The 113,871-nt window shown below is 45.0% G+C and overlaps 18 protein-coding genes, 1 long non-coding RNA gene, 1 other non-coding gene and 2 pseudogenes across 25 annotated transcripts; 9 read left to right on the top strand and 13 right to left on the bottom strand.

Annotated features, from left to right (window-relative positions):
* Positions 1 to 7,830: 7,830 nt before the first annotated feature.
* On the top strand, positions 7,831 to 10,763 carry LOC112350457. Its single transcript, XM_024686684.1, has 5 exons — positions 7,831 to 8,051; positions 8,399 to 9,156; positions 9,246 to 9,685; positions 9,750 to 10,181; positions 10,240 to 10,763. Exons 1-4 carry the CDS (start codon positions 7,831 to 7,833, stop codon positions 10,137 to 10,139), a joined length of 1,809 nt encoding a protein of 602 aa, XP_024542452.1. The 3' UTR covers positions 10,140 to 10,181; positions 10,240 to 10,763.
* Positions 10,764 to 17,700: 6,937 nt separating this feature from the next.
* Positions 17,701 to 19,251, bottom strand: LOC112350456. Its single transcript, XM_024686683.1, has 3 exons — positions 18,684 to 19,251; positions 18,155 to 18,594; positions 17,701 to 18,090 (listed from the first exon to the last, which is right to left on the bottom strand). Exons 1-3 carry the CDS (start codon positions 19,249 to 19,251, stop codon positions 17,701 to 17,703), a joined length of 1,398 nt encoding a protein of 465 aa, XP_024542451.1.
* Positions 19,252 to 23,553: 4,302 nt separating this feature from the next.
* On the top strand, positions 23,554 to 24,614 carry LOC112350484 (putative methylesterase 14, chloroplastic). Its single transcript, XM_024686779.1, has 5 exons — positions 23,554 to 23,646; positions 23,703 to 23,802; positions 23,858 to 23,998; positions 24,061 to 24,177; positions 24,226 to 24,614. Exons 1-5 carry the CDS (start codon positions 23,612 to 23,614, stop codon positions 24,490 to 24,492), a joined length of 660 nt encoding a protein of 219 aa, XP_024542547.1. The 5' UTR covers positions 23,554 to 23,611; the 3' UTR covers positions 24,493 to 24,614.
* Positions 24,615 to 25,555: 941 nt separating this feature from the next.
* LOC112350469 (helicase and polymerase-containing protein TEBICHI-like) lies at positions 25,556 to 32,491 on the bottom strand. 2 transcript variants are annotated; one of them, XM_024686709.1, is made up of 25 exons: positions 32,433 to 32,491; positions 31,950 to 32,371; positions 31,303 to 31,888; positions 31,190 to 31,254; positions 31,027 to 31,132; positions 30,775 to 30,975; positions 30,556 to 30,726; positions 30,344 to 30,505; positions 30,038 to 30,277; positions 29,775 to 29,987; positions 29,370 to 29,720; positions 29,162 to 29,314; positions 28,931 to 29,107; positions 28,664 to 28,882; positions 28,489 to 28,606; positions 27,607 to 28,436; positions 27,358 to 27,555; positions 27,050 to 27,309; positions 26,798 to 26,996; positions 26,642 to 26,740; positions 26,236 to 26,588; positions 26,066 to 26,174; positions 25,857 to 26,012; positions 25,713 to 25,809; positions 25,556 to 25,655 (listed from the first exon to the last, which is right to left on the bottom strand). In XM_024686709.1, the coding sequence occupies exons 1-25, from the start codon at positions 32,454 to 32,456 to the stop codon at positions 25,591 to 25,593; spliced, it is 5,574 nt and encodes a 1,857-aa protein (XP_024542477.1). In that variant the 5' UTR covers positions 32,457 to 32,491; the 3' UTR covers positions 25,556 to 25,590. The 2 variants fall into 2 exon arrangements, with proteins under 2 accessions (XP_024542477.1, XP_024542478.1); XM_024686710.1 differs by having other exon boundaries at positions 31,027 to 31,127; positions 31,221 to 31,254.
* Positions 32,492 to 32,495: 4 nt separating this feature from the next.
* Positions 32,496 to 34,842, bottom strand: LOC112350470 (pentatricopeptide repeat-containing protein At5g16860-like). Its single transcript, XM_024686711.1, has 3 exons — positions 33,621 to 34,842; positions 33,418 to 33,538; positions 32,496 to 33,346 (listed from the first exon to the last, which is right to left on the bottom strand). Exons 1-3 carry the CDS (start codon positions 34,793 to 34,795, stop codon positions 32,564 to 32,566), a joined length of 2,079 nt encoding a protein of 692 aa, XP_024542479.1. The 5' UTR covers positions 34,796 to 34,842; the 3' UTR covers positions 32,496 to 32,563.
* Positions 34,843 to 35,098: 256 nt separating this feature from the next.
* LOC9648272 (AMP deaminase) lies at positions 35,099 to 38,971 on the top strand. The gene is made up of 19 exons (XM_024686707.1): positions 35,099 to 35,626; positions 35,680 to 35,870; positions 35,959 to 36,133; positions 36,187 to 36,362; positions 36,416 to 36,467; positions 36,527 to 36,654; positions 36,715 to 36,894; positions 36,945 to 37,012; positions 37,062 to 37,204; positions 37,271 to 37,332; positions 37,385 to 37,498; positions 37,550 to 37,690; positions 37,744 to 37,896; positions 37,948 to 38,001; positions 38,055 to 38,165; positions 38,211 to 38,384; positions 38,445 to 38,525; positions 38,586 to 38,684; positions 38,735 to 38,971. The coding sequence occupies exons 1-19, from the start codon at positions 35,218 to 35,220 to the stop codon at positions 38,801 to 38,803; spliced, it is 2,580 nt and encodes an 859-aa protein (XP_024542475.1). The 5' UTR covers positions 35,099 to 35,217; the 3' UTR covers positions 38,804 to 38,971.
* On the bottom strand, positions 38,965 to 41,514 carry LOC9633900 (protein NRT1/ PTR FAMILY 3.1). Of its 2 annotated transcripts, none has more exons than XM_002981652.2 (5): positions 41,398 to 41,514; positions 41,000 to 41,221; positions 40,667 to 40,884; positions 40,034 to 40,584; positions 38,965 to 39,982 (listed from the first exon to the last, which is right to left on the bottom strand). In XM_002981652.2, the coding sequence occupies exons 2-5, from the start codon at positions 41,175 to 41,177 to the stop codon at positions 39,082 to 39,084; spliced, it is 1,848 nt and encodes a 615-aa protein (XP_002981698.1). In that variant the 5' UTR covers positions 41,178 to 41,221; positions 41,398 to 41,514; the 3' UTR covers positions 38,965 to 39,081. The 2 variants fall into 2 exon arrangements, with proteins under 2 accessions (XP_002981698.1, XP_024542476.1); XM_024686708.1 differs by having other exon boundaries at positions 41,392 to 41,493.
* On the top strand, positions 40,495 to 42,435 carry LOC112350468. 2 transcript variants are annotated; one of them, XR_002993775.1, is made up of 7 exons: positions 40,495 to 40,601; positions 40,658 to 40,825; positions 40,891 to 40,910; positions 40,971 to 41,137; positions 41,201 to 41,807; positions 41,879 to 42,023; positions 42,085 to 42,435. It is a non-coding gene; the product is annotated as an uncharacterized LOC112350468 (long non-coding RNA). The 2 variants fall into 2 exon arrangements; XR_002993774.1 differs by having other exon boundaries at positions 40,891 to 41,137.
* Positions 42,436 to 43,127: 692 nt separating this feature from the next.
* LOC9648271 lies at positions 43,128 to 45,352 on the top strand. Of its 2 annotated transcripts, XM_024686614.1 has the most exons (3): positions 43,221 to 43,331; positions 43,387 to 44,852; positions 44,908 to 45,352. In XM_024686614.1, the coding sequence occupies exons 2-3, from the start codon at positions 43,565 to 43,567 to the stop codon at positions 45,168 to 45,170; spliced, it is 1,551 nt and encodes a 516-aa protein (XP_024542382.1). In that variant the 5' UTR covers positions 43,221 to 43,331; positions 43,387 to 43,564; the 3' UTR covers positions 45,171 to 45,352. The 2 variants fall into 2 exon arrangements, with proteins under 2 accessions (XP_002981784.1, XP_024542382.1); XM_002981738.2 differs by having other exon boundaries at positions 43,128 to 44,852.
* Positions 45,353 to 45,434: 82 nt separating this feature from the next.
* LOC9648270 (pentatricopeptide repeat-containing protein At4g02750) lies at positions 45,435 to 47,381 on the bottom strand. The gene is made up of 2 exons (XM_024686682.1): positions 46,683 to 47,381; positions 45,435 to 46,460 (listed from the first exon to the last, which is right to left on the bottom strand). The coding sequence occupies exons 1-2, from the start codon at positions 47,379 to 47,381 to the stop codon at positions 45,435 to 45,437; spliced, it is 1,725 nt and encodes a 574-aa protein (XP_024542450.1).
* A 476-nt stretch (positions 47,382 to 47,857) lies between these two features.
* On the bottom strand, positions 47,858 to 49,577 carry LOC9633899 (anthocyanidin 3-O-glucosyltransferase 6). The gene is made up of 3 exons (XM_002981650.2): positions 48,955 to 49,577; positions 48,818 to 48,905; positions 47,858 to 48,770 (listed from the first exon to the last, which is right to left on the bottom strand). The coding sequence occupies exons 1-3, from the start codon at positions 49,500 to 49,502 to the stop codon at positions 48,006 to 48,008; spliced, it is 1,401 nt and encodes a 466-aa protein (XP_002981696.2). The 5' UTR covers positions 49,503 to 49,577; the 3' UTR covers positions 47,858 to 48,005.
* Positions 49,578 to 50,107: 530 nt separating this feature from the next.
* Positions 50,108 to 52,609, top strand: LOC112350431 (pentatricopeptide repeat-containing protein At4g02750-like). Its single transcript, XM_024686617.1, has 2 exons — positions 50,108 to 52,158; positions 52,215 to 52,609. Exon 1 carries the CDS (start codon positions 50,563 to 50,565, stop codon positions 51,709 to 51,711), a length of 1,149 nt encoding a protein of 382 aa, XP_024542385.1. The 5' UTR covers positions 50,108 to 50,562; the 3' UTR covers positions 51,712 to 52,158; positions 52,215 to 52,609.
* A 3,107-nt stretch (positions 52,610 to 55,716) lies between these two features.
* LOC9648268 (anthocyanidin 3-O-glucosyltransferase 6) lies at positions 55,717 to 57,494 on the bottom strand. Its single transcript, XM_002981649.2, has 3 exons — positions 56,912 to 57,494; positions 56,775 to 56,862; positions 55,717 to 56,727 (listed from the first exon to the last, which is right to left on the bottom strand). Exons 1-3 carry the CDS (start codon positions 57,454 to 57,456, stop codon positions 55,963 to 55,965), a joined length of 1,398 nt encoding a protein of 465 aa, XP_002981695.2. The 5' UTR covers positions 57,457 to 57,494; the 3' UTR covers positions 55,717 to 55,962.
* A 254-nt stretch (positions 57,495 to 57,748) lies between these two features.
* LOC112350455 lies at positions 57,749 to 58,570 on the bottom strand (annotated as a pseudogene).
* A 668-nt stretch (positions 58,571 to 59,238) lies between these two features.
* On the top strand, positions 59,239 to 60,879 carry LOC112350454 (pentatricopeptide repeat-containing protein At4g02750-like). The gene has a single exon (XM_024686681.1). The coding sequence runs from the start codon at positions 59,239 to 59,241 to the stop codon at positions 60,877 to 60,879; it is 1,641 nt and encodes a 546-aa protein (XP_024542449.1).
* Positions 60,880 to 60,972: 93 nt separating this feature from the next.
* LOC112350430 (6-phosphogluconolactonase-like) lies at positions 60,973 to 62,329 on the bottom strand. Its single transcript, XM_024686616.1, has 2 exons — positions 62,148 to 62,329; positions 60,973 to 62,093 (listed from the first exon to the last, which is right to left on the bottom strand). Exons 1-2 carry the CDS (start codon positions 62,232 to 62,234, stop codon positions 61,026 to 61,028), a joined length of 1,155 nt encoding a protein of 384 aa, XP_024542384.1. The 5' UTR covers positions 62,235 to 62,329; the 3' UTR covers positions 60,973 to 61,025.
* Positions 62,330 to 62,441: 112 nt separating this feature from the next.
* Positions 62,442 to 65,278, bottom strand: LOC9648267 (cytokinin hydroxylase). Its single transcript, XM_002981648.2, has 5 exons — positions 64,603 to 65,278; positions 64,263 to 64,489; positions 63,871 to 64,145; positions 63,204 to 63,591; positions 62,442 to 63,037 (listed from the first exon to the last, which is right to left on the bottom strand). Exons 1-5 carry the CDS (start codon positions 64,970 to 64,972, stop codon positions 62,570 to 62,572), a joined length of 1,728 nt encoding a protein of 575 aa, XP_002981694.2. The 5' UTR covers positions 64,973 to 65,278; the 3' UTR covers positions 62,442 to 62,569.
* Positions 65,279 to 66,384: 1,106 nt separating this feature from the next.
* Positions 66,385 to 70,561, top strand: LOC112350453 (pentatricopeptide repeat-containing protein At4g02750-like). The gene is made up of 4 exons (XM_024686680.1): positions 66,385 to 66,473; positions 66,820 to 66,956; positions 67,419 to 69,527; positions 70,431 to 70,561. Exons 1-4 carry the CDS (start codon positions 66,385 to 66,387, stop codon positions 70,559 to 70,561), a joined length of 2,466 nt encoding a protein of 821 aa, XP_024542448.1.
* A 4,471-nt stretch (positions 70,562 to 75,032) lies between these two features.
* Positions 75,033 to 75,106, bottom strand: TRNAI-AAU. Its single transcript has one exon. It is a non-coding gene; the product is annotated as a tRNA-Ile (tRNA).
* A 15,489-nt stretch (positions 75,107 to 90,595) lies between these two features.
* Positions 90,596 to 91,858, bottom strand: LOC9633897. The gene has a single exon (XM_024686748.1). The coding sequence runs from the start codon at positions 91,752 to 91,754 to the stop codon at positions 90,690 to 90,692; it is 1,065 nt and encodes a 354-aa protein (XP_024542516.1). The 5' UTR covers positions 91,755 to 91,858; the 3' UTR covers positions 90,596 to 90,689.
* A 2,122-nt stretch (positions 91,859 to 93,980) lies between these two features.
* Positions 93,981 to 95,234, top strand: LOC112350478. 2 transcript variants are annotated; one of them, XR_002993778.1, is made up of 3 exons: positions 93,981 to 94,608; positions 94,669 to 94,878; positions 94,936 to 95,234. XR_002993778.1 is itself a non-coding variant. In XM_024686749.1 (2 exons), the coding sequence occupies exon 1, from the start codon at positions 94,133 to 94,135 to the stop codon at positions 94,583 to 94,585; it is 453 nt and encodes a 150-aa protein (XP_024542517.1). In that variant the 5' UTR covers positions 93,981 to 94,132; the 3' UTR covers positions 94,586 to 94,878; positions 94,936 to 95,234. The 2 variants fall into 2 exon arrangements, 1 of the variants encoding a protein (XP_024542517.1); XM_024686749.1 differs by having other exon boundaries at positions 93,981 to 94,878.
* A 1,813-nt stretch (positions 95,235 to 97,047) lies between these two features.
* Positions 97,048 to 102,341, bottom strand: LOC9633896 (annotated as a pseudogene).
* Positions 102,342 to 113,871: the final 11,530 nt, after the last annotated feature.

Genomic DNA, 113,871 nt, shown 5'->3' with positions numbered 1-113,871 from the left:
ATATTAATGTAAATAGGTTTGTGAATAAGCCTGTATAGGTTGAAAGTGACCAAACACTATAGACCTATAATTGGTTTGCTTAAGCAAACCTGTAGCAGTATTGAATATGCTGAAAATATTCTTAAAGATTCTAGGATATTTTAAAATCTAATAGTTGTTATTCATTTAGATTAATATTTTTAATTATAAATTATAAACTTTCCTAAACACTTTCTAGTATATTCTTGTTTCTACTATTGAAATATTAATCTTAAATATGTTTATAACTATTGATTAATTAAATTGATACGACTGCAAATTAATTAAGAGATAAGTATTGTCTCTCATATTTTTTATCTCTTCACCATAAGATCCTTTCGCATCTTTTCACGTACCATCTTTGTTTGGGTTTCATTGACGGCTCCATCAACCTTGCATCATACTCTTTCCTGCAACATTGTTTACCGACCTCCCGAGAAAAGCTTTTCTCTCATTGAGCGAGCACACTGAGAAGTGGATTCCGTCAAGATTTCTCTCCCAGATCTGCAAGTGGAACCTCTTCTCTGCTAAGTCGCCGCGTGCCTTGAGCGCCACCATGAAAGTCTGAGCGTTTGGCTGCTGGCTTGCTCGTAGCACTCAAGAGCAAAGGTTGTTCTTGGTTTGCTGCTCCATGCAAAGTCTCAGAGTTTGGAGGCAGGCCAGCTTCTTGTTGCATCTGATAGAAGACGTGCATGTTCGTGTTCCAGGCAACCAATGTCGTGTTTCTTCGTCCTCCAGAACACTTCTGATGCTTCCACGCGACGAATGCATCGGCTTCCTATTCACAATTTGCGAGGTAGACCAACCTATCCTGTTCTTCGTCCCATCTTGTCGAACAACCTGTGTTGCAAGCCGCAGTGTCAGTTTTGCACTTGCTTGATTCCTGGCTTATGATGCTCTTGACTGTTGAGAAACTTATCTGGCCGCTATGCCCTGCTCTGCTTCTTCTCATCGAAGTTGAGATTTGAGCGCCTGCAAGAACAGAGAGCAAAAGTAGTACGTTACCTTTTCTCAAACCTTTCGTCTCAAGCAGCTTCTCTGGCCTTTGGAGGTACACTAACGTCTGCTCCCCCGTCACCTCTAGAGGATAGCTCAGACAAATCGAAACTTGGTAGGTTCTTGCTCTATTTTCCAGTCCATGTTCCGAGCCAGCTGTGCAATAACTTCCAAGTCTGGTGACTTCCACCAGTCGACCCTTGTATGTGATCTCTGGGTGAGATCACCATCCGTCCTGCTGTCTTCTTGCTCAGCAACTTCATCTCCTTGAAGATTGTTTGTACACAATCTTCCATGTGACAACGCATGCACTGTGCTGACTTATGCGTCACTGCCAGTGTTGGCAGGACACTTTAGGAGAATCCCAGAGTGCCATTGCTGTGCGAACCACGAGCGTGAGCTTCCAGCTGTTTCTTTTCAGTCAGAGAATCATCCACCACAACTTCGATCTGCTCCTGAAAGATCGCATTACTGTGCTGCTTCCTTCGAGATAACATCCATCGCATGAGCAAAAAGCACGCGAGCAGCACCAAGATCGCAACCAAAACCCAGAGAAGAAGCTGGAGCAGCGACCACGGCGTCCTCTGAACCACTGTAACTACGGGTGTTGGTGTGGCCAGTGCTGCGTCGTGACCGTCGCGACGGTGGTGGTGGTGGTAGTGGTGGTGGTGGTGGTGGTGGTGGTGGCGTCCTCCATGGTGGTGACCATGGTGATGGTGGTGAACAACCAGAGGAGCTCCATCACCGTGATGATGATGGTACACCGCTGCTGCTGGAGCTGGATCGTGGTGGCGAGCATGATCAAGGATAGCAGGCGCTGGAGCCAGATGAGCAGGGTGGCCGCGAGCAGGGTGAACGAAAGCAGCTGGCGCTGGGGCTCGAACTGGAGCATCACCTTGAAGAACTGGAGCTAAAGCTGGCGCTGGCTCGTGGCCTCCTCGAGAATGGTGTCCATGGCGGTGTGCTCGATGTGCTGGAGCTAGAGCTGGAGCTCACGGGTGTGAAGCTCGGTGATGGCCGCCATGCCAGGGCGCTGGAGCTCGGTGGGCAAGCGTTGGGGCGGCGTGAGCGCGAGAGACCATAGCTTACCTGACGAGAGCTTCGACAATAGAAAAATCCAAGCGAGAAAGATTATAACCTAACCCTTGACTTAGAAAATAAAGAGGTACTTTTGGCTTTAAGGCTTTAGGTACAAATATTTCAAAAAGAGAAAACATTTTTAATTTGATGTTTTAGACTCAATTTTAATGTACTTCTAGTAAACAAAACTTTTTTACTCGTTTTTTCAAACCTCTGGAAACTTGGCATTCATTGAATGCGAGTCATGAAGCTCATGGAGACACAAACCATCAGCATTCACAAACTACTTCCTTTTGCAAAAAAGTGGGAAAAAGAAACACAAGATAAATATCTATCCATTGCTGTTTTGATATTCTCACAGCACAACATAGCTCACAGCTCCTCCAGAGGTCAACACCAGTAAATCAGTCAAAACGCAACAATTGTATCGATCCCAAAAATCCAAAGCTTTTCTCTTCACCATTCTAGTACTCATCCTGGCATTTCAAGAGGCTTTTAAAAGATGAGGTTTGGAAGGACCAGCAAGCTTTTATAGCCAAGCAGCTGCATGGAAATGGTATATACATACTCAAGGTCATGAAATCTCATTTGGCAAGATCCTATGAAGTGTAACAGGTTTAAGGCCGAGGGATTTGTGGAGCATACTCTCAAAAGAGATGTGTGTGGAATCCATAGGATAGGCTACTTGATGTGTACGAGAGGGAACTCCTTGCAAAGTTGTTCCAGGAGGACTGAAGATCATACCAATGGATTTATATCGTGTTTGTTTTACCAACTGTTTTATTTATCCTCTTGAATAACATTGAAAAGCAAAACACTAGCCTTTGTTCCTTCTCCTCTTGTGAATATTTATATTATTATTATAATTATTAGTATCACTAATATTATTTGGTATTTTGGTTTGCTAGTAAACATATTTAGCTACATAATTGTATAGCTAAAAGTCTTTTAAAATGAGTAACTTTTTTTTCTTACATAATTTCAAAATTAGAAATGTCACCTTCACATTCTTTCAAAGTTTAAGCGCATTTGTTTTTAGTCTCTCATAGCCCTTAAACAAACAAATAGAAATTTTGAGCACACTTCATCAATTCAAATAAACTAATCATTAAAAGCTTACTAGGTTATATACAGATCTGCCAATAAAGAGAGCCAGGTCAACAAAAAGAGTCATTAAAAATAAAATTTTAAAATATTTTGGTACACTAAAGAATATTTTCTTAATGTTTTATGCACATTTTTATATTCCATTTCCATATTCCATGTACTCACATTAGTGGAGATGAGGGGCAATTATAATTGTCTCTAAGGAGTATTTAGATTTGGGATTTTAGTTTAAATCTAACTTTTGCATCATTTAAACCTCCATTTCCTTATAATTTTTTCCATTGCTTTTCTTTTGTTTTTTTCCTATTTGTTCATCTTCATGGTAGAGTAGTAGCCTCCTCCTTCTTTAACTTTGGAGAAGTAGTTAATACATTTGTTCAATGCTATGCGGTTGCAATTAAACAATCAAATTCAATTAATGGCAGCATTCATGGCATAGAGTACAACTCCTCCTACTTTTGCTACTAATCCTTGTGTTTGGCTACAGTTCTTCCATGGGAGTCTTGAGGATAATATGTGACATTAGTTTAATCACTTTATAGTGATTGTTATATATAATTCTTGGGATGATGCTCGATGTTTGCATGAATTTCCCATGTGTCTCTAAGGGATGGCACTGCAATGGTGTAATAATTTGAGCATAACCACTCATGAGGATTGAAACATTCTTTTAGACGTCTTCAAATGCGCATTTGGACACGCTATTGATTGTGATGATGCTTTCTAACAAATGCATCATCTTTGTTAAGGGCCATTTGAATCCATGATCAAAAAGCTACACAAGTTTTTCTATTAGCTGAAGATGCAATGTGATGTTATCTAGTATGTGTATAGCTACGTTTGGTACCAGGCTCGTAATACTCCTCCTCGTGCTACAAAATGATGGTTGGAGTTAATTACAAATTCTTGTCCATTTAAGTTGGTGGCATTTAATCTGATGGGGCTTTTTTCACAGTTGGCTGTTGACAATAAGTATGTTATTATTACTTTTAATTATTTAACTTGCTAAATGGAAGTTGGTGCTTTTGATAGTGCATTTGAAATTGTTGTTAGATACTTCCTCCTCAATCAAGTGGTGTTCCAGCAATCTTGTCCGAAGGGAATTCTTTTAGATAATGGTCTCGCATTTATGGTAAAGGCATTTCAAGTTTTGATATCTTAGTTAGGGATATGCCACACTTTCATGATTTCTTATCATTTATAATTAGATGGTTTGGTAAAATAGATTATTCAGACTTTCAAAGGGATAATCGTGAAGTAAGTGAACTTTTAGCAATTAGATTGAGATGGTTAGTTGCCATCTTTTCGGTATGCATATATCACAGGGGTGTAAAGTTCTATTAGTGTTTCATTATATAAACTCTTATATGGTCATGATTCAATATTACCAACGGAGTTAAGTTTACCTTTACAATTGCCACAAACTACTGATACTAAATCTTGGGATCAATATTTGACGAAACTCCAAAGTGTATGAATGATGTGCAACACTTCCTAGGCAAAATATAGTATCTCGGTAGTTTTGTTGATTATCTTTTTGATTGCACTACACTGTTGCAAGTATTGCGAAAGTTGTTAATGTCATCTTTCATCTAGTCTGCAAATTGTGAGCGGGCATTTACAGATCTCAAAGAGTTATTGACGACTCCTCCAATTTTGGTATATTCTAACTATACTTAACCTTTTATTTTGCATGTGGATGTTTTTGACATTAGTTTTGGAGGTATGTTGATGCAAAAGAGCCCAAGTGTGCCTAATTAGCACCATCCTATTGCATATATTAGCTGTACATTACAATCAATGGAGGTGAATTACTCTATAATAAAGAAGGAGTGTTTAGCAGCAATTTGGGGTTTTAAAAAACTTCATGTATATCTATATGGTTCTTGGACATTACTAAAAAGTGACCATACTGCTGTTACTTCATTATTAAAACAAAATAATTTAGTTAGTTGTACTACTTGATGGGCTTTGAAGCTTTAAATATATAATTTTGATGTTGCTTATCGTTTGAGGAGTTTTATAGTTGATGCTAATACACTTTTTCAAGCTCCTCTTTCTTCTTTGATCTCTTTTCATATTTCTAACAAGCCTGTTACTCCCATATCTATGGATTTTTTAGACGAGGATTCCATGCCGTCTGTGATTGCTGTACTTAATGTTCAGTGTCTATAAGGTGCAAAGTAAGATTTACTTTTTCTTGATGAAATTCGTGAGGTTTAAAATATTGAACCATGGATTCGAAGGCTTTGTGATGCATCACTTGCTGATGACTTGCCATTTCGGCATTTATATTTTCAATATCACCTTGAGGTCGATTTTCTTTATTTTGTGGGGATGAATTCTAATAATCATTTACAGTTGGTGGTGCCTTCAATCTTTATTCCACGCTTTCTCCATATCTACCATAATTCTTTTATTCTAGGTAAACATATAAGACATTGTTATGTTATTCTCATAAGATTCATCTTGTAGCCTCGGTAGAAATTGGTGATTCCCTCCTCCACCCAAATCTTCCTTATACAATCTACAACACTGACGTATTTCATATGAGTGAAGAAGCTGTGTAGGTTTTTCCATTGGTTAAAGATGCAATGTGATATTATCTAATATATGCATAGTTGTGTTTGGTGCCAAGCTCGTAATACTCTCCCTCATGCTACAAAAAGACAATTAAAATTAATTGTAATTTCCCTTTCATTTGAGTTAGTGGTGTTTGATATAATGAGGCTTTTTCCACAATAAACTACTGACAATGAGTATATCATTATTACTTTTGATTATTTGATTCATTGGGTTAAAGTTGGTGCTTTTGCTAGTGCATTTGCCATTGTTGTTGGTTATTTCCTCCTCAATTGAGTGGTATTTTAGCATTCCTATTTAGAGTAAATTCTTTTGGATAATGGTCCCACATTTATAGCTGAGGCATTTCACATTTTGACATCTCATTTAAAGATATGCCACATTTTCATGAATGTTTATAATCCATAGTTAGATAGTTTGGTGGAACGGCTCGTTCAAACCTTCAAAGAGATGACATGAACTTTCAACATTCATATGCATATGTCATAGGGGTGGAGTGTTCTGTTGGTGTTTCACCATAAAAACTCTTATATAGTCATAATTCAATATTATCAATGGAGTTGGATTTACCTTTGCGATTGCTATGGGCTACCGATGCTAGATCATGGGATTAATATTTGAGAAACATTCTTCCATTTGTTTGAATAGAGTTTATGGAACACCTGAGCAGTTTACAAGTGGGACAACAACAACACTACAATTTGCATTATCGTCCACCTATGGAGTACAAAATGAATAACTTAGTGTTAGTTTGTTTTCCCAATCTTATAGTATGTGGTTTATTTAAAAGGCTCTTTACTCAATGGAAAGAACCACATCAGGTATTACAAGGCTTCACCTCATTATTTCCACTGTATAAGTTATTATAAGTTCTCTCCACTAATGATAAGCTTACTGTTGTAGGGCCTTCTGAGCAATAGAGACTTCCAGCTTCCTTTCCAACATGTATTCTTCAAGTGAGAGTGCTGTCGGACATGGAAAAGTGTCCCGGTGTGAATATGAAATCCCTACTCAACTCAAAAGAGCTCAAGTCCAAAGCACAAATCATAATGAAGTTTTTACTTTCATTGCCAATAGCACTTAAAACTACCTGCTGATCATCTGAGGGGATGGTATTTACTCTAATACACAGGTTTCCTGACTAACATGTATGTGTTTCCAGGCTCAGGGTCATTGGTTTGATCAAAGAACATCAGCTTTCATATCACATATCCCCTGGCATATCCCCATGCTGTGATATATCACCTAATGTTAAGCTTTAAGGTTATTTTACAACTAAACTAAACTATACAACATAAATTTGACCCGACCCGAGTTGACTTGTCACTCAGAAAAACATTTACCAAAATCTCTTTTCACGTACGCAGCGAATTTGGGAATCGGAGGGAGCTTTTTGAGAGAATACCTGCGAAGGAACAGAAAACAGTCAAGCATTCGCTTTTGACTTCCTTCGTTTTCTGTGTAGAATGCTCCTGAAAGAATATGGAATGCTCAATGCACTTAATATGTTACTCTTTGAGGACCTGTGGAGTGGAGGTATGAAATGCATCCAGGAAACTACAGCATAGTATGCAAGAGTTTTGCCACCAGGAAGAAAACCTATAAATCTTGACTGTGAACAAACCTAGAGTTTCAAGTATAAAGCTGTGTCCGTGGAGTCTCGGGGTTCTCTCGATTCTTCCATACGTTCTCACTGTTCTCTTGGGTCGGGTCATGGCAAGCGGGAAACTCTCGTTCGTGGCTCGCACTCGTTTCGTGGATTGGGCTCTCGGCTGGAGTGGCGGGAGTGAAAACGAAAGCAAAGAGAAAGCAAAGGAACTCTACAAAACGAGAATAGATGTTTCGAAGGAGAAAAATTGCCGCTCGGCGCTGGGGGCGATGACGATGGCGGGGGAGGTGGCGGTGGCGGAAGCGGCAGTTCCTCGACAAGCAGTCCATCGACAAGAGCCGATAAGCGGGGTATCACGTCCCACAGGACGTGGGCAGCATCCGAGGGAAAGCGTCGTTCACGCCGAGAGCTCGGAGTAAAGTTGTCGCAGCTGAACGATGTCCGGCTCGTTGGAGAAGTTATCCGCGACTTCTTCCTCGTTGGGCGGATTGATCTTATTGGGCTTGGGCGGATCATTGCGTGAATTGGGCGGATTGGGCTCCCCTTCGCCAGTCGCCACCAGCTGCTGCTGCACCGCTGCTGGCTCACTGCTGCTCGCTTCGCCGCCGCCACCGTCTTCTTCCCACACGGTCCTGCTCCGAGTGATCCGGGATTCTTTGTATGTCTCGAGCTCAACGCGTTTCTCGTAGAAACGGACACCTATGCAAATCAGACATGGTGAGCAAGGATTGGAAAGCAAGAGAGTCGTGACAAACTTGAGCCGCGAACTCGAGTCCAGCCGTTGTGACTCCCGCCCAGAGCAACGAGAGGGGAGATTGAATTAGCTAGGAGAAGAACAAGAGAGAAGAAGAAGACAAAGAAGAAACGGCTGCTGCGATCGCCGGGGGAGCCCGGAAAGCCGACACCTACACACAGCGATGAGACAAAGTCCGGAAGAAGAAAGCAACAAACTTGGGCAGCGACAAGTCCAGCCCATTTTTCGTGATCATCGATTGGTGATCAAAGATTTCTCGTCCGTACGCGACTTCTCGGCGGCAAGCTCGTGGCTATGGGTTCCTTACAGCACGGATCACGGTGTGTGCTGGAAGCTTGGGAGCGTTCTCACGACGACCATCACTGCGAGAAAAAGAAAGTTTCGCACTCCTCCTGGAAAACGAGGAGGCTTGAACCAAAAACTCAGTCTTGTAGGGTTTGGATGTGGAGGCGGCGCTGTTGTGACGATGTTCCGGATGAGTTGCTCATCCGGATCATGTCCCTCCTCCCCTCCTCCCGCGACTTGCATTCTTCTTCCCTGGTAAGCAAGAGGTGGGCGCGACTGGCACGCCTCGTCACGCATCTTTGCCTCGACTCGAGCAGTCCTGGCGTGGAGCAGGGCCTCGCGCGCTGGTTTGGTCATCACAACAGCCTCCGCCAGCTATCGATCCAGAGCTTCTTCCAGCACCAGCCGGACTGCAGCTCCACTCGCTGGCTGCACCAGGTCGGGAAAAGTCTCCACTCGTTGAGCATCTCGAGCACCAGCTCGCAGCACAAGTTCGATGGCTTCTGGTCCAACGTCTCGGCCTGCCAGGAGCTCCGCTGCCTCCACGTCCATGGCAAGCAACTCGCCCAGCTTGGCGATGCAACTTTGCCTTCACCGCTGCTGCCCAATCTCCTCTTCCTCACCCTCCGCGCAAGGGTGGACGTGACTTCCCTTCGGCAGCTGCTCGACCTCTGCCCCTCGCTCCTGGTGGTGCGCATCAACGGGCTATTGGTGAGATCCCCGGGTACGTAAAAGCCATAGCTCCAAATGTTTGCCCAGTCTCGGCATTTGTTCCAAGCTTGATCCTGATTCTCTTGAATGTGGTTCATGCAGGGACCTACGTGCTCAAGAGCCGCACTCTTGTCAGCTGCCAGTCCGAAGGCTACTTTGATGGCGGCCTCGACAACGTCACCATTGTTCTCGACGCGCCGAAGCTCCGCTGGATGTTCCTTGTCGCCCCGCGCATCGTGCTACTGCCTGCTACGTGCAACATAGACTGGATCCGGATGACTGGAATCATGGGTGGAATCCAGGGGCTGCGCTACTCGAGGCTCACAAAGCTTGCGTTCACCAACCCGTTCTACAGCTCCGCTCAAGTTATGGACAAGGTGGCGAGGTACTTCGCTTGCAGAAAGTCGAGCCTACGCGGGATCAAGACGTTCTACTATTCCGTTTTTGACGATGGCATGCCACTGTTTTCTGTCGATCTTGCTGCATTGCTGGAGCCTTTCCAGGGCCTTGAGATGTTCATCGTCAGTTTCAAGAGCATCAAGGTTAGTGTTTTGGTAATTGTTCTCTTCCCCTCGTGATTTGTGTGTACGTGGTGACTGAATGCAGTTGCTCAACGTGGCAAACTGCACCGCCCCCTTGACAGTCTTTGTGGAGTACTTCTGCGTCACGCACGTCTGGGAAAGTGAAGGTCCCGAACTGGAGGTCATCCGCGAGCTGCTGAGGAGAAGCAGCGGCACCACTCTGGAGTTGAGGGGCTTCTACATTAGAGAGGATGTGAACCCCGAGATCCCTTCGTTGCTTCAGGAGCTTCCAAAGGAATTCCCAGGACGCGTCCAGCTGCCACCCCTGCAGCTTGTGCCCCGGCCCACCTGCGGCATTCTGTGGCGGTCCTGGCAAACAAGTGTTGCCATGGAAGATCCCTACACTGGATTCAGCAACCACTGGTGCAACTTAGTGTACGGGTGGCAGTCCGAAAGGCCATGCGCGTGGGAGTAGCAGTCGCTCCTCAAGACGATGGCAACAATTTTGAGCTGCAAGGTATTCCAAGTACATTTGCAATCCTTCTTTTGATCACCTTCTGACAGATACTTTTCAGGTGAGAGTGCTGTCTCGGACATGAAAAAAAATGTCCCATTGGTGTAACTTTGACGTCCTGATTTATTGCTCGACATCTTCTCGAGGCAAACTGAAAGCACAATTCATGGCAGTTTCACTTGCAGACTTTGCAGACCTCTACAGGCACTTGAAGCTACCTGTGCCTCCTGGAAAACAACATCCTAGTACGGAGAAGCAAGCGCAAATTTGCGTTCACATCATGACGGCAGCAGCAGCCTCAAGTATGGATTGCTGCTGCATGGCAATCTCAAGTGTTAGACAACAGCTTCAAGAAAAAGGCTTTGCGCCACCTTTCTCAGCTTTGGTCTGCGTCGACGTTCAGACTTGAAGTCACTCACTCAAGATCATCCACAAGCAGAGCAACATCCTCTTGACTCAGGCTCTCGGCTCTTCTCTAGAGCAGCCTCTTGCTCAAGTCGGGATGGCGAAAACGCTTGACCGAAGCAAGGACGGGCTCTAGAACTGATACGATGCAATGTGCCACGTAGCATTATACATACAGTTTTGGTTGTATGCATAGCATGTTCTAACCACTTTGTATCATCATGAGCTTGTGAGGTCTTTTGGAACATGAGCCAAAGAAACCCTGTAACTTACAATGCATTGATTGGGTTATACGTCCAAAATGGCAATTGCAAGGGAGCTCTCAAAGTTTCCAGGCTCATGGTATCAAGCTCAATTATCTCAGCTATTATCAATGATTGATTCTTGTCCTGATATGGGGAATTTGCCACAAGGCAAGTCTCTTAGATCGTGGGAGACGCCAGCAAACAAGAACACTATAGAAACCCATTAATCTCTATGTACTTCTGGTGTGGAGACTCCATATTAGTGTTCCACCATCATGATGTCATATCTTGGAACTTGATCCTCTCTTGCTATGCTCAAAATGGAAGAAGTGAGGAGTCTTTGGAGATGTTTTGGGAGATGGATCTTGTCAGCCAGACATGATCGCCTTTAGCACTCTACATCCCAAGTGGCTGTATTTGGTCTCAATAAGGCACACTATTCCATCCCATGTAGCAGAGATGATGCTGGGATATTCTCAAACACACAGCCTGCCTTCTTTTTACAATGCAATGCATGTCTATCAGGCTCTAAGATGTAATTGACTTTTACTTGGCTTACAAAATGGGTTTGTGTTTTGGCTCTAGCCACTAAATTGACGGATTTTATCTTTTAGCTCAAAGTTTTATTCTTTTTTTATTTTCAATTCTTCAAAGTGAGTTTTTATTTTTTGGCTCTTTTAACTAGTATAAATTAACTAGAGGTAATTAATCACATAGATATGTCAGATTTGAATTGTGCTATGGATATTGTTCAGTCATCACCTGCTGAGGATTTGTCAATAGAAACAAATTTATGTGAAGGTTTGGTTTTTCTCTTTATTCTTTAGTTTTCCTTTATTTATTTCTTTTTGGTTTTTTAGTTTCACAAGCAAAGAGGACAAAGTTGACCATCCTAAAAGCCATTATTGCATCATATTTCTTTGGAAAAGCAAATTCAGCCCAGATTCTTGAGCTTAAGATTTTATTTACTTATGGTTTTGAAAAAAAAATTCTTTATTTTTATTTATTTTTTGCCTAGGTATGGAATTTATAAAGTTCATCTTGCAAAGAACACTCTATGAAGTGCAAAGTACCTAACTTATATTAGATATGCATGGCTTGCAAACCTTAACTATATATGAAGATTTATCCATGTGCGTGCAATTATGTAATAAGTTTACAGTTGGCAAATGTTTCTTACTTACAAAGTTTGTAACTTATTCTTTAAAAATTAACAAGATTATAAATTTCTCCCTTTAGATACCCAATTTACCACCATAGAACTTCAAAACAAGTTCTTTATATATTCAAATTATAAATGATTTTGATGTTAAAATAAGATTACAACCATCTAAAGGTGCTTCTATATAATCTTTATGGCTACTAGAGATCTTTCACAAGATATATATGCTGTTGTAATCAATACTAGTGTTTTCCCTAAAATAAAGATTGCCTCTTCTAATAATCCTTTAGATATGATTATAGTAATGTTTTTTCCTATTTAGTTTTCCATTTTTAAGATATTGTTCACAACTCCATATACATCTAGAGCATGAAGAGCAATATCATCATATTGTAGCAGATCTATATGCTAGATACATGCCAAAGTTTTTATATTTTAATATTATAAAAAGCATGAATGTATCAACTAATCTGTATAATTGAAAGCTTAAATTTCAAAGGAAATATAATTAATTTACATTACCTTGTCTTTAGAAGTGAGGCTGCAATGTATTTTATAAACTTCATTGAGCCTTTGAATTGCATTTAAATCAACTTCCAAGTGTTGCTAAATCACTGGATATTTCATCCCTAACAATCAACAAAGCTTTACTCAAGCTGAAAATTTTTGCTCATTTTGCTCTTTTACAATGTTAGAGGAGAGAGAAAATGGTTTTATTGTTTGTGCAAAGTGTAAAGGGTGTTCCATCCCTTGTAAATCAGCTACAATAACTGGTTTTATTATATCAAATGACATGATGAAATATAGAGTTATAGTGCATAATAAAATGGTGGATAAAATTTATAATTTGGATGAAGGGTCTATGGTCAAATTTGCTATGGAATTCTTAGAAAAGATTGCTATGTATCTGTCTTCAACATGGTTTTTTCTATTGAATGAGACAAATATTATTGTCCATTTTGTTCTACATATATGAAGGTAACTTCAAGTAAGTTTCAATTGCTTTTTATATAATAAAAATATCTATTAGTGTAACTTTAAAGCAGTGCTTCTCTTAACAATTCCTAGATTTCAAAACACACAAACCAACAATCCACAACAGCCACAACAACAACTCATAAGATTCCTACTAATTGGGTGCATTGCATAGCAACCTAAAATTCCCTAGCCAAACAATGTAAGAACAATACAAAAGAACTAGTGGAGAGGATCTAAAATGCGTACCATTAGCAATAGAACTTCATGGTACTCATTGTTGGCATTCATGTAGCTTGTTGCAGCAAAGAAAAGAAACTCCATTGAATCATACTTATACTTGAATAATTCAGTTTTCTTTGTATTGGGTATGCTATGATTGTAATATATCTCTAAGCCTTGTGAATTTTCCTTGATCATGTCCTTGGACAAACTTTTAGCTCTGACATGCAAAAGGAGTCACAAATTTTACACTCAATTCTTTACAAAATAAACCTAAGAAATTTGAGAATTTGTCTATCAACCATCTCTTTTTGATGTTAGAACAAAGAAAACTCACTACTTTAAGTTTGATTGTTCAACTGCAACTGAATAATATTTAGCAACTGTATTAACTATTGCTCCAAAGTCAAAAGAGGAGGAGGCTACTACTTTGATATGAAGATGAAAAAAAAAGAAAAAAGAAAAGAGAAAAAATGGAAAAAACTATAAGGAAAAGGAAATTTAAACAATGTAAAAGCTACATCTAAATCAAAATCCCAAAACCAAGCACTCCTTTAGCAATTAATACTGCCTCTTGAGTGCATGGAATATGGAAATAAAATATAAAAATATACATATCTATTAGCCCAAAAACCCTAGCTTATATATAAAAGCAAGTAATTCGGATTTAAATTGATTTATCGGTTATCAAAATCTCACTATGCTAATATTAATATATGGCATTATAGCCATACACTTGGACCTCACACATACAAATAACTATAAATCAGAAAAATTAGAACATTTAAAAATAGAATGTCATATATATCACAAGAAAAAAAATACAGGTAATAAATTTACATAGAAAACATGAGAAAAATATACAAATATTCATAAAACAACTACAAAAATATATACAGAAAATAAATATAAAAAACCAGTAATAATTACAGGAGATTTCAATATTGAATATCAACTTCAAACAATAATGGAGAAAGAAGGACACATACAAATAATAAAAGGCAATACACGTAATAAAAAACTAATAGATCATATATGGATAAAAGATATAATATATACAAAAGCAGGAATAGCACCGCAGATCATAACAAATTATATATCATAATAAAAATTATTTTAAAACAAAAGCAAACCAACAACACAACACACAGCAATTTTTTTATCATTAGAAACTGTTGTTTAAATGATATTGTTATAATGTAATATTAAACTACTACCTCACTTCTTTGACTTTCACCCTGATTTCTATTTAAAAAATGCATTGTTCTAGAGAATGTAATAGCTTGAAGATGTCAAGGTGACCAGTGTACGCCCCGTTTTGTGTTATAAACTTGCACTACACATGAAAAAGGTTATGCTATGCATCACTATCATGCTGCAGCTCTGCTACTAGAGCTGCCAACGTTGCAGTCATTCACGACATGACATGCGGAATTTTCTTTCTCTCTTTTGCTGTATACAGATTTGCTAGCAAAACATAAGTGGAAGCATTCGATGGGTCCAAGCCCAAGACGTTTTGACTCGCAAAACTTCCTCGCTTCTCGTCCCTATGACTCTTACAGGTGTGGGCCATTTCAAAATCAAAGTGAATCGATCGAAACAAGTTTCTTCCAGAGAACACCTCTTCTTTGTGTGACCACGCCAGGAGTACACACAAAAATGTGACTTCATCCGGTGTTTCCACAAGGTTCATCTCGCAAAAGAGCTGGATCGCATCCCTTGACTCTACGTTTTGTGCGAAGCCACCAATAATCGAGTTCCAAAGGATTACATCTTGGCTTAGCAAGCCCTTTTGGCTCGATCCAGATGACCGTTTTTGGCGTATGCAGTAAGCAAGGCAGTCCATGATATTAGATTTCTGATTTCCATTCTATCAAAAATTAGTTTCGCTTCTTTAAGGTAACCATGTTGTGCAAAGCTTGACAGCATTATATTGTAAGAACTTAGGTCTTTTTCTTGCATAGAATCAAATAGGCACTTCAATGCCTCCAAATGCCCAACTTGGGCGTAGCATCACATTCCACGAAATTATGGAATGTTCTTCTATCTGATCAAAGATAAGCTTACTGTGTTTAAGACACCCGTTTTGTGCGTAAGGTGACAACAATGAGGTTAGCGTTCAAGTTAATCCTCTCAAAGAGCGGCCGTGTTGGGCAAATGCCGCAATCATTGCCGTCCACGTGTACGTGTTGGTTTCTTTCATAGCATAGAATATTCTTTCGGCATCCTTACGACACAAGATTCCATTAGATGCCTGTTATCATCCGTCCACGTGTAGATGTTCCGTTCCGGAATGGCATCCATCAAGTGGCCATTCTGGCCGTACGCAGAATCATGGCCGTCCACGCCGGGATGGAATCAAATAGCTCTTTGGCTTCCTGGAGATTCCCCGCCTGGGCAAATGCCCAAAACAACGCAGTCCAGGAGGTGAGATCGCGCTCCGGCATCGCATCGAACAGCGATTTTGCGCGCGCTAGCCGCCCACAACGCGCGTGCCAAATCAACACCGTCGTCCACGCCACTAGATCAGTCTCGGATCGAAGAGCTCCTGGGCCTCGTCCAAGAGCCCCAATCGCGTCAGGGCGCTGAGCAGCAGCGTCCAGGAGACAAGGTCCCTATCGAAGAACTGCTTGGCATCGTGGATGCTGCCGATCGACGGCTCCCAGCATCGCATTCATCGCAAAGAGCCCCATTCCTCCATTGCGTTGTAGATCGCCCAGCTTCCATTGCGGGGTAGGCCGTGAGGATCGCGTCCCAGGAGAATTTGTCCCTGCTCTTCATCGCATCGAAGATCAATCGGGCTTGCTGGGCGCGCTGCATCGCCCATAGGCCTGAATCATCACATTGGAGGTGTCCAGGAGGGAATTGCAAGACCTAAGCCGCTGGATCATTTGAATATGCGTGGAAGATTCTCTTGGGGCATATACTGAGACATTTTTTTTATAAGTTTTTTATTGCTTATATTAATCTCACTGTCGAATTCTTGGGCCCCTTCCACTTCGACGTTTCTCAAACTCATACACTTTGGAGAGCTACGACTACCTTTTAAAAAAAACAAGAACTCGTATAAAAAAAGTGGCGGCGCCTAGCGTCTATAGACCGCTGCTCTCTCTCTCTCTCAAGGAGCTCCGCAAACCCTCAAATTCTTGGTCATTTTCATCGTCATCCCTGGGGCGCAAGTGATCTCGTTGTACTGTTGGCGTCTGGAACTCTCGTCCTTCTGTAGATAATTCTTCTCTGCAGCAGCTAAAGCTCAAAGAGAAACCTATGAAACTCACTGAGAAGAGCGACATCCACAACAAAGAGAGCCCTGTGCCGCCTCAAACTTCTTCCACGCCCGAGCTCTGCTCCTCTCCCACATTCCCTGGCTGCCGTAGATGCTACTGCTGGCGTTGTTAGGAATTTCAAATCCTGGAACGTCCAGCTTAACCAGGGTCCCAAACGCGAGCTCTTTCCTTTCTCTACGTTCTTTCACTTCCGGCAAGAGCTTTAAACTGTCCTCCATGTCACTGAGTCCGTGATGCGCTTTTGGAGATGGAAATGAGCTGCGTGATACGAAGCTGGAGCCGTGCGTCTAGTTCGTTTGCTCTGGCCAAGATATCCCAACCATCAGTAACAAGTAAAAGTGACCGCATTTTGTTGCAAACCTTTGCATCGCATCTTCTGGAAAGGACGAAGGCATCCTTTGCGTCCCTTGCGAAGTGTATCCAGATATCATCGAAGTCCAAAGTGTGTCAATGAAGAGCTGAGCGTCGTCCAGTTGGCCAGAACAGCAAAACCCGTGTAGATACCCGCGACGACGTACTCGACAGCCACCACGCAGCTACACGCCTTCACAGCAGCGAGGAAGGTGCACAGCCTCAACGTTGCATGTCCTCGAAGAGATCCAAGGCCACCTTGCCTTCACTGCTTTCAGCGTAAGAAATCCACCAGCGTGTTTGCGGCGACGGACTCCCAATTGAGACCACATTTAGCAGCTTCGGCGTGCATTATCCTCTCCAGTCAGCGATCTTTTGCTTCTCCTTTTGCCCGAAAGTCGCACAGCCTCCTCTTTTGATGCAGACTTCTGCAAGCCTTCACTGCAGCAACGTAGCTTCAGCGCAGTGTGCAAGTGCTTTGAAAGACTGAAATGTTCTTTGATTACAAGATGACGATTCCTGGGAATAAGTACACGTCAGGTAAGCCGTGTCATTAGAGTTGAAACCATTACCTCAGTTGATCAAGCGCTTGCCTCTCCGCACTAGGATGTTGTTTTCCAGGAGGCAGAGGTAGCTTCAAGTGCCTGTAGTGAAGGTCTGCAAAGTCTGCAAGTAAAACTGCCATGAATTGTGCTTTCAGTTTGCCTCGAGAAGAGGACGAGCAATAAATCAGGACGTCAGAGTTACACCAATGGGACATTTTTCCATGTCCGAGACAGCACTCTCACCTGGAAAGGTGATCTTAAGAAGGATTGTAAATGTACTTGGAATACCTTGCATCTCAAAATTGTTGCCATCGTCTTGAGGAGCGACTGCTACTCCCACGCGCATGGCCTTTCGGACTGCCACCCGTACACTAAGTTGCACCAGTGGTTGCTGAATCCAGTGTAGGGATCTTCCATGGCAACACTTGTTTGCCAGGACCGCCACAGAATGCCGCAGGTGGGGCGGGGCACAAGCTGCAGGGGTGGCAGCTTGACGCGTCCTGGGAATTCCTTTGGAAGCTTCTGAAGCAACGGAGGGATCTCGGGGTTCACATCCTCTCTAATGTAGAAGCCCCTCAACTCCAGAGTGGTGTCGCTGCTTCTCCTCAGCAGCTCGCGGATGACCTCCAGTTCGGGACCTTCACTTTCCCAGACGTGCGTGACGCAGAAGTACTCCACAATGACTGTCAAGGGGGTGGTGCAGTTTGCAACGTTGAGCAACTGCATTCAGTCACCACGCACACACAAATCACTAGGAGAAGAGAATAATTACCAAAACACTAACCTTGATGCTCTTGAAACTGACGATGAACATCTCAAGGCCCTGGAAAGGCTCCAGCAATGCAGCAAGATCGATAGAAAACAGTGGAATGCCATCGTCAAAAACGGAATAGCAGAACGTCTTGATCCCGCGTAGGCTCGACTTCCTGCAAGCGAAGTACCTCGCCACCTTGTCCATAACTTGGGCGGAGCTGTAGAACGGGTTGATGAACGCAAGCTTGGTGAGCCTCGAGTAGCGCAGCCCCTGGATTCCACCCATGATTCCAGTCATCCGGATCCAGTCTATGTTGCACGTAGCAGGCAGTAGCACGATGCGCGGGGCGACAAGGAACATCCACCGGAGCTTCGGCGCGTCGAGGACAATGGTGACGTTGTCCAGGCCGCCATCAAAGTAGCCTTCGGACTGGCAGCTGACAAGAGTGCGGCTCTTGAGCACGTAGGTCCCTGCATGAACCACACTCACGAGAATCAGGATCGAGCTTGGAACAAATGCCGAGACTGGGCAAACATATGAAGCTATGGCTTTTACATACCCGGGGATCTCACCAATAGCCCGTTCATGCGCACCACAAGGAGCGAGGGGCAGAGGTCGAGCAGCTGCTGAAGGGAAGTCACGTCCACCCTTGTGCGGAGGGTGAGGAAGAGGAGATTGGGCAGCAGCGGTGAAGGCAAAGTTGCATCGCCCAGCTTGGCGAGTTGCTTGCCATGGACGTGGAGGCAGCGGAGCTCCTGGCAGGCCGAGACGTTGGACCAGAAGCCATCGAACTTGTGCTGCGAGCTGGTGCTCGAGATGCTCAACGAGTGGAGACTTTTCCCGACCTGGTGCAGCCAGCGAGTGGAGCTGCAGTCCGGCTGGTGCTGGAAGAAGCTCTGGATCGATAGCTGGCGGAGGCTGTTGTGATGACCAAACCAGCGCGCGAGGCCTTGCTCCACGCCAGGACTGCTCGAGTCGAGGCAAAGATGCGTGACGAGGCGTGCCAGTCGCGCCCACCTCTTGCTTACCAGGGAAGAGGAATGCAAGTCGCGGGAGGAGGGGAGGAGGGACATGATCCGGATGAGCAGCTCATCCGGAACATCGTCACAACAGCGCCGCCTCCACATCCAAACCCTAGAAGACGGAGTTTGCCTCCTCGAGGAGGAGGAATGAAACCAAGCGTGCGATATTCTTCGTGAGAACGCTCCAGTTCTTCACGCAGCGAGTGGTTGGATCTCGCAAATTCCTCAATGCCGCGACGCTCCAAGAACTTTGATGCCTCCTCCATGCTTTCCTTTTAATCGTGATCATCGATTGGCGCGCTCTTCTCATCCGTACGCGACTTCTCTTCTCCGGCAACGAAATCTTGGAGCTTGATTCCTTCCAACCCTAAAATTTTGTATATGCCCGAGAGAATCTTCTAGGCATATTCAACCGTCGTTCATGGGATCCAGCGGCTTTAGGTCTTGCAATTCCCCCCCGAATGGGCATCCAGGACACGAGATCGCGCTCGGCATCGCATCGAACAGCAATTTTGTGCGTGCTAGCCGCCCGCCACGCGGGTATCAGCACGAAATCGATCGAAGAGCTCCTGGGCCTCGTCCAAGAGCCCCAATCGCGTCAGTGCATTGAGCAGCAGCGTCCAGGAGATAAGATCCCTCTCGGGCATCGAACCGAAGAATTGCTTCGCATCGTGGCTGCTAGCATCGCATTCATCGCTACGAGCTTCCATTCCTCCATGGAGTTGTAGATCGCCCAGGCGTCTTCCAGGTGCCATTGCGGGTGTAGGCCGTGAGGATCGAGTCCCAGGAGAATTTCTCCCTTCTCTGCATCGCATCGAAGATCAATCGAGCTGCCGCATCGCCCATGCGCCTGGATCATCACATTGCAGGTGTAGGGATCGACTTCGAGGCCATCGTGACGGATCTGGGCGTGAATTTGATGAACCTCGCCCAAATCTCGAGGAAGCTAGCAGTTTGATTCCAGGAACGGGCGATCGGGACATTCTAAAAATGCCAAAAGAATATTCTATGCGCGGCTCAACAAGGCCAAGTGGAGAAAACAAAGGAGTTCTTTGAGAGAATGCCCAAGATTAACTTGTACGTCGCACAAAACAGGTATCTTAAACACAGTAAGCTTATCTTTGATCAGATGGAAGAATATTCTATAATTTCGTCGAATGTGATGGTAGGGCATTTGGAAAAAGTTAAGTGTCTATTTGATTCAAAGACCTTAGTTCTTACAATATAAATATCTCAGAGGAAGCGAGAAATCTCATAGACTGCCTTGCTTAGTACTGCATATGCCAGAAAAGGTCATCTGGATAGAGCCAAAAGAACATTTCAAGGCTTGCTAAGCCAAGATGTAATCCTTTAGAACTCGATTATTGGTGGCTTCGCACAAAATGTAGAGTCAAGGAGCTCCTTTACCAGATGAACCTTGTGGAAACACTGGACGATGTCACATTTTGGTGTGTTCTCCTGGCATGGTCACACAAAGGAGAGGTGTTCCATGGAAGAAGCTTGTTTTGATCGATTCACTTTGATTTTGAAATGGCCCACAAGAAGCAACATTTATATCTGCTTGCTGGGATTGTTAAGCCGAGCTGGTTACTTGAGCAAGGCTGAAGAACTCCTAACCACCATGCCATTTGCGGCCGAGAATTTAGACTGTGTAGGAGTCACTGGGATGAGAAGTGAGGATTGGGCTTGGATTCGTTGAATGGTTCTGCTTATGTGTTGACATATTACTTGCACTAGAAAAATTACACTACCATCTAATAAATGCGTTATGTATTGATGTAGCAGCCAGAGTTTTGGTGAAGAACAAAGAAACATCAAATATGTGAGCACATCTAACTAATAAAAATCTTACAGCAATTAAGCAATTAAGTATACATGCATATATTTCAACACCAGTATGGTAGATTATGTCAGAAAATTCAGTGATATATCACCTAATGTAGGATTTATTACAATCTTGAAACATTTAACAAATTTTATCCTAATGGGATTCTTTGTTAAAACAATGAGACTTTCCTATTTTCTAATAGCTCTTCTCATCCTAGTAGTATGTTGTGAGTGCTATAGAAAGAGTGTTCACTTTGTTCTTGTCCATGGTGCTGGTATAAGGTATCCTCCCGACTCAGGCAAATGGGCCACTATATTAATCCCGCTAGTGCTGGAATTAACAGTCCAGATGCTACAACTGTTGGAACATTGGAGAACTACACAACTCCCTTGACACAACCTATTCAATCTTTGTCCCCTGATGACAATGTTATAATGTTTTTGGATTCTGTTGTTTGATGTGATATTGTTTCTGAAAAACTTCAGGTTGTGCTAGTTGGGCACAGTTTGGGGAGACTGAGTGTTACTTATATATTGGAGAAGTTCCCTGAGAAGATCATGGCTGGGGTTTATTTAGCAGCTGTGATGCTACCTTTGGGCCCAGAGGGTGGTGCCAATTTTTCATAAGCTTGGAGTTTTCTTTATAATTTTTCTCCATGGCTCAACAGCAGCAGGTTTTTTCAAGCTGGATCAAGTTCAAAAGTACTTCTACAATATTTCCCTGCTAGAGGTAAAACATTGTTAAATATGAATTGATTTTATATGTATTTGTTGCATAGAATGTGGAGCTGGCTAAATCTTTTCTGAAGCCATCTCCTATATTTGATGGCACTGTGAATTTTACAAGCACTCATTATGGCACTATTCCTCGTTACTTTATCAAAACATTGAGCAAGGACAAATTATTCCTTAGTGCAAATCAAGAAGATCATATCATCAGGACTCCACCTAAAGAAGTGCTTAGTATTGACTCAGATCACTCGCCATTCTTTACAAAGCATGCCAACTTTTAAAAATTGTCAAAGGATTAACAAAGCATTACCTAATAGGCGGACATGCAAGCTCATACTAATATTTTCATTTGCAACACCATATTGTTGTTGCTCACACAGTAATGTAGCCTTCATGGCGCACTCTAAAAAACACTATTTAGGTTTAAGCTGCTTGTCCTAGGTGGTACGCCTGGGCGATCTACAACTCCATGGAGGAATGGAAGCTCGTAGCGATGAATGTGATGCTAGCAGCCACGATGCGAAGCAATTCTTCGGTTCGATGCCCGAGAGGGATCTTATCTCCTGGACGCTGCTGCTCAATGCACTGACGCGATTGGGGCTCTTGGACGAGGCCCAGGAGCTCTTCGATCGATTTCGTGCTGATACCCGCGTGGCGGGCGGCTGGCGCGCACAAAATCGCTGTTCGATGCGATGCCGAGCGCGATCTGTCCTGGATGGAATCTCCAGGAAGCTAAAGAGCAATTTGATACCAGGAACGGAGGAACGGGCGATCGGGACATTCTAAAGATGCCAAAAGAATATTCTATGCCAAACGATGATTGCGGCATTTGCTCAACAAGGCCAAGTGGAGAAAACAAAGGAGTTCTTTGAGAGAATGCCCAAGATTGGTATCTTAAACACAGTAAGCTCAGATGGGAGAATATTCTATAATTTCGTCGAATGTGATGCTATGCCCAAGCCGAAGTTAAGTGTCTATTTGATTCTATGCAAGAAAAAGACCTTAGTTCTTGCAATATAATGTGCACAACATGGATATCTCAGAGGAAGCGAAAAATCTCATAGACTGCCTTTCTTAGTACTGCATATGCCAAAAATGGTCATCTGGATAGAGCCAAAAGAACATTTCAAGGCTTGCTAAGCCAAGATGTAATCCTTTAGAACTCGATTATTGGTGGCTTCGCACAAAATGTAGAGTCAAGGAGCTCCTTTACCAGATGAACCTTGTGGAAACACTGGACGATGTCACATTTTGGTGTGTTCTCCTGGCATGGTCACACAAAGGAGAGGTGTTCCATGGAAGAAGTTTGTTTCGATCGATTCACTTTGATTTTGAAATGGCCCACAAGCAGCAGCATTATATCTGCTTGCTGGGATTGTTAAGCCGAGCTGGTTACTTGAACAAGGCTGAAGAACTCATAGCCACCGTGCCATTTGCGGCCGGGAATTTAGACTGTGTAGGAGTCACTGTGATGAGAGGCGAGGAAGTTTTGTGGGTCAAAACGTCTTGGGCTTGGATTCGTTGAATGGTTCTGCTTATGTGTTGACCTATTACTTGCTCGGCAAAAATTACACTACTGTCTAAATAATGCGTTGTGTATTGGTGTAGCAGCCAAATTTTTGGTGAAGAACAAAGAAAAATCAAATATGTGAGCAAATCTTACAACAATTAAGCAATTAAGTACACATGCATATATTTCAAACCAGTATGGTAGAATTTGATATATCACCTAATGTAGGATTTGATTACAATCTTGAATTATTGGTAGCATTATATTATTTAAAGAATTTTATCTTACTGGAATTCTTTGTTAAATCAATGAGACTTTCCTATTTTCTAATAGCTCTTCTCATCCTAGTAGTATGTTGTGAGTGCTATAGAAAGAGTGTTCACTTTGTTCTTGTCCATGGAGCTGGACATGGTGCATGGTGCTGGTATAAGGTATCCTCCCGACTCAGGCAAATGGGCCACTATGTGGATTCAATTGATCTCACTAGTGCTGGAATTAATAGTCAAAATGCTACAACTGTTGGAACATTGGAGAACTACACAACTCCCTTGACACAACTTATTCAATCTTTGTCCCCTGATGACAAGGTTATAATGTTTCTGGCTTCTGTTGTTTGGTGTTATATTTTTTGAAAAACTTCAGGTTGTGCTAGTTGGGCACAGTTTGGGGGGACTGAGTGTTACTTATATATTAGAGAAGTTCCCTGAGAAGATCATGGCTGGGGTTTATTTAGCAGCTGTGATGCTACCTTCGGGCCCAGAGGGCGGTGCCATTTTTTCACAGGTATACAAGATTTTAGATCTTTAAGCTTGGAGTTTTCTTTATAATTTTTTTCTGTTTTCAAGATTGTTGCAAATTTAATAGCCAGTGGCATCAGTTCTTTTGTCAATGGCTCAACAGCAGCAGCTTATTTCAAGCTGGATCAAGTTCAAAAGTACCTCTACAACATCTCCCCGCTAGAGGTAAAATTGGTTAAAGATGAATTGATTTTATATGTATTTGTTGCATAGAATGTGGAGCTGGCTAAATCTTTGCTGAAGCCATGTCCTATATTTGATGGCACTGTGAATTTTACAAGCACTCGTTATGGCACTATTCCTCGTTATTTTATCAAAACATTGAGCAAGGACAAATTATTCCTTAGTGCAAATCAAGAAGATCTTATCAGAAGGACTCCACCTAAAGAAGTGCTTAGTATTGACTCAGATCACTCGCCATTCTTTTCAAAGCATGACCAGCTTGTCCGCCAACTTTTAGAAATTGCTAAAGGGTTATAACAAAGAATTAGGGGACATGTTTAATCTATTTTCATTTGTAACATTGAAAAACTCCATATTGTTGTTGCTCACACCATAGGTGGCACTTCCAGAAGGGTTATAAAATTGACAAAATTCCAAAACATCTATTTAGGTGTAAGTTGTTTGTCCTCATTGATCCAGGGAACTTTTGTTGCGGCTATTCTCAAAGTTGCATTTCAACAATGCAAATACACACAAAAATTGACTTGAATAATTCATGCTAATGCCAAGATCAGTAGAATTGAGCAAATGAAACTAGAAACTTCTGCAGGACATTGCATGAGTGTATATAACTGAGTTGCAAGAAAGAGAAGATATAAAGCAGTGTCATATGAGAATTAGGTGGTATACTGTATCAAATTCTAAGTTTGCTGCTTGGTTTATAGATTTGCCAACATATGAGTGTTATCTCCTTGGAGCAAGCATCTCCTTGAGCTCAATGCTCTTGAGCTGGTAATGAGTCTCTGTCTTAGCAAATTCATGTGGTACATGAGATGGTTTGATTGGTAGATCCTTCGGTACAATCAAATCCATGCCAAGCAAGACCTTGCAAAAGATCATCATTATGGTTTTTCCAATTGAGAAATTATAGTAAATTGATGAATCTTAATTGTAATTACTTATAATAAAAACGTTTTTTCAATTTATAAGTTTTAAAATATATGTATAATACTTAATTAAAAGGTAGAGTATTTTAAGTTTAGTGTACTCTTTCAACCAATACAAAAATAGAATAAATATTATTAGGGTCCTTTGTAGTCATTTGTCACAGTGGGTAGTCGTTCACTGAAGTGCAAAGCAACTCAAATGGGGTCTGTCCCAAAATTTACAACACATCACGTCCATAGCCATACAGAACGTTCACATCAAAACCGAGCACTACTTTTGATAGAAATACTCTCCACAGGTTGATAGAGATACTCTCCACACACCATACTGCAGTCATGCAACATGAGAGAGGCAAAGTGTTATGAAGTAAGGAAAGAAAGAGGTGTTGCATGCGGAATTTAATTAGGGACCTACGTGCTCGTTTCGGAAAACAGTCATCAAAATAATTTATCAGTTTATCAAAACATTTTATATTGAAAGTGGCCTTAATTCTCCCCAAGAGGGACCAGACTGCACTTTCACAGTAAGTGGTACTGCAAGAACCAAAACCAAAAGTTTGTGAATCCATAGCTGTTCAAAGTCACTACTACCTGTTAAACTTGTTGCCCCTTCCATGCACGCTTTGACAATAGCAGCAGCATCCGTGGCTATGGCCTCCTCCACTTCCAGCAAAAGCTCGTCATGGATCTGTCATTCCATGCCATGACTCCAAGGTAAAACCAAAAGAAAAGTACCTGAAGTAGTAATCTACATCGATTGTGGAGCATAGAGAAATGAATTGCTCTTGAGTTTCCCTGCGCGTCTGTGTATGCCAAAGTCTTATCGTTCTTTCCAACTAAAGCGGTGTGCAAATCGATCATTGCCATTTTTATAAGGTCTGCTGCCGATCCCTATTAGAAGAAACGACTAAGGCCTTGGAGGTTAAAAGTTTTAATGAAGTTACCTGGCAAATGGAGTTCACTGCTTGTCTTTCAGCTTTGGCCTGGTCACCCCGTTTGGAATCATTGATTTTCTCTAGATACCGTTTCCTACCTGCAAGCGTTTTTACGTATCTGGAATAAAAAAGGAAACACAGTAAGACTCAAAAACAACTTCAAAGTTTACATAACATACCCGTTGCGACGACAGCCATCGACTGCTTGTTGGAGCCAAGCATTGACTCCAGGAAACGCTACCTTGAATTGTTCGTGATATCTGCTAGCCTCTCCAACGGTGCATTCCATCTTTTCAGCCAAGCTACTGATGCCCATCCCATACAGGATTCCATACACCATCCGTTTCGTTCTCTCTCGCTGTTTATCCGTCACAGAGGTTTCAGGCTGGCTGGTCCATTTCGCCGTCATCATTCGAAACAGATCCCCAGTTGGCCTCCGAAGCAGCGAAAGCAGAGCTTCATCCCCAGAGAAGTGTGCCATTAATCGTAGCTCGATCTGCGAATAGTCAGCTGATAGGAAAACCCAGCCTTTCTGTACAAAGTAAGATAAGCCATCGTTTAAGTGGGAAAATTTTGAGATAATACCTGCGTAGGAACAAAAAACTGTCGAGCATTGACTTCGACTTCTCTCGGTTTCCCAGTAGAATGCTCCTCAAGCAAAAAAGTTATGGAATGCTCCACGCACTTCCTCACGATTTATAAAGTTTAGGAGAGGGATGAAAAAAATGTCGAATCTCTTACCTGAAGATTAGGATCTTCCATAGACAGTCTGCCAGTACCTGTGGAGGTATGAAGCCACTGTCCGTTTATATACTGAATGACATTGTCTGCATCCTTCAAAGACTTGTCAGCAGTGGAAATTACAGCTCCAATCGTAGTGTGCAAGAGTTTTGAAAGACTCCGATGTTCTTTGATTAAACTGACGACCGGATGTCGATCCCTGAAAAAAAATAAACGTCAGGAAACCCGTGTAACTAGAATAGTAACCATCACCTCAGTTGATCAAGGGCTTGCTTATCCGTACTAGGATGTTGTTTTCCCTTTGCACAGCCAGGAGGCACAGGTAGCTTCAAGTGCCTGTAGAGAAGGTCCGCAACGTCTGCCGGTAACGAAAGCGAGAAGTTCATTCCTGCCATGATTTGTGCCTTCGACTCGAGCTCTTTGAGTTTTGTCTCGAGAAGATGGCGAGCGGTAAAGCAGGACTTCATATTCACACCAATGGGACACTTTTCCATGTCCGACAGCACTCTCACCTGAAAAAGATCTGTTAGAAGGAAGCTTGGAATTCTCCGTAAGCTTACCATCGGCATCTCCAGCCGCATGAGTGGGTCATGGAGAGCTTCGGATAGCAATAATTTATACAGCACGGAATGCAGACCGCGGATTTGAGCGGCACGACGACAACAGCCATTGTGTGCTTCGTTTTTCATCTGGTTGGTCCATCTTCCTGCTCGGCTTGCAGCGGCAGCTACTTCACCAGGCAGACGCCTTTTCACTAGCTGTAAAACGAAACGGTGAGAACAGGCCCACACGAAAATAAGAATGCTAACCTGTTCTAGTGTCGAGGATGGATTGTTTTCTTCATCTGGCCATAGTAACCAAGCAGCTATCCGGAAGTCAATATACGGCGCCTCCATTAGCAGTGGACTCAGAGGATTTAGTTTGCTTCCAGCCTGCTGGAAGAATTGTATTTCACCTCGTTCTTGAGAAAAAGCTGGAGTATCGAGGGCCTTCATCTGTCCTTTCAAGTCCCAACAAAACTTGTGCACTCCCTTTCGAGAGAAAACGCTTGAAATCCTCCTCCAACTTTCTTCGACGACCCGAACGTAATATACTGGAGACTCTTGCCAGCAGACAGCAAATCCAAATATTTTGGAGAATGCACCTCGTTGGTCCTCAAAATGTAGATCGAAGAAGAAATCCTGAGACCCTTGCCAAGCCTGGAAAAAGGCTTCACGTGCAGTAGGTTCCATTTTCTCGAAGTCTACAGGCCCGTTGTCTAAGACTTCACACTTTTGAATCTGTTGAACGGGCTGAGCGTTGATATCTTGTTTGATGAGGCTGCCTCCAAACGCATTGGAGCCATGGTTACCATTTTCTTGCATATTTACTGGTCGGTTTTCCTTGTCAGTGCTATGAACGTCGGCCTTGCCCTCGCCTTGCCTTGGAGATATGGCCATCTCGTCCGTCTCAGCCTCAGGCCTCTGAACTCTAGCATATAAAGACTGCGACAGCGAATGCGGAATCGTTGCTCCAAGAGCTTGAAAGGCCGAGAAAGCAGCTATTCGCGCCTCTTCTGCTCGATCCAGGACAATTCTCCTTGCTCCGTTTTTTATTTTCTTTGCCGCTGCAGCATACATCCACTGCTGCTTACCAGCATCTATTACAAAAAGCTTGTGAGTAAAAGCATCCGATATTTAAGATAAGCCAACCTGCATGTCCTTTGAATGAAGAATCGGACAGCGCGTTTGCAAGTTCAGGAATTGTAGCCTCAGCTACAGCTTCAACTGTTCGTAAGCCCGCTTTGTATAAAGCTCTAGCTCGTGCAGCCTGTGAAAACATAAAACAAAGGTAAAACAATCTTAATTTCTATCGTTGAAACCATACCTTCACGAAGGGAATTTCTGTGAGCCCCACAATCTCCGCTCTCACGCCGAAAGAGACGCGATTCTGAAACTTCGATATTAATCCTTCCAAGTCATGCCATCCAAGTCTTTCACAAAACGTAGAGATCATAGCAGCAAATCGGCCAGAACTATCCTGAAGAGCTTGCACGGTGCCCCTCGGCACCTTGAACGTACTGCAGACGTCCATTAACGGCACTTCCTAGTGGCGAAACTTCAGTATTACGAAACAAAGGTCGACCATACATACCTGAACAAGCTTGGACAATATAAGAGCCACAAAAAAGCGTCTGTACACACGCAAGTTTTGATCCGCCTCGCTAGCCTTCTCACTACCTTTTATACTCCTTTTACGGCCCTGCATCGGTGCTCCATGAGCCATGCGCATCAGGGATGCCTCGGTCACCCCAACTCTGCTAGCAACTGCCTGTAAAATGCGAAAGCATTACAGTGTATATTTCTAGCTTTCGTCTATAAGAACCTGATCGACATGGGACAATTCGACAAATCTTTGATAGTAAACTCCCCAGTCCGGTTCAAGCTCCACGTGAATAGGAGTAACCTCGTAAACAAGGTGCAAATCTGACGCTAAAACAAAACTTTCACGGGCTTTAGCAAGATCCTCAAAGACAACCTGCATCCTCATAATTAAAATTCGTCATTGCCAGCAAAAACGAGCGAGAACGTACCAAGCATTCCTCCGGGCTGAGCGAACTGCCAAACGCTGCTTTTCCTAATGGAGTTATTTTGTAGATCTGTAACTCCTGATCCCACTCTATCAGTCGCTTGTGGCACAGCCATCTCAAAGAATCTTGAGCAGACTTCACGACGTCATCAAAAGGTTGTGTAGAGTTGAGAAGGGTACAGCGCACATAGCGGTTGACATCCTGTGCGCTTTGGACGATGCCACCAGCCACCACCTCCAAAAGAGCTCTCATCATTCCATTCTTTTCCTCGGCGAGACATGACTGCAACGGTTGACAACCTTCTTTCAGAATGGGAAGCATCCTACTGAGCTCCTCACTTTTACAGATTAATATCTGCAAAACCAACAGTCGGAAAATTTCAGAATACATAAACGGGAGAAGTCTTACACTCTCGCCATGCGTGTCTATCCCTGCTCTTCCTGCTCTCCCAGCCATTTGCCTGTATCTCGTCCCATCCAAAAAGTCCCGCCCAATTTTGGGAGTCCGAAAGATTACTCTTCGAGCTGGAAGATTCACACCAGCAGCAAGTGTCGAGGTCGCTGTTAATACACGAACGATTCCTTGTCTGTAGCAAGTTTCTACAACTTCTCTTTCCTCGGCCTGTAAGATCAAAGTAGAATACAGAGGTTGAAAACTTCAGACAGAATTACCGTGAGACCCGCGTGATGGTAGGCGACACCAGCCGGCAGGGTATCTCCCAGCACAGGGTCCAAACCCGCGGGGCACTTACGCAATATTTCAGCTGCTTCGGATCCATCTCTGTAGGTTGCTGCATTCCCTTGAGAAGACACTGAAAACTTTGGCAAATATTTTGCAACATGACGGGCAGTGGTTTCGCAGGCATGACGACTTGAACAAAACAAAAGCACAGAATGGCCTTTATTAACCACCTAGACAACAAAGAGCACAAACTGGAATCAGTAAGGCCTATGAAAGGGGTAAAACGCAGAAGTAACCTCATGGCACAGATGGACGATGTGATCTGGATCCTTGCCGCCAAGTTCAGAGCCTACTTTTAGAGCACGAACAGTATTCATACTAGTATCGTAAATGGTGTTCCCGACTTTAATGTGTTCGTCTAAAGGAACCGGGCGAAAGTTAGTCTCATAAAATGCAGCCTGCAAAATATCATCATGGTCTATAAGACTTGAATAAAAGATTGCAATACCTGAAGCCATGATGCAACGGCTGCTACATTAGGCATCGTTGCACTCATTCCTATAATTTGTAAGCTCGTTGGGCCGTCGGGGCTGCTGTTTTCACAGTCACCTTTACCGGCCGCATATCGTAGCTTGGTCAACAACAGTTCTAGCAAATAACCTCTTTCTTTATCTCCAACCTGCACCAGACTGTTATAAGAAAGATATTGGGATGTCAGTATCCATACCATATGAAGCTCATCTATAACTACAACTGCTAGTTCGGACAGCCGCCCATCCTCTACCAACTTATTGATGAGTGAGTTCGCTTTTTCGATGGTACAAACTGCAAGTGAAGTATCTGGAGGTAGCGTTTTAGTCCCGTGAGTCCCAAAATATCCACGGACACGCTTGCCAACATGTTCCAGTACCGCCTCTAAATGCTCTGTCTAGCAAAGCAAAAACCAGTTGACGTTTTGACAAAAGAAAACCAAGCGTACCTTCTCAGAACACAACGCGACATATGGTAAAACCAGCATTGCCATTTTCCCTGTCGCCAGCACTCTTTTTAACATCAAGATTTCTGCAACAAGACTCTTTCCTGCACTGTCAAAAGTTTTCAGGATTACCATAAAAGAAAACTAAATAAGAAATCTCAAGTACCTTGTCGAGGCACAGTAAACAAGACTTTTACCATCCAAAACTCCATCAAGGCGTAGACAATCAACCTGTAGTTTCTTGTAAGTAGGCAGTAAAATCACAAACAGTTAGCATACCTGCCATTGATACAGTCTTCTAACCCCCTTCCGAAAGTATCCTTCACATAATTCAGCCGGAAGCCAATCGGATAACTTCTCACCGGAGACTGAGGACGATGGATCGTTCACGATTGCCTTTCCTTCTTCAGTGGGAGCTGCAGCAGCTTCTTTGCCAATGTTGTCATGACTCGCAAAGTCGAAGCACACGACCGGTAGCGGAGAGTTCAATAAATTAGGACCGTCGGGGTTGATACGCGACTTCACTTCCGAGCAGTCACCTTTCTTGCTCCCAAGGACGCGTATTGCCTCGTCCCAGAAGCTATCTCCTGGTGATACATACTTGTTGTCGAGTAGCCAGTTCGGAGTCAGCTTGGGCTCGCCACCATTTCCAGCGCTTGCATGAGGAGTGCATGGTGGCTTCTTCGCACTGTGCTGAAAGGCCGGTAATTGTCTGTCGGCCATTTCAACCATTTCAGCCGCTCGTTCCACTTCGTTGCACTGAGAGGAATCGCCACAAAGCTTTGGAGAGACGTCCATCTTCTCGCTCTTCTCTTGCAAAACATCTCTAGAGGTAGCTGCTACCTTTTTTGTCGGGGAAACACCACTGAAACCAAACAGACGCATCAGCAGAAAGGAATGAAAGAAAAAAGATCATCGTCACTTACTGGAGACAGATCGCCAGGAACTCGTTCGCTATTTCTTCTCGTTTGCTTTCCTGTCCCTCCAACAATGCACTGAAAGCAGTGAGCTTATCTTCTGGCTGATTGTCGGGCTTGTGATTTTCCTCTTGCTTAATCTTCTTCTCCCGCTGTTCCTCGTTTTCCTGCCCGTGAATCGACGTAGAACACCTCTTAAGAGCGATGCGATCCTCAATCCGGTTGCAAAGACTCGTCCTCACGGAAGAATTCGCCTCCACGACGCTGCGCTTCTCCCGAGTAGCCTCGGCCACTGACACTGGACTCTTGTTACTCACAATGAACCCGTCCAGGCTGCATTTCCTGTGCGGCGACGAGTCGTCCAAGCTCGCCCTCCTCGCGACCGGAGAGATTGATTTCGCCGATAGCTTCTGCTTCTTCTTCGATTGGACCTGGAAGAACGCGCGCCTCGATCAGAGCTGCGCAATCCGGCGATCGATGGGTCGGACTCACCTGGTCAAGCCGCGCCTTGTCCATCAAGCCATGGAAGAATCCCTCGCCCTAGCCCTAGATCCGTTGGAAGCATAAAAAATATGCTTAGTTTCAAATTTTAAAACTGGCGCGTTAACGTTAGCGCCCGATTTCTACCAGTGATCGTTACAAGAGCACGCTCCATCTTTGTAAGAATGGAAGCGGCTCGCGTCCCTGCAAATTATCGCCCGCTGCTCGATCTTGGAGATCAATCCAATCGCCCTGTGGCAATCGTCGCATACTCTCAGATTCTTGGTCACTCTGATCGTCGCGCCTGGGGCCGTGTTGATGAGCGCGCAAGCGATCGCTAGCCTCTCGCTGTGCCCGCACAAAGCGTCCTCTTTCTCCTCGCTAGAAATCCTGCTGCTGGCGTTATTCAAGCTTCCAAAGTCTGGAACGTAGCCTTGGTCCTTCATTCTCAGCACAAGGCTGCTCAGCTTCGCCTGGATCTCGTCCCTCTGCGGATGATTCTTCTCTCCAGCAGCTAAAAAGGAGTGAACTCTTCCCGCTGGATCGACCCACCAGCTCTGTGCCGGCTCAAACTTCTTCCACGCTCGAGCTCTCGTTCTCATTGCCTCGACTCGGCTCTGCTCCTCCCACATTCCCTGGCTGCCGTAGATGCTTCCCATCAGCATATAGGCCGAGACGTCGCCCTCTTCCAGCTTAACCAGAGCCTCAAACGCGACCTTTCCTTTCTCCAAGTTTTTCCACTTCCGGCAAGAGCTTAAAACCGTCCTCCATGTCACAGAGTCCGCTTCGAAAGGCATCGTTTTCACCATTGCCACTGCCGCGTCTAGTTCGTTTGCTCTGGCCAAGATATCCACCATGCAGGTGTAGTGCTGGATCCCGGGAGTTAAACCATAGTCGGTGCTCATCATCTCGAAGTACCGTTTTCCCTGCTTAACCAGTCCCGCGTAGCTACAGGCTGTGAGAACGGATACGAAAGTGACCGCATTTGGTTGCAAACCTTCGTCTCGCATCTTCTTGAAAAAAACAAAGGCGTTCTCTGCGTCCCCTTGCGAAGTGTATCCAGATATGATCGAAGTCCAGGTGATGGAGTTTGTTTTGCAGAGTGTGTCAAAGAAGAGCTGAGCGTCATCGACCCTCCCGCATTTGCCATATGCATCAACGATACAGTTAGCTAGAACAGCATCGCTTTCGAAACCAAACCTGTAGATATCCGCGAGGACTGCTTTGACGTACTCGACAGCCACCACGCAGCTACAGGCCTTCAGAGCGGCGAGGAAGGTCCAAGCATTCGGTGTACAGCCCCGACGTTGCATGTCCTCGAAGAGATCCAAGGCCACCTTGCCTTCACCATTTTCAGCGTAGCCCAGCACCAGCGCCGTCCAGGACACCACATCGTGCAGTGGCATCTTGTCAAAAACTCTGCGAGCGTCTGCCGAGCTCCCACACTTGACGTAGAAATCCACCAGCGTGTTTGCGACGAAGTACTCCAACTCGAGACCACCTTTAGCAGCTTCGGCGTGTATAGCCATTCCTCTCTCCAGTGAGCGAACTTTTACTTCATGTTTGCCCGAAAGTCGCACAGCCTCCTCTTTTGATGCCAGACTTGTGCAAGCCTTCACTGCAGCAACGTAGCTCCGAGCGTTTGGCTGACAGCCCCGAGCTTTCATCTCCTGGAATAACTCTAGAGCCGACTCTGGTTCACCATTGTCACCGTGTCCCACCATGACTGAATTCCAAGTAACGACGTCCCGCTGCGTCATACCGTCAAAAACTCTCCGGGCTTCTTTCAAGCTCCCACATTTCGCGAAAAGATCCACTGCCGCATTTGGAACAAAAATGTCCGAGTCACAGCCGATCTTCACAGCTTGGTCGTAAATCGTGAGACCCTTCTGCAAAGATCCGATTTTTAGAGCTTTTCCACCCAGCTCCTGACCCTGTTCTTGACTTGCGAGAGCGCTGCAAGCTTTCAGAGCCGCAACAAAAGTCCTGGCATTTGGAACGAAGCCTTTCCTTTGCATCAGTCCAAAAGAATCCAGAGCCATACCTCCATGCCCGTTGTTTGCATAGCCGAATATCAGCGAATTCCAGGAGACCACGTCTGGACGAGCCATTCTATCAAAGACCCTTTGGGCATCCACCATGCTCCCGTGCTTGGCGTACATCGAAACCAAGCTCCCGGCAACGTAAACATTCGTGTCCAGCCCTCTTCCAGCAGCATCTCTGTGAATCCTCCTCCCGATGTCCAAATCTTTGCACGATTTCAGTGCTGCCACAACCCGCGATACCTCGGATTGCCCTGCCGGAGGCGAAATAAATCTCCTCACCAGAACGAAGACAATCCATCCAACACGCGCATTGGATCTCGATCGAAGCATCGATATTTCGCTCAGCCATAGCGATCGATTGCTTACATTTTCGCAGCTCCAACAAAACCCTAGAAATATTTCATTCCCTCGCTAGGGTTTAAGCCAAGGATATTCTACCACGTGGCAGATAGGGGCCGTCGGATCTCGATCGCGAGCCGTACAAGTGTGCCCCATTTGCTGGCATATCGTTTTCGAAATTCCTCGCATATCTTTGAGAGACTCTCATGTTGGTTCTTCGCCTTTGCATAATTGACAAAGGTACACACTACGCACAGACCACTTGCGAGTAAAAAAGATTTACCTGCAGTGGTAGTAGCTAAAATGATAGACACTCTCTTTAAATATGCTGCTGCCTAGCTCTCTTTTTGTGTCACAGAGGAAGAGTGGTGTTTTGGATTTTACAAGCCCTAGGGTTTGGGAGGAGCTCCGCCATGGAATCCTCGGCGGACAGCAGCAAAATCCCGTCGCTCGTCTCCCTGACGGCCGCAGCGATCGTCGGCGCGAGCTTCATGGCGATATCGGCCTACTGGATGCATCAGAGATCCATGGAGCGGCTGCTGGAGCGCGGATTGGAGCGCCGGAAGCTTGGCAAGGAGGATAAGGTGAGGCGCTCGCAGTGTAGGCGATCCAAGACGGTGGTGGAGGCCAAGAGCTACGAAATTTTGGCTGTGGAGACGGGGACCGTGGCCAACGGGCTCACGAATCACTCCGATTCGAAGCTCGTCTCCTCCACCTCCCCGTCCGTGTCCGATCACGATGAGAAGATCGAAAAGGCTGCATTTGACCACAGTGCCTGCGCGATCCCTCCTGGATTGCCCAAAGTCAAGACCAAACGTGAAGGTCAGTGCTTTCCTTTTCTGTTACTGCAAATCGATCAAGTCTTTTCTTGCTAGGCTCTTGCCAGTCTCTTCACTCTGCTAGAAGAGCTACTCCTTTGGGGAATTCCGTGATGCGCTCCTCTCCTACGGCAAGTAATGGTGCTTTTGGAAGTATGGAAGAATCAGACAATGAGAGTGATCTCGGCGAGGATGAAGTTGCTGTGGATGGTGTGACTCCCGAGCTATCGTCTCCGAGAGATAATGCCGTAAGTTTCCTTTTTTACTTTTGTCAATGTTTTTTCTTTCTTTTTGCTTGCTTTCTACCAGTGATGAGTTCTATGCTGTTGTAATCAGGTTGAGCCTCCCGCGGGCGCAGTTGTGAGCGACACTTCGGAGCAGCAGAAGGCCATGAATCGATCGATCAGTATCCCGGGAGAGATGCATCACGCACCGGATCCTGTTGCTGCCGACATCCTCCGAAAGGAGCCAGAACAAGAGACTTTTGTTCGCCTCAATGTGGCTCCAATCGGTTTGTTTTCGAAGGTTGATGCGAGCGTTTTTAACACTTGGTCGTTATTCTAGACGCTCCTTCGGACGAGGAAGAGGAGGTTTGCCTGATGATGCAAGAGTGCCTAGAAATGCGAGACAAGTACGTGTTTCGGGAAATGGTGCCTCCCTGGAAGAAGGGGATCTTTGACTCGTCAACACCCAAAGCAAACCCGGATCCATTTCGATACGAGCCTCAAGCTCCCAGCAAGGTTCGAAACACGATATTTTACGTACTGTATTTGATTTTGTTTTTATTATATAGCACGTTTATCGCATGGAAAACGGAGTGGTCCATGTCTATACGGATGCTGATGGTACTTACTTTCTTACCAACTTTTCCTTGCAACTAAGGTTTTAATAACTGTGTAATCAGCCAAAGAGGAACTCTTCCCGGTTGCTGATGCTACAACCTTTTTTACTGACATGCATAGGATACTTCGAATCGTCTCACTCGGCAATGTTCGAACTCTCTGCCACCACAGGCTTCGTCTCCTAGAGCAGGTATGTTGTATAAAAGTGCTTTGATATTATGGTTAAGTTTATTCGGTTCCCGGGATGCAGAAATTTAGTCTGCACTTGATGCTTAATGCAGATCGGGAATTCTTGGCTCAAAAGAGTGCACCACATCGTGACTTTTACAACGTTCGTAAGGTTGACACTCACGTTCATCACTCGTCGTGTATGAATCAGAAGCATCTCCTGCGTTTTATCAAGTCGAAATTGAGAAAAGAACCTGATGAGGTGAGATTGTTATTTTCTTTTGACTTGCTAACACCATTTTTTGTGGACAGGTTGTTATTTTTCGTGATGGGAAGTATCTTACGTTGAAGGAAGTTTTTGAAAGTCTAGACTTGACAGGGTAATCTGCAAGTTTTCCACTCCGATTTTCTAACTCTCGGTTTTCTCAGTTATGACCTCAATGTGGATCTTCTAGATGTACATGCGGACAAAAATACTTTCCATAGATTCGATAAATTTAACTTAAAATACAATCCTTGTGGGCAAAGTAGGCTCCGAGAAATATTCTTGAAGCAGGACAATCTGATTCAAGGTATGTTAATTTCTCCGCCTATTCTTTCTTCTTTTTTTTTCCATCATTACGCTTGCTGGTTTACAGGACGTTTTTTGGCCGAGTTGACGAAGGAAGTCTTCTCCGATCTTGCTGGCAGCAAATATCAGGTTTTTATTCGCTTACCTTCATGTGTCAATCTGAGCTTGTGTACAAATGCAGATGGCAGAATATAGGATCTCTGTTTATGGCAGAAAACAAAGCGAGTGGGATCAATTAGCAAGCTGGATTGTGAACAACGATTTGTATAGTGAGAACGTCGTCTGGCTAATCCAGGTTTGCGAATTATTCACTCGTTTGTCTTCTACATGCTTTGCGTTCATGCAGCTTCCGCGCTTGTACAATGTTTATTATGATATGGGCATTGTTACCTCTTTTCAGTCAATTCTTGACAACGTTTTTATACCGTTGTTCGAGGTCACTGTGAATCCCGATTCACATCCTCAACTCCATGTGTTTCTTAAGCAGGTATTACTTTGTGTTCATCTCGAACTAGAGCTTAATCACTGAACTTTATGCAGGTTGTCGGTTTTGACATGGTGGACGATGAAAGCAAACCCGAAAGACGGCCAACTAAGCATATGCAGACTCCCGAACAGTGGCAAATTTCTTTCAATCCAGCATACTCGTACTGGGCATATTACGTGTATGCCAATCTCTACACACTTAACAAGGTAAGCTTTTCTTAGTTTTCTCTTCAATACGTTCGAACTGTGCTGTTGTAGCTACGAGAGTCGAAAGGAATGTCTACGATCAAATTCCGTCCTCACGCTGGCGAGGTATGTTCTGATGAGACTAGGCTCGCTATGCTACTCTTACCTTGCCTACCCAGGCTGGAGATGTTGACCACCTTGCCGCAGCTTTTCTCTTGACCCATAATATCGCCCATGGAAATAATCTCCGGAAGTCGCCGGGTCTACAATATTTATTTTACCTCGCTCAGGTTTGTCTTGGTATCTTTGTGGTTGGTGACTGAGTCTTGTTTCAGATCGGCTTGAGCATGTCCCCTCTGAGTAACAACTCTCTTTTTCTGGATTATCATCGAAATCCGTTTCCAATGTTTTTTGCTCGCGGGCTGAATGTTTCACTGTCGACGGATGACCCTCTACAGATCCATCTTACTAAGGAACCTTTGGTTGAAGAATACAGTATTGCAGCTCAGGTTTTACTGGTTTTTGTTCTTTTGATTGTAATAACTCAGCTAACCAGTACCATCTCGCAGGTTTGGAAGCTTAGCTCTTGTGATATATGTGAGATAGCTCGGAATTCGGTTAACCAGTCTGGCTTCGATCATGGAGTGAAGGTGTACTTTTTGTTGCTATTATTGTTGCCTTGTGCCTTGACTTGTCCGAGTTAACTGCAGTGTCACTGGCTTGGGAACAACTGTCACCTTCGAGGACCTGCGGGGAATGACATTCATAAGTCAAATGTTCCACATATGCGAATCGAATTTCGGCATGAGGTATGGAGCTCCAGAGGCTTGTGTTGTGGCAACGTCTTTCTTTCCTGCAGGTTTGGAAAGAGGAACTAAATTATGTCTTCCTTGGACAAACCAAAATTCCAAACTACGTGGATATTTGAACGAGGGTAGCAGGTTTGGCTTTGCCAAGGATATCTTTTTTATCATTTCGGCCCCTGAGAGTGGTTATTGTACAGGCGTATAACTAGGACAGGAAGAGAGAGCCTTCTGGGCCTATACAACGCAAATCTTTTTTTTTTTTAATTTATACTTTACTCTTTTCAGGTTAAGTTATCCGTGCTTTGCTTACATGATGAGCGTTTATGCGGTGACAGGTTTCCTGACCTTTTCAACCGATCAACACTCTTAGCAGTTTTTGCAGAAGAGCCTACGTGGTCGGTCATTTTCTACTGTCGTCCAATTTGTCAGTGGCTACGAGCTCCAGTGCTACTTTCTCAGAATCCAGACTGTCTTCGTCGGCAATAATCGATTTGTATCTGTACCAGCGAGCGCAAAACAGGAATATGACGAAGTTTACTGCAAACAGCACGGCCTGCAGCCAGTAGAAGTAATCAAGGTGGCCTTTGTTGAGGTTGTTGCTGAGCCAGCTTACTCGTCCCCCGCGGGAGGTCTCTCTGTTAACAACAGTGACGAGAATACTGCTGAGGTAGCTACCCAGCGCAGTGATGCTCGAAAACAACGCACTGGCAAGGCTGCGGAGATGCTCTGGAAACTGATCGTAGAAGAACTCCAGATGTCCGATGGATACGAAAGACTCGGACATGCCGATAAGGATGAACTGTGGCGCCAGCCAGAAGGCAGAGAAAGGAACCGTTCGGTGGGGGTGGTCCAGGAGTCCGGCATTTAGTGCTGCCTTTCTCCGAGCTCCTTCGGCAAACGCCGCAACTACCATGGCCATTATAGAGATGAAGAGGCCGATTCCGATTCTCTGCAAGAAAGTAATGCCGCGCTCGTGGCCCGTGACTTTTCTGGCCAGCGGCATGAAGACCCGGTCGTATAGTGGAACGCAAGCGAGCAGTGTCAGGATTCCGAAGACGTGGAAAGTTGCAGGCGGTATGACGAAAGAGCGCAGGTGTCGGTCCATACTTCTGGCTTGCTGGATGGTGAAAGTGTTTTGGAGGCCGTGAGCTAGCGTGAAGACTATGCCAGTGGCCCATATAGGCGAGGTTCTTATGATGCATTTGAGCTCTTCTACCTGCTGGACGGAGCACAGCCTCCATGGCAGAGGTTTACCGTCTTCGAAGTCTTCATCGGCTGGACAGGCCGACTTGTCAAGGAACCTGGGAGAGAGAGGCGAAGTCAGACTTTTTACGAAGAGCAGAGAACGTCACCTGAATTGGTCCGTGTGTTGTAGACGAACTCCAGTTTCGGCTTCAACGTTGTGAAGGTGTGCGGGATCTTCCGGCAGGCTTAATCTGCGTTTTCGATATGCTGCGGCTACAACTTGGAGTAGCCTGATGAAGGGACTTCCATTTGGTGCAACGTGCCGGTACCATGGCGAGCCGACGAGAAAGAAGATGACGGATATGACCATAGCAATGGCAGGGATTCCGAAACCCCAGGTCCATCCGACGTGCTCCTGGACGTAGACGATGACTGTGACGGACAGAAGAATGGCAATTCCCAGGCCGAAGAAATACCAGTTGAAGAAGCTGAACGACTGCTTTCTTTGCTTCAAGTTCTTCTGATCGAACTGGTCTGCTCCAAACGCGGCAACGCAAGGCTTGATGCCTCCGGAGCCAAGCGCGAAGAACGCGAAGGAGATATAAAGGAAGGCCTTTTGAGCTGACGACGCCGGTTGACAGGCTACTTCTTTGGCAACGTTGCAATGCGGCGGCCGGAGGGATGAGAAAGTTGCATCGATTGTGAGCATCACAATTCCCTGAAACGCGAGGACAGGTAAAACTTTCAATGATTTGGTGTACGATAAAAAGTTCTACTTTTCTGTGACACAGATTACTCACAATGGCATATGTTAGAGAGCCGATAATGATCGTCATGTATCGGCCCAAGTGAGCATCCGCAACGTACGCACCCAGCAGCGGAGTGATGTTGTTCAAGCCATTGAAGTTAGTCAGAGTCACAGCCGCCTGAACATTGCTCATGTTGAGCTGTTGCACGAGGTACGTTATAAGATTTACATGAAGTCCGATCATTGCCAACTTCTCGGAGATCTCATTCCCTGCAGGCACAGAAGAACAGTTTGGAGTGAGCCAACGAGACAAGTGTTTACTGTTGTATTTGTGCCTGATCACGTGTTTTCTGCAGGGGCTTTGGGAAACATAACGACAACGCACCTATGATGAAGGGGGTAGTTTTCCAGCCCCCCTTGTTCCTCGTCACGGTTTTCAAGCCGTCGAGCTGCTCGTTCTCTGTGGCACTTCCTTGATCAGATGGAGTTCGCCTGTTGAATCTCCGAACCACAAAACCAAGAGGTGAGCAGCATTTCCAGTACACTTGCTGGCCATGCTCCATTGTGACGTCTTCGCTCTTTCCAGATCTTTGGAGAGATCCTCGGCCTGCGTGTCAGCAACTTGTTAGTAGCGGCGGGCATTGTTTGCAACGGGAACATCAGGAAGAAAACACTCCGATACTTGAGACTCTCGGACTCTCTCCTCGGAACTAGAGCAGCAACATCAAACAGACTCAAAACAAACTCAGGCTCAGACGCAGAGAATGCAAAACTTACACTTACCGCCAACCGCAGCAGGCACAGAGCTTTAGCTCTCGACGAGGCCAACTCCACTTGGAAATATCTCTCTCGCAAAAGACTTCAGCAAGTAGCTCATCGGACGTCTAAGCAAAATACAACTGGAGCAGGAGCCAAAGGCTAGGCAAACAAGTGCGCTGCTAGCTGGGCTGTGGCTGGACGAGAAACAAGAGGAAGCGACAAAAGGGAAGAGGCGGCCTGGCAAAAGCGCGAAAGACAAAAACAACCAAATGAGCCGCTACTGCGACTACGATCTGCAAGCTGAGAACGCGGCCATGAATGAGAATGGTGGGGACGCCGAATGGGAATAGATCAACTTTAAATGCGCCAGACAGGGAGCAGCCTCTCGCCGCGGCTTTCGTCCAGGAAAACTTGATCACCCACCATCGCTCAAGGTAATTATGATTCCCGATATCCGCATTTAGCCGCTAATCAATCTCTTGGCCTGTCTGTCTCGTTCGTGCAGCGGCAGCACAGCAGCACAGCAGCACAGCAGGCTTTTGTGCTCTTGTTCGGTTCGGTTTTTAATAACGCAGAGAAGAGAAGAGCCATGAACTTGCAGATACTGCGGCGTTTATAGCCTTCCTTTGAAAGCTTCACATTCGATCCAGGTTCTTTAATTTTTCTTTTTGCTTATTTGCCAGCAGCCACTCATTCGTCTCGCTCTTTCAGATTTAATGCAGCGAACCTGTGCGTCATCGCGCAAAAGCTATACGAGCTTTTCCATCGCTGGAAAGCTTTTAGCTGCACTTCCCGAAAGATTCACTCTTTCCTTGTTTCGCTGTGTACCACGCCAGGCGTCGCTCCACCTCGTGGCTACAAGTGCGTCCGGTCAATTTGGCAAGAGCATTGCTTTTCCTCTTTGGCCACGTTGATAAGGCTGCAAACGCTCTGTCCAGTTTTTCGGTGGGCGTAAAGGAATATTCTGGTCATGGCCGGTCAAAGTAATATAGTTGACCAGATTGTGGTTGGTCAACGCCCTTTGCAGTTATCTAATTAATTGCACCGTACAAATTGTATGTCTCGCAGCTTGGTTTTTATTGATTTGATTTCCAAACTCGCATTGTCTTCTCTTCGTCCAGATGCTGTTACTGAGTCTCATCAGCAGGCGTTCGAGGAAGTTATTGTCGAACAGATAAAAAATTATCTCTAAGAAACTATGTTGGAAGCTGCAAAAAGAGTCGCTGGGTTTTAGCTGTAGGCATGCGTTTAGTGGCTTCTCAGTAAACCTGTTGTGCTTGCCCAGATCTTTAGATCGTGTAAAAGTTCGTGGAAAAATAGTTGCCTCATACATTGACTAATTGTTACCAAGGCGGCATCTTTTTCATCCTCGGTCCAAATCTCGTGCATTATACCCAACCAGAGCTAGCGTTGGTTGACAAAGAAGATTAATAACGGTAACCGAAACTTGTCAACTCGTGCATGTATATAATTTGTCACTTCGTGCGTGCAATGTTCTTAATATAAGTAATGCTTGCATATCACCAAGTAAGAGGTTTATGGAAGATCCGTGCTCTTAAGCTCGTTTATAGACAAGGAACCTTTAAAGGAATAGGAATTGGATCTTTAAAGCAATAGGAAGCATCCACAACACTTTCGCCTCCAACTTGTAGTATGAAAACAAAAAGATGAGGCAGGCATCACATGCTTTTGTCTTGTGTTAACTATTCTGAAGAATGTAAAACGAATTTCCTCATATCCTTATATATGGCTGCAGTTGTGAATCATAGGATCATAACCTACAATGGCTCAGGCAGAGAATGTAGGCAGTAGTAGCTTCTGCAATTGGCTTCACCCCTCTCTGACAGGTATTCTCTTCTCGCTGCTTCTGCCCACAGCAACAGTACTCCTGCTTCTCGCGCATTCTTGTCATGGATCCGACGATGAGCATTTCTACCTCGACCTCCCATCCAGAGAAGGTTTTGCATGCCCCGAAGTAAACAGCTTTGTGAACGAATTCGATCCGTTCTACAGATGGTCTCTGCGTTCTTCCCTTGCCAGTGTCCTCTCCACAACAAGTGGCATCGAAATTGAGCTCGCCAATTCCGCCTACCAGCAAGCTAGTGCATGGAGAGTGATCAGCAACTGGACGAGTGATGAGGGAGCCAACAAACTGTACGCCTCGGCCGAGCCCCACATTGCAGGTGGTCACATGAAGCAGCACCGGCGCAACTGGCAATGGAGAATGCGAGTGGACTGGGGCATCAGCATCCGCATGTGCCTATCCACTGGTAATGCCCAGAGCAATCGGTCATGCCTCTGGACTACCCCCATCCTTCAGATGGAAAGAGAAGCGGATCTCATCCTGCTCTTTATTGCTGTACCTTACAGGGCTGCAACTGCACCCAGCATTGAACCAGATCTGAACAACATGCCGCGTAGCACATCCGGATTCTACCTTTCCAACTACGCCAGCAATGCAAGGACGGACTTCACCAAGTACCAGAAGATCAACACCTCCAGCCACTATTATCTTACGAACACTAAGGATGTACCAAAGTGTCGGTTTGCCCCATCTTACTACAGCAACGACGCCACAGCATACCTCGGGTTTCCCAGCCTCCAATGCGGCTGCTCCAATTCCTCCACCAGGGTATGTGTCGTGGTCACCAGGAACATGGACACCAGCAGCTGGGGATTGTTCGACTATCGTTCCTCCTGCGATTTGCTGACGTCTTACTGGGCTTGGAACACCGGCGGAAACACTTGGCTTGTTCTTACCGTACACAACGCCTCATCTGACAAGCCTATACCATTTCTTGCAACCTTTAAGGGGAATACCTCTCTCGGGTCCTCCCTCACTGGGGTTACAGCGAATGACTTCCAGGCCATGGCGAACACAACAGTCTGTGTGGAGGCATTGATGCAGCAAACACCGGTGCCATCCAGTGTGGAGGTTCAGAACAGGTGCAGTACTGATCAGCTGGTATTAAGCACTGAAGACGGTGAGTACTATCTCAACAAGATGAGACGGTTCCTCTGGGCTCCCACTCCCCCCCAGAACAAGATCAGTACACCCTGTTTCGGAGATCTGCCTATGGGACAGCTCGAGTTCAAGGACAAGCTATGTGTGACCAAGCTGGACACTGCTATCAGCACAGAGATTAAACTGATGGTCGAATCCATGTTACATCTCAGAGACGTTAAGTTCAAGCAGAACAAGCTGTGGAATGATGGATCAAACAACAGACACGAAGTCTATGGCGGGATTTTGTCAGCGATTGTGTCCTTCGTGGGAACATGTTTCTTGGCAACGAGTAACAAGTTGCAGGATATTGAAGAGTCCTTTGAGAAATTCTGGCATCATGGTGGCGCCGTTGGGGACTCCAACACCGACGGCCAGGCTGCTCAGTCAAGCAAGGGATCAGTTTTTTCAAGCCAGGACCCCATCTTTTGGTTTAAGTTCCTTTATAGGACGCTCCTCGTACTCGCTTTTGCAGGTAATTTGACCTCTTCTTGCCACAAGTTGATTCACTAAGTTCATATTTTGTGCAGTTTTACTGTCATATACAGCATATAGTAGCGTGCAAAGTGTAAAGAAGGACCGGGACATCTTGCAAGCGCAAACAGTACCTCAGGTCCTCAGTGATGGTACCGTGGTGTTGCTCACCACCACAGCTACGTACGAGGTGAAACCCTTGTGGGCCAGCTTCTATGTTATTTCTGTTCTTACGGCGCTGGCTGTGATAATCACACTGGTCGTTACATGGCGTCAACTTAAAACACTGCCGGCGAAAGAGAGCAGTGGAATGGAATGATTCACTAATCATAACCGTCTTTGAAGATTTTGGTGTCACTAAGTTCTGCCGGTTAATTGCCCCAAGATAAAGGAGAAAGCGATCAAGCCTACAATGGATGTCAACACTGTTCTGGTCTTACGGTGCTGGTTGTGATAATTACAGTGGTCATTGGAGGTAAAAAAGATCAGAATATTACCGTCTTTGCATCACTAAGGGCTAACTAAAGTTGACCAGTGCAATAAAGGTCTGACCAGTCAGCAGGGTGGCAATGGCGGTCAACGGTCAAGGAACGTCAATCATCTTTTGAAGAATAGTGTCCAGCTTACCAGAAGCAAACCGGCGCCCTTGATAAACACAAGCCGAATCATCGTCTTCCATCTCCAGTCCTCCCAAAACCTTGGCAACCCCGCGATCAATCGGCAACCCCGCGGCAGCAAACACATTGGACAGCACCACGTACGTGGCCGAGTCTTCTGGGAAGAGCGCCATGGCGGCCTCGCCCACCCTCTCGGCGCACTCCACGTCCCTGTACACCGCACACGCCCCCAGCACGGACTTGCACGCCACCAGGTCGGGCTCGAACGGCATCCCGCGCAGCAGCTCCTCGGCCCCGGCCACCTCACCGGACCGCCCCAGCGTGTCGAGCATCACTCCAAAGTGCTCGCAGCTCGGCCAGATCCCAAAGTCCGACACCATCATCTGGAACTTCTCCACGCCCCGCCTCACCGATCCGGTGTGCGTCGCCGCCACCAAGATCCCCGTGAAGGTGATGTCGTCCGGGGTGACGCCCTCCAAGTTGAGCTCCCGGAAGAACTCCTCGGCCTCGGGGCCGTGGCCGTTCGCGGCATACATGACGATGAGCGCGTTCCAGGAGGCGATGTCGGTCTTCTCCGGGGTGGCGTCGAAGATAGCCTTCGCCTTTGCGAGATGCCCGTGCTGCGCGTACGCGACAAACATCGCGTTCCAAGAGATGAGGCTCCGCTCGGGCATCGAGAAGAACATCGCCTCCGCCTCGGCGAGCTGGAAGTTCTGCGAGTAGGCCACCATCATGGTCGTCCAGGAGATCACGTTACACCAGGGCATTCGATCCAGCGCTGCCTTAGCGCGATCCAGCCGCCGGCTCTGTGTGTAGGCGTGGATCATCGCGTTCCAGGAGACGAGGTTCTTCTCTGGAATCCGATCAAACTCGAGCTTCGCCTGGTCGATCTCGCCGTGCGCGACGTAGCTCCGGCACAGGATGTTCCACGCCACTACATCCTTCACGGGCATCGATTCGAAGCACCGCCGAGCATCTTCCAGATGCCCGTTCTGGGCAAATGCCGTCGCCATGGCCGTCCACGAGACAACGTCGCGGTGCGCCACCTTCTGAAAGATCTCTTTCGCCTTGTCGATCATCAGGGACACTCCATAAGCAGTGATAAGGGCATTCCACGAAACGATATTCCTGGTTCCCATTCGATCAAACAGATCCTTTGCTTCCACAAGACGCCCGTTCTGGGCATACCCCTGGATCATCGCGGTCCACGAGACGAGATCTCTCTCCGGCATCGTATCAAACAATTCCTTGGCGTGAAAGAGATCTCCACTCTCGGCAGTGGTCGCGACCATGGAATTCCACGACAACCGGCTCCTCGCGGGCATTCTCTCGAAGAACTTCTTCGCAAGATCCAAATGCCCATTTTTGGCAAGTGTTGTCACCATTGTGTTCCAGGACGCAAGATCCCGCTGCGCCATCGCCAGGAACATCGCCCTGGCGCGATCGACGTACCCATTCCTGGCATATATCGCGACCATCGCGTTGGAGAGCACCACATCCCCGTCGCCGATGGATTCGAACAGGGATTTGGCCCTCTCCAGATCGCCATTGCGCGCGTAGGCGACGATCATCGTCGTCCAGTGGACGGCGCTGCGCTGCGGGGTCCTGGTGAAGAGGAGCTCCACCTCGTCGATCCGGCCGCTGGCGGCGGACGCCGCGATGGCGATGCCCCAGGAGAACTCGTTCTTGTGCTGGATCGCGTGGAATGCCCGGCGCGATTCCTCGGCGAGCCCGAGGCGGCCATACATCTGGACCACCGCATTGGCCACGAATCGATCGCCGCCATAGCCACTGGCGATGATCTGTGCGTGGATCTTCCTGCCCACCGCGGCGTCGCCGGAATCCCCAGCCGCGCGGAGCGATTGGACGAAACGCTGGCATTCCACAAATTTGCCCTTGTCAATGCAGGGCATTTGCTAGGAATATATTTCAAGCATCATCATCTTTTCAGTTTCCTCTCTTCTGCTAATGTTTCTTTTCAGCTTGCAAAGATCTGATGCTGGAATATCAACAAGAATAACCTTTTTGCCAGTTTTCTTCCTAGATTGCCATCCAAATCTTTTTCACGGGATGTTCCAGTTCGTCAGTGAAGCAGCAAGCCAGCAAAGTCTTTGTCACGTCTAAGCTTTTGGGTCCGTAGCCTACGCCAAGACAACTTCTGGCAACCCGAAGATGATCACGCAAACTCACATTGCAGTCTCTCTCCAGGTGGAACGAGATCATTACAGCGAATGCATCAAAGAAAAGCAAACGCTGTGGCTTCCACCTTGGTTCCTAAACTGCCCAGCATGGGAAGGAATCCTTTCTGCAAAGATGCAGTGCTTGTCCTGCGTAGCAGCTCCGATCCACTCGCGTGAACAATCGCGCTTCCACCGTTGTACACTTCACGTTTTGAAGCCACGGATTTACAAACACCACCACCTCAAACCACATAGAGTTCAGTAATCTCTTGTTACTACTATGTCTTTCTGGGTCGATATCCGCAAGACGCTGCCATCTTTTTCTCCGGAGTCCTGACAGATGTGGAGGAGACGCTATTACCCAGCCAACGAGCTGATGAACTCTGCCAAGTTATGCCCTGAGCTGCCCGGCTGGGTGGAGAGTGCAGCCTGTCGGACCAGCTTCCTCCTTTGCTTGGCACGGTTCCTGAGCTCTTGGTCCTCCATTACAGCACGCAAGCCTCGCTCGACGTCATCTGCGGACGGCACACCATCCACCCCAATATCCACCGCAATTTTGTACTCGTCCACAAGGTGCCTGCAGGTTGGGAGCTGGTCACCTAAGAACGGCCAGGCCAGAATGGGAACACCAGCCAGCAGAATACACTCCACCACGGAACTCCACCCGCAGTGTGAAACTAGTGCACCAATGGCCGGATGAGAGAGAACCAGCTGCTGAGGCACCCAACCTGTGAGGATTTTCCCCCTACCGGAGGTTCGCTCCGCAAAGTTTGGAGGTAGCACGCGGTTCAGGTAGGCGGCCGGCTCCTCATTCCTGGGACTTGGAAGCGACCAGAGGAATGCAAAGCCGGACGATTCGAGTCCGTGTGCCAGCTCTCGAATCATCTCATCGCCCAAGACTATAAAGCTGCCGAAGCATATGAGGACCAGCGACGCCGTGGGTTGCTTGTCCAGCCATGAGACAAGCGCCGTGGAATCCTCGCTGTTCTTGCCGATTGAGACCGCTGTTCCTCGAATGTCTTCTTGAGAGGGTCGATCGTCCTGGAGGTAGGAAGATGGATACAGAGGTCCTACGGGAATGCACCGTATCTCGGGGTACTCGCAATGCAAAGCATCCAATATCTGCACGGACACGTGAGAAATCACCCCCCACTAAATGCCCGTCTTACTGGTCCTTCAAGCTCTTCGGAAGTATTCAGTAGTATCCCGTTGGAGTGGACAAAATGCTTGGCTACGCCTTCTTTACCCAAGTAGATTCTGTAAACAAAGATCACGGAAACAAACAGAAACATAGAAAGAATGATACCCATGGGATTTGACGACAACGTCCAAAGGTAGCTCAGCCCATCGAAGAGGTGGAAGTCCGGGAACATGAACTACGCTCTGCATGTCTTGGTCCACATTCCCGCTTCGGCTGGGGCCGTGGAAGGAGAGCATGACAGCGAGATGCGCCGAAGCACCTGTGTAGAGGATATACTTTGGGATGCCTCTCTCCTCCACAGTTTGACTTGCCCAGAACATCACCATTCGATCGAGAACCACCGCTTTGGGGCGCAGCACATCGAGGTGTTTCCGGAGCGAGTCAGGCAGGGCAGTGGGAAAACGGGATGATGGCACAAGGTCGGGACGAGACTTGCGAACTCCAGGGAAAATGAAAGCCGGTCGAGGGGAAGGAGTGGACTCCATGAGAGCGCGCATTTCAATGTTTGCTATGTCCGTGGTCATTCCAGATGGGTTCAGCCACGGCAGTAGCACCGTAACACGGCAGCCCTGAGAAGCGAGCTTCTTTGCAAAGAGCATACCTGTGTTGAAGTGACCACCGCCTTGAACGGTAACCAAAACGATGTTGGCCATTCTAGATAGCCGACCTTGTCGGCCTTATCCTAACCAAGCGCTCCTGTCAGACTCCTGTAAGACTCACATATCTAGACTATTTTGATGAACTTGACTTGTTGTTAGCCAAGGGTTTCGTCTAGCACTATTTTCATGCTTTGTTTTTTTTCCACGTGGCCAGTTCAGCTATGTAAATTTAAGATGCCGGTCGAACGAATATGCCAGTGTGATGCTTCTTCTTCACACAATGAACAGTTAGATCTCTGATTCGCAGGCTAGAGAGATTCGAGCCCCAGCGGCGCAGCTGGCGTGTAACGTATGATCCACCAGCGAAATACAGTTAGAGAGAAGAAGTCACGGACTTAACCGTGGGGAAGTGCTCGAATTGCTTGTGGAGGCGCTTCCAAGCTCCCTCGCTATAGTCACCTGTAAGAGATTTTTGGGACATCGCTTGCAAGCTCTCGACTGAGTCTCACATTTTTGGAATCCGGAAGCTTCAGCAGCGGGATGCCACTGTCGAAGCAGGGAAGAACGCTGTCACCAAAGTAAAACCTCTCCTGCTTTGCAAGTCCGGGTGAGCGAAAAGAGCGAAAAGAAAAGAGAAACAAGCAAACCTGGAGAGCGTGGATGTCAAAGATGACGAGACTCGTCGGACCACCCCTGGAGATTGGAATGTTGGAGAGTGAAAGCCGATGTCACCCTCGTCTTCCATGCGCTCCAACGTTCCAGTCGGGAAGAACAGCACCACGACCGTGAAGGAAGCGATGAACATCCTGGGAAGAGCGTAGATCACCAAGAGCTCTCAAAGATCACGGCGGGAGAGCTGAAAGGCGCAAGGAATGCAACGTGCTGGCCACGGATCCCAGCACGAACAAGTTTGGAAATCCATCCTCGAATGTGGTGAAAGAAAAAAGAGATCGATTGCTCAAACCCACTTACATCCATCTGAGCTCGATGGAAACTGTCTCGGCAGCGACCCTCCGTGCCACATCCTCGTACTCGTTGCAATATGTCGAGGAGATTAGTTCGAGATTAGTTCCAGCACGGAGACCTCGCAGCCGCGCAGAGATTTTTCGATTGTATGCCCGAAAAAACTATAGTCTCGTGGAACGCGATGGTCTCTGCGTATGCCGCGAAGGGAGACACTAGCATTGCGAAGCTTTTGTTTGGCAAGATGCCCCAATGGGACGTGGCTTCTTTCAACGCAATGTTGACTGGGTTTGACCAAGAGGACTACGTTTTGGAATTGCAAAGATTTTTCAACGCTCTTCCGGAAGCCAATTTTGTCTCTTGGACTATCGTCTTAACAGCATATGCCCGCATTGGGTATCTTTTTGAGTGTAAGGCCCTCTTCGATGCTATGCCACAGAGAGATATAGTGGCATATAACGTAATGCTCTCGGCATTTTCCCAGCACAGTACTGGGAAAGATTCCAAAGCCTTATTTGATACCATGCCACAGTGGGATATGCTTTCCTGGACATCACTTTTAAACGCATATATCCAAGAAGGCAATATTGATCGAGCCAAACGTACATACGACACAATGCCAATGCAGGATACAGTATCATGTACTGTTATGCTCACGTTTCTCTCTACGTATGGTGCCATAGTCGATGCTAGGGTGGTCTATGAATCTTTGCCATGCAAGGATTTAGTTTCACAAAACGCAATGTTAGCGGCGTATGCCTCAAAAGGGTACCTTGAAAAAGCTCGATTTTTGTTTGACTCCATGCCACAACAAGACCTTGTTTCTTGTACTAACATGCTCATTTCGTATGCCCAAGTCGGTCATCTTAACGACGCAAAACTTGTTTTCATTTCCATGCCGGAGCATGACGTAGTATCTCGGACCATCATGCTCATCGCATATGCCTTGAATGGGCATGTTTTAGAAGCCAAGAAAGTGTTCGATTTGATGCTGGAGAGAGATCTCACCGTGTGGAGCGTTATGCTGGCTGCTTATGCCTACACCGGCCACTCCTTTGAAGCCCGCCACCTTTTCCAAACCATAAATTTCATTGAAGCAGCTGGTGAATCCTGCTTTGCCCCCATTTTGATTTCCCTGGGACATGTTGGTGGACTCGACGCCGTGCTTCGTGTCGTTGCAAGGGGACTTCGCGTTAAAGCCTACCAAGCAACACTACGCGTGCATGGTAGACCTCATTGCCAAGGCAGGGCATCTGGAAGTTGCCGAGCTTCTCTTGGAAACCATGCCGTTTGTGCCTGATGCTGTAGATTGGATGTCCCTGACAAAAGGGAATAGACGGCCTGGCAAAAGCGCGAAAGACAAAAACAACCAAATGAGCCGCGACTACGATCTGCAAGCTGAGAACGCGGCCATGAATGAGAATGGTGGTGACGCCGAATGGGAATAGATCAACTTTAAATGCACCAGACAGGGAGCAGCCTCTCGCCGCGGCTTTCGTCCAGGAAAACTTGATCACCCACCATCGCTCAAGGTAATTATGATTCCCGATATCCGCAATTAGCGCTAATCAATCTCTTGGCCTGTCTGTCTCGTTCGTGCCGCGGCAGCACAGCAGCACAACGGCACAGCAGGCTTTTGTGCTCTTTTTCGGTTCGGTTTTTAATAACGCAGAGAAGAGAAGAGCCATGAACTTGCAGATACTGCGGGGTTTATAGCCTTTCTTTGAAAGCTTCACATTCGATCCAGGTTCTTTAGTTTTTCTTTGAACTTATTCGCCAGCACCCACTCATTCGCTCTTTCAGATTTAATGCAGCGGACCTGTGCGTCATCGCGCAAAAGCTATACGAACTTTTCCATCGCTGGAAAGCTTTTAGCTGCACTTCCCGAAAGATTCACTCTTTCCTTGTTTCGCTGTGTACCACGCCAGGCGTCGCTCTACCTCGTGGCTACGAGTGCGTCCGTTCAATCTGGCAAGAGCATTGCTTTTCCTCTTTGGCCGACCCACGTTGATAAGGCTGCAAACGCTCTGTCCAGTTTTTCGGTGGGCGTAAAGGAATCTTCTGGTCATGGCCGGTCAAAGTAATATGGTTGACCAGATTGTGGATGGTCAACGCCATATGCTCGCTAGTTATATAATTAATTGTACCGTACAAATTGTATGTCTCGCAGCTTGGTTTTGATTGATTTGATTTCCAAACTCGCATTGTCTTCTCTTTCATCCAGATGCTGTTACTGATTCGCATCATGCAGTTCAAGCAGGCGTTCTAGTAAGTTATTGCGAACAGATAAAAACTTATCTCTAATAAATTTTCACTAATGTTGGAAGCTGCAAAAAAGATTCGCTGGGTTTTAGCTGTAGGCATGCGTTCAGCAAACCTGTTGTGCGTGCTCAGATCTTTAGATCGTGTTAAAGTTCGCGGAAAAATAGTTGCCTCATACATTGACTAATTGTTACCAAGGCGGCATCTTTTTCATCCTCGGTCCAAATCTCGTGCATTATACTCAAGGTCTTACCCAGCCTCAGCTAGCGTTGGTTGACAAAGAAGATTAATAATGATAACCGAAACTTGTCAACTCGTGTATGCATATAATTTGTCACTTCGTGCGTCCAATGTTCTTAATATAACTAATGCTTGCATACAGGTTAACATCACCAGCCATTGACAAATTCTCCTGAATATCAGAGGAGACTTTGGGAAGAATTCTTTTCTTTCTATGATGCCATGTGAACATTCATAAAGAAAGAGGTTTATGGAAGATCCGTGCTCTTAAGCTCGTTTGTAGACAAGGAACCATTGGATCTTTAAAGGAATAGGAAGCATCCACAACACTTTCGCCTTCAACTTGTAGTATGAAAACAAAAAAGCACGTAAAACGAATGTCCTCATATCCTTATATATGGCTGCAGTTGTGAATCATAGGATTATAAGCTATAATGGCTCAGGCAGAGAATGTAGGCAGTAGTAGCTTCTGCAATTGGTTTCACCCCTCTCTGACAAGTATTCTCTTCTCGCTGCTTCTGCCCACAGCAACACTACTCCTGCTTCTCGCGCATTCTTGTCATGGATCCGACGATGAGCATTTCTACCTCGACCTCCCGTCCAGAGAAGGTTTTGCATGCCCCGAAGTAAACAGCTTTGTAAACGAATTCGATCCGTTCTACAGATGGTCTCTGCGTTCTTCCCTTGCCAGTGTCCTGTCCACGACAAGTGGCATCGACATTGAGCTCGCCAATTCCGCCTACCAGCAAGCTAGTGCATGGAGAGTGATCAGCAACTGGACGAGTGATGAGGGAGCCAACAAGCTGTATGCCTCGGCCGAGCCCCACGTTGCAGGTGGTCACATGAAGCAGCACCGGCACAACTGGCAATGGAGAATGCGAGTGGACTGGGGCATCAGCATCCGCATGTGCCTATCCACTGGTAATGACCAGAGCAATCGGTCATGCCTCTGGACTACTCCCATCCTTCAGAAGGAAAGCGAAGCGGATCTCAGCCTGCTCTTTATTGCTGTACCTTACAGGGCTGCAACTGCACCCAGCATTGAACCAGATCTGAACAACATGCCGCGTAGCACATCAGGATTCTACCTTTCCAACTACGCCAGCAGTGCAAGGACGGACTTCACCAAGTACCAGAAGCTCAACACCTCCAGCCACTATTATCTTACGAACACTAAGGATGTACCAAAGTGTCGGTTTGCACCGTCTTACTACAGCAACGACGCCACAGCATACCTCGGGTTTCCCAGCCTCCAATGCGGCTGCTCCAATTCCTCCACCAGGGTATGTGTCGTGGTCACCAGGAACATGGACACCAGCAGCTGGGGATTGTTCGACTATCGTTCCTCCTGCGATTTGCTGACGTCTTACTGGGCTTGGAACACCGGTGGAAACACTTGGCTTGTTCTTACCGTACACAACACCTCATCTGACAAGCCTATACCATTTGTTGCAACCTTTAAGGGGAATACCTCTTTCGGGTCCTCCCTCACTGGGGTTACAGCGAATGACTTCCAGGCCATGGCGAACACAACAGTCTGTGTGGAAGCATTGATGCAGCAAATACCGGTGCCATCCAGTGTGGAGGTTCAGAACAGGTGCAGTACTGATCAGCTGGTATTAAGCACTCAAGATAGTGAGTACTATCTCAACAAGATGAGACGGTTCCTCTGGGCTCCCACTCCCCCCCAGAACAAGATCAGTACACCCTGTTTCGGAGATCTGCCTATGGGACAGCTCGAGTTCAAGGACAAGCTATGTGTGACCAAGCTGGACACTGCTATCAGCACAGAGATTAAACTGATGGTCGAATCCATGTTACAGCTCAGAGATGTTAAGTTCAAGCAGAACAAGCTGTGGAATGATGGATCAAACAACAGACACGAAGTCTATGGCGGGATTTTGTCAGCGATTGTGTCCTTCGTGGGAACATGTTTATTGGCAACGAGTACCAAGTTGCAGGATATTGAAGAGTCCTTTGAGAAATTCTGGCACCGTGGTGGCGCCGTTGGGGACACCAACACCGACGGCCAGGCTGTTCAGTCGAGCAAGGGATCAGTTTTTTCAAGCCAGGACCCCATCTTTTGGTTTAAGTTCCTTTATAGGACACTCCTCGTACTCGGTTTTGCAGGTAATTTGAACCTCTTCTTGCCACAAGTTGATTCACTAAGCTCACATTTTGTGCAGTTTTACTGTCATATACAGCATATAGTAGCGTGCAAAGTGTAAAGAAGGACCGGGACATCTTGCAAGCGCAAACAGTACCTCAGGTCCTTAGTGATGGTACCGTGGTGTTGCTCACCACCACAGCTACGTACGAGGTGAAACCCTTGTGGGCCAGCTTCTACGTTATTTCTGTTCTTACGGTGCTGGCTGTGATAATCACACTGGTCATTACATGGCGTAAACTTAAAACGCTGCCGGTGAAAGAGAGCAGTGAAAGGGAGTGATTAGGTAATTGTCTTTGAAGATTTTGGTGTCACTAAGTTCTGTTGGCTAATTGCGCCACTGGCTGTGATAATTACAGTGGTCATTGAAAAAAGATACCGTCTTTGAGATTGCCATCCAAATCTTTGTCACGCGATGTTCCAGTTCGTCAGTGAAGCAGCAAGCCAGCAAAGTCTTTGTCACGTCTAAGCTTTTGGGTCCGTAGCCTACGCCAAGCCAACTTCTGGCAACCCGAAGATGATCACGCAAACTCATATTGCAGTCTCTCTCCGGGTGGAACGAGATCATTACAGCGAATGCATCAAAGAAAAGCAAACGCTGTGACTTCTCTCTTGGTTCCTAAACTGCCCAGCATGGGAAGGAATCCTTTCTGCAAAGATGCAGTGCTTGTCCTGCGTAGCAGCTCCGATCCACTCGCGTGAACAATCGCGCTTCCACCGTTGTACACTTCACGTTTTGAAGCCACGGATTTACAAACACCACCACCTCAAACCACATAGAGTTCAGTAATCTCTTGTTACTACTATGTCTTTCTGGGTCGATATCCGCAAGACGCTGCCATCTTTTTCTCCGGAGTCCTGACAGATGTGGAGGAGACGCTATTACCCAGCCAACGAGCTGATGAACTCTGCCAAGTTATGCCCTGAGCTGCCCGGCTGGGTGGAGAGTGCAGCCTGTCGGACCAGCTTCCTCCTTTGCTTGGCACGGTTCCTGAGCTCTTGGTCCTCCATTACAGCACGCAAGCCTCGCTCGACGTCATCTGCGGACGGCACACCATCCACCCCAATATCCACCGCAATTTTGTACTCGTCCACAAGGTGCCTGCAGGTTGGGAGCTGGTCACCTAAGAACGGCCAGGCCAGAATGGGAACACCAGCCAGCAGAATACACTCCACCACGGAACTCCACCCGCAGTGTGAAACTAGTGCACCAATGGCCGGATGAGAGAGAACCAGCTGCTGAGGCACCCAACCTGTGAGGATTTTCCCCCTACCGGAGGTTCGCTCCGCAAAGTTTGGAGGTAGCACGCGGTTCAGGTAGGCGGTCGGCTCCTCGTTCCTGGGACTTGGAAGCGACCAGAGGAATCTAAAGCCGGACGATTCGAGTCCGTGTGCCAGCTCTCGAATCATCTCATCGCCCAAGACTATAAAGCTGCCGAAGCATATGAGGACCAGCGACGCCGTGGGTTGCTTGTCCAGCCATGAGACAAGCGCCGTGGAATCCTCGCTGTTCTTGCCGATTGAGACCGCTGTTCCTCGAATGTCTTCTTGAGAGGGTCGATCGTCCTGGAGGTAGGAAGATGGATACAGAGGTCCTACGGGAATGCACCGTATCTCGGGGTACTCGCAATGTAAAGCATCCAATATCTGCACGGACACGTGAGAAATCACCCCCCACTAAATGCCCGTCTTACTGGTCCTTCAAGCTCTTCGGAAGTATTCAGTAGTATCCCGTTGGAGTGGACAAAATGCTTGGCTACGCCTTCTTTACCCAAGTAGAATCTGTAAACAAAGATCACGGAAACAAACAGAAACATAGAAAGAATGATACCCATGGGATTTGATGACAACGTCCAAAGGTAGCTCAGCCCATCGAAGAGGTGGAAGTCCGGGAACATGAACTACGCTCTGCATGTCTTGGTCCACATTCCCGCTTCGGCTGGGGCCGTGGAAGGAGAGCATGACAGCGAGATGCGCCGAAGCACCTGTGTAGAGGATATACTTTGGGATGCCTCTCTCCTCAACAGTTTGACTTGCCCAGAACATCACCATTCGATCGAGAACCACCGCTTTGGGGCGCAGCACATCGAGGTGTTTCCGGAGCGAGTCAGGCAGGGCGGGAAAAGGGGATGATGGCAAAAGGTCGGGACGAGACTTGCGAACTCCAGGGAAAATGAAAGCCGGTCGAGGGGAAGGAATGGACTCCATGAGAGCGCGCATTTCAATGTTTGCTATGTCCGTGGTCATTCCAGATGGGTTCAGCCACGGCAGTAGCACCGTAACACGGCAGCCCTGAGAAGCGAGCTTCTTTGCAAAGAGCATACCTGTGTTGAAGTGACCACCGCCTTGAACGGTAACCAAAACGATGTCGGCCATTCTAGATAGCGGACCTTGTCGGCCTTATCTTAACCAAGCGCTCCCAAGTCAAGTTCATCAAAATAGTCTAGATATGTGAGTCTTACAGGAGTCTGGAGTTGCAATAGAACAAGGGTCTCGTCTAGCACTATTTTTTTTTTCCACGTGGCCAGTTCAGCGGTCGAACGAATATGCCAGTGTGATGCTTCTTCTTCACACAATGATGATTCGCAGGCTAGAGAGATTCGAGCGCGGCCGCTCTGGCCCAGCGGCGCAGCTGGCGTGTAACGTATGATCCACCAGCGAAATACAGTTAGAGAGAAGAAGTCACGGACTTAACCGTGGGGAAGTGCTCGAATTGCTTGTGCAAGCGCTTCTAAGCTCCCTCGTCGGGGAAAGCTATAGTCACCTGCAGGAGATTTTTAGGACATCGCTTGCAAGCTCTCAACTGAGTCTCACATTTTTGGAATCCGGAAGCTTGAGCAGCGGGATGCCACTGTCGAAGCAGGGAAGAACGCTGTCACCAAAGTAAAACCTCTCCTGCTTTGCAAGTCCGGGTGAGCGAAGAGATCGAAAAGAAAAGAGAAACAAGAAAACCTGGAGAGCGTGGATGTCAAAGATGACGAGACTCGTCGGACCACCCCTGGAGATTGGAATGTTGGAGAGTGAAGGCCGATGTCACCCTCGTCTTCCATGCGCTCCAACGTTCCAGTCGGGAAGAACGGCCCCACGACCGTGAAGGAAGCGATGAACATCCTGGGAAGAGCGTAGATCACCAAGAGCTCTCAAAGATCACGGCGGGAGAGCTGAAAGGCGCAAGGAATGCAACGTGCTGGCCACGGATCCCAGCGCGAACAAGTTTGGAAATCCATCCTCGAATGTGGTGAAAGAAAAAAGAGATCGATTGCTCAAACCCACTTACATCCATCTGAGCTCGATGGAAACTGTCTCGGCAGCGACCCTCCGTGCCACATCCTCGTACTCGCTGCAATATGTCGAGGAGATTAGTTCGAGATGGAAACAAAAGGATTGTTCGCTTGGAGGAAGGCGAGGCCGCTGGAAGGCACGTCGTCATTGTGGACGATCTGGAGGCACTCTCAAGGAATGCCAGGTTCGTGTAGTAAGATTTCTTCATCGTTTCTTAGCCAGTGTCTTTCAGAATGTACTACAAGCGGATGGAGCCACGAAAGTGAGTGCTTACGCCACACACGGCGTCTTCCCTCAGCAAACCTGGGAGCGATTTCTTCACGCGGCGGGAGGAACGTAGAGACTCCATTCTTTACTTTCTACAGGAAACTTGTCAACGCTGTTAACATTTCAGATAGCGAGAAAGAATTTTCTCACATTTGAGTCCTAATTGGCAGGGCACCCTTTGAAGTTCTCGCGCTGGTTGGTTCCTCCATCTCTGATTTTATTACTCTTCCTTTTGCTTGAGAGTTGATCCAGTTTTCTCTTCCACCTCCTTTGCAGGGCAGGAAATTTTTTTAATTTTTTTAATTTTTGTTCTTGAGTTTATTGACAAGTAAATGAGCCTATCTTTCCGAATTTACTTACAAGCGTAGATTATGAGTTTTCCAGATGGCTGAAAGAACTAGAAGATCTACAAACTATAATAGCGCATTTTTCCCGTCAATTAGCTGTCACTGGCTGGTGAAAACGAGTTGCGCCTGGCAAGCTATGGTTGGATCAATGCCACGGTGGTCCAAGTACTTAAAGCATATACTTTGTAGATTCTTTGAAGAATATGCCAGTTTGATGCTTCTTCTTCCTCTAGGCGTCCATAATGCGAACGATTTGATCAGGATGCACGGGCGATTGGGAAATGCCGCCAAGGCTCGAGAGATTTTCGATCTAATTCCCGTGAAGGATCGTCTGAGCTGGGACTACATGCTGCTGGCCTACACCCAGGGCGGGTCGATCGACGAGGCATGGCGAATTTTCGATCAAATCCCGCAGCCCAGCGTGTTTTCCTTCAACATTTTGCTGTCGGCGCTCTCGCAGAGCGGGGATTTTCGCGGGGCGCGCCGGATCTTCGACGGGATGCCGCAGTGGGATGTGGTATCGTGGAATTCGATGCTGTCCGCGCACATCCAGCACGGAGACCTGGCAGCCGCGCAGAGATTTTTCGATTGTATGCCCGAAAAAACTATAGTCTCGTGGAACGCGATGGTCTCTGCGTATGCCGCGAAGGGAGACACTAGCATTGCGAAGCTTTTGTTTGGCAAGATGCCCCAATGGGACGTGGCTTCTTTCAACGCAATGTTGACTGGGTTTGACCAAGAGGACTACGTTTTGGAATTGCGAAGATTTTTCGACGCTCTTCCGGAAGCCAATTTTGTCTCTTGGACTATCGTCTTAACAGCATATGCCCGCATTGGGCATCTTTGTGAGTGTAAGGCCCTCTTCGATGCGATGCCACAGAGAGATATAGTGGCATATAACGTAATGCTCTCGGCATTTTCCCAGCACAGTACTGGGAAAGATTCCAAAGCCTTATTTGATACCATGCCACAGTGGGATATGCTTTCCTGGACATCACTTTTAAACGCATATATCCAAGAAGGGCATATTGATCGAGCCAAACGTACATACGACACAATGCCAATGCAGGATACAGTATCATGTACGGTTATGCTCACATTTCTCTCTACGTATGGTGCCATAGTCGATGCTAGGGTGGTCTATGAATCTTTGCCATGCAAGGATTTAGTTTCACGAAACGCAATGCTAGCGGCGTATGCCTCAAAAGGGTACCTTGAAGAAGCTCGATTTTTGTTTGACTCCATGCCACAACAAGACCTTGTTTCTTGTACTAATATGCTCATTTCGTATGCCCAAGTTGGTCATATTAACGACGCAAAACGTGTTTTCATTTCCATGCCGGAGCATGACGTAGTATCTCGGACCGTCATGCTCATCGCATATGCCGTGAATGGGCATGTTTTAGAAGCCAAGAAAGTGTTCGATTTTATGCTAGAGAGAGATCTCACCGTGTGGAGCGCCATGCTGGCTGCGTATGCCTACACGGGCCACTCTTTTGAAGCCCGCCACCTTTTCCAAACCATGAATTTCATTGAAGCAGCTGGTGAATCCTGCTTTGCCCCCATTTTGATTTCCCTGGGACATGTTGGTGGACTCGACGCCGCAAGAAATTGCTTCGTGTCGTTGCAAGGGGACTTCGCGTTAAAGCCTACGAAGCAACACTACGCGTGCATGGTGGACCTCATTGCCAAGGCAGGGCATCTGGAAGTTGCCGAGCTTCTCTTGGAAACCATGCCGTTTGTGCCTGATGCTGTGGATTGGACGTCCCTGCTTGGAGCTTCCAAATCTCAGAACAATGTCAAGCAGGGATTCTGTGTTGCAAAATCCTTGGTTGGCATGAACTCACAAGAATCAGCTGGGTATTTACTACTGGCCAACATGTTACACGCAAACAAATCCTGAGTTTTGTATTTTCTTTCCAAGTTTGTAGCTTGCAAGTTTCAATCAATGATCCAAAGCTAGACGAACAGCATGAAATCACAAGAGAAACATGAATACCATCAACATAAGATTATCCTTGCAAGTTCTATACTCTCCATAGACATACATTACATAAACTGGATGAAAGAAGGAGCTTGTACACCATCCAAGCTAAAAACCACACTCAGCCTCCCCGTTTCTACATTCCTGGAAAGAACGTTCAACTTGTTCGAGTTTTGGAGCCCAACCACGACCATCTCCCCGGACCGATCAAACGCAAAATGCCGAGGCCCAGAACCCCCGACTCGATCCAGCCCAAGAAAGGTCAGGCCACCGTCACCTTCAGCGTCCACTCCAAACACCGCGATGGTATCCTCGGCGTTACCACGGTTGGACGCATACAAATACCTCCCATCCGGCGAGAGAGCCACCTCCGCCGCCGTGCACGCGCTCTTGTTCGCTACGCTATCATCCAGAGTGGACCAGCTCTGGATCAAACGCAGTGCTCCATTCCCCGGATCATACGAAAGCTGGCTCACGCTGTTTGCGAGCTCGTTGATCACGTACGCGAATCGCTCGTCGCGGGAGAAGATCAAATGCCGAGGACCCGACCCAGGCTCGAGTGAAACCTCCGGAGCAGCGGCCTCGTCGAGCTTCCCAGTCGAGACGTTGAGGACTCGGGTGTGGATCTTGTCAGTGCCGAGATCACAAACGAAGACAAACTTTCCCGAGGAGTCCGTGATGATCTGGTGGGGATGAGGAGCCTCCTGCCGGGGATTGTTGCTCGGCTCCGTCAGGCCTGGAACCTTGATCAGCGAAACCGGTTGCTGGTGCACACCCTGGTGGCGACTATGGTCGACTTGGAGAACGCCATAGCTGCCACCGTTGTAGTTCGCGAACAAGACCCACTTGCCGCTGGAGTGGACGCTAATGGCAGCCGGGTCCGCGCCGCAAGTGGAGGCGGGGTGGCCGAGACGAGTGAGAGAGGTGTGGTGTGGAGAGAAGGAGAATGCCTCGAGAGCGCCACTCTCCACTTCGTTTACGGCATAGAGAACGTTGCCCAGCGTGGCCAGAAAGGTGGGATTGGTACCTGATGGAAACGAGGCGATGGAGTGGAGATGGTGCTTGTCCAGCGCTAAGAGGTGGATTTCATCGCTGTAGCCACCGACCAACAAGAGCTGCTTCGTCATCTTGATCTAGAAAAGAAAAAGGGCTTTTGTGAAAGCAAAAGAAATGTGAAGGTTGCGTACCCGATGTGATGATGACAATGACGATCGAACAAGATAGATTGATACGAGGAGAAGGAGAAAGCGGCCGGAATCATGGAGAAATCCCATTGTTGGATTGTAGAATCTCCACGGGATTGGATTCGTACGACTTCTGTGACCTCCTTTTTCGTAACTCCTTTTCTTAAAAAAAATGGACCACGAAATTTGTATGGGAAAGCACTTCTGGAAGCACACATTCGTGCTGGGGAACTAAAGTCGCGGACAGACAAAGCCAGCTATCCATCCGGGCATCTCCAAAGCATTTCGAGAATAAAAAAGTTCTCAACTCAGAAGGCTGGGCACTTTGCTTTAGAATGTCATAGTTATATGTATGAGCTCTACAAAAATTGTAAGTGTACAGTGGCTGTGGTGGCAACCTCGTGTTTGGATCATAAGATAGATGATCATCCTGGCGATTTTTCTCCGTCCTCTATGCTGTAGTGCGCAAGCATAAGCTGCATTCCATACTTGGGCTTGAGCGTGATGGCAGTGACCGGAGCGTGCCTGTAATTGGGAGAGATCTTGAGCTCGAATCTCTGGAGGATCATTGCCAGGACCACTTTGGCCTCCATCATCGCAAAGCTCTGCCCGAGGCAAGCTCGCGGCCCCAGCGAAAATGGCATGAAACTCCACAGCTTTTGGTGCTGAAGCTTGCAAGCCCCCGCCACTCCATCGGCGAATCGGGCCGGGTTAAAGTGGAGGGCGTCGTCCCCCCACACGTCTTTGCTGTGGTGGAGTGCCACAATGGGTATCCAAAACGTAGTCCCCCGCGGATATTTCACGTCCTGGATGCTCAAGTCCACCAAAGATTCCCTCACCAGTGCCGGCGCCGGAGGATATAAGCGGAGTGCCTCGTTGAGAATCATTCCCAGCTGCAAGAAAGAAAAGAAAAAGGTGGCGAAAGATTAGTGTACGCAGAGAGAGAGAGAGAGAGAATTTCTTCCAAGACACTCAAAGGCAGCTACGTGGAGTTATGACTTTGGCCTAGGACAGGAGGTGGACTAGTTGGCGTGCAAAGTATACTGTAAAACAACTTACAATCTTTAGCTTGGGAAGGACATCGGCATCCGGAACGGAGGACTTGGACGGAAGATGCTCCATCACTTCGGCACGGCCGCGCTGCTGCCACTCTGGATTCAAGGCCAGAAGCATCAGAGTCCAGGTGAGCAGCGCCGATGTGGTCTCGTGCCCCGTGAAGAAGATGGTTTTGCACTCCTCCACAAGCTCCGGCGTGTCAAACTGCTGTGCAGCTGCTGCTGCTTCGGACTTGTCTCGCTCGCTCTCGGACAGCATCAGTCCCAAGAAGTCGCTTCCATACCCGTGCTTTTGTCGTCCCGCACGGCGCTCCAGTACAAGCTCTCGCAGCGCTCGCTCCATGTCCCTTTTGATCCGGGAAGCTCTTCTATTGGCAGCCGTGGGGAGCATCCTAAATGATCTTTACTTTAGTACAGTTATAAAGAGCAGATAGAAATATAACAATTGAATAAGGTGGTGAAAGAACCAGAAGCTGATGGAGCCAGGCGGGACTTTGATATACAAGGTATATATATGGAGGAATCATTGGAAATCATGCATGTTTTGTTCCACGCAAAGGTTGATGGCGATGGAGACACAAAGATATGAGATAAGACAAATAGAGGGAGTGGAGGAACCTTGAGAGACTGGAGTGCGAGAGAGGATTTTTCTGATCTTCGTGATATCATACCTGTTGCATGGAAGCCAGAGAAAACGATTGGACTGAGCGAAAACTTTCTGGAGGCACGTCAGGAGCTGGAACACCCTCTTGCCTTTTTCGTGACTGCTGGTGCTGCTAAACGCGGTACGAGCAATTACATCGGCCGTGGCCATGGATAAGTAATAGTTGATGTCGATCTCCGCGGATGATCCATCGCCGCTCCTCCTCGAGCTCTTGTTGTCAATGATTTGGCTCCACTGGCCCAGCATTTGAGACGTGCTCGCCACCATCTCGGGTACCATTTTCTGCCAATAATTATGCCTCATGAATTCATATCATATAGAAAGATAGAAAGTAAAGAAGAATTAACTTCTTCAAATCCAAAGAAGTATATGTCTTTGGGAGGGAAAGAGAGACCTTACCTTGAGCATCTCGGCATGGAACGCCGGCCCAACGATGCGTCTCCGGTGAGCCCAGCTCTCTCCGTTGGCATACACCATTCCATTCCCAAGCAGCAGCACACCACCCTTTTTTAGTAGCAGCGACTTTCCAAAGTGCTCGGCCTTGGTGGACAAGATCTCCTTGATCATCTCGGGCTCCACAACCGTGATCCTCGGCTCCATTCCCCACCAGAAGAGAAACCTCTTCCCTGTCACACACACACATTAGTTAGTTTACAACTCTTTGGAGAAGCTTGGCAGAGAAACAGAGGAATGTGTGCTAGAAGTGTGGATATGGAGGAGGGAAATTCGAGCTATATACCGTAGATGGCGGACCAGTATGTAAAGTGGGGGCATATCCTGGGAAGAAGATCATGGTCGCCAACTCGCATGTCCTTGGATGTTGCCAGTTCTCTCATCTTGGATACTTGGTGCATGTTTCCAATCAGGAACTTTGGAGGGGGGCCATCCAGGCCTTGCTCGAGGAGATTCTTTCTCAGGTGGACATATCTGAAGGCCACGGACGCGCTCCACACCAGGATCACGAGCAAAGAGGCGAGGAAAACGAGCATTGGCGCGGCAAGGAGGAGCATTGAGAGCTTGAGGGAGATTCCCTGGTAAAATGCAGGCAAATTGTGACTCATTCTCTGGAAGTCTAGAATCGATGAATTGCTGGGTGTGATTGACACCATCCCTGTGTGACCAGCTTCAAGGAAATTCCCAGCAGCGAAGAATGCAGCTGGATTTGCCAAGAAAAGTATAAGTGAAGTATGTGCCTGCCTTGATTGACAAAAAAAAAAAAAACAAACAAAAAGGGAGAATTGGAGAAGAAGATGAGCAAGTTCTCAAGGAATCTTTTAAATGGATAGAGAAAATATGAGCAAGAGTGATCTCTCTCTTTCCCTCTTTGCCTCTCTCCTCTCCTTGTCACACACTCTTTTCTTGTGGAGAACTTTAGAAGCATTCCCTATATACGCAAGGCCCAGAGCTTTGTGGAATTGTTATTTTAGCATAACTTGCTACCAAACAAATGGAGGCTCTACACCAGTAAATGCACTGGGAATCTAGCTGAAGAAAGAAGCAAGGAAGAAAAACTCTCTTATATCATCAATCACTATAACACTGAATCCACAACGCGGAATTGTCCAACTCCTCGCAGTAGTAGTGAAGTGAGGGGTTTTTTCTTTTCTTTAAAGCTTTTGAAAATGCATACATTAGTTTGTCACTGTGTTGATGTCAGGGCCAAGAATTGCTAGAGAAAAGGCCATGCTGACTTATGGCTAAGCTAAGTTAAAGGTTGTGTCGTATGTGTCGGTGTTTAGAAGTGTTCGAACTCTCGTCTGTGGCCAGTTGTAAGAAATCCAAGCTCAAACAAAAAAACGCCGATTATTTTACGTAAACACGTGCAAAACAACGCGCCACCTTTTGCAATGATCATCGCCATAATACAATGTTTAAGATCTTAGGTTCGGGCAATGGAGAGGATTGAGTGAGATGGTGCAACTGTAAAACCAAAGCAAACAAACCCTTAGAAAAGTGTTTTAAGGATTTCTCTCTTTTTTCAACTTGCTAGCCGGGCAGCCAATCATTGAATCGAACAACCATGAGCAAGAAATTTCACATTTATTCTCTTTCAGAGGAATAAGGTGATGTAAGGAAAAATCTCTGATCTCTGCCACTCTTTGGCATCATCGTATTTCATTTGTTCGGACCGTAGACAGGCTCTTAACAAACAGGAGCCTAAGTCTTTTGATGTTTCTTTTTCTCGCGGCTCAACACTTGGCACACAATTTAATTTGATTCCTCCACCAGGCATCACTGGATTTCATTTCACGCCCTCCGAAGTGCAACCATGAGTCACTCATCAATTTCAATCACTTCGGACAGATAATATCATGGCTTGGAATATATCTAGGCACACTCTTGTCAAACCACCATGATTTCTACTTGTTCCAACGCTTTCTTTTCCAATAGTGTGATCTCATGTAAGTTCAAAATCATGTAATAATTAATATATTTGGAAGGCCCTGCTCGAATATTTAAAGTACCAACTTTTAAATATTTAATATTTCCATGTTAAACCCAGTAGTGGTGTAGCAAGAGCATGGCAGTAGCAGCAGCAATGGTTTGTGCATCAGGGGGCCCTTTGGGATTCAGTCCAGTCCGCCTGGAAAGCAAGAATAAAGACCACATGTCATGCTAGAACATAATATTTTGGAAAAAGAGAGAACAAATATACAAAGCCAGAGAAACAGGCAACGAGAGGACCTCTACGTGTGTCGTGGGCCTTCCAACCAAATTGAATGGAGCCTTCATGTTGATTCCCCCTACCACCTTGCAGCTTCTTATTTTCCACAAGTCTGAATTTAGAGCATACATGGTTCCATACATTGACGTTTACTAACTATATATGGGTAAAAGCTGCTCCATTTACAATTTTATTTCGGATTCGGCGGTCACCTCAAAAAAAGGGTGAAAAAAAGCAAAATAACATGTATATGTCGTTTTGTGTCTGTTTGTTGTGTGCATCTTTATGCAGGAAGTCACATGGCTTTTTCTTGCATATTTATGAAAGCAACAGCTCTTGCCCGAAGGATTTCTCTGGAAACCCTGATATTGATATCGGTGGCTATAGTTCGGGACACGAGTCGTTAGTTTGGGGATCCATCCACCAAAGTATGCCAAAGGCTGCAGCTGGAATCCAACTATAACAAAAAGTGCAGCGAGATCTTTCGAAGGTGTACACAACCATTCCAGAATTGTTGGCTTATCAAAGTCAATGAAAAAACTATATCTGTTGCTTCATCAAATATAACTCTATCATTGTGTTTTCATGACAAGGAACTAGACACTAGGTAATATTTTATTGTCAAAACCCAGTCATCTCACTTGGTGGGCCTCAAAATCATGTATTATTATCGAAAAAGGTGGAGAAAAACACTTTCCAAATGACGAGACGGTGGTGTGGCGGTGATCCAAAACACAAAAAATATGATATTAGAAATTCTTTTAAAATGATTTTGTGACATTCTAAAAGATGATTTTGTGACAGTCAGACAAGTCAACTCCTTGGACTAAAAGTCAAATTCTAAAAGTCAACTCCTGAAGAAAAAATGGGTTGATTGATTATGCTGGCAGTGGACGTGGTGGCAAGCTGCGAGCAATGGAATCGCCACGACACCATTCGCGCCATTGAATCGTGCAGGAGCTTAACAAGAGCTCTCGGCATCCACAGCCGCATCCCCAGAGATGCCACTGACGTGTTCATCAGCAACAAGCTCGTGGACATGTATGGCAAATGTGCTGGCGGGATCGCCCATGCCAGGGCGGTCTTTGATTCCATGCCCGCTAGAGATTCCTACTCTTGGGTCTCGATGCTCTCGGCATATGCCCGTTCTGGGAATCTGGATCTTGCCAAGTCCGTGTTTGATTCCATGCCAGATCTCAACACTGTTGCTCACAACTCCATGCTTGCTGCTTACTTACATAGTGGAAATCTTGAGAGTGCAAAGAAATTCTTCGATTCAATGCCAAGAAAGGATGTGGTTTCTTGGACGACTATTCTGGCAGCACATGCCCAATCAGGGGATGTTTTTCAGACGAAGATTTTATTTGACTCAATGCCTTTCCACGATCTAGTCGCTATGAACGCAATGCTAAGCTCATACACACTGAATTCCCGAATGCATGAGGCTGAAATATTTTTCTCCAAAATGCCAGCAAAAGATTTAATCTCGTGGAATGCACTTGCGACTGGGTTTGCCCAGACCCGGCAAATTGACCGAGCTAGTCGGATCTTTGAATCGCTGCCTCTCTTGGACCTAGTCTCTTTTAATTCCATGCTGTCGTCACTTGCCCAGGGCGGAAATTTGGAGCGCGCAGAATTTTTTCTTGCACGAGTTCCAGAGTTGTGTTTGATCTCCTGCAATGCTATGGTTGCGGCATATGCCCAGGTCGGGCATCAAGAAGAATCAAAGAAGTTTTTTGATTCAATGCTACAGAGGGATCTTATCTCGTGGAATGCCCTTCTTGGAGCATACACTGAAGCTGGTCATTTAACTCAGGCTACTCGAGTTTACAGTTCAATGCCACAGCACGACCTCATTTCGTGGACGGCCATGATTGAGGCATATGCCCACAATGGGCATATGGACAGGGCTAGGGTGCTGTACGACTCTATGCCGCAGCGGGACATGGTGTCGGCCACTGCCATGGTGGCATTGTACGGACAAGCTGGATATCTGAAAGATTCTGTCGCTGTTTTTGAAAGTATGCCCAGCCATGACTTATTCTCGTCAAATGCGATGCTCTCAGCCTATGCCCAGAACGAGCATATGAAGGAGGCGAAGCTCATCTTTGAGAAGATTCCATATCCCGATATGGTATCTTTTAATTCTATGGTTTCTGGTCTTGCACAGAATGGCCATCTTGAAGAGGCGAAACAGCTTTTCGAATGTCTGGAGTTTCGGGATTTGATTACTTGGAATGCTATGCTCGCAGCAAACGCCCAACGAGGCTACTTGCCAGAAACTTTGGGTCTTTTTAATGCAATGCCCGAGAGAGACCTGTACACTCTCACGTCGATGGTGGCGGCGTTTTCTCTCGATGGACAGGTTCACAAGGCCTTTTACGTGTTCTTTGAGATTCCACACAAGGACATCCACTGCTGGAATACGATGCTATATGCGTACGCTCAAAACGGGCAAACAGCCCGAGCGAGAAAGTTCTTAGAGACAATGCCCAGCCCGTGTGTGTTCTCCTGGACGATCATGGTGACGGCGTATACAGGAGCCAAAAACTCAGTAGATGCGTTTCAAACTTTTGACATGATGAAAATGGTGGAGATTCCCACCGATGCTTGTTTCATATCGGTGCTTATCGCGTGCAGCCACAAAGGCCAGGTTTACTTGGCGATGGCCAATTTTTCGTCCATGATCGTAGACTTCGGCATGGAGCCAAGCAAACAGCACTACACCTGCATTGTGGATGTTCTCGCGAGGGCTGGATACCTAAGAGAAGCGACGGAGCTCGTCACGGTGATGCCATTTGTTCCAGATAATTTCGACTGGACGTGCCTGCTCGCAGCTTGCAAGAGTTACAGCGATGTGGAGCAAGGCAGCCGCGTTGCCAGGTTTGTGGTTGACTTGAATCCTCCAGACAGTGGAGGGACGTTTGCGCTGCTCGCAAATCTCTTCTCCATTGAGAGGCAGATCAAACTTGATCTTCCACAACAATGTGTTATACCAAGTAAAAAAACATAAAAACAGTAAATGGAGAAGGGAGAAAAAGACAAGCTCGAGGATTCAAGCTTAGGAAAGTAAACTTGAGAAGTTCAAGGTTAGGACTGTATTCTTAACCTTGACGTGAGCATTAGCGACTATAAAAGTAGGACTTAGAATGTTTTTAGACTTATCCCTAATACAAAATACATTGCAATACATCGTCATTCTGCCTATCTCTTTGGCTTTTCATGGCAATAGCAATGTCTTACTTACCCACCGCCTTCAAGGGATCAAAGGCGTGGGACTAGCACCTTCAAGCACATGTTCACAGTCTCAACTTGGCTTGGCACAAGCAGGTAAGTGCACTCATCTCGTAGTGTAGTTTTAGTTTTAGGGACTAGATTAGATTTGAATCTCCTAGGAAGATCTCGTGTGGACGTTTCCTCCCAGTCCAGAGATTCCAGGAGTTTTCACTGGCGACCACGGTGGGATGAGAGAGGCGTGAAGAGCTCATGGAATAGAGCAGACCAAGACGCTCATTTTCCCCAAAACTTCAAGGAAAACGGACCAAAGACGCACAAGAAAATGGCATAGGAAGAAAAAGCCCCAAAAATCAAGAAAAACAAGACCGTAAAACAAAAACGGTGGAAGAGCATGAAGGCATGAAGAAAAAAAAATGGAGCGTAAGACCAAAAGATGAAGAACACTTGAAAATTGAAGCCACCCAAGTCGTGGAAAACTTGGAGCGTACGCGTAACTGTTTTTGGCGAGAGGTTGAAGAAAGCGAATATTCCAAGGATCTGCGATAAGGAAACGACCAAGGGAAAATTCTAGCGGCTGGAGATGGAGGAAGAATGAAAAAGCACGATTGCCCATTTGGAGACACAAGCTGTACAAAATACGAAGACTGTCTTTTGTGTGGTTTCAGAAATTGTGCAAAACCGTACAAGCAATGCTATCCAAAATGGCGATGCGACACTTGCAAACAAGCAAAAGCAAGACTGCGAATCAGGGATGACATTGCCGCAGCGGAGGAGAGTAGGAAACGAAAAGAAATAGCCCAAGAAAATGACACCAAAAAGAGAGACGATAGTTTAGAACAAGCTGCGAAACAAAGCTTTAGCTGTTTACAAAAACTTCAAGAAACGATTCTACGACTCTTCTACAAATTGTCTAGCAAATAGGAGGGATGCAAAAATGAGGAAATGTTGAAAGAAAAATATGTTTACTTCGATTTCTTTGCAACTCGAAGAACCCTGACTTGGGTGTATCGCGGACACCTCTTTCAACAAACGATTGTTGAATTCCTAGGCATACACAAACATGAAACTTTTCAACCATTAACGCTTGCTTTCAACACTGATTTGACGAGAGTCATAGCAGCAACAGAGTGTGGAATTTTTGAACCACAAGTTCGTTGGTTTGTGGACACTCTTAGATTTAGAGATTTTGAAGAGAACGTGGAATTACTTTACCGACTTCTTCAAAGTCCTCTCCGTGTAACGCTACCAACAAGCACTCTTCTCGAATTATATGCTATAGCATATTGGCACCGTTTAGGACGGACGAGAATAGCTGGAGAATTAAGAAATCAAGGACAAGGCCATCAACAAATTCCAATTTGGAATTCGAGTTTAAGAAACTGACGGGAACCTGAACTTGCATCAAGTTCAAGGGAACGACTTGTAAACTCGAGGATAACAAGTCGAAGGAGGAGAAATTTAAGACAAAATCACAATAGGCCAAGATTAAATACAGTAACAAACTTCAACTTTGACACTGAGGTCCAACATCGAAACCCCCAGCCTAGAGCTACATATCACTCGCAACCAACAAGGAAGAGTGCGTCCAAGCAGTCACAACATTTTAAGGAGTATTTTAGGAGATCCTGCGTCAAGGATTCAAACTTATAATGCAAGAGTATTAATTGAGACTATCCCTTGGGAAGTTCGTGAAGCGATCGACTCTGATCGTGAAAGAGAACGTGCTATACGACAGAGGGAAGTAGAACACCACCGGCAAGAACAGCATCAAGGAAATGCACCATCACGCAATCGACCATAGAGAAAATTGCGCTGGATAAACCCGCGCACACATAGGCTAAAGGCAACAAGAATCTGTTGGAAACTATACTGTGACGTGTGGACGTCATTAGAGACTAGAAACATACAAGAATTAGGACATTAAAATACAACTATTGCTGTATTCAGCATTTTCAAATACTACCAACGACTGGGAAACACAAACGTTCATAGTGAGAGCTCGCATTCCAGTACGACCAACATATTGTAAGAGACCAAAACAATTGTTCAAGAATTTAGATAAGATTGGACTCCTAAAGAGAGTTGCAATCGTTTGCATACCTGCTCGATCCCAAACTTGGAGAGCAGCACCAAATATCACTAGCGAACAGCTACATCGATCAATATATGACACAACCAACCTCCTTCCACAAACAAAATTGTACTTACTTACACCACCAGATTTTTCAAATACAAGACCTTTCCTAAGCTAGACTCAGGAAAGTGACCTTGAGAAGAAACTCGGGAAGAATCGAGAAAGAAAAACTCGATTGAAGACTCAAGACACAAGAGCTTGACTTCGCATTTCTACTACAAAACCAAACTTGCAGAAGACTCAAGACACAAGAGCTTGACTTCGCATTTATACACCAAAAACAAACTTGCAGAAGACTCAAGACATAAGAGCTTGACTTTGCAATCTATGAAGAACAACATTTGACTCCAGACAACTTAGGCAAAACATAAATTCAGGAAACTTACCTCAACATTCAAGTTGAGAAGACTCAGCAAACTGAATGTACAAACACAAACCAGACCCAATCAAGATCCGGGAAAGAGATCTTCAACAAAAGAATCGAGAAGTGAAAAAGGAAGAGATAGAAAAAGAGAAACTAGAACAACAATAGCAACAAATTTTAGAAACAATATTAGAGAAGTACGACAAGGAGGATAAAGAAATTCAAGTTGCCGAGTCGAGCAACTCAGCCAAAGATAACAAAGAACTAAATAGTGAAGACGCCCCAAAGTTTGAGGCATTTGAAGAAGCCGAATACATAGCACCAAAGTTTTACTCCAATCCAGACTCACCAGAACAACAACCTCACCAACAAAGTCTACAATTTCAAATGGCAATCATCAACCCAGCGACAGCCATAGGGAACATGATTTCCTATCCCATTTTTACTGGTGGAAAAACCGAAGATGCAAACCAGCATCTTAAACAATTTGATCAAATTGTAAAGATGAACAAACAGGAAATGCATCGAGAAATACTTTTCCCATACACACTTAAAGGAAAAGCACTCGATTGGCATAATACACTCGATGATGCTTTGACCCATGATGAAAAAGTCACACAATTCAAGGAACAATTCCAGACCGGTGGAACTCCAGAAGAACACTATGAGATCATCAAAAACTTCAAGCAAAAATCACGTGAAGGAATTCAAGATTATACTCGAAGATTTAAGTTTCATGCAAAGCGCTGCAAGGATTTGATAACAGATAAAGGAAAGAGCTTATCCTATATCCAAGGACTAAAAGAAATTTATAGAAACATGGTAGCAATTGCTGCTGCAACAGAGAATCCAGATGATGAAAGTGTTGATACACTCTCCAAAGAAATCCTCACATTGGAAAAGCGATTCAAGCAATTCACAAAAGCTATACCTTCACAAACTGATGACGGTTCAGATGATGAAGAAGAGGAAGAAATACGCATTAAGACAAAGAAGAAAACACCAAAAGACCAAGACTTGAAGGATATAATCAGGAAAATCTCACAAACCGAACTCAAAGCAGGAGTGTGGTGTACAAAGTGTAAAAATGAGGGACATACATATTTGGAATGCAAATTACAGCTTCCAAAGTGTCAAATTTGTGAAAGAGAAGGCCATACAGCCAAGAAATGCCGATACAGGAATACAATGGAAGTTTCAAGAATCGAGAATGTTCCTCGACAAGAGCCCAATCCACAATATCAAGGCAACTGGAATCAAAATGCACGACCACCACGCAATGAACCTCCAAGATATAACAATTATTATCAACATGATGATAATTTGTACAATCAAAGAGGAAACTTTTACCGTCAGAACAATCGCAACTACAATAGAATACCCCCTCAAGATCAAAGACTAAACAACTATTCTGGAAACTATGGAAGAAACTACAATGCATATCAGCAACGTGATGGACCTCGTGACAACTACCAATGTCCTCCCCCACGAAATTACAATTATGATCAAGAACCATATCGCAACTATAATCAAAGACCACCTCAAGCTCAAGGTTACAATTACAACCAGCGACTTGCACCACAACAAGATAATCGACCTCGGCAACCTTACCAAAATGCAAATCGTGAAAATAACCAAGTCGTAAACAATCAAGCTCCAAGAGCAAGACCACCTGCAGCATGGAATGTTGAGGTCGAAGTCGAAGACTCACAAACTTATGAAGAACCAGCAATACGAGTAATCACGAGACAACAATACAAGTATCAACAACCAGATAATTTGGAAGAACAAGATCACGATGATGAACTGGAAATTATCCCAGAAACCGAATGGAAGAAAAGCAAGAAAATACTTAAAGCAATTCAAGCTGAATTGCAAGCACAAGATCCAGAAACAATCAAAGAACACGACAAACAATCAAACAATCAAGAAACAAGAAGTTTTACCCAAGAGGAGCTGGCACCTGTTCAGCAGAAAGAAAAGTTTCATGTGGAAAAGCAAGCTGAAGCAAGGTTGAAGCAAAACCTAGTGGAAGATGAACAGCCTGATCAGATTGAGCAACCAGCAGAAGAAGACGAAGACCTGCAGTGGATAAAGGAGTTTCAGACGCAGGAACTTGAGGTGGTGCTTCCGAAGTTTTGTGAGCAGACGGAGCAGAAGAAAAATTCAGTGCCAAAGTTTAAACTTGAAGGTGGCTGGTGTGAAGTTGATGAAGAGACGAGGAAGTGTGTTTCTCAGGTTCTGGTGGGACAGAGGCAAGCTGGTTTCATTCTTTGTAGCTCTGTAGGAGTAGAGGAAGTAAGTAGTAAAGCAGCAAAACTGAAAGGAGAAGTTGTGGCTGTTTCAAGCCGGATGTTTAAAGTTTCGAGAAGAGGCATTTGTGCAACTGATCTCGGGAAGAAGCTGGTCAAATTCAGATCACAAGACTTTGAGGAAGCAGCTCAGACTTATGAAGAGGAGGAAGAGGAGGAGGAGCCACATGAGGGAGCAGCTACCCACGATGCAGCAATGGAGCAGTGACTGCGGGACGCAACACAAGGCAGTCGTGGGAGAGTGGAGAAGGGAGAAAAAGACAAGCTCAAGGATTCAAGCTTAGGAAAGTAAACTTGAGAGGTTCAAGGTTAGGACTGTATTCCTAACCTTGACGTGAGCTTTGGCACAACCAGGTAAGTGCACTCATCTCGTAGTGTAGTTTTAGTTTTAGTTTTAGATCTCGTGTGGACGTTTCCTCCCAGTCCAGAGATTTCAAGGAGTTTTCAGTAAACAATATGGCCCATGCAGGTCTCGAACCTGCGACCTTGGCCTTATTAGGACCACGCTCTGACCAACTGAGCTAATAAGCCTTGACGTTGAATTTAGAAAAACTAAAGATTAAATTTAATAATAATACATTTGAACCTGGAGTTACAATATAATTGTGTGCCTTAGCGACAATTCTTTTGCATCAAGGACAAAACTTCATGTCATGCTGGGGCGAGGAGCCGCAGATAACATGATTAAATATATCTTTGCAATTAACAATGGTAGTTATACTTCTGGTAGAAATTAGATTTTTCATTTGGAAAGAAATTTAATTAATTTGCATTGTTGTAGAATTGTAGTATTGATAAAATATGTGTTTTAGTAACTTTTTAAAATTAATAATATGAGTAATAAATTTATTTATTTCTTTAAGCAACATAAATATTACTATTAAGTATACAACTTTCATATCATAAATATATGCTATTATATGAATTATTATTTTAATTTTTTTATAAAATTACATTTTCTATTAAATACACTAAGAAATGACATAAATATTTTCATATAATTTTAAATAATTATGATATTTAAACTAAATAATTTAGAGGTTACTAAAATTTAGTAATATAATTAGCCACCCAAATCAAAATGCTATCTCTAATAAAACTTTGCATAATTATGATTATCAACCACTGCATCCTTAAATATTATATATTGAGGAAGCAAATCCATTATATAGCATCTATCCCCTAGTAAAAAAAACTTTACTAGCATATAATAAGGTATTTCATTATTTTCATGCACAACCTTTTCACTAAATCAGAAAATTAGTTTTTATATGGAGATTTTGGCTAAGATCTAAAGAAATTATCAATGTCATAAACATCATGTAACCACTAAAGCAACATAGATTTTATTAGCCCAAATCCAAGTAATACACCTACCTTAGTCATTGTAAAGGACATAAACTTGAAGTACACAGCAAATAGTTAATACTTTATTCTTAATTATGCCTAGTAAGTTTATATTGACTATCTTATTTAGAACATTAATGTGGTGATTAAACATCTAGACTACAATAGTATATATAATGGGTTGCAACATTATTGGATCTATACAAAGTAATATATATTATTAGGACTTCTAGAAAGTAAAACAACTTTTCAACTTTGTCATTTAGCTTTTAAGAAAGTGCATGGTAAATAATAAAGAAATGTGATGAGTAGTATGAATAGAAACAAAAAAGGGGTGAATGCATAATATAGTAGTACAAAAAAGTGATCAAAATTTTTTAAAATTTTATTAAAGTCAACTAATTTTTTAGTAAAAAATTAAAAATCAGTAATTTTAGGGTTATTTCAACTTGTTATGCATTCACCCAAAGAATGTGTTTCCTTGCTTGCAGCTATCAAGGAAAGTGATCAGTCAAGAAACCCAAATTAGATGAATACTTCTCAACAGCACATTTGAATTAAAGTTGCTCAGATCTCAATCTCATGATCAAACCAACTTGGGAAGTTTATATAAAAATTGAGCAAGTCTATATTACTTTCCAGATTCATCCACAACAAGAAGCCTTTAGCATCTAGTGCCAAGCAACACCGTTAGATCCAAATTGAACCAGGAGATCTTAGTTGAATTCCTGGGAGAATAGTGCTACTTGACGTCTTATTTACTGAAATTAAGAAATTTGTAAGGAAAGCAAGGAATGCAAAAATAAATATGATGGTGAAAAATGTTGGAGCTTTGGCTTACCCAAGATAGAACCATGAGCTATAGTCTGAACTACAAGCTATAACTGGAAGGCCAGTGATGCGATTGTGCATGAGAAATTTTAGAGCTATCATTTCAAAAAACATAAACCACCATTGTTGAGACTCAAGCACAAAAGAGATCCTTCCCTGGCATCATGAAATCACAAACTAATGCTTCTTCTGCACACAAAATTTGAGAGAGAAAGTAATGGAAGAGATACTATGGTTGAATTCTCAGATGGCAAGTTGTGTGGCATTGTGGGAGCTGCTACTAATTATTGAGGCAGCTTAATCATGATTTGCAGTAATAATAATGGTATATTCGGCATTGTAGAACACAACAGAAAAAATGTAAGTGAAGCAGTGAGCCAAAACGAATAGACTTAACATCTTGGATGAGCCTAGTTGGCGATCCATTAAGAGGCTGGTAAAGGTAACAAACAATAGCAAAGTGGTGTTTCTCCATGCTAATGTGATCTTATTCAAGCATTTCTAGCTAAATCATTCCTTGCTTGAAAGAGAGCAAGAAACAATTAACATTGGATATTATTCGTGATCTGTGTATGAAGCTCTAGAGGTTCGTGCACAAGCTCAGTTTCAATGAGCTCAATGCACCCTGTCCATGGCCTCACCAAGCTTGCTGTGAAGAGTCATGTTGAGATATAAATTGGAACTCAAGTGGGCATGTGGACCATGCTATTGTACCTTTGAGTTTTTTCTAACATGGTATTAGAGCTCCACTCCTTTACTCTCAGCCATGCTATTGCTCAGAAGGGTCTGTAAACAGCATGGCATGATAAAGGCCTGAAGCTGTTTGTTTTTAGTGGAAAGGATTTTGGTCTCTAGATGAAGCTCACGGAAGCATGGGTTCAGTTCTAGGGAGTGTATGGCATTGTGGATTTCTCTGATCTAGAGCCAATTTTCAATCATGGATTGGAGGCTTAAAGAGTTTGAGGGACTAGAGGACCAAGAATCAATGGGCTGTTGGCTGCCTACTTGAGTCATAGGATCTGGATATGGAAAAAGGAGGAGCCCATGTCTGGAAATGGCTAAATCACACCTACAGCAAGAAGAGTGATATGGAGGTCATGAGGATCCATTCATTTCTAGATGCATATGTTTTCTAGGACAAGGGTGATATGTTAAACACATTGAGTGTTTAAGTTGACTATTTGCGAATTTGGCTACAAAAGGTAAGGAGTATAAGGTTCCTGAATCAATGTAGAAAGTAAGGCTCTATAAAGCTTTGCCACAAGAATAAGAAGGGTGTGTAGAAGAGTTGATGAGGGAGCTAAATCTCACCTTCAATAATGCAGTCACCAGATTGATAAACACCTTGTTGCTATGTAAGGAGAGAGCACAAAGCCATGAGGTTCATCAAGCTATATATGCAAAATGCAACTAACTAAATGTGGCAAACATATCACGTGCTGAGCATGGTTGCAATGTGTAATTAGGAGACATGCCAAGAACTGAAAGCAGTTATAATAGATATGCTGGGTGAGATGAGGAAAACTCTTGAGATGGAGCAATTGAAGGCTTTCAAGGTTGTGGAGCTGCTAAGAGCTTATGAGGGAGTAATCATTCAAGTTGTAGGTGAATCTAGATGCATTGATTGTGACCAATTCAAACTGTGTTGGGAGCATGGTCATTGGGCTTGTGATTGCCTCTGGAACGAAGCTTTTGCATGGGGAGCATCAAGGAAACTTATACAAGATTTCTTTTGGAAGATAGTATGTGGTAAATATTGAGCATCTTCCTTTGACTAGAGCAAAAAACAATAATGCCTTTTTATAACATTGCCACTTTAGGCATGCCAACTATAGAGCTATGTAGAAAATATATATAAAAGGCATGGTCACAGGACTTGATTTGAAAGGGGAGTTTGTTGATGCCTTTTTTATGAGTCAATGTATGCTTGAAAAGCACCATTATAGAAATTACCACTTGTGCTTATCCATTCTGATTTATGTGGACCAATGGAGATCCCAAGCCATTTTGGAGCAAGACACTTCATCACGTTTGTTGATGATTACAGCAAGAAGATGTGCATCTTTTTCTTTCAAGACAAGAGTGAAGCTGCTGAAGCTTTTAAATTTTATAAATCCCATATTGAGACAAAGCTTGAAAGCAGACTAAAGGCTATATAAATTGATGGAGTCAAAGAACACTTCAATAATGTTTTTCAACATATTTGTTTTACTATTAGAATTTCCCACCAAGTTACCACTTGTTACACTTCTCATGTTGAGCACAAGAACCACACACTTCTGAATGCTACCCATAGCCTCTTGGTGGGAGCCAAGTCAGATAAAAGCTTCTGGCAAGAAGCCATTGCCATAATATCATATAACTAAAATTGGTTGCCAACAATTGCCTTGAGTGGGAAGATATAAGCTATAAATTTTTCCCGTCCAATTCACTAGCTTACCTCGTCTATCTGACTAACATTGCCTTGGCTTTTGCTAAGTTCCCACGCCAAGGTATCAGCTCCTACTTGGTCCTATTTGGTTTCAGCTACTCACTGCACGAGCAACGGAGCATTAGCCATCCTTCCACGGATCCCTAAATCTCTCCCAATCCCCCTCCCCGGGTTAGACTAGACTAAAGGTTCGGCTACACTCCCCACAGGCACAAGCAGCCAAGCACACCAAACCTCCAGGTTCTTAACATCCCTTGGTACAACAAGACTTGATCATAGGACCCTATAAATCCCAAACCTTGGGTGCAACACTTGCTTCGGGACGCCGAGGCAAAACACCGTGGCCTAATGACCCAGTATAGGTACCTCTACCTCCTGACTTCCATCCCGAAGGGAAGGCCCAAGCCCCTAGGAAGGGCGAGGACCAATGAGCCACAAGGTACTCAAATGGGGCACCACTCCACATGAGCCAGGAGCACCACAGTCAGTTTCCTTTTTGGGAGTGGGAGTTGCTCTTGAGCACTTCCTTGGGTGGCTCCTCTGGCACCACCTAAGTCCATGCTCTCTCCCACCCAAGGCCCCTCGGCCCCAGTCTCAACCTCAAGTCAGTTTGGAAGCACCACTGGAGAGTTCCTTCAAGACTGGTTCCTAGACCTTATTATCCCTACTATACTTTTGGAACCCCCTGGGAGACGCATGCTTTGGGCTTTCACCCCTTAACCTGTATTAGTACTCAAACTCGATCTCAGACTCGTTCTCGGACTAGATCTCGGACCCGACTTCGGACTTGGTCTTAGACTCAATCTCGGACTTGATCTTGGACCTGACTTCAGACTCGACCTCGGACTCGGTCTCGGACCCGATCTCGGACCCAATCTCAGACCTGATCTCGGACTCTGTCTCGAACTCCATCTCAAACTCGGCCTCGAACTCGGTCTCCGAGTTGGCCTCGAACTCGATCCCAGACTCTATCTTGAACTCGGTCTTAGAGTCAGTTTTAGACTCGATCTTAGACTCGGTCCCATCCGATGAACTCTTTGTCATTTCAATCATGCTTTTAGAGATCCTTTAGCCTATGACACCTCGGGGAGTTGGTTCCTTACAACTCCACCACCCATAGAAGAAGTTCAATGCCCTCATCAAACGTCTCTTTTTATTCTACGACTTGTTGACCATGTCTCCGGGGGCATCCCCCCACTTAGCGATGTGCCTAAATTAGCCTCCCTGGCCAAGAGCCTATGACAACGAAATATAGGTGTCCCTATACCCCTCACCCCACCACGCCCTAGTATGGGGTTGGGACTTAGCTTTGCTTTACTAGGGGGTTGGGACTCGAACCCAACCTCCATAGAATACGTCTATGGATTCAACATCCCCATGGGGAGTCGTGTGTAGTTCTTTACACTTGGTCGACCTAGCTAACCCATGTTAATTAGCTTACGCCTTCGGGTCCCAACATATGCCATTGCTCAACTTCACAAATGGATGCTTTTAATTGAACGTTGCATAAGTACATAGGGTTCTGCCTTGCAGAAATTCCTCCACTAGATTTTGCGCGGTCACTAGGTTCTCCTCTAGTTCCCATGTTGCTTCGTAGTGTGGAAATCCTTTCCACTTCACATGGAACTCTCTCACCTCGTGTCCTTGTCGCTTGCTCTTGCACACATTGAGGATGACCTCCACTTCATATTCCTCTTCCCCTTGGATAACCTTAAGTAAAAGTCTCACTTGGTCCTTGCGAAGGGGATCCTCAAAACACGGTTTGAGTAGGTTCACATGGAACATTAGGTGCATCTTTTCCATCTCTCGAGGAAGTCAGAGGCGGTAAGCCACTTTACCGATTCATGCCTCAATCTTGTAAGGCCTTGCGAACCTGCTTAAGGAACTCAAGATCAGTTCACTTCCATGAATACATGCATCTTACCTTTGGGTCAACTTCTGGCTGATCCCACTTGGTAGCCTTAGGTTCTTGGTGTTCAGCCACACCTTCTCCCAGGTTGGAGTTCTACGTCCCGACGTTTCTGATTCACATACTTGGTTTGCCTTTGTTGAGCCCATTCCAAGGAATCCCTCACTAAATTCCAAATGTTGAGTCTTTCCGCCGTGAATGCCTCCACCGCAGGTAACTTTCCATGATACTCCGCCACACCAAGTTCCACAGGACCTTTAACAGCTCACCCATTGATAATTTCCCATGGACTCACCCTGATACTTGAGTGTGGTGAGTTGTTATAGCACATTTTCACAAGTCCCAGATGACTTACCCAATCAATCTGGTCTCCGGAGACATAGCATCACAAATAATCCTCCAACTGCCTATTAACCCTTTCCGTTTGTCCATTTGTCAAGAAGTGTTAGTGCCATCCAACTTGACTTAATACTCAATACCTGTCTGTGGGTGATAGGTTGTGCTGAATTTCAACTTGGTGCGATACTGTTCCAGGAGAGTTCTCCAAAACCTGCTGGTGAAGATCTTATCTTGATCTGAGATGATCTCCTTTAGCCTTCCCCACACTCGAACCACTTGTTCAAAAAACATCTTCACCACACCTTCCGCATCCACTTCCGTTATGGTGGGTATGAAATGTACCATCTTCGAAAATCGGTCCACCACCACGAATATTACATCAAACCCCTCACTTGGGGGGAGTCCCGTGATGAAGTCCATCGTAAGACATTTCCATGGACGATCTAGAATTGGGATGCTTTGTAACAAACCCCCATTAGCCTTAGTCATGGCTTTGACCTGCTGACATGTTGAACATGTCTTTATATAGTCTTGAACGTCCTTAGCCATATCTGGCCAATGGTATTTCCTTTTGAGTAAGCCCATCGTCTTGGGCACTCTGCCGTGTCCTACAAGAGATCCATCATGACACTCTTCTAAGGCTACCTTCCTTAGTTCCCCTTCTGGAACATACACCCTCGTTTGCTTGTAATAAATGAGTCCATTACGTTTCGCATAGCCTATTTTTTCTTCCGTTGGCAGCTCACTTCTCTGGTGAGCTTCCTGTGCCTCTAGATTCCTTAGCAACACTTCTTGTGCTAGACCATCATTCTCATATGCTGTACGCACATCATCCCAAAATGTTGCTGTCGCGTTGAATATCACCAACTTCAAGCTCGCTTTTCGACTTAGTGCATCCACCACAATGTTACTCTTCCCAAGCTTGTATAGAATCTCGCAATCAAACTCGGCCAAAGCATTGGCCTACCGACCTTGTTTCCCTCTCAGGTCGGGCTGTGACAAGAAGTGTTTCATTGCCACATTGTCTATGTAAACTTTGAAGTGTCTCCCAAGGCAGTGTCGCCACTCCTTAAGCGTCTTGACCACCGCAAACAAATCCTTCTCGTGGGCAGGCCACTTCTGTTGAGCCTTGTCCAACTTCTTTGAGAAGAACGTTACTGGGTGGTTGTTTTGCTTCAAAATTGTACCCAATGCAAAGTCTGAAGCATCCATTTCTACCTCAAAGTCCTTACTAAAGTTTGGTAACTTCAACACGGGAGCCTTCCTCAACTTCCCTTTGAGGTGGACAAATGCCACCTCACATTTTACTGTCCATACCATCTTCCCTTTTCCCGTTTGGTCCGTTAAAGGTAGGGCTACTTTCGAATAGTGTTTGATAAACTTTCGGTAGTAGTTGCATAGCCCCAAGAATGCTCTTAACTCATGTACATTCAATATTTGCTCCTAATCTTGGATCACTTGGACCTTTTTAGGGTCCACTTTGAGCCCGTCCTTGCCCACCACATGCCCGAGAAATTTTACCTCTTGTTGAGCAAAGTCATATTTGCTCTCTTTAGTATATAGCTGGTGTTCCCTTAGTTTCTCAAACACCTTTGTCAAGTGTTCGGCATGCTCCTCTAGTGTTTCGCTATAGATAAGGATATTGTCAATATAGATGACCACAAAGTGATCCAAATTGGGTACAAAGATGTGGTTCATCAACGCTGAAAATATTGCCGGTGCATTGCATAGCCCGAAGGGCCTTGAACTTTGAAACTTGTGCAACCGGGGGCAGCTGCAAAACTTCATCGTCCTCAGAACTCTAAGAGGAGTCCGGTTGCTTAGGCTTAGTTTGTTTAGCTGCTTCAGCCTCTTTCTTCTTCTTCTTGTTCTCCTTCCAAAAACTCAAAGCTCCCATACCTTGTTCGGTAGATTGTCTTCTCGACATCTTCCTCTGCTACCCTGATCTGGTAGTATCCTGATGTTAGGTCAATCCTCGAGAAGTATTTTGCCTTTTCCAACCTATCAAACAGGTCCTCAATCCTTGGCAAAAGGTACTTGTTCTTCTTTGTATACTTGTTGAGCAACCGGTAGTCTATGCACATGCCCATAGATCCATCTTTCTTTTTCACAAATAACACCGACGCCCTATACGGCGACTTGCTCAACCTAACATACCCTTTGTCCACCAACTCCTTAGTTGGCGCTTGAGCTCCTCGAGTTCTTTTTTGTTCAAACGATAGGGGGGACAAACCACCGCCTCAGCACCCTCGACCAACTCAATCTTATGTTCTATTGGTCGTGCGGGGGGCAACCCCGTTGGTAGCTCCTTCGGCATGGTATCCTGGAATTAGTCTAACACCCGCTGGATCACTAAAGATACTTCTTTTGTTCCCGTCTTTTTGCCACTCTTCATCGAGAGTAAGCACAAAAATGCTGCCTTGGTCCCTTTAGTGAGTTGTCCTCTCATGGACACCAGGTTTAAGTAGGAATCTTTGGCCTTGCATTGCCCTACCTTTAGATCCTGGGCCTTCACCCCGGATCTTTTTCCTTGGGCATTTGCTAGTACCACAAGGTTTCTATCTTGTCCATGTAGGGCTACCACGAACCAATTGACCCAATCCATCCCAAAGATCACATCAAATCCTGCTATGTCTAACACGGTGAAATTCATGTCTACTTTCCATGTCCCTACTTCGACTTTTGCTTGTCGAAGTACCTCATCGGTGCTTTGGCTACCTTGAACAAAATTTATAGTCCTTGGTTCGCCCAGCCGCTACACCATTAGTCTGGCTTGCTGGACTACAAAATTATCCGAAGCACCCATGTCAATAAAGATTTTAACAAAGTTACCTCTGAGCTTCCCTTGGAGGGCTAGTAAATGTCGTGAACAACTCTTTACCAAAATTGCTCGTGTAATAAGCAACTTTGAGCTAGGGACTAGATCACATACCTCAATTTGAATTTCACCCGATTTAATGGCTATATTGGCTTTGGCCTTCTTCAGGTAGGGACATTCCCTCGAAAAGTGTCCCACTTCATGCTTCACTACAGTTGTAGCATATGTTGTTTCCCACACTACTAACTGATTTAACCTTTTTATTTGTGGGTTTGTCTCTTTTTGCTTGATTCCCTTATGTACTTGCTCGCTGGCCACCAAATTTGCCTTTTCGAAACCCCGATGACTCATTCTTAGAGAAACTCTTCTTGAATTTCCCTTTGCTATATGTTCCCCTTGGTTTAGCCCCTTTGTTAAATGTGGATCCCGACCCCGTTGTGTTCCCCTTTCGCAAGTTATTGTTGAAATGCACTTTGATGGCCACATCCAACACTTCCTTGTAGTTGGTCAGGTTCTAACGCATCACCTCACCACAAGCCTAGGTTTGCAAGCCTGATATGAAGGCATGGAATGCATCCATATCCCCCATGTCCGTGACAAGTATCCTCTTTGCCATAAAACCATTCACATACTCCTGAATGGTTCCGGTCTGTTTTAGCCTACTCAGCTTGTCTCTTAGATGCAGAGTAGTATTCGAAGGAACGTAAGTCACATGAATCCTTGCTTTCATCATTTCCCAAGTGGCCACCGGTACTTCATTAGCCTCTGTTGTTCTCCACCAAGACTTGCCCTTTGCAAGTCTTGCGATGAGGCACGAGTTTAGAACAAGTCTAGCATTATCTGCCAAGTATGGTTTTGCACATGGGATCTTCTCCGAGCTCGATAACCGCAACGCTCGGAAGTAGTTCTCCATATCATAAAACCAATCCTCCACCACCTTATAGTCGTTCATTCCCTTAAAGACTGGTGGGAGCTTTGGTTTGTACTTGGGAACTGCCTGAGGGACTGATTCCACTTTGGTTTGTTCAACCTTGTTTGGTTTTGCCTCAATCCCTACCAAAGGGTCCATACCTTCTGCACTGCCAGCATCCACAATCTTTTGCCTTTTCTTCCACTTCTTGTCACACTTTAGCTTGCGTACAAGAGTCTCTAGCAGGGCATTGGTCTGTGCCAATTGTCCTTCTAGAACGTCCAATCGAGCCTTGGATGACCGAACCTGACCACCGGACTCTTGTTTGGAAGTTTCCTCACTGGAGTCCTCCTCATGCAAGGATTCCTCATCCATAGCCTCTTGTTCGATCGGAGGCTCCAGCTCTAGAGGAGGTTCCGTCTCCGCCTTGGTTCATTTATGCCTTGTTTTTGCCATCTCCCAGCAATCCGCCTCTATCCTTTGCTAGAACTTAGGAAAAGGCTCTAATACCAAATTGTAAGCCACAAATTTTTCCTGTCCAATTTGCCAGCTTACCTTGTCTATCCGACCAACACTGCTTTGGCTTTTGCTAAGTTCCCATACCAAGGTTCCCATCTATTGTACCAGCTCCTACTTGGTCCTATTTGGTTTCAGTTACTCACTGCACGAGCAATGGAGCGTTAGCCGTCCTTCCACGGATCCCTAAATCTCTCCCAATCCCACTCCCCAGGTTAGACTAGACTTAAGGTTCGGCTACACTCCCTGCAGTCACAAGCAGCCAAACACACCAAGCCTCCAGGTTCTTAACATCCCTTGGTACAATAAGACTTGATCATAGGACCCTCTAAATCCCAAGCCTTGGGTGCAACATTTGCTTTGGGATACCAGTGCGAAACACCGTGGCCTAATGGCTCGGTATAAGTACCTCTACCCCCCAACTTCCATCTCGAAGGGAAAGCCCAAGCCCTTAGGAAGGGCGAGGACCAATGAGCCACAAGGTACTCAAGTGGGGCACCACTCCACATGAGCCGGGAGCACTGTAGTCGATTTCCCTTTCAGGAGTGGGAGTTGCTCTTGAGCACTTCCTTGGGTGGCCCCTTTGGCACCACCCAAGTCCATGCTTGCTCCCACCCAAGGCCCTTCGGCCCCAGTCTCAACCTCAAGTCAGTTTGGAAGCACCACTAGAGAGTTCCTTCAAGACTGGTTCCTGGACCTCACTCTCACTATCCCTACTATACTTTTGGAACCCCCTGCAGCCGCCCCCCCCCCCCAGGAGATGCACACTTTGGGCTTTCACCCCATGACCTGTATTAGTACTCGGACTCGGTCTCAGACTCGATCTCGGATCTGACTTCGGACTTGGTCTCAGACTCGATCTTGGACCCAATCTCGGACCCAATCTCGGACTCAACTTCGGACTCGACCTCGGACTCGGTCTCAGACCTGATCTCGGATCTCGGACTCTGTCTCAAACTTGGTCTCGAACTCGGCCTCGAACTTGGTCTCTGAGTCGGCCTCAGACTCGATCCCGGACTCTATCTCGAACTCGGTTTTAGAATCGGTTTTGGACTCAATCTTAGACTCGGTCCCATCTGATGAACTCTTTGTCATTTTGGTCATGCTTTCGGGGATCCTTTAGCTTATGACACATCGGGGAGTTGGTTCCTTATAGAAGACCTCTAAAAAGATGTGGACAAGGAAGAAGTCAAATGTATCTCACCTCTATGTTTTTGGTTGTGCCATCTTCACACATGTTCCTGACTAGCTTTGCAAGAAACTAAATCCAAAGAGTCAAAAGCTTATCTTTGTTAGTTATACACAAGATGAAGAATACAGTTGTAAAGCATACAAGCTTTAGGATTTGGCAACCAAAAAGACAATTATCAATATAGATGTGATCTTCATTAAAGATGATTCTCCCAGCAAAGCCAAGGTGAGCCACTATCCATTGGCTTTATCAACAAAGATCTCCTAAGTTCTATATTCCCTCCTGTCTTTGAGAAGAATGCACCAATTATTGATGATGTGAGGACTGTTACCTTCGAATATGATCCACTAGATGATACTTGGCTAAAGCCAACTTTGGTCTCTGACCCTGTTGATGAGCAACAAAATGCTCCATGTTCCCACCATCAGTGAGGAATGTTATACTTTGCACTTGTAGTTGAGGATCCATGCACAAGCAAGCCCTCCTTAAAAATCTTGAAAAATGCCATATCTTTGCTTGACTAAGATGAAGTTGAGCTTTGCATTTTTGTTGATGGGAATGTCCCTTCAACCTATGATGAAGCTGTGGTTTAAAGTCTCACTTATGGACAAAGGGCATCAACAATAAAATGGATGCCTCGGTCAAGAACAACACATTTATAGAATGTGGCCAGAGGCTTGTTGACCATAAATGGGTCTTCAAAAAGACATATGATGCTAATGGTGGTGCTCCCCACTACAAAGCACACTTGGTTGCAAAAGGTTTCACACAAATATGAGGTATAGACTATAATAAAACTTTCTCACTAGTTGTTAAAATGGCTAATGTGCAGACAATCCTTGCAATAGCAAATGCTTAGAGGTGGAAAGTTCATCAAATGGATGTATAGTGATGCCATAATAGTCATTGCATTATATGTCAATGACCTCATCATTAGGGGCAATGATAATGCCATCTCGGTACTAAAGGGATCTTTGGCTAAACATTTCTAGATGAAAGACCTCGGGGAAGTCAAGACATTTTTGGGAATCCAACTGAAATGATGCATGAAGGAGCAAACCTTGAAGTTGCATCAAAGGCACTATATGGAATTGCTCTTGAAACAGTTTGGGATGGAGAACTACCATCCAGTGCGCACACCTATGCTGGTTGGCGCAGTCAACTTGTCCTCCCCTCAAGATGCACGGGAGCCTTTGGACGAAAATGTCCCCTTTAGAAGCTTGATTGGCTGCCTCATATATTTAGCATTGTCAACCTGGCCTAACATATGCTAATCTTGAGCCAATTTAGTGGCCACCCATGCACTGCTCACTAGAAAGCTGCTAAACACATCCTACAATACTTGAAAGGAACTATGGACAAAGGCTTATATTACTCTAACAGCAATAGCCAGCTCAAGTGTTTTACTGATGCTAACTGGGCCATGAACAAGGGGTGCAGGTCCACCACAGGCTTTTGTCTGATGCTCTATGGGGCAGCAATTAGTTGGACAAGTCGAAAACAGAGTGTTATTGCACTTTCCTCTATAGAAGTTGAGTATATCACTCTAACCACAGCATGCAAGGAATTTGTGTGGCTGAGACAGCTATTGAAGGACCCTGGGGCTGAGCAGCTAGGTCCAACCATCAGATGGTGTGATAATCAGAGCAGCATTGCCATGACTCGCAATCTTGTTTTCTATGGGCACAGCAAGCACATCCTTGTGCAGTTTCCCTATGTCAAGTTGAAGTTGGCATCATGTGTGTTGACTACTTGCGGACTGGGAAGATGTTTGCAGATGTGCTGACAAAGCCTTTGGGACCTGACAAACTTGTCACCTTTCGGATGCAGCTTGGGATCCATTGAATTTCAAGATATAAACCAGCTCATGAGCACATGGACCATGCTAGCTTTTGTACCTTTGAGTTTCCTCTAACAAGTCAGGTGCCTCCAAAGGATGCCATCTCACCTAGGAATCAACCTCAAGTTATAAAGTTGAGCCATTTGAGAAGCTCGTCCAGTTGTGGGAAAGTTTATTTGAAACAAAACTTCAATAAATCACTATTGGATGTTTGCCCTTCAATCTATCACTTGTTGGATGTTTCTCTTCTGCAAGCCTGAACTCGAGGAACTACCACAGCCAATGCAACACATGTATAATTCAGCAAACTTGTGAGAAATGTGATTGATATATGCAGTTTTTATGAAGTCATACACCAGAAGTTAGCTTCCAGTTTTAACCTGCAAACATGTCACCCACAGATTTTGAAACTTACTTTCTTTCTGGAACTCGAAATCCACGAAACTTGTCCCGGCTTGGACATTTAGCAAGCCATTTTTTTTAAGGCATCAAGGCTTGAGAATGTGTAGTTGCAGAACGAATTCCCATCAAGTAAGCCGCCTTGTGCTGTAGAGCACTATTAACACGAGCGCTAAATCGTGGAGTAAGGAGAGGGTATCAGCCGCGGCAATCCTCGGAGCAGCAGTGGCAGCAGCCGCATTCTACCTCGGCCAGTCCCTCACGGATGCTGCGAAGTCACTGTCCGAATCGCTGGATTCTTATACGAAATCCTTCCAGGGATCGTTCGATCGCGGATTGGCCTCTTTGGAACGCGGCATTGACACGATCGGCTCGTTCAAGAAGAATGGCTGCGAAGTCTCTTTCCACCCGATCGGGTTGATTCCATAGTGTGACGGTAAGCGAAAATGCGAGATCTAGCACTCATAGTTTCTCTCGCCTTGCAGCTCTGGCCATGATGATCGGATCGTCCACGGGAAAGCAAGCGCGCTGGCAGCGAAGCATCGGTAGCGAAACAAAAGCGATCGGTTTTGTTGTTTTTCTTTCTTTCTTTCTCTTACTTTCCTTCGACTGACACGTTTTGTATGAGATTTGTGGACAGACTAGAGCAAAGAAGGGACTGAATTCCTATGGCCGTGCATGTTGCGAGAGATCTTGCGAACTTGGTAATTACTATCTTATTTTATCTTTTTTTCTTTGGCTTTTCAGAGGGACAGTATGGACAAACGTATCCTAGTGGTTGATCTCCACGACGACAAGCGGAGTCAAGGTGGCTGGAATGCTAGAGAACTCAAGAACATCAATAACGTCCTGCCGAACTTATCTTTCTCGTGCCGGACGAGGCACCCGGATTGGAGCACCGGGACAGTAACTGGACCGAGGTCGAGCTCGACTCGTCTCTCCACGCTCCCAGGAAATATCCCCCCGCCTGTCCGTTGCTGGCGAGAGGTTCCAGAGGAGCGTCATCAATGGCAAAGAGCAGCATCACCGTGGGTGACTCCGTGGAGAGAGCACGCGCACTCTCACAAGAAGATCACGGGGAACGCTAGCGACGTCCCACTGGAGGAAGCTTAGAGCAGCGAGTACTACTACTGCTTGGTCCTTTTCTCAGAAGAAGGATAGGATATGGTGGCAAGAGCGAGACTGGGCTAGTGATATCCACTCGTTCACGGCGTCCGGGGTCCAGCTGGGGGTCGGGGTCTCGGTCCTCGAGTTTGATGCTTTGGTCTGTAGCAGCGGGCCGATCCGGTACCAACAGCGAGAGCAACGAATCCCTTCGAGAGTCGAGTTTCGAGTTTCGGTGGATCATCGAGAGGACCCTGTGCCTGGCGTAAGTAAGTTTGTTAGGAACTTTGGGAGGGCTTCGTTAGCTGCCAGAATGGGACGAGGCTTCATGTCCCTGTGGAGATATGTTTGCATTGGCGACAGCAGCAACACAAGACAATCAGGTGGAGGAAGAATTTGTCATTGCGTCCAAGTCGGAAGTTCCCGAGCTTAATAGACAGAACTTTCCTTCAGATAAAATATCTGAAATAATAATAAATCACGAACCAGAGGTGTCCTCACAGGCAAGCCCAAAGGCAGCAAACAACGAGCCACTCACACCCAACTTCTTGGCATCAACATCAAACTCCACAAAGTTGTTCTCTTGCTGGGCAGTTCCAATTACGCTGCGTCCATCCTTCCCAGCGCTCACAAACGCGAAGCACGCCACATTTCTTATCCCCGGCTTGGTCACCAGATAGTTATCCCCGGAGACCATCCACGGGATCCCGCTCACCACCATCGTCACGTTTGAAAAAGTAGTTCGCTGCTCCACGCTCATCTTGTAGCACAAGTCCAGCTCTCCAAACGATGACGAGTCCCTGCCCAGCTTCTTCTCCCCGACCTCGCGAAGAAATCCATCTCGGAGCATCTGGTACGCGGCCTGAGGGAGCCGAGTGTAGCGGAAGCTCGTTCCAATCTCCACCATGGTAATAGTGACGGTGGTCTTGGATCCAAGAGAGACGCTGTCGAGCTTAAGGTGGTAAGAACCCGAGGACGAGACCGTGAGTGGGAAATAGAGCATTGGCAGGGACGTAGAGTTGAGGATGTCCGTGTTGTGGAAGACCCTGTAAGGACCCTGCTGCCCGATGTAGAGCTCGCCCAAACCGCGGCCAGAGCTGGAAGCCAGGCAGTACGTGAACCTGTGAGCGAGTTTAGCCGATCGAGAGACTTGGAGTGGTAAGCTGGAGCTACCTGATGCCGCGAGGCCAATCACGTTTCCCTGGCTGCTGCTGCAAACAATGTCGATGTCGACGGGAAAACTGGCCTTTGTCGTGAAGAAGCTGCTCGTCGCGACCAAGAGCTCGAAACTGGCACGGTTGTTGCTACAGCTTGACACGGAGACTTGGTTGGAGCTTGTATCGATCGTGAAGGCTTTGGTATAGCTGGTGCCGCTGCTCGTGGAGCCAGCATCATTGAGAGTCACCCTGGAGACATACCTTGTCTTTCTACCGTTGTTCACTTGCCTGGTTTCAAAGGGCAGAGAGAGCCTTGGCTGGGACTGAGCAGTGCAAGATATAGCAGAGACGAGGACGAGGATAAGAGTCGACGTGATAGCCGCCATTGAGAAGAGCTCTACGCCACAACAAGGAAAACTACGGCCTGAGCAAGTGATTTCGACTGCGGCTTTCGAACCTCGATGAAATAGCTTCCGTGGATAAGAACTCCCATCTCGAAAGCGTTGCTCCTGGTGCTTCTTGTGATGGCGATGTACTGGGCAGAAAATAAATGAATGAATAAAGAAAAATGTCCATACCACGCCAGGTGTTGTACCTTGCGTGATGCTGCCTCTCCGAGCACAGTAATAGAATCAAAATCATTATAGTTAACTTCATTGGAGCTTCTCAAGATCTCCACGTAGAACGTCTGATTCCATTTTTATCTCGCTATGCTTGTACAGCATCATCAGGAAGTACTATGAAATCAATCTTTCACGTGATACCTCAAAGTTGAGACGGTTGTTGATACTGACGGAAAAGAAAGGCACTTTTCCGTTAGGATAGATGGTAGAAAATTTTTCAAGCTGCGAAAATGACACACTGACAAGAACAAGAGATGAGAAAATCAACAGTTTTTATACCTTATTTACAGAGGCTAGAGCCACTCCATCATAGAATCAAGCGCAAAGGCGTTTAGAGTCACATTCCGCACAAAGTCATTTCGCTCATTAACTGAAACACGGAACGCATGAAAGCTCAAACGGTACAAAAAATTGCGAGTCATACTCATGGTGCTGGAGTTCAAAGCACACTAGCTGTAACGATAACCATTTCGATACTTTCGGAAATTAATTGTTTGCCTGCGTTCACAATCCGTGACTAATATACCACAAAATCCCCAGAAGGAAGGTCCAGAATGGCTCCTCCTTTGTGAACGGAAGGCAATGTTAGCAAACTGCAAAAGCATTAAGCAATGGCCGACCAAACCCATGAGCTAGACTCCTCCTTAACTAGTAAAAGAAGCACATTGAATATGAACTCATATGTCTATGCTCATGTGCTCTGCAATGCATATCCAAGTCACTAAAACTTTATGCCAAGCAATAGAACATACCCACAGAGGAGCAAGACACCTCTCTCACTTTTGGTCTTGCAAGGCAGTGTTAATACTGAAGAGCATTTGGATCAAGAAGAGGCCCTGCATTAGCATGAGAAAAAATACACGGTCACTCACCTTTCGTTGACTGATAAAAGAAGCTATTCATGAGGTTTGCTTCTATATAAATAAATCAGGGCAGCTTTACAGATTTAGGGTTTAGGGTGATGGGCCATGTGACGTAATATTGGAAATTCTTTCAAGGGTCAGCCTCGACAATGGAGCTTCTTCCAATGAAACTGAACAGTCAAGTGCAAATGAAGAGGGGGCTACTAGGCTAGAACTAGAAGATGATCAGTCGCAGGGCCAATCTTCGCAAAGGATGGTAAAGCTGCCTTACGAGATACAAGGGCATTTAACACTTCCATGTCCTACTGGAGACCCGAGTGATGAGTGGGGAGTTATGTGTTGCAGGGAAGGCTTTGTGCTCATGTATTGCAGAAAGCTTGGAAAATCCCACTTGTTCGACCTTTGCAAAGGGACTGATCATCCAATCACTTGGATGACCAACATTTCGAGCAATCCACAGATGGTGTTTTTCAAAGATAACATCTACGTTGCAGCTGATTTCAGGATCCAAAAGTACAATCTGCGCTTGGACAAGTGGAGTGTGCAACAGAGGTTTCCTTTGGGTTGCAATTTGGAGAGATTGCTTGTGTTGCAAGATGGGATTGTTGGGGTTTTCAAGCGTGAGAGCTTTCCATACAGCGGGATCCAAAAATTGGTGCTAGAGTGGAGGTTTCTGGATTTGGACTACAAGGGCGTTAACAAGAAAGGGTGGAGACAACCCTTTGCAGAGGATATTATTGAGGATGGTGTGATGCCAGCCATGGCAACTTTGAACAAGGTTGTCTTGGTGATGATGAAGTGGTTCCAAGACAGCAACGCAAACTGGCTCTACTTTTGGAACGAAGACAAATCAGAGTGGGAGTTTTTGGATGGAAAGCTGGAAGGAGGGAGAGTAAGTGAATTGGTTGTGGTTGGAGATAATCAGCTACATGCATACGATTCTCAAGGAGCTTTGGTTTCGAAGAGTAGAGTACATTGGGATAGCAATGGTCAAATATCAAGTGTGAAATGGGTCTGAAAGGGGAGAATGTCATAGATTTGTAGCTTAAAACTATCCAACAGGGCTAATTTTCTAAATTTAAGGTTCTAGCTTTAAGGTTTGAAAGGATTTGTAATTTAGTTAAATTTAGGGTTCTATGAGCTTCAGATCCACCGGTTTGGGAATCGACAGGAGCGGCGGATTTCGCCCTCCTTCCCTGTTAGCGGCGTCAATCCGCCTAGCTTGATCATCGCTCTCCCGAAATCCTCGAAGAACTGGCTTGAATCGCCGCTGTAGATATGGACGGCGCTCTTGGTGGCGCCAGGCGTGGAGTAGAGCACTTGATCCGAGCGGAGGACGCCGCGGCCGCTCCTCAGGTCCGTGAAGTAGGCATTGTCGAATCGGAGAGGGGTCTGGGAGTCGAGAGGGGAGAAATTCTCATCGCTCGAGGGCGTGTCAGGGCAGGATTCACGGAGGGATTGGAGCAAATCCTTGTCCAGCGCTGGATCCGGCTGTCCGGTTCCCATGAAGTCGTAGAGGCGATCCTTGACGACCGCGCAGCGTGTCTGGCCGATTGTGTGAGCTCCCGAGAGAGCTACCATTTCGTCCACGGACAGGCCTTTGTTCTCAAACCTTGTGATGAGCTCTTGGGTGGTGGCGTTGGCGAAAGGTATGTCCTGCGCAGCGGCCGCCAAGCTCGCCACCGTGGTGTCTCTTCGGCCATAGTGGACTTTCCAGTGAGGGCCGTGTGACTATCACAGAAGAAAAGATGGTGGTGAGAGATTTGATCTCGGCATTTTCCTTTCGCTCACCGCTATGACGGCTTCTCTTGCAGCTAGAGCCAAGAGATCGGCGCAGGAAACCACGCCGTCGCAGATTTGCTCCAGTTGGAACTTCACGTCGTCGATGACTTCGTAAGCTCGAAAAAAGTTTGAGTTTGGAGGAGCGCTCTTCTCGCCCAGCCTGGGAGGAACGTCGTCCAGGAGGATTGAAGCATCGCAGCCCTGCAAAAGAAGTTACGCTCCGTCTTTTCGATCAACTCAAGGTACTAGTGAGATTTGCCTTCGAACTTTACCGTGACAAAGCAGTCGTGAAAATGTAGGCGAAGGAGTGAAGCTGCGATCCCTGGCTCGTCCTGGACGAACTTATTTACGGTCTCTCGCACTGTGGTCTCGAGATTGGGACAGGAATCCTGGTAGAAATCCGGAGTGAGGTGCTCTTCCAGGCTCCAATCAATCACTGCCAGGATCAAAACGAGGAAGAATGCTCGATCCATAACTTTAGGAGGAGCTCTTGTGATCATCATCGTAACGGACCCAGGACTGCGAGATTTTTTCTACAAGGGAATTCGGTTGCTGAAGCTTTTATAAAGATGCTTTAGGACGTGTGTTTCATTTATTACTAATCCTGTCAGTTAAATTTTTTCTAGGTCTAGGGATTTGAGCCGGGAACATTTGAGCTTGTGGAAAGAGAAAATTTCAGAGGAGAATTTTTATTAAACACTCATATCACAGAAAATGCTTTATTCTTCAATCTTGTGATTTTATTTTTTAATTTTTTATCTAATTCTAATTTTATTTTTCTTAGGCTCTTTGTAATCAATATTTAATGTTATGATTTTATTCTTAAAATATTATTATATATAGTTTCTAAAATTCAAGATCATCATCATCATACTCATATATTTAAATGAAAGAGCTAGTATAATAATAGCATATACTGGGGACACTTATTTTGGGTATATGCCAAGATCTAACGGCTGAGATATAATTACAAAAGGTAATAACTTTGCAAATCAGAATTTTTTTAATTGTGGCATTTCTCCGTCACTGTTCCAGTAGCATCCAAGATTGCGTACATGGCAGCCATTGGAAACCAGGAGACGTACTCACAAAGTCTTATGAAAACTTGTAGACTGATCTGTGTGGTTTTCAGAGATTATCCAGATTCATGATCTTTGTATAACACACTTAGATGGCAAATGTGGAGTCCCATATTGAACTTATTTCCAAATGCCTGACATCAGCCCCATGCATTTCACAGTCATCTCTACAGAACACGACTGGAGCTTGACCAGCGAACAAGTATGCATTCTTATTCTTTTCATGTTTACTTCAAGGAAACCTTCTACAGTACACTTGGATGAAATCTGACCTTGAATCTGTCGACAGATTCAGTATACCATGGATAGTTTTCACAGGGTAACTGTTTTTATCCACATTTTCATTCTGTAAACTCATGTGTGCTATTTTTCTTTCAGTCATCTACGTAGTACTCCACTCAACTGCTGGGAAGTATTTCTAAACTTCTACCATATGTGGATCTGAAATTTGTAGCAGCTGTGGAACCATTGCTCTTGAGAAAACAAGGTAAAACACGAGCTCTTCAAAGGGAAAACTAGAATGAAATTGTCTTTGCACAGGTTGATTTAGCAGTGTGGGGGCATGTTCACAACTACAAGCAAACTTGTGCTGTGTTTCAGGGCCGCTGCCTGCAGCACCCGATCAAGGATTTAGTGGGTGTCAATTTCCTTGACATTACAATTTACTCGGCTCCAGTTCACGCTGTGGTTGGCATGATCAGGTTCAGCCTGGATGACTTCCCTCGTAATGTAAGCTTGCAGCTTTGTTTCCTATATTCAAGCTCTTTATATGGTATTGATATTATGTTTTATTTCGTTAAAGTGGAACTTATTCAGTAAAGTGGGACATTAATTAGCATGTGTCCACATGCCATTTCCTAGTACTTAATTAATATTTATTAATATTTCTATCAGTTTTTTAATTTATTTTTTATATTTCACAATATTATAACACAAAATCATATAAAAAGTTTTTAATTTATAAATTATAAAGCTAAAACTTCAATTTTTTATTGTTGTTATAAAAATGGCATGTGGCCACACACCATAAGTGGGATAATGAAAAATTCCACTTTAACGAAATAAAGCATTATTCTATTTTTTTTTTCTGACAGTTTAGTTCATGGAGCTTGATTCGAAGGTCTGCATTTGGATATGCAAGAGTGACAGCCGATAAGACAAAGCTATTGTTTGAGGTAGATGAATTGCGTTCTTGGTTCTTGTATATTATTTATTTATTTTTCATTCCAGTACATTACAACGGACGGAACAGTAGTTGACCGGTTTAAAATTGCCATGGGGATTTTCCAGGCCATGAACGATTTTAAGATTTACAAGTTCAATAGTTGGCTGTTAGAGCTTGCTGATTTGCTTGATGCTGCCAAGAGCTCTTGCTTTGCTGCGCAGCACCTGTTTTTGGATCTTGCCAGTCGCAGTTTTGTCCAAGGCCGCGAGAATGATGACGCTCTTTGGCACCATGAACTTTGGCAAATGCTGACGACAGAACAAGAGTATCTCCTCCTCGTTTCTTCTCACGCTGTGCTTGAGGGACACAAACGCGCATGGAGACTCGCCCCACTTCTCGTCTGGCCCCGCCACCACAGCAGCTTCCAACACTGCTGGATGCCTGGAAGAAAAAGAAGCAAACTTTAACGAGAAACAAAGAAGAAAAAACTCTCCTTTTACCTGTACAAGATGCTCTCCACTTCCAGGCTGCCAATGTTCTCCCCTCCAGAAATGATAATATCCTTGATCTCGATATATCCATTGGGATGCCAAACTGCCAAGTCCCCGGAGTGGAACCATCCTCCTCTAAAGCTCTCCAGCGTCGCCTGTGGATTGTTCAAGTGCCCCTTGAATGCCATGTTCCCATGCATGCAAACTTAGCCAATGGTGACACCGTCCTTGGCAACAGGTTCCAGAGTTTCAGAGTTGAGCACCTGTAAGCCATCGAGGAAAACGTATTTCACACCCTGCCAAGCCTTGAGCCTGGCCTGCTCATTGGGCGAAAGGCTGTCCCATTCGGGATTCCACTCGCACACAGTGCATGGACCATATGTTTCCGTGAGCCCGTAGACGTGCATCACATGAAACCTGAGAGCTTCGATTTTAGCCAGGACTGCTGCCAGAGGAGCCGCACCCGTGGTCATTATCCTGACTTGCCTGTGTTGGAGCCGCGAGAACGTTGAGCCCGTTGCCGCACTTATGATCATGTTGAGCACCATGGGAGCAGCGCCAAAGTTGGTCACATTGTGCTCGGCTATGGCAGCAAAGATTCCTTTGGCCGTCACTTGTGGAAACGAGGAACTTTACTGCTATACGAGCTTAAATGAAGAGATGAGGAAAAGCAAACCTGGTGAAGACATATGTTGGTCCCGGCCAGAGCTGCGACTGCCCAAGGAAAGTACCACCCATTGAAATGGAAGAGTGGGAGAGTCCAGAGATAGATGCATGGCAAGCTTAAGCTGGCTTCACGTCTTATTCTGGAAGAGATCAGTTGTAGAATTGTGGAAGAAGACGTAGAATAGAAGACATTTTTTTTGTCTATACAGAGATCGGCAGTGGTATTAAAGTCAAAAGTTCTCATTGTTGTTCCCCTGGATGTGGGATCTCAAAAGTACAGGTGATGATCTGGCGAACCTTGTTGGAAGGTAGAGAGTTTTTTTTTTTTTTTTTTTTTTTTTTTTTTCCTCCTAATGAACAGCTTATCATTTGCAGACATTTTCCAGGAGAATGACTTGCAAATGCCAAGGGGCACAAGTTTCGAGATGCATGAACGTGGGTACAGTAAACATGCCACTTTTGTTCCGTTTCAAAGTGTCACTTGAGTTATTTCTTCTCACAGCTTGATCATCTCCAGGAAATGGTCCCATTCAGCAAGGAAGCCAGTAACATAGCTTAAGTCTCCAATGTGGAAAATTACATCTACGACCTCTTTTGCCATGGCATCAGTAACTTGCAGTGCACCTGGCTGCAAACATAAATAGTTCAGGAGCGTGAAGTTGGCAAGATGTAAGAGTTTCTGAGATTTAACTTAATTGGATGTAATGCTCCAAGCTGTCATCTCGTTCAGCCTTTCCCATGTCTCCAAAGATTAAAAACTTCATACTGTAAGCTCCTCCAGCCGGAGGAGTAGTGAACGTTTTCAAGTTGGATCAGCCAGAATTATCACTGCAAATAATCAGACTTTAGAGTCAGCACAGAAGATGAAAGAAAACCTTCCTTACCTTCCATACCGGTACAAATATCTTGTATCAGGCCTAAGATTTTGGATTCGTGCAATGTGTATGAAACCAGGGTCGTGCCAAATGTGGTCCCGGGACAGCATCTACAGAGGAAAAACAAAATTAAAATATAAAAAGGAGCCAAGAGAAAAATAGAAATCGACATCATACCACGCAAATCTCCTCAAGTATGACAATTGCTTTCACAGGAAAAATCAGCCTTCTCATGCTCAGTATGCCAACAACATTTTCATCTAAGGAATCCTGTGATGAGTGAGATACTAAAAAAAGCAAGCATCCATGCAATGTGTGAATGGTAATTTTTTTCTTCTTGCTATCTCATGTGATATAAGAGCTTATGTTTCTGTGCATAGGGGAGAATATCATCCAGCTGTGTGGGCTGGGAAGTATGTGAATAGCTGGCAGACATCATTTGACGTGAAAGACAGATGGCCACAGTAAAGTTCTTCTTCTTTTTCCCTTTCTTGACCAGTTTCGCTTGCATAGCGGATGACAACAATTTGTGGGCATCTCATGCTCGTCCCAGAGGCTGGAATCATAAATTTCTCAAGTTCTATCTTTCAGATCCCGAAGTGGGGAATGGTTGAATGTCCTTGGTTGAATATTGTTCACATTTCAGCATTTGGTCTATCATGAAGGTTTGATGCTCGTTTCTCATTAACCTAGACTAGAGTGCCTTGCCTCAGGCACCTCTCATCATTGGCTGTGAGTTGAGAACAATCACGAAAGAACACAAAATTTACAAGAACACTAAGATAATAGCAGTAAATCAAGGTAAGTTCTTGAAGATTGGAGGCACTACTTTCTTAGTATCTTTCTTTTGACATGTAGAATATAGGGATGCAAAGTGAGCTGGATAGGACAATCAGAGGTAATTACTTCTTATTTGATACTGAAAAAACATTGTGTGATTATGTAGGTCTTTGTAAGCAACCAAAGAGAACAACTTAAGAGACGATCCATGGGGTTCAAATATAGAAGGAAAGGGCCCATGAACAAGAGTGCACCCCCTTTTTTAATTGGTTAAGGGTCTTGGGATATTTGGGGTTAAGCATCCTTGGGTTTGAATAGTACTGGGCTAGGTGACCTGTCGGGAAGTCTAAACTCAGAAGTTTACATTTGGTATCAAAGAGGTCTCGAGTCTAACTCTGGCTAGAGGAATCACACCACATGTTGATTAACATTTGGCAGGTCCAATTTGCTTTCAGCTTCCGTTCATGAGGGCATGAACTTATAGGGAAGTATGGTTGCTTATAATCCGTCTAAACTCAGAAGTTTACATTTGGTATCAAAGAGGTCTCGAGTCTAACTCTGGCTAGAGGAATCACACCACATGTTGATTAACATTTGGCAGGTCCAATTTGCTTTCAGCTTCCGTTCATGAGGGCATGAACTTATAGGGAAGTATGGTGGATTATAAGCAACCAAAAAGAACATACAGGGAAGTATGATAGATTATAAGTAACCAAAAAGAACAACTTGAGAGACAATCTATGGGGTTCAAATATAGAGGGAAAGGGCTCATGAACAAGAGTGCACCCCCTCCCCTAATTGGTTAAAGGTCTTGGGATATTTGGGGTTAAATGTCTGAGAGCTATAGTTTTCAGCTTCCGTTCACGAGGGCATGAACTTACAGAGAAGCATGACCCAAGGGGTAGGGTGTCAAGAGAGTGGGGCTTTTGAGAGAGCTGCAGCTTTCAGCTTCCGTTCACGAGGGCGTGAATTTACAAGGAAGCGTGGTGGATTGTAAAGTGTCAAGAGAGTAGGGCTTTCAAGAGAGCTGCGGCTTTCAGCTTCCGTTCATGAGGGTGTGAACTTATAGGGAAGTATGGTGGATTATAAGCAACCAAAAAGAACATATAGGGAAGTATAATGGATTATAAACAACCAAAAAGAACAACTTGAGAGACGATCTATAGGGTTCAAATATAGAGGGAAAGGGCTCATGAACAAGAGTGCACCCCCTCCCCTAATTGGTTAAAGGTCTTGGGATATTTGGGGTTAAGCGTCCGAGAGCTACGGCTTTCAGCTTCCGTTCACGAAGGCATGAACTTACAGAGAAGCATAGTGGATTGTAAGCAACCAAAAAGAACAACTTAAGAGACAATTCATGGGGTTCAAATATAGAAGGAAAGGAAAGCGTAGTGGATTGTAAGCAACAAAAAAGAACAACTTGAGAGACGATCCATAAGGTTCAAATATAAAGGGAAAGGGCCCATGAACAAGAATGTACCCCCTCCCTTAATTGGTTAAGGGTCGTAGGATATTTGGGGTTAAACGTCCGAAAGTTACACTCATAAACAAGAGTGCACCCCCTCCCCTAATTTGTTAAGGGTCTTGGGATATTTGGGGTTAAACGTCCTTGGGTTTGAATAACTTGGTTAAGGGTTTTGGGATATTTGGGGTTAAGCGTCCTTAGTATTGGATTGTGTGACTTCCTAGGAAGTCGAAACTCAGAAGCACACAATACAGAAAGTACACAATATATTACACAATTCATCATTGATATATATCTTTGTTCTGTGTGGGTTATAACACGAAGATTAGACTTCAAGGTAGGAGGATGGTTTGAACTGGAAATAAATTCCCATGACTGTGGGGTTTATATCTTGTCCAATATTTCCATGGCAGAACTGTACTTTAATAGTGGAAGATGAACATGGGATGCCAACACCACTGATTTCTAGTTAAAAAGTAGATTTTAAATCTATTTTCCTTACTTCTTCAAACTAATATGTGTTTTGTCAAGGTTTTTTGCAAGTCCTTGCTTAAAATGCCTCAACAATTGGAGAGCATATAAGGAGAGGAACGACAAGGGTCGCATTCATACAGCAACCATGTCGCAAAACTACATCAAGCAGAAAAACCTCTGGCCTTCAACAGTTTCTTTGAAAAAAATGAGTCTCGGAAGCATATACCATGCACATTTGATTGAGCCCCCCATTAGCAGTCACTAAAAGGTAACCATTCGTCACTGCTGTGGGATCCAGGCCGCTTTCCAGGCTTCGCTGGCGGTGATCCCATGGTAGTGGTGAAGATCTATGCTCGAGAGACGAGCCAGATGATGCTAGAAGCGCTGGGGGAATCTGAATTGGAAAGATGAACAATTTCAGGCAGGCAGAGAGCTTTCCTCTGCCGCTGGGAATGTCGTGCTACTCCAATATTTTCTTCAGTAACAAAAGCTTTGACGGATTTCTCTCGAAGGTGAAATCCTCACTCCTGGACATTTCTCAGACATTGTTGCTGGGCGGCCAGAGGAGGAGGCACTGGAGGCAATGCATACGCTTGTACAGGCGTTTTAAACCTCTTGGACAATGAGAAGGGTGTGAGAGCCTTCATGCCGCTGCTAAAGTTCCAGGAATTGCTCAAGGAGCTCTCTTTCATGAACAGTGGGATCTCCATCGTGCTGTATGCAAGATTGTCACCACCGCCAGCTCTCTCAAGCTCTTCCACTTCCACAACAACATGACCGGTGATCAAGGAGCCAGATCTCTCACCAGGCTTGTCGAGAAGGTTGTCCAGCTCGAGAACTTTCTCTTCTCGTCAACTAGAGTTGGGTGGCACTGGCTTCGGCCATCACTGGTGGATCCAACCTCAAAGTTCTTGACTTGAGAGACAATAGGTGGTGCTGTGCTTGGAAAATTTCAATCATGTTGAATCTACATACCGTGCCATGAAAAAACTTTCCTGGATTTTGTTCATATTAAAGAGCGCTCTACATTTTCCTGGCGCTGCTGTTGTTTTCACATATGCAACCAGGAAACGGGTTGGCAAAGAAAAAGTTTTCGTGCATTGGGACGGGAGCAGGAACTCTTAGCACTGGACCTGCAGTCCTCAGTTCGTGCAGCATTTTCACTTGAAACGTAAATTCATCCCAAGAAATATTCCCAGCTCCATAGCTATTGCCTGGAGGAGAGTGGAACGAAAGTTAGAGAATTGGAGAAACTATAAACATAGCATGAAGCCATGTTTCCATCATGCGTGAACATGAAGACATCTCTCTCAAGTGCCAGTGCATAATCGACAGCCAAAAGCCTGTTTTGGTACCTGGCGAGCGTGAGTTTGCCATAAGTTGTTATTAAGCTCCTCATAAGTTGTTCTATGTGAAATTGGTGATAGTCTGTCTATTACTGGCAATTCCTGTCATGATTTCTTGTGTTCTTGTAACTACTGTTAGTAGGGCAGTGAGAGTAAAAAAACAAAAAAACAAAACAAACAAAAAATAGGTTTAATGTCAGAGAATGAAAATGGTAAATATGAGCAACATTCTTGGTAAGATGGAAAAACAATGCATACTTTGTAAGGCCTTTTTTTTATGATGGAAAATGTTTTCAATTGTAATTGTGATGGGAGAATCAATTGAAAAATCACATCCTTTTCCATGCTTTCTCCAAAGACTATTAATTTTAAAGATTTAATAGAAAATTATAGTAGTGCAACATCAATGGGTGCAAACATCAAAGAAATTGCAGTAGGTGGCCCTAATTATTTTAAGATAAATGAAAAAATTTAACATAATATTGGAAGTTTCAAACCAAATAATAAAAAATATTCACAATTATATATTTTAGATATCTCTCGAGGAACAGAAATAAGAATGAAAAACAAACACAATTCTAAATGCAATGGGCATCTAATGGTTGATCTTGATAAATAATTAAAAGAGATAAATACCTATGCTAATGCATTCACAATATTGTGGAAAATAGAGAATAAAGTGTTAAATTCAACAAAAATTCAAGGAGGTTTAAGTGATATTGTAATATATATAAAAAGCAATTAGATATCTGATCCAAGATGATATAATGCACCAGGTTCAAATGATTTTAAACCCTAAACCCTAAATAAAAATAATTTTGTTATATTCATTGATGAATATATCTACTATATACCATCTTTGTACAGCAAAATTATGTTTAATTTTAATAATATATTATTGAATCAATCAAATACTCTTTGTTCTATAAATGTTTCATTCTATAGAACAAAGAGTATTTGATTGATTCAATACTACATTGATCCCACAATGAGCAATTCCATTTATAGAAGATCCAAGAATTCACTCAACAATCAGAGTTTTAATTGTGATATAATGTTATGATAGAGTAAATTGTAGAAGGGACTTTTAATATAAATATTATATGATGTATAACTATGTATGTTATTATTATGATTATGTTAAAAATTATAATTACAATTACAACTCTTTGAAGTTACTAAAACATCAAGAATAAACACGATGCCCCCAGAGTAGCTGGGACTTTTTTGCTAGTACTCCCTTATTTAAAAGTGCTATTGGCATATGGCATCTGGCGTCACATATTCCATTTTTAGAATATTCATTTTTACTTATGGTAGATGCTCTCAATTCAACGATCCAGATCTGTGACACTCCAAAGCAATGGTGAGGATTGTTACATGGTCGCAAAGAGCTTGGTTTTAGGTCTAAGAAACGGTTAATATGGCTGTCATATTGGATGCTAAAATTTTATTGTGGGAGAAGAAGCGCACCAAATGAGAATTAGAACTGTCCTGTCCAGTATACTACACATCCAAGACCTCAAGAAGAATGGGACATCAGAGGTTATTTTTGTTTGCTATCTGTTCCTCATTACTGGAGCTCGATGCCACAGATTCTGGAGAGCGCAAGAGACTGTTGGACTTCCAGGGAGTAGTTAGTGGAAAAGGTAGCTGAGCTGTTCATCACTTTGTTTCATTTCTGTGCTGCTGCAGAGTGACAACTTGCACACCAAGAATGTTGCAGGGAAAAGGAATGTCAGCTCCAGAAGAAGAAAAAGAGACAAGCAAAAGGCCATTCCTATCTGTCATTTTTGGATGAGGTCGACAGTGACACTGATGAAAGGGAAATGACAGCGATGAAGGCAAAATTGACAGCATTGGTATGGTTTGGCAACTTCAATTAAATCCAGTAAAAGATGAGAGGTGGCAGATGAACGGAAAACTGGGCAAGATTGGGATCTCACTAGTGTGGGAAAGACTGGGTAATGCTTTGTGTGTTGGTGTTTTTTCCAACCATGTTGTTTGTGATTCCAGTGGAAGTTCTCGAAGGCCAAGTTAATATTTTGAGAGTCGAGCTAGGAGAAGTTCAACTCGCAAAGCTCTTGGCAGGAAAGAGGCGGATCAGATGCCATAAACACGTAAACCTCCTCTTTTCTTTCATTTTTTAAAATTTTTTTCTTCAGGAATTCCATCTCTTAGGTCTATCTCAGACTCCATTTTAAGTCTAGCTGGGGTGTAGGGAATCAAAACACCTGATCTGGTAAACTCATGAAGCCTTGTTCCGCTATTCCTGTGGGTACACCAAAGGCCTCAGCTAGGATTCTATAGACAGCAACGCTGCTTCTTGATCTTCCTCGCATTGGTTATTATTCTTCTCAGAACTTGGTAGCCACAATTTTCACTAATATATAAAACAAGCACTGACTAAAGTCACGCAGATACCGAGTTCATTAAAAAAACTGGACCGCATAAGGTGCTGGTATAGCGCCATAAAAAAAATTACGATGCTAATCAAAATCTCTCTCTTTTGCACTTCTTTTTAGGTGAAAGTTGTTCTTTTTTTTGACACAAGAGAGCGTGCACTTCCATTTGTAAGAGAAGCGGCCAAGAAGTTCTCTGAGTTGATGTCTTTCAGATGTGTTTTGTGGAGGCAAGAGGAAGCTTCGATTTGGAAAAGCCGGTAGTTTTAGTGATAATCATGTGAATTGATTCATGCTTTTGAGTGTGGAGCAGGCTTGGATTAGAGTTGGCACCGGCTGTAGTTTTCATCAAAGATCCAGGTGTCCAGCCCATAATTGTTTATGATAAGCATCTTCTTTTTGGCAGCTTTGAGATGATTTCTTTCACTTTGTGGGTAAATTGACCCGTGACTCCTTCATGGAAACTGTGGAAGAACATAAAGTTCATGGTTCGCAGCTGAGGAAGAACTAAAAGCATGCACATCAAATTGCAATTCAAAAGATAGCAAAAGGAGGAAGAGCCTACGTAGTACTTAGCATCACGGCTTCCAAACTCTGATGTAATCCCACGGACTTCTCCACAGCTGGAAAAGATGTAGCAACATGGTACTGCGTTGTGGCTGCTGGAAGGCCTGGTTTTCAGCTTGATCAACTCTGCAGTGTAAGATTTTTCTTTCTTGTTGTTTCTAGCTGACGAGTTTCTCATATTAGATGATGAGAATCGTGCAAGATGAGCTCGTAAGCAAGGACATTGATAGCCACAATTTTGCTGCTGTCACTGCATACAAAGACAAGCGTTTGAGCCTATCATGGCTTGACGGTGAAATGCAAAAGGTGGATACTTATATAGCTCGCTGGTTAATTAATCCTCGTTTTTGTGCAGAAATTTTGCTATTACTGCCTCCCTTCTGAACCCATCCATGAGACTTGCAGGCTGAGGCAGAACCAAGAGCAAGACGTGGCAAGGATTTTTATGATACGTTTTAGAAGAGATCCAAACCATCAAAAGCCGGTGGTGAAGAGAATCAATACCTGGTGGCGTTTGGATGATGAGGAGCAAGATTTAGCATCGATGCTTATTGCTCCATACAGTGATGCAAATGAAATCTCGGAGGTTGGTTGGTTTCACTTAGACTTTTTTCTCTTTTCTTCTCTCTTTTTTGCTATACCAAAGAGCAGGTTTTATCGAGGATTTCTAATAGTGTTTGTAACAGCGACACAAATGAAATTCCATTCTTTGTAAGTGTTGTGGTGTTTTGAAAGTTTGGAGAACTCTTGACTGTGGGATTTTGTTAGAATACTAAGTTGGTGCTGCGTTAATACCCAAGGAGCAAGCAGTCTCAATGCTCTCTTCAACACGGAATGCTGTGAGTGGAATGAGGAGGAGCTTGATAGACAATGTGAACAGTTTAGTTGTGGATCTTATGGACTTTCAATGATAAGATTCCAATTATGTAAGTACCCTGAGACCTGTTATCAATATAATTATCAAGTATAAAAACATGAGCATGATATGATATACGAATCATATATGAATACGTTACATATTTGTACGTATGTTTATTTGACATAAGCTTAACCACATATTAACACATATACACATAAGCTTGTTTACAAAGACATTATGAATACGTTATATATCATGAATGAAATAAATTAGTGCGAGATAATGATAGATGAATTACCCTGAGATCTGCAGTATGAGAATGCCGATGAAGTTATGTAGCAGTGCAGCTATATCAGACAGGGCGATCTTTAAGCTTAGGAAAGGTGACTGAGAAAACTGTATTTCTTTATGGGAATGAACTGGTTTTGAGTTAATGGTAAAGAGGTGGTTTTGAGTTTTGAGTTAATGGCTCTTTGTGTTTGCGTTGCCAAGGAAGCGCTGTGGACGTGAGAAAAATAATTTTAATTTTATCAGATGCCTCTGGTGGAACCAAAGGGCTCTCTGCCAAGGAAGGAGCTTTCGTGAGAGTAATTAGCAAGAGTGTGTCCTTGGCTTGTGGCTGCAGATGGAAATTTGAGGCAAACCAGCAGATAAAAATCCAAAATGGGAGGTACCGCTTCAATTTTAGGTTTGCAACCGCTCCATCGATTGGGAGGGAATGCTTTGCTCAAGCATGCTTTGCAGATTGATATCTAGATGCTATGGTTTCATTTATCCTATTTCTGACGCTACGTTTTTGAGACTATCTGCTATAGAAACATTATCTACCAATACAATTATCAATCTCTACAGGTACATGTCCTTTTTTTTGCTGCTCTTTTTCCTTGCATATCACTGGTGGCTGTAGAGGTCAAGGGTATTGGATCAGGATGTATTGCGCTCTACCTTGAGATCTGCAGTATTGCTTCAAGACTGCCGATGAAGTTATGTAGCAGTGCAGCTATATCAGACAGGGTGATCTTCAAGGTTAGGAAAGGTGACTGAGCGAACTGTATTCTTTATGGGAATGGAGTGGTTTTGAGTTAATGGTAAAGAGGTGATTTTTAGTTTTGAGTTAATGGCTCTTTGTGTTTGCGTGCCAAGAAAGCGGTGTGGACGTGAGAAAAATAATTCTAATTTTATCAGATGCCTCTGGTGGAACCAAAGGGCTCTCTGCCAAGGAAGGAGCTTTCTTGAGAGTAATTAGCAAAAGCGTGACCTTGGCTTGTGGCAGCGGATAGAAATTTGAGGCAGAACAGAAGACTGGCTTACATCCTTCTCCTATCTTGGCTCATTTCTTTGCATAAGCAAAATGATTGAGATCAGCAATGCTCAATCCCAGATCCAGGCGACGCTGTAGTGGCTATAGATCCAAGCAAGGATAATTTGAGCACCATGTCGTAGAGCACCAAGGTCATGCCATCTGGGAGGATATGCCAAGGCTCAAAAATGCTCTCTGCTGCAGGGAGACATGCAGGAAAATATCCCTATCTTTCTATGAACAACACCAACTACTTTGATCTTGAGCTTTTCTCTATCATATGTTTTGCAACAGTGGATAGTTTCATTTAAGTTCATAAGACGGTGTGCTTGGAACAAATTGCCCAATTCCACCGGGAGCAGACTGGACATAAAGTTCCCAGTGGAAGACCAGATTGGGAAAGTGGGAGACCTCTAAAGAGTTGAAGAGATTGCCAGTCCAGTCTTGGACTTTGAACCAAAATAATGTTCTTCGTGTGATGGATGCCTAAACCATGTAATCCATAAACTGGATCTTACGTGGCTCTATCATCAAGGCCACTGCCACTTGAAATGAGGCATAGAGCTGGTTTTGCAACCTCCACTATCCTTGGAAATTGGTCATGCTATATGCAACGTGTTTAGAGGTCTACTTCCAAAAAAACTGAGAGGACTTTGTGAATGCTCTTGGCCTGGAATCTAAATGGTTTGCCAAACCAAGCCTTGTGTACCACAGTAGCCATCCTGACAAGACCACCTTTGTGCATGCATTGTATCATGGTTTAAGGGCATAAGGATTGTGTACAGCAGAGACACAACTTGAGAAGCACTCTAAGTGAGGGTCTTGATAGAAGTCTGAGTGGGCAGGATTGTCAAAGTTGAAAAGCACCTGAATGCAGATTCTTTGCATCTTGAAGAAATTGATGTTGATAATGATAATTGTTAATGGTTTGGTAAAACAACCATAAGTCCTTTATGAAATAGATAAATTGCATGTGGAAAAGCAAGAAGATGCTGCGACTTCAAAAACTGGAAACTATAGATGAGTAGGAGCAACAAAATGATAAGTGGATGTTTATGAGGTGCATGAAGATATGAGCAATTGCCTTGAACACTAAAAACACTCATTTCTTTTCCTGTCTCAACTGATCATAGTGGGTTTAATAGATTTTAGAGTTGAGAAATCAATCTTCATCAAACCTCCTTACTTGTTGTAATTTATAAATTAACAAATTAAAATTTTAAATTTTTCGATTGGAGACAATCTTGTGGATAAATATTTTTAGATAGAACTACTTCAAATAAACAATAAAAGAATAAAAATTTAATAATTTTTAGAATATTATATTTTAATACTTTTTTAATTGAAGAAGATCTTCTAAATGAAGATGTGATTGTTGAGGAAGATGCCAGAGATGTCAAGGAAATTGCCAAAGATGTTGAAGAAGATGAGTAATAGTTGGTTTGGTTTGGTCTAATACTTTGGTTTGGTTTAGTCTAATGCTTTGGTTTTCTTACTTTTATTAGTTTGGTTTTACTAAAAACATTTTTCTTTTATCAAAAGAAATTTGTGAACTATTTGGCCGTTTGGCACTTTCACGGCCGGCCGATAATCACGGTCAGTTGGTTGGCCAATTGCCGTTCAAAAGGTCAGAACCAATCTTGGTCATGAACTCTTAATAAGGAGACTAGTTTAGACACATCATAAGTGAGGGATGCTTCGAAGTTGTGATGCATAGTTAGATTGCTTAATGTGAAAGTTTAGCATATTTAACTTGAACAACTTTAATGCAAGTGGCACTAAAGATATGGTGAATGAAATGGGGACACCCAATCTTAGTTGCCATAGACTCTTGGCTAGAAGGGCTGGTTTGGGTGCATTGCCAAGTGTGGGGGATGCCCTTAGTTAACAACTTAAATGTCTAGAAGTATAACTTAGTTAAGGTGACCAAGTGGAAAGGATACATAAGGGAAATGAATTATGGCAATGCAATAGTGTTATGAATCCAAGAAAATAATCTCTAAGGAAAAACTCATGTGTGGGTTACAAAGTTAGGCCATAGATGGAACCTACAGTAGATAATGTTGGAGAGACTTGAACACCCCCTAAACTTAGTGAAGTAGGCCTTTGCTATAGAACCAAAAAGATTCTATGGATCCTAGGTAGTGATCCTATGTTGCTTGGTGCAACAATCAAAGGATACGAACAAAAGACTAGTGGCTAAAAAAGGGTTATGAAAATCATTAGAAGGAATCCAAATGACAAAGTTAGGCAAAAAATAGTCATATGTTGGATGCAAATAGATTGTGGGAAAGGAAATATATTTCTAAAAATGGATTCTTAAATATTCAAATTTGGCAAAGGTGAAGGCTTTAAGAGATGGAGTGGCAAAGTAGCAAAATAATAGGGCCATAAATAACCCTAGTATGAATTATGGATAATTAGAATTTAGTGCCAAGAGTAGGACAAAATAAAAAAGAGGATGAATATTAAAGTTCTAGAATGTGATAGTCATGTTGGTAGAGGTTAAGATTACTCCTAAATGAGTAGTAAAATTGAAATAAAGAAGGTGTAAAGGATGGGCAAGGCATGGTGAGCCTTTGATGTCAAATTATTGATAAATATTGGCTTGATAAAAATGGTAATCCATAATAGGGTTACTTTATAAAATGGTTTAGCATTTGATAAGGATATCGAATTTTTTTTATGGGTAGTGGAGTTGTGAGACACAAATCCCTAATCCCCAAAGTGGAGCAAAAAGGGTGCCACATGATAATAGTCTAAATAAAAGTTCAACAAGTATAACATGTTTGAACTAAAGGCTTTGACTTGGAAAGTTGAGAGTGGGAATAAAACTCTAAATAAAGTGTTCGAAGAATGAGCACGAAGCATTCAATGAATGAGTCTCTAAAAAGGGACACAAGAATGATTGATGCATAGCAAGTGTTATGACACATGGAAGTGTTAGGAACAACTCTGAAAAAGAGTCCGAGATGGAGTCGGAGAAGGAATTCGAGATGGAGTTCAAGATGGAGTCCAATACAGACCTAAGATGGACTTGCAATGGACCCGAGATCGAGTCCAAAATGGAGTCCGAGATGGATCCATAATGGACCTGAGATAGAGTCCGAGATGGACTGAAGATGGAGTCTGAGATGGATTGGAGATGAAGTCTGAGATGGACTTGATATGGAGTCCAAGATGGACCCAAGATGGAGAGTCTGAGATCAAGTCCGAGATGGACCTGAGGTGGGGTATGAGATGGAGTTCAAGGTCGATAATGAGGCCGAGACTGAGACTAAGTCTGAGTCCGAGTCCAAGTCCGAGTCTGAGTCCAAGTCTGAGTCTAAGTCCAAGTTGAAGTGCAAGTTTGAGGGTGAAAGCCCAAAGTGATCATCTCCTAGACCCTAAGGGGTTTGTCAAGTTTGAAAAGTATAGTAAAGGGAAGACTCCATTGGAGCTAGTTTGGCTAAGAAAGGCCAATATGACCAAGGAAGGTTATACCCACATGGTGGGTGATGATATAACCACTGAGGAGTCCAAGGCTAGAGTGAACATGAATAGACAAGTGAGGTAACTTGGTGAAGTGTTCAAGAGTTGGCTCTAGCTCCTCTGGGAGATCGAATGGCTGATGCTCCTAATCCAAATGTTGGTGGCACTACTTACTTAGATACCTAGTGTGGCTCATCAGAACCTCACTCTAGCCATATGGCTAAGGCACCCAAAGGCAGAAGGTGGGGAGAGTACCCACATAGGGCCACGGTGTTTCAAAATGTTGTTATAAAGTCCCAAACTGTGGAAAGGAAGAGGAGTTATCCTCTTGTGTAGTGTGACCAAAAATACAGTCACATGGTGAGGAAGTCTTAGAGGTTAATGGGATTTAGTGGTCAGACCTTCAGATCTTAATCCAGTGGCAGTGTTGGCAAGCGCGGCTATGGATGGAGAGGGACTTGGTAGAGACTAAAGAAAGGACATTGGGGAATGGTGTTCCCCCTATCTCTGGGCATCCTAAGGATGCTAAGGTGTGGTTTAGGATGACCATGCATGGATGGATGGCCTAGTCTTTGAGAGACAGGATTATGATGCAGGTAGTCTTGGACTACTGTGTGAGACACAAAATCCCTAGGCCCCAAAGTGGAGCCGGAAGGGCGCCACATGGTAGTGGCCGAAGCGAGAGCCAAACGAGCGTAACACGTTTGGACCAAAAGCTCCGACTTGAAAAGTCAAGAGCGGGAGTGGAACTCCCAACGAAGTGCTCGAGGAACGAGCACGAAGCGAGCAAAAGGCGAGGCTCCAAAAAGGGACCCAAAAGGACAAACACATGACACGTGGGAGTGTCCGAGATGGACTCGAGTTGGAGTCTGAAGTGGAGTCCGAGATGGACCCGAGTTGGAGTCCGAAGTGGAGTCCGAGATGGACCCGAGTTGGAGTCCGAAGTGGAGTCCGAGATGGACCCGAGTTGGAGTCCGAAGTGGAGTCCGAGATGGACCCGAGATGGAGCCCAAGATGGAGTCCGAAGTGGAGTCCGAGGTGGACCCGAGATGGACCCGAGTTGGAGTCCGAAGTGGAGTCCGAGATGGACCCGAGATGGAGTCCGAGATGGAGTCCGAGATGGAGTCTGAGATGGAGTCCGAGGTGGACCCGAGATGGACCCGAAATGGAGTCCGAGATGGAGTCCGAGATGGACCCGAGATGGAACCCGAGATGGAGTCCGAGATGGAGTCCGAGATGGACCCGAGATGGACCCGAGATGGAGTCCGAGATGGAGTCCGAAGTCGAGACCGAGACCGGGACCGAGACCGAGACCGAGACCGAGACCGAGATCGGGACCGAGACCGAGGCCGAGGCCGAGACCGAGCCCGAGCCCGAGTCCGAGTCCAAATCCAAGTCCGGAGCCTGAGAGGGTGAAAGCCCAAAGCGTTCGTCTCCCAGACCCTGGGGGGTTTGGTGAGCTCCAAAAGTATAGTAGGGGGAGGACTGCAGTGGAGCCAGTTTGGCCAGGAAAGGCCAGTTTGGCCCAGGAAGGCCGGACCCAGTGTTGGGTGATGAGCTGCCCACTGGGAAGTCCAAGACTAGAGTGAACACAGACCGACAAGCGGGGTAGCTTGGTGAAGTGTTCAAGAGCCGGCTCTAGTTCCCCCGGGAGATCGACTGGCCGATGCTCCCAGTCCAAGTGTGGGTGGCACTACCTACTTGGATACCTGGTGTGGCTCAATGGAACCCGCTCTAAGCCCATGGCTAGAGCACCCAAGGGCAGAAGGCGAGGAGAGTACCCAGGTGGCTCGCGTAAAGCCACGGTGTTCCGAGATGTTGTCCCAAAGGCCCAGACTGTGGAAAGGAAGAGGAGCAGTCCTCTGGGGTAGTGACCAAGGACACAGTCGTGTGGTGAGGAAGTCCCAGAGGACCGTGGGACTTAGTGGTCGGGCCTGTGGGTCTCAATCCAGTGGCAGTGTTGGCAAACACGGCCAGGGGCAGAAAGGGACTTAGTGGGGACTGACAGAGGGATATTGGGGAAGGCTATTCCCCTTGTCGGTGGGCATCCTAAGGATGCTAAGGAGTGGATCTGAGATGACCACTCACGGATAGTTTGCCTAGTCTGGGAGAGCCAAGACGGTGATGCAAGTGGTATTGGACTACCAGTGTGGCAAAGGTGATTGGGCATGGCCTTAGCGTAATGGGCTGCTATGTCGGTGGTACCTTTGAGTGTCGGTCATGGGATCAGACACGTGGAGCACTTGGACCAAGTGCAAATGTTGAGTGGCATGGATGCCATTCTCGGGGCTAGCA

Source organism: Selaginella moellendorffii, unplaced genomic scaffold (assembly GCF_000143415.4).
Source record: "Selaginella moellendorffii unplaced genomic scaffold, v1.0 SELMOscaffold_50, whole genome shotgun sequence".
NCBI classification, from domain to species: Eukaryota; Viridiplantae; Streptophyta; class Lycopodiopsida; order Selaginellales; family Selaginellaceae; genus Selaginella; species Selaginella moellendorffii.
Note: the sequence above shows the minus strand (reverse complement) of the source record. Positions and strands in the feature narration are given on the sequence as shown.

Excerpts from the sequence above, each read along its gene's own strand:
- LOC112350457 (XM_024686684.1), top strand. The coding sequence starts at position 7,831 with ATGTCCGGCTCGTTGGAGAAGTTATCCGCGACTTCTTCCTCGTTGGGC. Across the intron at positions 8,052-8,398 it reads CGAGTGATCCGGGATTCTTT|ATTTCTCGTCCGTACGCGAC; the intron begins GTATGTCTCGAG and ends TGGTGATCAAAG. Across the intron at positions 9,157-9,245 it reads GCTATTGGTGAGATCCCCGG|GGACCTACGTGCTCAAGAGC; the intron begins GTACGTAAAAGC and ends TGGTTCATGCAG.
- LOC112350456 (XM_024686683.1), bottom strand. The coding sequence starts at position 19,251 with ATGTGGAGGCGGCGCTGTTGTGACGATGTTCCGGATGAGCTGCTCATC. Across the intron at positions 18,595-18,683 it reads GCTATTGGTGAGATCCCCGG|GGACCTACGTGCTCAAGAGC; the intron begins GTATGTAAAAGC and ends TGGTTCATGCAG. Across the intron at positions 18,091-18,154 it reads TCAGTTTCAAGAGCATCAAG|TTGCTCAACGTTGCAAACTG; the intron begins GTTAGTGTTTTG and ends GACTGAATGCAG.
- LOC112350484 (XM_024686779.1), top strand. The coding sequence starts at position 23,612 with ATGGAGCTGGACATGGTGCATGGTGCTGGTATAAG. Across the intron at positions 23,647-23,702 it reads GTGCATGGTGCTGGTATAAG|TGCTGGAATTAATAGTCAAA; the intron begins GTATCCTCCCGA and ends TGATCTCACTAG. Across the intron at positions 23,999-24,060 it reads GCGGTGCCATTTTTTCACAG|ATTGTTGCAAATTTAATAGC; the intron begins GTATACAAGATT and ends TCTGTTTTCAAG.
- LOC112350469 (XM_024686709.1), bottom strand. The coding sequence starts at position 32,456 with ATGGACAAGGCGCGGCTTGACCAG. Across the intron at positions 30,976-31,026 it reads TCGCGTTGTGTTCTGAGAAG|ACAGAGCATTTAGAGGCGGT; the intron begins GTACGCTTGGTT and ends TTGCTTTGCTAG. Across the intron at positions 26,589-26,641 it reads AGTTTTTTGTTCCTACGCAG|AAAGGCTGGGTTTTCCTATC; the intron begins GTATTATCTCAA and ends TACTTTGTACAG.
- LOC112350470 (XM_024686711.1), bottom strand. The coding sequence starts at position 34,795 with ATGCTTCGATCGAGATCCAATGCGCGTGTTGGATGGATTGTCTTCGTT. Across the intron at positions 33,539-33,620 it reads GTCCTCGCGGATATCTACAG|CTCTTCTTTGACACACTCTG; the intron begins GTTTGGTTTCGA and ends GATGACGCTCAG. Across the intron at positions 33,347-33,417 it reads CAAGAAGATGCGAGACGAAG|GGAAAACGGTACTTCGAGAT; the intron begins GTTTGCAACCAA and ends CTGGTTAAGCAG.
- LOC9648272 (XM_024686707.1), top strand. The coding sequence starts at position 35,218 with ATGGAATCCTCGGCGGACAGCAGCAAAATCCCGTCGCTCGTCTCCCTG. Across the intron at positions 36,468-36,526 it reads TGTCTATACGGATGCTGATG|CCAAAGAGGAACTCTTCCCG; the intron begins GTACTTACTTTC and ends CTGTGTAATCAG. Across the intron at positions 37,897-37,947 it reads ATCTCTACACACTTAACAAG|CTACGAGAGTCGAAAGGAAT; the intron begins GTAAGCTTTTCT and ends GTGCTGTTGTAG.
- LOC9633900 (XM_002981652.2), bottom strand. The coding sequence starts at position 41,177 with ATGGAGCATGGCCAGCAAGTGTACTGGAAATGCTGCTCACCTCTTGGT. Across the intron at positions 40,585-40,666 it reads GCTCTCTAACATATGCCATT|GGAATTGTGATGCTCACAAT; the intron begins GTGAGTAATCTG and ends CTCGCGTTTCAG. Across the intron at positions 39,983-40,033 it reads CAACACACGGACCAATTCAG|GTTCCTTGACAAGTCGGCCT; the intron begins GTGACGTTCTCT and ends TCTCTCTCCCAG.
- LOC9648271 (XM_002981738.2), top strand. The coding sequence starts at position 43,157 with ATGGCTCAGGCAGAGAATGTAGGCAGTAGTAGCTTCTGCAATTGGCTT. Across the intron at positions 44,853-44,907 it reads CCTCGTACTCGCTTTTGCAG|TTTTACTGTCATATACAGCA; the intron begins GTAATTTGACCT and ends TATTTTGTGCAG.
- LOC9648270 (XM_024686682.1), bottom strand. The coding sequence starts at position 47,381 with ATGCCCTGCATTGACAAGGGCAAATTTGTGGAATGCCAGCGTTTCGTC. Across the intron at positions 46,461-46,682 it reads CGATGCCGGAGAGAGATCTC|AACGGGCATCTGGAAGATGC; the intron begins GTCTCGTGGACC and ends GCATTTGCCCAG.
- LOC9633899 (XM_002981650.2), bottom strand. The coding sequence starts at position 49,502 with ATGGCCAACATCGTTTTGGTTACCGTTCAAGGCGGTGGTCACTTCAAC. Across the intron at positions 48,906-48,954 it reads GTTGTCGTCAAATCCCATGG|AATCTACTTGGGTAAAGAAG; the intron begins GTATCATTCTTT and ends CTTTGTTTACAG. Across the intron at positions 48,771-48,817 it reads CCGAAGAGCTTGAAGGACCA|ATATTGGATGCTTTGCATTG; the intron begins GTAAGACGGGCA and ends GTGTCCGTGCAG.
- LOC112350431 (XM_024686617.1), top strand. The coding sequence starts at position 50,563 with ATGCCCGAAAAAACTATAGTCTCGTGGAACGCGATGGTCTCTGCGTAT.
- LOC9648268 (XM_002981649.2), bottom strand. The coding sequence starts at position 57,456 with ATGGCCGACATCGTTTTGGTTACCGTTCAAGGCGGTGGTCACTTCAAC. Across the intron at positions 56,863-56,911 it reads GTTGTCATCAAATCCCATGG|ATTCTACTTGGGTAAAGAAG; the intron begins GTATCATTCTTT and ends CTTTGTTTACAG. Across the intron at positions 56,728-56,774 it reads CCGAAGAGCTTGAAGGACCA|ATATTGGATGCTTTACATTG; the intron begins GTAAGACGGGCA and ends GTGTCCGTGCAG.
- LOC112350454 (XM_024686681.1), top strand. The coding sequence starts at position 59,239 with ATGCACGGGCGATTGGGAAATGCCGCCAAGGCTCGAGAGATTTTCGAT.
- LOC112350430 (XM_024686616.1), bottom strand. The coding sequence starts at position 62,234 with ATGGGATTTCTCCATGATTCCGGCCGCTTTCTCCTTCTCCTCGTATCA. Across the intron at positions 62,094-62,147 it reads CATTGTCATCATCACATCGG|ATCAAGATGACGAAGCAGCT; the intron begins GTACGCAACCTT and ends TTTCTTTTCTAG.
- LOC9648267 (XM_002981648.2), bottom strand. The coding sequence starts at position 64,972 with ATGGTGTCAATCACACCCAGCAATTCATCGATTCTAGACTTCCAGAGA. Across the intron at positions 64,146-64,262 it reads TCCATGCCGAGATGCTCAAG|AAAATGGTACCCGAGATGGT; the intron begins GTAAGGTCTCTC and ends AATTATTGGCAG. Across the intron at positions 63,038-63,203 it reads TCCTTCCCAAGCTAAAGATT|CTGGGAATGATTCTCAACGA; the intron begins GTAAGTTGTTTT and ends TCTTTCTTGCAG.
- LOC112350453 (XM_024686680.1), top strand. The coding sequence starts at position 66,385 with ATGGCAGTAGCAGCAGCAATGGTTTGTGCATCAGGGGGCCCTTTGGGA. Across the intron at positions 66,474-66,819 it reads AGCAAGAATAAAGACCACAT|GAAGTCACATGGCTTTTTCT; the intron begins GTCATGCTAGAA and ends ATCTTTATGCAG. Across the intron at positions 66,957-67,418 it reads TTGGGGATCCATCCACCAAA|TGGACGTGGTGGCAAGCTGC; the intron begins GTATGCCAAAGG and ends TTATGCTGGCAG.
- LOC9633897 (XM_024686748.1), bottom strand. The coding sequence starts at position 91,754 with ATGGCGGCTATCACGTCGACTCTTATCCTCGTCCTCGTCTCTGCTATA.
- LOC112350478 (XM_024686749.1), top strand. The coding sequence starts at position 94,133 with ATGGACGGCGCTCTTGGTGGCGCCAGGCGTGGAGTAGAGCACTTGATC.